Below are 140959 nucleotides of genomic sequence, written 5' to 3'. Positions count from 1 at the left end.
CGGTGGCCTTAAGTGGAAATTAGTGGGAGAACATTTCAAAACGAATTTGAGGAAGTATTTCTTTACACAGCGTGTACGTAGAGTACGGAATAGTCTTATTACTAGTGTAACGCAAGCTAAATCCCTGGGTTCCTTTAAATCAGAGCTAGAGAAGATTTTAATAACTTTGAGCTATTAGTTAAGTTGTCCCCAAAAGAGCTTGATGGGCTGATTGGTCTCCTCTCGTTTGTAAATTTCTTATGTTCTTTTGTAAGATTTTAACAACTCTGAGCTGTTAGTTGAGTGCTCCCCAAACGAGCTTGATAGGCCAAATGACCTCCTCTCATTTGTAAATTTATGTTCTTATGTAGGTATAAAAATAACTGACCATATGATAAAATGATTTTGTCTAATACAGGACTACAGTCTTCATTAGGTATATATTTTCCCCTCGCACTTTGTATGGGCAGTGAATTGCCCCTACTTACGTGTGGATTCCTAATAAGAAAAATGCAAGAAATGAACACACATATAGTCAGAATAATTCTCATGTTGTCAACTATTGAGTGCAATTCAAATTTTATTGAACAAATCTAATGATTACAGTATTTTTTTGTCAAACAAAACACTTACAATGAACTGTTCCAAATTATTATGCACAGTAAGCTGCAAAACACTTTATAAGTTGCAAAGAACTGAAAATTGTCATTTGTTGTGTTTGCAGCATATGTACTGAAATCAAACAGGTCACGTCACATTTTGACATAGGACCCCTTATTTGATAGCAGCTTCACAAGTCTTGCATCCATTAAACTTGTGTATTTGGACAGTTTCTGCTTGTGAGCACTGGTTAGTGGTGGCAGAATAGAAGGTTTATGCACAGTTGCAGTGGAGGACTCTACACCTTGATGTCCATGGGACTCCAGAGGCACCAGCAGCTTCAAATATCTGTTTGCTGCTACATAATGGCATTTTAGCAGCTGCTCTCTTGATCTGATGCATGGATCTGGTAGAGATCTTCCTCAATTTGCCTTTATCTGCACGAACCCGTCTGTGCTCTTATCTACTGCATGGAAAGGCTCATTTCGCATTTTTGTTCTGCATTCTGAAATGGAAGAAAAAAAACTTTCATGAAGAACACAAACCTATAAAAGGTACTTGTGTGACACTATTAAGGAAGGATCTGACTAGGAGAAAAGCTGGCAGAGTGATTGCCTGGCTGCCGGCTGCAAATGCTATGTCGAGCAGTAATATGGCATTAATCAACAGATATGAGGTGAAGATTTAAATATTCTAGAGGGAGCCTGGTGGGGACCTACTTGTGTCGGATGAGCCGGCCTCCCTGGATCACTTGTGCCGTCACATTGGCCATGTGGCAAGAAAAAAGGAGCCAGTTTCGGGGCTGGACTCGGTATGAGAACCTCATAAATATCACAGAGTAACAGGTAAGAGCTGGGGAGACAAAGATCATGCAGGGGTCAGAGGCCAGAAAGAAGAGAAGAAGAGCAACCAGCTTAAAACCTTTAAAAAGTCCCTCTGGAGTCCCGAGTGACCCAGTGGACGCTCATATAGATGGAAGGTGAGCCCTCTGCCTCTTACCGAAGGTCATTCGACCGCTGATGATGTCGGGGCTCTTCCTCATATCGCTGACTGCGACTAGGGGAAGACCCCAATTAATTACTGGTCCCCAGAAGTGCTGAAATCAAACAATAAAACACAGAGCTGATCTAACATGCAGCAGGGTGAAGGTACCATTAAATAAATTTCAGAGGATTCTTACAATACATTAGTGTGAGATTATTAAACAGTAGTCATAAAATTACATGTATATTAACAAAAAATCAGTTTGTTACTTTCTTACCGTGCTTTTGTTGTAAGGATTTTCCCAACAGGCACATTCAGATCACGGAAAGACAAAGAAAACAAACAAAAAAAATTATAAGTGCAATTCTGTGATCACCAGCAGCACTTCTGCAATGAGGGACCCAAATGTAAGCAGTGACTTTATGCTTACATCTACAACAAAGTGAAGAGTTTAAGCTTCTTATACACTGACGGCAATCGACAAGGAAAGTTTACATATTGGATTTTTACATAAACTGCAAGCGCCTCTGGATGCACATACCTCCTCAGATACTTCCGAAACTCTTTGTTTTTAAGCTGGTTTACAGCTCTCTGAAAGAAATTCCTTGCCATGTTAAAGTCAATGTACATGCACGTATGTTGATTTTGTTCAAAATGAAATGTGAAGATGAATTTGCCGTTTATATAGGAATGCGAATGACATCAGCACTCTAGATTCTAGAACTTACATACGTAGGCTACTGCTTATGTAACTGACGTAACTGTTCCAACATCTCCTTGGAAACGGACTGGAATTGAATGGAAGAATGTTAGTGGGCGAAATGAATTTTGTCAACTGAATAAATTCATTTTGTGTACAAAATGCATTTCCTGAACGAAAGTCATTTTGTGGAGGAAAGGAATGTCATGAATGATACAGAGTCATTTCGTGGAAGAAATCGATTCTGCGGAATTACGGAGTGCTTTTGTGGAAGCAGGAAATGCATTTCATCTGTTGCAGAGTCACGAAAAATCAGCGCTTGACACTTGGCATACCATAAAGTACAAAGTACTCAGCAGGCACATGGACGCAGACACATCTGTATCCACACCTGGATATTTCAGTGTGACTTTTATTGCGTGGATTCTTACTACAGTGGTGCCTGCGGTTCACGAACACAATCCGTTCCAGGAAAGTGGTCGTGAACCAATTTGTACGCGATCCAAGGCAATTTTCCCAATAAGAAAGCATTTAAATTCCATTAATTCGTTCAGAAGTCTACCAAATAATGATTTGTTGTCAATTGTTTTTCTGGTTTTTATAGTGAAAACTTTAAAGAAAAACACAATATAGTGTGGCGACGGGCGGACCGAGGCATTACGGGAGACATGGAGACTTGCTTGCTGGGGTAATTACGCTTTTTATTTACAGTCATTAAACCCCTTGCATTGTTGTGGTTGTTAATGTTAATGGTTGCATTTCCCTATTGTCGCGTGTGTGTTTGGCCGTGTTTTGTAAACGGTCCGATCCTCACGTGTATTTAGCGTGTGTAAATCATCCACCGTGTGTGCATCTTGCAGTTCGGCGTCTGTGTATTTGGGACGTGTCCCATTGGAAAGACATTGGGATTTTGGCTTTTAAAAGCTCAATCTAAAGAAGCACATCGAGGAAAGCTAAACTAATGGTAAACACCAGTGAATTAACTTCAGTTATCACGATTAGCCTGGATAACAGCTTGGGGAGAGCTTTGTGTCTGATGTTAAGTGAACGTTTTCTTCTCTTGGTGATAGGCTGGTTAGGGCATTTGAATCACTAATATTAACTTGGACATTTGAACAATGAACACTGAAATAGTTATGTAAGCTGAAAAACAGGGTTTTGTGACTGAGATAATGAACCCCATGCTGGTAATAGGAAAAACGGTGACTTGTGTTTTCAGAAATGGCTTTAAAATACGTTAACATTAACCTGTACTTCTTTTTTAACAATAGCATACTCCTGTTTAGGTTTTTAAAGCCCTCTTTTTGAAGTGTGTGATGTATGCAAAATTTTTCTTTTCCATGCTTTAAAATGCTGAGTAAACGTTTTGATATTAAAAGTTTAGACAGCGTTCCGTTGTTATTCATATTTACTTGCACTTTAATTACTCAAGTACAGTTAGTTACAGATTATTTGTAATACTTAAGTACAGTGAACACTAGGTACTTTAAGACTTTTACTTGAGTGGAATTCTAGTTGGTGACTTGGGAGGGTATCTGTACTTATACTTAAGTGTGACTTTCGGGTACTTTATACAAGACTGTGAACAAGCTCGACTGTCTCAGACGGAAATCATAGCTCAGAGGCAATGATACTATATTAATAATCTCTGAGTTAATGATTAAGACATATATCAGCCTTCCAGCTGCAACTGATTAGAAATCAACCTAATGTTTTTCATGTTAGAAATCATAAACCTGCTTCAGTTCATGTCTCTGTGTGAAATCAGATGTTACTCACATGGCACAAGGCCCAATGTGACTCTGACTGTAATCACCCAGAGTGTGGCCCAGCGTGACTCCTGATGACATGTTAATCTCTTGGAGTGGGAATTCCATTTCCATAAAAGGTATTGTAGGAAACCTCGTTAATGGAAATATATTTTCAAAACCTTCGAACAATATTGGCCTTTCGCATTTTTTCTCACAAAAAACTCCAAAAATGTCAGGTAGTGACAACTCCAATGAGCAGAGTGAAAAAACGATTAAAATCGGTATTTAACTAACTAAATCAGAAACACATTTTTGTTTGACTGTTTAACAAACACATCTAAAATTTTATACATTTAAACATTAACAAAAGCTGTTAATGTGTTTTCTTTAAAAGGTACAAGTCTATTTTGTGTGGTTTTTCACAATAAGACTCATGAACGACTAAGTTAGTATGTTTTGGGGTCTGTATACACATCGCGGTCCTATACTTTCACAGACCTAAAGTTAAACTCTAAAGCCCCTAACCACCGGTGTGTGTGTGTGTGTGTGTGCGTGTGTGTTTGTGCACATGAGCATGAATATACATTTACCGAAAAAACATATTTATTAAAATAACTAAGGCTTTATTCTGTCAATTTTTTTTTTTTAATAATTCCAGCAGATAAATGGGGTCGTTATAGTGAATCTGTAGTCTCCCTGCATAGTGGATGACTGCTGACACTGTTGAATTTGAACTATGTTTCATTAACTGTCAAACAGTCTGCAGCTCCGTTACCGTTGTCAACTTAGCATTGTACTCCAGCAAGCATCTCAGATCAAGCTTGTAGATTATATAAGCTGGGGCCGTGGGCACCTTGTAGGATGTCTTTATTAAAATAACTAAGACCTTATTCTTTAAAGTTTTTAATGTGTATTTGCAGCATGGTGCTAAATGCAGCTTACTGGTTCCTATTAAATATAATTAAATAATCATGTACACCTTCTTTAAAATAACAAGACTATATCCTAAATTCTTACACCCTTGCCTGATTCCACAGTTCCTACCCCACACTTATGTGGCCCCCCTCCCACCATTCCATGACTTGTGAGATAAGGAAAGCACACTTCCCAACCTTTGGTTGTGCACTTGTGCGCATGCTTGAGGTTTTGCTGTGTGTGTGTCTGTGTGTCTGTGTGTGTAGGTTGTTCATCTTGTAGGTTGTTCATATTAATTTAAAATTTCGCTATAACAAAACAATCCTTATACATTTTAATAAAAAACGTGAACTATATTTGTTTGGTGTTTTTTTGATTGAGCAAACTCTTTTGTGTTTTTGTGTGCGTGTCCGATACAACTGTAGTTTGTATCAACTTTTTTTTAGTTTGACCTCCGGGGTGTGTGTTTGTCTGCATGCGCGTGAATAAACATTTACTGAAAAACGTATTTATTAAAATAACTAAGACTTTATTCTGTCAAAGTTTTTAAAAATGTGTTTTGATGCATGTCACTAAATGCTGCTTAATAGTACCTAACCGGGGGTGCTCCCCCAGAGACAGTTGCTAGTCCATTTATTCTTTTAAAGACTACTGATTCTAATTTGATTCAGGTCTCTTGTAGATTTTCTCTTGACCGGTCAGCGCAGTCTCTCTCTTGTACATAGAAAAAAAAAACAGAGAATACCTATTATTAGAATGTTATTTTTAATTTAATTTAATTAATTAGCGTTTTTATCACGCGAATAAAAGAAATAATATACTCACCGGGTAAGGCCTGGATGAACCTCTTTGGCTGGCAGGAAGGGTAAGACCTCGAAGATACTTGTGCCTCTACCCTAGGAGGAAAAGGCCCCCCCGCTCGACGTAATATCAACCAGGTGCAGTCATATCGTTTCTCTATTAACCCATATCTGTACTGTCGTGTATGAAAAACAGGATTTACTGGGAGACAAAGTGTGTATGGCCCGAGTCATTAGAGATGACCTTCAAAAGTATGGCTCCATATGCTGATGTAATACAACGCTTGCGTGTCTTTACTAGATTATTTAATTGCAATTAACCAGGTGCACTCATATTGTTTCTCTATTAACCCATATCTGTACTTGTGCGAGGTCATATATGAAAAACAACACTTCAAACAGATTTTATGTATGGCCCAAGTTGTTAGAGATGGCCTTCAAAAGTGTGGCCCCATACGCTGATGTAATACAAACGCTTGCGTGAGGAAGAAACACACATACACTGTCAAAACTACCGGCAAGCGTTTTTATTGGACGACAGACCCTCCGCCTCCTCTCATTCTTTGCTCCAACTTTATCATTTTCTCCCAGAGTCTCAGTCTCTCAGAGTTTCTCTCAGACTCAGCTCTCCGGCATCAGACTCGCGCAGCGGCATGGCTCTCAGCTCTCCGTCATCAGACTCGCGCAGCAGCACGGCTCTCAGCTCTCCGGCATCGCTCTCTCCGAGGATTATCCAAGGCCGTGGGGACCTTACCGCAGTACCGCACCAGACACAGCATTCTAAGTCCTTTGGTGATTCTCCAAAGCCCGGGACCTTACCGCAGTACCGCAACACCAGACACAGCGTACGCTCACGCTCCATCAGGTAACCCACCCCCGCTCAGCCCTGGCGGCACCCGACAAAATAATCCATCCATCCATCCATTTCCCAAACCGCTTATCCTATTGGGTCGCGGGGGGTCCGGAGCCTATCCCGGAAGCAATGGGCACGAGGCAGGGAACAACCCAGGATGGGGGGCCAGCCCATCGCAGGGCACACTCACACACCATTCACTCACACATGCACACCTATGGGCAATTAAGCGACTCCAATTAGCCTCAGCATGTTTTTGGACTGTGGGGGGAAACCGGAGTACCCGGAGGAAACCCCACGACGACATGGGGAGAACATGCAAACTCCGCACACATGTGACCCAGGTGGAGACTCGAACCCGGGTCCCAGAGGTGTGAGGCAACAGTGCTAACCACTGCACCACCATGCCGCCCCCCCGACAAAATAATAACTTGTTAAAATAACACACACACTCATAAGCACTCTCCTCAATATAATTTAAAAATAAAATAATAATTAAATAAATCATTTAAAATAAATAAATAATTTATAATAATAATAAATAATTTATAATAATAATAAATAATTTATAATAATAATAAATAATTTATAATAATTAAATAAATAATAAATAAATAAATAAAAATTAAATCCAACTCCCGTGATGTTACATCGTACCACCACAACCAAGCCCCGCCTACACAAGCCCCGCCCCCAAGTGACCTTTTGACCCGACCTGTCAATTTGATGGAAGCGGTATTCCATCCCTCTCTCTGAGATCAGAACTTAGAGAGACAGACAGTGGAGTACAGTGGGGGGGGGGGAGAAACTGCATGCGGAAGGTATTCGAAGCTACCCCAACTGGTGCACATAGAGTTGTAGTTATAAAGTAGTCGCAGTAGGCCTTATGCAATATGTTATGCGGTAGTACAAATATATTGTTACGTTAATCCTATTAAATGTTAACCATGTATTTACAGTGACTCAATGACAAGATGTCAATACCAATCTTGAATCAAAGGTCAACCTAATATTCACTGTGATTCAATGTCAATATAATCAATATCAATATTCTTATCTCAGGTTGGAGCCTGTTCTGGTAAATTGATCAAAATGGGTGGATTTTACCTTGCTGCAAATGTGAACCAATAGAACTTGATTTCTTGTTTCATGACCAATCAGGACTTAGATGTCCTTATAGGGAATTGGCTATTATAGTCTATCAACTGGTTGCTCTTTGTGCTCGGGGTGCCTGGTGCTAGAGTGTGACAGAAGCACTTTGCTGGATTGCTTGAATAAAAGAGAACTCTCTCACCAACTGAGAGGTCTGGAGTTTAATTCTAAATGGCTCAACTAGAGTTATCAGAGAGGTTGATTCATAATTTCCCTTATATAGAATCAGTGGTTGCGCAGGCACGCGGAGTGGAGCTTCCCGAATAAGGCTGAAGTTGGCTCCTTATTTGCAGCTCCTTACTCACATTTTCCGATCCACCTTAAATGCTGCGCAGCCGAATGCAATGACGCGATTGCGCCTGTAGAGGGGCTCATTTAGCGAGGGTTACCTTCAGAACTTCATTTGGCTTTCGATTCCTATTAACTGAACACGATTATACTGACTTGTTGCCACTTTGAGGAAAGTATATATCTGGGCAGTTTCAGTAATAGTATGTGTGTATTTTATCAGAAAATGAGACAAACGCAAACGTCTTTCCACTCCCAATCAGGCCCAGAAATATGCCCAATCAGGCAAATATGAACTTCTCAGTACACATCAGGTATGCCAGTATATAGGAAAAGTGACATTCTCCTGACCCAGACTGATTTAATACTTTAAAGATCAGATGGAAACAAGGCATGTCATACTATAGCGCACAAAGGTGTGAATGAGAAGCCAGGTTTCCATGCCCATTTTAATACATTAAATCAGTCTGGGCCAGGACAATGTGACTTATTCTATATTGTGCATACCTGACGTGTACTGAGAAGTTCATATATGCCTGATCCAGAGAGGTTTAAAGTATTAAAATGCTCCCCCTACATGCGCAATAAAACGCTGCGAGTAATAAATATGACTGGTGTGTGAGTGTTTGTGGGCTGGCCCGCCATCCTGGGTTGTTCCCTGCCTCGTGCCCATTGCTTCCGGGATAGGCTCCGGATCCCCCGCGACCCAGTAGGATAAGCGGTTTGGAAAATGGATGGATGGATGGTGTGTGAGTGTGTGTGGGCTGGCCCCTCATCCTGGGTTGTTCCCTGCCTCGTGCCCATTGTTTCTGGGATAGGCTCCGGACTTCCCGTGACCCAGAAGGATAAGCGATTTGGAAAATGGATAGATGGATGGATGGAATAATAAATATGACTGATGTGTGACTGTGCCCTGCGATGGGCTGGCCCCCATCCTGGGTTGTTCCCCGCCTCGTGCCCCCCGCGAGGTAGAAGGATAAGCGGTTTGGAAAATGGATGGATGGAATAATAAGTAAGTTACGTGTGATCCCGCTGCAAATAATAATACGTAATACGTTATTACATGAATGCGCACACAGATGGAGTGCGGAAAAGGTGGAAGCGTAAGAGCAAGATGAATGCGGTAGGCAGGGGTCCTCGCATTAACAGTGAGACACGCGTTTCTCTCATAATGTAATCTATCTTAAAGGTTTTGATGAAACTTGAGAGCCTTGAATAAAATAAGGCAACAATTTGCACCCACTTTTTGGGAGTAAACATAACTGTTTATTGGAGTAAACTGTTTTTTTTTGTGAGATACACCCAATTTAAAGAAAATAAATATTTTAAATATTTAACTGTAAAATGTGGAATTCTATACTGTACTGTTTTTTCGCCATACTACCTTTACCAGCATGCTGTGCAGTTTGTACATTCCCACCGTTAAGGCGGTTTTTTTTTGTTTTCAATTACAGTGGAGAAATCCACTTAGCCCGCGAAATCGCGGCGGCAATGCGCCAGTTGCTGGAGTGAGGGTGTTCTTTTTGGCGGAGATAACGGGGCTGTCGGCACGTCAAATTTTAAATGGCAAGCAATTTCTTTCCAAAAGCTATGAACCAACTGAGGAACAAGTAGTATCGGAAGTATCTGAGGAGGTATGTGCATCCAGAGGCGCTTGCAGTTTATTTAAAAATCCTATATGTAAACTTTCCTTGTCGATTGCCTTCAGTGCATATAGAGCTTAAACTCTTCACTTTGTTGTAGATGTAAGCATAAAGTCACTTCTTACGTTTGGGTCCATCATTGCAGAAGTGCTGCTGGTGATCACAGAATTGCACTTATAATTTTTTTTGTTTGTTTTCTTTGTCTTTCCGTGATCTAAATGTGCCTGTTGGGAAAATCCTTACAACAAAAGCACGGCAAGAAAGTCAGAAACTGATTTTTTGTTAATATACATGTAATTTTATGACTACTGTTTAATAATCTCACACTAATATATTGTAAGAATCCTCTGGAATTTCGTTAATGGTACCTTCACCCTGCTGCATGTTAGATCAGCTCTGTGTTTTATTGTTTGATTTCAGCACTTCTGGGGACCTGTAATTAATTGGGGTCTGCCCATAGTCGCTGTGATGGATATGAGGAAGAGCCCTGAAATAATCAGTCGTCGAATGACCTTAGGTAAGAGGCAGAGGGCTCACCTTCCATCTATATAAGTGTCCACTGGGTCACTCGGGACTCCAGAGGGACTTTTTAAAGGTTTTAAGCTGGTTGCTCTTCTTCTTTCTGGCCTCTGACCCCTGCATGATCTCTGTCTCCCCAGCTCTTACCTGTAACTCACTCATTTTTATGAAGTTCTCCTATCGAGTCCAGCGCCAATACTGGCTCCTCTTCGGATGCCATGTCACCAATGCAACGGCGCAGATAATTCAGGGTGGCCGGCTTATCCGACACAAGTAGGTCTCCACCAGGCTCCCTCTAGAATATTTAAATCTCCACCCCTCATCTGTTGATTAATGCCATATTACTGCTCGACATAGCATTTGCTGCCGGCAACCAGGCAATCACTCAGCCAGCTTTTCTCCTAGTCAGATTTTTCCTTAATAGTGTCACACAAGTACCTTTTATAGGTTTGTGTTTTTCATGAATGTTTTTTTCTTCCATTTCATAATGCAGAAGAAAAATCTCCCCTCCTCCCAAATAAATATATATATATATATATAAATTTATATATCTGTGTATTCATTTCTTTCATTTTTCTTATTATGAAACCACACGTGAGTAGGGGCAATTCACTGCCCATACAAAGTGTGAGGGGATAACATTTACCTAATGTAGTCCTGTATTAGACAAAATCATTTTATCACATGGGTCAGTTACAGTTACCTACATAAGGACATAAGAAAGCGAGAGGAGACCAATCAGCCCATCAAGCTCATATGGGGAGAATTTAACTAATAGCTCAAGAGTTGTTAAAATCTTATCTAGCTCTGATTTAAAGGAACCCAGGGATTTAGCTTACTACTTACTAAACTAGTAGCAAGACTCTAAAAACATGATGTGTAAAAAAGTGCTTCCTCAAATTTGTTTTAAAATGTTCTCTCGCTAATTTCCACTTATGGCCACGATTTCTAATATTTAAACTAATATTGAAATATTGAACAGCATCCAGACCTGTTAGAATCTTATATACCTGGATCATGTCCTTCTTAGTCTCCTTTACTCGAGGCTAAACGGATTCTGCTCAGTTAACCTCTCGTAAGACATTCCTCTAAGACGAGGAATCATTCTGGTACCCCTACGTTGCACCTTTTCCAAGGCAGCAATGTCCTTCTTAAGGTATGGTGACCAAACCTGCACACAATATTCTAGGTGGGGACTTACCGAGGAATTATATAATGGAGCCGTTTGTGGTGGACAACATCAAAGGCCTTCTGCAGAACTAAGCAGATAACATCATAGGCCTTTTTGTGATCAATTTCTTTCGTAGCTTCCTCAAAGAACTCAAGTAGATTAGTTAAACAGGACCTACCTCTCCTAAATCTATGATGGCTATACCTCAGAATGTTATTTTAATCCAGGTAATCTACCATTTTCACTTGGATTATAGCTTCCATTACCATTCCAGTTATGCAAGTTAAACTGATTGGCTTATAGTTTGCTGGATTACTTCTATCCCCTTTTTTGAATATGGGTGTTATATTAGCATGCTTCCAATTAGAAAGTGCCACACCAGTAGATAAGGATTTCTCAAATAGTAATGTTAAAGGTTGGTTAATAATATCCCTCATCTCTTTTAAAACTATACTTTATACCAGGGGTGCCCAAAGTGGGGCCCGCGGGCCAAGGTTGGCCCGGCGTACTATTTAGATTGGCCCGCCAATGGATATCTAAAATTTTAAATTATTACTGTACTAAAATTTGTTTCAAAAACTCTTAAAGCACGAATCCCAGTGTAGCTATCAGTGCGTTTACTTTTTAGTGTACGTTGGCCTAACTAATATATATTATACAGTCCTCACTCATGGTGCTTTGATTACATTTGAAATATCTAAGACTAAAATTGAAATACAAGCAACTATAAGGGTAATGTAGAGTATATCTGTGCACATATGTACATTTCCACACTTCATAAATAGTCATATTTTAACAATTTGTAAAAAGTCCCATGAGTCTTTGTTGCCGCCATACGCGATCAAACCAGTTTGTGGCGGGTCACCACCGGGCTGCTAGCTTAAGCCACTATCAACATGGAGCGGCATCGTCAGTGGCACACAGACAAAAGACATTTTAAAAAATGCTGGGAGGAAGAATATTTTTTTCACTGACATAAATGCTAAAGCGGTCTGCCTTATTTGTAACCAGTCTGTTGCTGTACTAAAGGAGTATAACATTCGTCATCATTATGAGACGAAGCACGCAGCATTTTCGCAATTCAAAGGTGATGCGCGAAAGAACAAGACCAGGGAGCTGCTGGCTAAACTTCACAGGCAACAAGGGACTCTTACACGGCCCTCGACAGCCCAGGACAGCGCGACACGAGCCAGCATTGAGATTACTGCGCTAATTGCCCGGACTGGGAGATCATTTTCAACGGGTGACTTTGTTAAGGAGTGTCTGTCCATAGCTGCGACAATCATGTGCCCGTCACAGGCAAAAACTTTCTCCCAGATCAGCCTCTCACGAAATACTGTGACACGTCGTATTGAAGAAATGTCTCGAGACATTAAGGAGCAATTTAAAGCAAAGGCTGCTGGATTTGTCGCCTTTTCTTTGGCGTGTGATGAGAGCACGGACATTTCGGACTCTGCACAACTTTTGGTTTTCATACGGGGAGTAAATGAAAACATGGAAATAACTCAGGAGCTGGCTGGATTTGAGACACTGCGCAGCACAACAAAAAGTGAGGATTTGTTTGCAGCCGTTGAGCGAGTGTTGGATACGAACGGGCTGAGCTGGGAAAAATTGGTTGGGATAACAACTGATGGAGCACCTGCCATGGCTGGGAGGAAAACAGGCCTTGCCACACTAATTTCCCAGAAGGTTTCCCAATGTGGAGGTAAGGTGGCAAAATACCACTGCATCCTGCACCAAGAGCAACTATGTGCCAGATCAGTTGGTATGGGAGACGTGGTGCGTGACGTGATTAAAATCATAAACTGCATACGATCAAAAGCGCTCTCACACCGCCAGTTCAGAGCTCTTCTAGAGGAGGTTGATTCACAATACAAGGATGTGCTTTACCACCAAGAGGTGAGGTGGCTGAGCCGCGGGAAAGTCCTCAAAAGATTTTTTGAGCTGCGCCATGTCATCGCGGAGTTTCTGACAAGCAAGAACAGTGACACTCAAGTCCCCACAGATGAAAAATGGTTTTGTGACGTGGCTTTTATGGTGGACATCACTGACCTGCTCAACACCCTGAATATTCAGCTTCAAGGGAAGGATCAGATCATCACTGAGCTGTTTGACCACATAACGGCCTTCAGGTCGAAGCTGCAGCTACTCTGTCGACATCTGTCAGCAGGTTGGTTAATACATTGTACACACACAGAGACACACATACACATTCAGTTTTAATGGTGATAATGTCTATCATACTGTATTTTATGCCGTAAATAAGTCCCGGCCTTGTTAACTGTGTTGCGGAGGGACAGCGCTGTCCATGGTTCTTAAACTTGATTGACAGGCAGACATGCGCTTTGTTTGTCTTTTGGAGCTTGCATATTTTTTGTGATTGTAAAAATGCTTATGATTTAATCAAGTGATAATGGAGAGGAAAGGTGGCAGCATGTACCTGCACCTCACATGATAAAAGTGCAGTTACTGGGATTGATATTATGTGGAATATGTTAGTAAGTGCATTTACTAACATATCCATATTCCACTGTTGTGCAGTTAAAAAGTATTGTTAAAAAGTATTGTAATAAAATTGTAAGGCTAACTCTTTCAAAGTACATAAAACAACATTTATGTTGCAATATTTATTATTATTTGACGACTTAGCAGCTCTTTCACTTCTTCCCAGGAAACCTTGCACACTTCCCTAGTCTGAGAGAGGTCAACCTGGTGAAGCAGAGACTGCCTGAATATGCAGCACTTCTCAGACACTTGGACCAGGACTTTGCGTTGCGCTTTGAGGACTTTAGGGAAAGTAGAGGTGACATGGAGCTGTTTTCTCAACCCTTCACCATAAGTGTGGACTCAGTGCCTGATCACATTCAGATGCAGCTAATTGAGTTTCAGTGTGATTCTGAGCTAAAGAATAAATTCATGTCACTACACCTGAAAGATTTCTACACACATGTCTCATCTGAAAGGTACCCAGACATTAGGAAACATGCACAGGTCATGTTAGCTTTGTTTGGCAGCACTTACATCTGTGAACAGACTTTTAGTGTAATGAACCTTAACAAGTCCAGGCTCAGAAGCACTCTGACTGACCCACACCTACAGGACATCCTCACCCTCTCAGTGAGTCAGCTGCAACCTAATATTGATAGGCTGATAAACGCCAAAGAACAGCTTCATGTTTCTCACTAGTGGTGCAATTATATTGTTCCTACTGTTGTTGTTGTGTTGCTGTTGGACATGCACTCTTTGACATTTTGCACTATATGTGATTACAAAAGTTTAGACGTGTTCTAAATGCCTATATATGACTTATTTGTCATATTTTGTTTATGTTATTTACACAGAAAGGAAGGTTAGATAACTGTTTGATAAATAAAACTACTTTACTTTACTATTAGTGTTTGTATTTTGTGTAAAATATTACATTTGGCCCGCGGTCCTCCGATAGATTTTCATTTTGGCCCACTAAGGGAAAATGTTTGGGCACCCCTGCCTTAGTGCTTAATTAGTAATCACCGATGGTTGCAGCGGAATTTCTGAAGAGAACCGTCAAACGAGAACAACGTTTATCCAAAATGGGAAATTTATGACGCTTTCACAAACTAGATAATATGAAAAAGAAAACTTTATTTTAAGTATGCAATGTCAGGAGAAGATTCAGCTCCCATCTCCAGCAGAGCTTCTCCCATGTCCTGGAGGACGCAGGGGACTGACTAGTACGAATGGGCCTTGTTCCATGCCTCCATTGTGGAGGCAGCTGACTGGAGCTGTGGCCTGTTGTGGCAGCAATCCCCGAACTCGCTGGTGGACAGCGTTGATGAAATGTTGGAATGCGGCTTCGGCGGTCGTCGAGGTAAAAACTCAGGTGTGGGAGGAGTTTAGCGAGGCCATGGAAAATTACTTCCGGACAGCTTTGTCTTCAAAGACCTCGATCCCACCAACACACCTTCCAATGAGGAAGCAGAGTCTGGGGAAAAAAAGAGGTGTCCATATAAACTCAATGTATGTTATAGGGAAAGAATTCGGGGTGGGGGGTGTAAATGAGGTTACGTACTGGGCATGCTGTTGTGGGCAGATGGGTTTCTCTCCTCCTTGGCGGCCATTAGGGACTAACGAGGTGAAGCGTATTCTATGATGCGGGGGTGCGCAGGCACTACGCAGCAGCTGAAATGGTTTCTGGCTCTGCTCATGTCCTGCGCACGATACCAGCTGCCTGTCCCCGCATCATAGCACTCCACCTTGTTAGTTACCCCAAACCCATCGTGGCCGCCCATCACGAATAGGAGGTCGTCCACCACTGCGATGCCAAAATCACTGCGCGGTGTGGACATGGGGGCCACAGCATGCCAGCGGTTTGTGGTAGGGTCATAGACCTCCATGGTCTGCAGGCGATCAGGCCTGTTGATACCGCCCACCTGAGAGATGCCAAAGATTCATTATCACTTGCTTGCCAAAAGGATGGGCAAACATCAACTTTCCCAAAGTCATGAACTCTTAAGCAATTTTCACCCTATGAAAGCAGGCGCCTTAGAACCTCCCATTGTCTATAGATGACACAAGCTTATATACAGAAGTCAACCTATATGCAATGAAAACATGGATTTGGGCAACAGAAAACTTGTATGATTCGGTGAAAACTGTGAGCCTTCAAAAAAGACTCCTTATGCTAATATATTTTGCTTTTTTATTGTTATTACTTAAAACGAACACTTGAAGCTAATCAGACACTGAAAAAAACAACAATCTGACAAATTATATCTGGAACTAGGGAAAATAATTAATAAAAAATCTAAACTTTACAACCCGAGCTAGTAGCAGAGACCCCCCAGCAGATCCATTTATAACCCAGAAATGAATGCAGGGAGGCTAAAGAGGGTAGCATATATGTTTTTTATGTGTATAAAGATAAGCCTTTGCAGCAGGTATTTCTGGCATTTAACTGTTTTGTTTGGTTTAAATGTATCACAATGAAAGACACAGCAGCAAAGACAAAAAAACCATGAGTCTTACAGGTAAAATGTGAGATTTGACACAGAAAGGAATCACTCACCGCATATATCTTCCCTTTATACGCCGTGACTCCAAGGCTGTGACGGGGAATGCTCATTGGAGTGATCAAGCTCCATTCGTTAGAGAGTGGGTCAAAGCACTCCACTGTAGATAGGCTCTCTGTTCCATTGTGGCCCCCACAGATGTATATCTATGAAAACCAATTTAACTGTGAAGACCGTTATACTGTATATGACTGGGGTTTGGAGGTTACAGATAAAGTTCATTGTGACTCAAAAATAAAAGTATATGCTATGCATAGTGTATGACAGGGTTCCCCAGTCCCGTTCCTGGAGGAACACAGTTTGCAAATTTCCCTTCTCAAACACACCATAATCAGCTAATTTTCAGGTTTAGTATGGCTGTTTGAAAAGGGAAATCTGCAAAGAGTTTTGGATTCTGCTCCCCCAGGAACAGAATAAAGGAAACCTGACATGGGAACACCATTTCATCTATCTCACAAGTCTTGGAGTTGACACCACAGCACTACCCAATGTGCCACTAATGGAGACCAATAATGCATTTATCCAAATACTTAAATGTATTGAACATAGTAATTGTGGATTAAAATCAGCAATCTGAAGAGAAAGAGAACTCATGACTGTGTAAAATACTCAATTTCAAGGGTAAAATGAGGGTAAACACAGTCAGACGCCCTCCCATTACCCTACCTTGCCATTCAGGGTGGTGGCGCTGGCATCGTTTCTCCTCTCATTCATGTGCTCGATCTGGGTCCATTCATTGGTTATTGGGTTGTAGCACTCTACGATGTTGAGGGGCCTGAAACCAATACCCATGGCGTAGATGAGCCCATCGAGCACGACCACACTAACATTACATCGATGCCAGTGCATGGGGGCCATCTGCTGCCATGCTCGTGTGATCGGGTCGTATCTGCGCAAGGTATTGATGAAATTTTGCCCATCAAACCCCCCAATGCAGTACACAAACCCATCATGGTACACCGTGCCATGACCAGCTAGGTTGCTCTGCTCCTCCTGCGTGATATCCACCCAGCGGTCGGCCCGTGTGTCATATGCATCAATGCAGTTTGTCGTGCGCATGTTCCATCCACCAACAGCCAGCAAAATGTCAGAGGGCAAGCGCGGGCGGATCAGTGGGTTCTCAAAATCAGAGAATGGACTTTCATCATGAAGATCATAGATGACCTTCATGACATCAGTGATAATTGGCCTGCACGCCGCATTGGCCTTCACCAGATCGTTGGCTTTGACGATCTTCATAAAGTACTCCGGATCCATACGAGCCATCCGAATCTACACATGAAACAAGAATGAGAGAATTCCCATGAGTTCCTTAGTGCTTTCTGTGAATCTCTGGAGATGAGCAATTCCTAACATTAAAGGTACATTAGCTGAAGCCATTTACATAGAAAGTCTCAGATGTGTCAGCTAACACTTATTTCATGTAAGACATTTCAGTGTTTTGTTTTCCATTATTTCTTACACTCTCCTCCCAGGTGTAATACCTGGAAGCCTTGGTTGTAGACTTATGGGACATGGAAATGGAGGTTCAGTCTCTAGCTACAGTAATAAGGACTTCACTCAATGAGCATTCTATTGTTATATACACAAGTCAATGAGAACATAGTATAACTATACTCACCTTGGGCAACAGAGCTGAAATGTGGGCCTCTCGGGTGGCAGGCTCGTGCTCGATCCACCGGAGGATGGCGTCAAACACCACATCCTCTTCTCTGACATTCAGCTCATCCTGCTGTATGATGTCAGAAAGTTGTTCAAGACTTAGTTCTGGGAACTCGTTTGAGCTGATGGCAACCTCCTTAAAGTTTTTCAAGATGAAGTTGAATGCAGACTGGTGCAGCTCGTTTACGCAGTAGACATCGGCGATTTTAAGAAGGCCAATGCAGTTGTTGAGGCAGAGCTGCTCATGCAGGAAATCATAGCAGCGCTGCACGATGCCCAAGACACTGAGATAATCAGCCGCAACCAAAAAGCGTAATGTTCCTAATAGAGTGGCTGATCTGTCCTGAAATCGTAAAACTGAAAAGTTTTCAAACACAGTATGTATATTATATAACATGTTGGATAAATAGATGTAATTTATTGGTGACTTCGTGTACATTGAAGTTTCTGCCTTTTAAACAACTATAAAGTAATGTTGTTTGTTATATAAAAAATGTACATTTAAATGTATGAAACAAAAAATGTATACACACACACATTACATTTTCGTTAGCTGTAAAATACAGTGAAGTGAAATCTCCATTATTTGCGTTGCAATATTCCACCACTAGGGGGCAATTTTTGACGAAGGAATCTCTTTAATGGCTGTTACCAACAGAAATGTTTGCTGCTACAGTATTCAGCTTTCTGGGTGTCCTGCAAAAAGAACTAGATGACTACAAGTAGGTATGGAATGCACACTGCCCATCTGACAAACCAGAAGCCACTTTTTGAAATGTAAATTTTATTATTGAAACATTTTGTTGGATTGCACTCTAGGTTTAATGGAAGAAACTGTGGATTCCATGTATCTCCTGAAAATCTTCGTAGTCTTTGTGGAGACAATGATCTTCAAATTCACTTTGAGGTCTTGCAGAGACAAAATGAACTTGCTCCACCAGTCAGCTGGGTTACTGCCATGGAGAATTATATTGCATTCAAAAGTGTATTAGGTCTATAAGGTAATTCTGCTAACAAATTGTACAAAGCTCTCAAAATTATTTTGGTTTTCAGACAACAAATAACATTTTTTCCAGCCTTTGTTCTCCAAATAAGACATTTATTTAAACGTTGTATACAAAAATAAATTAAGCATGTTCAACAAGAACACTTTGGCCATTATACATATTGCTGTGTATAGAGCCATTAAACTGCCCCCTTAAAGCTTTTTACTGCCAAACAAAGCTGTCAGGTCAAAAATCACACTGTTAAAAATGAAGTATAAAAGAATACAAAAATAACTTCTAACAACTTATAACACTTATTCAATAAGATTATAGAACAACATAATCATTACATTGCAATTCAATCACCAGAGGTGGCGTGGAGTACAATAATTAACAGCTTGGCTTCAGGGAATGCCAAACCCTTCAGGGAATCCCAGTGTTATTTAACTGTCCCATTCTGTGTCCCTTCCCTGTTTGGCCAGTAGGTGTCATTGGTCATCTCGTCCCACGTGTTGTCAGTCTTTCTTGTCCTCCCCTGTTGTCAGTTTGTAGCGTTTCCCTTGTTCCCTGCCAGCCACTTGTTGAGCACGTGGTTACCTGTAATTTCAATTCATTAACTTACTGTTTGCCATAGGCTTTTAAATACATTATAAATAATTTAAAAAAATAACATAACAAGAGATAATACTATGAATTTCCTCACTGATTAATTGTGTTGTGGGTTGGAACTCAGTATGGAGTCCCCACAAAGATACAGATACCTTATATGTGTGTGTGTGTGTAGCAGGGCCGTAGCACATCTTCTTCTTTGTGTTCAGGAATTGCTTCTTGTAGGTTAAGTTAGAATGGTTTTCACAGTTCTTTGGTCTGGAGATCAGGCTGATTAATCACAGTTGATTTTTGTGGACAATCAACCATATACATATGTACATATATATGTGTGTGTGTGTGTACAGTAGTGTGCAAAAAATCATAAGCAGTCAAAAGAAATTGTGTGATGTCACGATTGTTACGGTTTGTAGCAGCTAATCACTGCTGTTAATAGCAGCTAATAGCTGCTGTCTGTAGCAGCTAAACTACTGTTACTATAACTGCTAATAACATAACAATTTTCCCGTTTTTTGTGTAATAAAGTATATAATGTAGTAATGTGGTGTGTTTTTGATTCAAATATGTTAGTATGGTATTGGCAAGATATTATTGTATCAGCCTTTATTACATTAAGGGGGAAAATTAGCACATTATTGGCAGTTATTACATTAACGGTAGGTATCATATGTGCCCTTGAGAGGTAAAGTGGGCTATCCCACATGTCAGTCAAAAATGACTGTCCAATATTAATTATTGAGGGTCTATCTATCTTTTAAATATACTGAGATCTGTGCTACCTATGATACATATCAATTGTAGGGTATAGACACACTGATTTTTTTTTTTTTAATTCAACTTTGGAGCTCATTTTCTCAAAACTTTGTTTTTGTGGGATAGCCCACTTTACCTCTCAAGGGCACATGTTATATAGGTCTAATGTACGAAGCATTAACGTTAGACATGATGAGCTGGTTACCCACCAGGCAGGCAGATGGGGGCAGGTGGGCGAGGTGCAGCGTACTGTACGAAGCGGGGGTGCGCAGGCACTGTGCAGCAGCTGAAGCTCCTCTTAGGTGCAATCATTTCCTGCGCACGGCACCAGCTGCCTTTCACTGCATTGAAACATTCCACTTTTGCAGTTACTTTGAAGCCATCGGAGCCTCCCATCGCAAACAGCAAGCCGTCCACCACTGCGATGCCGAAATAGCTTCTTTGTTGTCTCATGGGAGGCCCAGCGTGCCACTGGTTAATTGCAGGGTCATAGACCTCCATAGTCCGCACTGGATGAGCCCCGTTGGTACCGCCCACCTGCGAGACACCAATGGTAAGTGATCACTCGGGTACCAAACAGATAAGTAAATATCAGCTTTCTCGAAGTCAGGAACTCTTAAGGAATTATCGCCCTATAATAGCAGGCTGCACAGAACCTCCCATTGTCTATATAGGACACAAGCTTATAACTAATTTGTGTTCAACATACATGTCAACATAACTGCAGTGAAAAAAAGGGAATTTGGGCAACAGAAAACCTGTACAATTCAGCGAAAACTGTCAACCATCAAAAAAATACTTCTTATGATCATATATTTTGCTTTTATTATTATTTTTATTAGTACTAAAAATAATACTTGTAGTCAGACACTGAAAAAAAAAACAAACAGAGCAATTACGTCTGGAACTACAGAATATAACTGTAATCAAAAATCTAAGCTTTACTAAGCGTATTCGTTTATAACCCAGATATGCAGGGAGCATATGTGTATTGAGATGGGCCTTCCCAGCAGGTCATTTCATCCACTGAATTCTTTTGTTTGTTTTAAGCGCATTACAATCTGTGACACAGCAGCAGTGACAAAAAATATGAGTCTCAGATAAATCTTGAGATTTGACTCCTTTGTTTCAGAGTACAAGAAAGGAATCACTCACCGCATAGATGTTTCCCTGATATGCCGCTACTCCAAGGCCACGTCGGCGAGTGCGCATGGGAGCGATCAAGGTCCATTCGCCCGTGAGTGGATCATAGCACTCCGCAGTGGAAGTGGTCTGAGCTCCATTGCTACCCCCACAAATGTATATCTAGGAAAGATGGTTCACAAGTGATGTGTGTTATGCTGTACATGATTGGAGATGGAGATCTAGAAAGCGTAAATGTACATTTAGCTAATGGATGTTTAATCCATCCACCTTCCATAAAAGTCTATTCAGTACAGGATGGTGGTGAACCTGGAGCCTACCACAGGAAGCACATGGGCATTGGTAGGGAATTTACAGTTAGTTGTGATCATTTCCCTTGTGAACCGCAGCTTAATCAGCTAATTAAGTTCACTAGGTTTGTTTGAATAGGGAAATCTGCAAATTGTTTAGGATTCTGACCCTCCAGGACTGGAATTGGGTAAAGCTCCTACGTTAACACCAGTTATTGTATCTCACAAGTCTTGGGCTGTGGGCAAAATTGCAAAAACACAGAGCTGGACACCACAGCACTGCCCAATGTGCCACTAATGCAGAGCGACAATGCAAGGTCATTTATGTTTTATCTAAACACTGACGTTTACTGAATAAACAATTATGGATTGAAATCAACCATTTGAAGACAAAGCGAGCTACTGAGTATGTAACATAATCAATTTCAAGGGGAAAATGAGGGTAACCACAGGCAGACGCCCTCCTATTAACCTACCTTTCCATTCAGGGTGGTGGCACTGGCATCCTGTCGCTCCTCGTTCATGGGCTGGATGATGGTCCACTCATTGGCATTTGGGTCATATCGCTCTACGATATTCAGAGGCGACACGTCTAAACGGCCACCCATCACATAGATGAAGCCGTTACTTACGGCCACACTGACACAACAGCGGCGCCAGTGCATAGGGGCCATGTGCTGCCATGTCCGTGCGACGGGGTCAAATCTGAGCACAGCATCGGTGAAATTATGGCCATCATAACCCCCAAAACAATACATGAAGCCATTTAAACACACACTGCCATGGCCGGACTGGCGAGTCTCCTGCCCCTGTGTTATATCCACCCAGCGGTCGGCCCGGGTGTCATAGGCTTCAATCCAGTTTGTCGTGCGCATGTTCCATCCACCAACAGCCAGCAAAATGTCAGAGGGCAAGCGCGGGCGGATCAGTGGGTTCTCAAAATCAGATCGTGGACGTTCATCATGAAGATCATAGATGACCTTCAGTACATCAGTGATGATTGGCCTGCACGCCACATTGGCCTTCACTAGATCGTTGGCTTTGACGATTTTCATGAAGTATTCCGGATCCATACGAGCCATCCGAATCTACACATGAAACAAGAATGAGAGAATTCCCATGAGTTCCTTAGTGCTTTCTGTGAATCTCTGGAGATGAGCAATTCCTAACATTAAGGATACAGCAGTAAGTGCAAATTTTTATTTCTTTAGCTGAAGCCATTTACTTTGAAAGTCTCAGATGTGTCAGCTAACACTTGTTTAATGTAAGACATCTGAGTGTTTTGTTTTCCATTATTTGTTACACTCTCCTCCCAGGTGTAATACCTGGAAGCCTTGGTTGTAGACTTATGGGACATGGAAATGGAGGTTCAGTCTCTAGCTACAGTAATAAGGACTTCACTCAATGAGCATTCTATTGTTATATACACAAGTCAATGAGAACATAGTATAACTATACTCACCTTGGCCAATAGGACTGAAATGTGGGCCTCTCGGATGGCAGGCTCGTGCTCGATCCACCGGAGGATGGCCTCAAACACTACATCCTCTTCTCTGACATTAAGCTCATCCTGCTCGATGATGTCAGAAAGTTGTTCAAGACTTAGTTCTGGGAACTCATTTGAGCTGATGGCAACCTCCTTAAAGTTTTTCAAGATTAAGTTGAATGCAGACTGGTGCAGCTCGTTTACGCAGTAGACATCGGCGATTTTAAGAAGGCCAATGCAGTTGTTGAGGCAGAGCTGCTCATGCAGGAAATCACAGCAGCGCTGCACGATGCCCAAGACACTGAGATAATCAGCAGCTGCCAGGAGGTTCTCCACATTTTCAGCTGTGATGACCACAGAGTATGTGTAGGCATACTCTATGACCTGCCTCAGTGTTTCTGGGGAAATGCCTGGGAGTTGGTACTCCCGCTTTCCTGAATCACTCCAGTCACTGGCGAACAGAGCCCTGAAACACAATCCAGAAGTGACTCATCTAATAAATATCGGTTTTGCAGGCAAAGTTAAATAAGGGGTTTTCTAAATCTTCTGAACCAGGGACCCCCAAATGGAAATTAAGCAGAGGACCCCCTGCTACAGATGATCTCATAGGCATCTAAGAACTAGGAACCGGTGGCTTTAATTCTTATTTTTCCAACAGTAGCTCCCCCTTTAATATATTTTACTTGGGCTGGTGGGCAAGTCCCCCGGAATACTTTGTTTTGCCTGTTTGACATGGTCCCCTTTTTATATATTTATACCATTATTATTATTATTATTATATAGTAAAAGTTAAGGTGGTACACTTATCAGAAATATTTCTGATCAGCACTGACCTACATTAATATAATTTAATATAATGTATATTAATATAAACTTTCTGTCATCCTAGAGCCTTATTGCCAAGGAGAAGTCATTGCTAACGAGAGATAAAAACTGACTCCTTGCTGTTTTCGCATCTTCATATATGGGTCACAGCTACTTACTGGAAGTAGGAGCTACAGCCACACAGAATTACTCTATGGGCGTTGAATTGAACACCGTCGGTGATGAGGACCACGTCACAAAGCTGTCCTGCCAGCCGAAGCTTGTTAAACACTTCGAACGCCGGGGACATCAGTACTCGCTCCATGTCGTGTGCCATCATAATTCAAAAATGTGGATATCTCGTCTCTCTCTCCTTTTTATATCACTCGAAATGACGTGTACATACATTCTAAGACGCAAAAACCGCACTTTGCATCACAGTTTCCTAAGATACCATAATGTTTATTTTTAAATCTATATTTGAGACTCGAAATGGATTGGGGGGGGGGGGGTGTATTCTACGCACAATCAGCTGTACAAGAAGAACAAGTGAAATGTTTTTAACATCACTTTTGGAAAATGTATACCGTGCTTATCTTAGAATTTAAGTTTTGTATTATGTGAGAATAGTCAAATCACGAATTCCCGAAATAAAATAAATAAATAAATAAATGTTTTCATATTTTTTCTCCTCCGCTACGTTTCTAAAAATGAAAAACAAAAAAGGTCCTTTACATGTCTGTCAGGAACGAGGTTTAAATTCGCATCTTATTCCCTAGTTTCCACTTTAGACATAAGCCATTGAGCAACAAATGTCCACAAGACATTATTTTATGGGGTAAATCTGGTCGGCCCGTTGTGGCAATTATTTGGAACAAGAATAGTCCTTGAAAATTGGGCTGGGCGGTCCGTCTGTTTTGGTCAACATTTAGCACAAGGCGGACGTATTTATCGGACCGCATATATCCCCAATACGGTCATGAAAACAAATTGCAGCAAGTGTGGAATTATCCCAATGATTATTGTGCTGTGTACACTTCACCCAAATCCTGAACACTATTGAATATAATCGATTATGTATTATAGAGCAGTTATGTTAATCAAGGTACAGTGTGCAATATCACTCCATGAGCTATTGACCATTTTCCTGTTTTATGATCTTTTCTTGAGAAATCGTTTTTTATTTTATTTTTTTGTAATTCCTCACTTCTGCCGACTAACTCCTCCACGTTTAATATATTTTCGTGCAGGTTTTTAAGTTTGTTTTCCTGCAGCTTCACGGCACCCATCGTTCTTGCGCACCCACACAGATGGACGAGTTAAGCTAGAAGTGGATGGGAGTAGCGGCAGGACAGATATTCCGAGGGCGCCCATTGAACGATGTAAGTAATTATTATTTATCGTTAGAATTCTCACTTAACACAGAATGTTGTCTTTGGCTGAAGTTTAAACAGTCGAGCTGAATTGTGGGAAGATAAGCTGAAGCTGTTCGCGTCCGCAGCTAATGCTCGCGCCATGACTAGCTAGCACATAGTGAAATGGTGAATGGATTTGGCGACATTTTCCGTTTGAATCGAGTACAGAGACGTAGGTGTTGTTTTGTTTGTGGCCCTGCTTTTACAATGCACGTGTAGCAAAGTGAAGTTGGGATCTGCTTGCGTCTTTTGCAGCTAACATCACACTCGATATAGCCGCAGTTTATTGTGGAATCGCCATTTTGGGTGTACACAACGCAAGAGCGCACGAGTGTTTATATAAAACAATTCCACTCTGGCTGAGTTTTCTTCTTATTATTATTTTTCATGCTATACTATATACAAACTTTTTACTTGTACATCTTAGGATATAGTTCATTGTGACAATATAAATGGTAGGAGAGAACTACAACAGCAACGACTGTGGGTTGGGGCTGGGTAGGGGATAACGTTTTCATAGTTGGGATTAGGGTTTTGCCCATAGACATGAATGCAGAGTCCCCATAAAGACATCTAGCACATCTTCTTCTTTGTGTTCTGGAATTGCTTCTTGTAGGTTAAGTTAGAATGGTTTTCACTGTTCTTTGGTCTGGAGAACAGGCTGATTAATCACAGTTGAGTTTTGTGGGCAATCAACCATATGAATATGTACATATATGTGTGTGTGTGTGTGTACAGTAGTGTGCAAAAAATCATAAGCAGTCAAAAGAAATTGTGTGATTGTTAGGGTCTGTAGCAGCTAATCACTGCTGTTAATAGCAGCTACTATAAACTACTGTTAATATAACTGCTAATAACATAACAATTTTCCCGTTTTTTTGTGTAATAAAGCCTATAATGTAATAATGTGATACGTTTTTGATTCAAATATGTTAGTATGATATTGGTAAGTTATTACTGTATCAGCCTTTATTATATTAAGGGGGAAAATTAGCACATTATTGGCAGTTATTACATTAACAGTAGACATCATATTATATATGTCTAATGCAGGGGCGCTGCTAAGGATTTTGGGTCCCATGAAAGGAATCTTGACAGGGCCCCCCACACAGTTTATTGGGGGCTTCTCTGGGCCCCCTCTCAGTCATGGGCCCCGAGAATCGTCATCGTTTACCCCCCCTTTACAGCGCCCCTGGTCTAATGCACGAAGCATTAATGTTAGATATGCTTGTACCACATCTTATTAGGCAAGAGAGAAGTTCTATTGCCCATTTTCATTGCAAACCAGCTTAACATTTACAGGATAATTAATTGCAAGTTCTGATGTAGGCTGCCATTCACACACACAACTGGAAATAATAAAATGCCTGGACAGAGCAGATACAGCCATTGTAGCCTTCGCTCCTGTCTGCTGCTGTATGCAAATCTCACTGAACCATTAAAGCTGGAGCAGAAGTGATGTCTCCGACTAATTGCTGGTTGTTAGAGAAGTACTCAGAATAATGAGAAATAAAGTAAGAATTGTGAGGGAAAAAAAATCAGAATTTCGACTTAATAAGTCAGAAATGCAGCTGCACCAGTCTGCAATAAGTCAATGTGTGTTTTTTTCTACTCCAGATGGCAGAAAACTCTAAAATCAACAAAGCTCAAGAGTCATAATTCAGAATTTGTTCATTTAGATCAGAAACAGCTCTATGGGATGCTTTCGTCTAATCAGACTGTACCACATGGTTCATATGTAACACTTTTCTGGAGACCGCAACAAATGGGGGATTCTGAAACTGCCCGTTTGTTTGGAAAATTCCAGTCACCCTGAGTGAAAAAGGGTAGAACCCTCCCTCCTGTCCCACTGGCCTATGATTGCCTGATAGCAGGAAGAGACGGTCTATAGGGGAAAGTAACCTTCAGTTTAACTCACAGAAAGACAATAAATAGTAGCACTTAACAAATGAGAGAATATTAATTGACTAGGACAAACTGAGATGAGCAACAGGAAATATAACTGTAAGCTGATAAGAGAAAAAGAAGGGGAAAATGGAGGGAAATTTGCTGCTTCTGATTGGATGCAAGCATGCAGGTCAGCTGATCCACCTGAATGTTTCCAACTCAGCAATCGGTGATGAAGGGTCAGTAGATTGGCTAAGTGCTGGAACCAGAAGCAGAAGCTGGCTTTCATGCTCTGGAGGGTCCTGTGGCATGAAACCTTAAGCAGTTCTTTACGCATATGATGCTCCTTTAGGGGGTGCCATAGACATTCGGTCTGCATATATATTATGTTTTATCAGTGTTTCTTGTGGACCCTCAGCAGTCCATGTTTTTGCTCTCTCCCAGCACCTGGGCAAGGAGCAAAAACGTGGATGGACTGGGGGTTCCTGTGGATCAGGTTGAAGAACATTGTTCTGTATTGTTTTTGTTAATTGATTGATATTCAGAATTTATTTTTGGGGCTTTGGCTGCATCTTGGTTATAATGTTTAATTGAGATATGAATTAATATGGAGAACACCACACACACGGCACAAATTCTATAAAGATACTACTCATAAATTTAATGTGATAACACATGTGATAAAAATACAAATATAAGGGCTTTATTTGTATGAATAAAGCATTTCACATATCTAACACATGTGTCCCCAACAACCGTAGCCAGATATTAAATCTGTTCTAGAAGAGCACACTCATTGCTTGCTGTAAAAGCATGCAGGAGGTCCCAGCTGAGCTCTGCTATAGTTGTGCTCTGTGTATTATTCATTTGTCAGATGCTCTAAGACAGAGAAATGGTTGGAGAGAACAAGGCAATTAACAAATGCATGCAAACAAGTGGCATGTTACACAATAGGAGCAAACCATTACAGCATCCGATAACAAAGGAAAGCAGTTGTCTTGCCATAATTGCATTTTGATAGCTGTTCTAGTGCCTTAACCTCTATGCTCTGACTCCACTGTAAGGTCTAAGTTCTGTTCCCTCAGTCCATTATTCAAGAGGCATTTTCCTTATTTTGGTGAATGTTTCTGATTCTTGTTAGTGTCCACTGTTTCTGTTAATTAAGTCCAGTGATGCTAGCCACACCGGTAGATGCGTAACCTGGTTACCCACCAGGCAGGCAGATGGGGGCAGGTGGGCGAGGTGCAGCGTACTGTATGATGCAGGGGGGCACTGTGCAGCAGCTGAAGTTCCTCTTGGGTGTAATCATGTCCTGCGTACGGAACCAGCTGCCTTTCTCTGCATTGTAGCATTCCACCTTTGCAGTGACTTTGAAGCCATCGGAGCCTCCCATTGCAAACAGCAAGCCGTCCACCACTGTGATGCCGAAATAGCTCCTTTGTTGTTTCATGGGAGGCGCAGCGTGCCACTGGTTAATTGCAGGGTCATAAACCTCCATACTCCGCACTGGATGAGCCCCGTTGGTACCGCCCACCTGGGAGACACCAATGGTAAGTGATCACTCGGGTGCCAAACGGATAAGTAAATATCAGCTTTCTCAAAGTCAGGAACTCTTAAGGAATTATCGCCCTATAATAGCAGACTGCACAGAACCTCCTATTGTCTATATAGGACACAAGCTTATAACTAATTTGTGTTCAACATACATGTCAACATAACTGCAGTGAAAAAAGTGGATTTGGGCAACAGAAAACCTGTACAATTCAGTGAAATACTTCTTTTGTTCATATATTTTGCTTTTATTATTATTTTTATTAGTACTAAAAATAATACTTGTAGTCAGACACTGAAAAAAACAACAAACAGAGCAATTATGTCTGGAACTACAGAATATAACTATAATCAAAAATATAAGCTTTACTAAGCGTATTCGTTTATAACCCAGATATGCAGGGAGCATATGTGTATTGAGATGGGCCTTCCCAGCAGGTCATGTCATCCACTGAATTCTTTTGTTTGATTTAAGCGCATTACAATCTGTGACACAGCAGCAGTGACAAAAAATATGAGTCTCAGATAAATCTTGAGATTTGACTCCTTTGTTTCAGAGTACAAGAAAGGAATCACTCACCGCATAGATGTTTCCCTGATATGCAACTACTTCAAGGCCACGTCGGCGAGTGCGCATGGGAGCGATCAAGGTCCATTCGCCCGTGAGAGGATCATAGCACTCCGCAGTGGAAGTGGTCTGAGCTTCATTGTTACCCCCACAAATGTATATCTAGGAAAGATGGTTCACAAGTGATGTGTGTTATGCTGTATATGATTGGAGATGGAGATCTAGAAAGCATAAATGTACATTTAGCTAATGCATGTTTAATCCATCCATCTTCCATAAAAGTTTATTCGGTACAGGGTGGTGGTGAACCTGGAACCTACCACAGGAAGCACATGGGCAAAGGTAGGGAATTTGCAGTTAGTTGTGATCATTTCCCTTGTGAACCGCAGCTTAATCAGATAATTATTAAGTTCACTAGGTTTGTTTGAATAGGGAAATCTGCAAATTGTTTAGGATTCTGACCCTCCAGGACTGGAATTGGGTAAAGCTCCTACGTTAACACCAGTTATTGTATCTCACAAGTCTTGGGCTGTGGGAAAAATTGCAAAAACACAGAGCTGGACACCACAGCACTGCCCAATGTGCCACTAATGCAGAGCGACAATGCAAGGTCATTTATGTTTTATCTAAACACTGACGTTTACTGAATAAACAATTATGGATTGAAATCAACCATTTGAAGACAAAGCGAGCTACTGAGTATGTAACATAATCAATTTCAAGGGGAAAATGAGGGTAACCACAGTCAGACGCCCTCCTATTAACCTACCTTTCCATTCAGGGTGGTGGCACTGGCATCCTGTCGCTCCTCATGCATGGGCTGGATAATAGTCCATTCGTTGGCTTCTTGGTCATATCACTCGATTATGATTAGAGGCGAGAAGCGTAAATGGCCACCCGTTACATAGATGGAACCATTAATTACGGCCACGCTAACATTTCAGTGGCACCAGTGCATCGGTGCCATGTGCTACCATGTCCGTGCGACGGGGTTAAATCTGCGTAGTGTTGGTGAAATTGTGGCCATCAAAACCCCCAAAACAATACCCAAAGCCATTTAAACACACACTGCCATGGCCGGACTGGCGAGTCTCCTGCCCCTGCGTTACATCGACCCAGTGGTCGGCCCGGGTGTCATAGGCTTCAATCCAATTGGTTTTGCGGAAATTCCAGCCACCAATGGCCAATAAGATGTCAGCGGGCAGGCGTGGGCGGATCAGTGGCCTTTCTTTTTTTTTATATATATATTCCCTCCACCACCCCCCCTCTGCGGAGGACTACTTTATTTCTATTTATTTATTTTTATTTATTTCCTCAGGAGAGGGAGAGAGAGAGAGAGGGACAGAAGGACGAAAATGGAGAAGAAGGGAAATAGAGAGAGAGCGAGGGAAAAGAGAAAAAAAAAGAAGAAAGAAAACCACAGATAATCTGCTTCAATACCTGCTGATGAGAGAAAACAACAACCAACATCTGTACGAGTCACAATGAGCATGTTAAGGAGCAACAGCCGATCAAGACAGTGTGTGTCTGTGAGTACCTGTTTGTACCCCTGTGTGCACACCTGTGTATGTGAGCGCGCTGGTGTTCAAAAGGTTTCTCCATGTAAATGTCTAGTAGTGTGTGTGGGGAGCCACAGCCCCATCCCCAAGGACATGAAGCAGACACGGAGGAGGCCCGGACCCCAGACAGCCAGAGGCCCCCCAGGGCATGGGAGCCCCCGGAGGACCACCGCAGGGAGAATAGCATCCCTCACCCAGAAAAGGGCAGAGGAGAGCTCCGGAGGGAGGCCATCCGGCAGCCACAGTGCAGGCTCCACCGGCGGCCAGCCCCACCAGGGCAGACCAGGCCCTGGGCCCAGAGATCCAAGGGCCCCCCCACCCCCCAGCAAGGGCCCGACAGAGCCAGGAGGGCCAGATCCCGCCAGGCAACCGCCGAGGGCGAGCCAGCACCCTCCCGAGCACCCAGCCCTGGGCATCGAGAACCACCAACGCACCAGCGGCCAGGGGCCCCATCCACCAGCAGGGAGTGTGGCGGGGGGGAATAGAGCCCGAGATGTTATTTCAGGTGGAGTCTAGAACCCAACCTGACACATGCATATAGACAAACAGGCACACACATATACAAGCATACGTTCCCACCCTCATGCACACATAAACAAATATTTACACATTCACCCAACATAGAGACACACAGAAATGAACGCTGTACACACACTCTCACTCCCCGTATATACTCTCTGTGGACCCCATTTTTTTCCTCTGGCGAGGAAACCGGAAGACCACCCTGGACCCCGCAGCAGCCGAGAAGCGCACCAGCCCAGACCCCGACCAGACGGCCAGATCAGTGACCTTTCAAAGTCAGATCGTGGACTTTTATCGTCGAGATCATGTATGATCTTCAGTACATCAGTGATAATTGGCCTGCACGCCGCATTGGCCTTCACTAGATCGTTGGCTTTGACGATCTTCATAAAGTACTCCGGATCCATACGAGCCATGCGAATCTACACAGGAAACAAAAATGAGAGAATTCCCATGAGTTCCTTAGTGCTTTCTGTGAATCTCTGGAGATGAGCAATTCCTAACATTAAAGGTACATTAGCTGAAGCCATTTACATAGAAAGTCTCAGATGTGTCAGCTAACACTTATTTCATGTAAGACATTTGAGTGTTTTGTTTTCCATTATTTCTTACACTCTCCTCCCAGGTGTAATACCTGGAAGCCTTGGTTGTAGACTTATGGGACATGGAAATGGAGGTTCAGTCTCTAGCTACAGTAATAAGGACTTCACTCAATGAGCATTCTATTGTTATATACACAAGTCAATGAGAACATAGTATAACTATACTCACCTTCGGCAATAGGACTGAAATGTGGGCCTCTCGGGTGGCAGGCTCGTGCTCGATCCACCGGAGGATGGCGTCAAACACCACATCCTCTTCTCTGACATTAAGCTCATCCTGCTCTATGATGTCAGAAAGTTGTTCAAGACTTAGTTCTGGGAACTCGTTTGAGCTGATGGCAACCTCCTTAAAGTTTTTCAAGATGAAGTTGAATGCAGACTGGTGCAGCTCGTTTACGCAGTAGACATCGGCGATTTTAAGAAGGCCAATGCAGTTGTTGAGGCAGAGCTGCTCATGCAGGAAATCATAGCAGCGCTGCACGATGCCCAAGACACTGAGATAATCAGCAGCTGCCAGGAGGTTCTCCACATTCTCAGCTGTGATGACCACAGAGTACGTGTAGGCATACTCTATGACCTGCCTCAGTGTTTCTGGGGAAATGCCTGGGAGTTGGTACTCCCGCTTTCCTGAATCATTCCAGTCACTGGCGAACAGAGCCCTGAAACACAATCCAGAAGTGACTCATCTAATAAATATCGGTTTTGCAGGCAAAGTTAAATAAGGGGTTTTCTAAATCTTCTGAACCAGGGACCCCCAAATGAATATCGACCAGAGCTAAGGACCCCCTGCCACAGATGATCACATAGGTACTTAAGAAGTAGGGTCAGGAAGGGCTTTAATCTTATCTTTCCAGCAGTGGCTCCCTAAAAATATTTTTCACTTAGACTAGAGGGCAGGTCCCCCGGAATATTATTTTTGCCACTGATTGACGTGGTCCACTTTTTGTAATATTTTTACACAGCTATTATATGCCAAAAGTTAAGGTGGTACCTTTAATAACTGTAGCTCAGAAATATTTTTGCTAACCCCGTAGTATACTAATATAACACAATAATTGTCATGACCTGTGCCTCCAGCCCTTGTATGTGCTCAGGATGAACCTGCTCTCATCTGTGAAAAGCTCAGGGTGCCAGTGGCAGACCTGCAAATTCTGGTATTCTATGGCAAATGCCAATCGAGCTCTATGGTGCTGGGCAGTGAGCACAGGGCCCACTAGAGGACGTTGGGCCCTCAAGCCACCCTCATGAAGTCTGTCTCTGACCAAACAATCAGAAACATTCACACCAGTGGCCTGATGGAGGTAATTTTCTAGGGCTTCAGCAGTGTTCATCCTGTTCCTCCTTGCACAAAGGAGCCAATACCGGTTCTGCTGATGGGTTAAGGACCTTCTACGGCCCTGTCCAGCTCTCCTTAAGTATCTTCCTGTCTCCTGGAATGTCCTCCATGCCCTTGAGACTGTGCTGGGAGACACAGCAAATCTTCTGGCAATGGCACATATTGATGCGCCATCCTGGAGGAGTTGGACTACCTGTGCAACCTCTGTAGGGTCCAGGTATCGCCTCATGCTACTAGTAGTGACACTGACCGTCACCAAATGCAAAACTAGTGAAAAAACCGTCAGAAAAGATGAGGAGGGGAAAATGCCAGTGGCCTCCACCTGTTAAACCATTCCTGTTTTGGGGGTCATCCCATTGTTGCCCCTCTAGTTCACCTGTTCATAATTTCATTAACACCAAAGCAGCTGAAACTGATTAACCACCCCCTCCGCTACTTAACTGACCAGATCAATATCTCAGATGTTTAATAGACTTGATGCTATACTCTAATTAAAAAGTGTTCCTTAAATTTTTTTGAACAATGTATAATTGTAGCATCTCTTCCCTTGTCTTAAACTCCACACACCTAGAGTTGTAACCTAACATCCTATTGGCCTTTTTTATTGCTTCCCCACACTGACATGGAAGCATCAACATACACACCGAGATCTTTCTAATAACCAGCTACCTTTATTTCAGTGGAACCCATAATATATCTGTACTTTTATATTTCTGCTCCCTGTATGGATTACCTTACATTTATCTATGTTAAATTCCATCTGCCAGGTATCCACCCAGTCGCTATTCCCGATCCCGTTGTAGCCTCTCCGCTGCTAGATCAGTACCTGCTACACCACCCACCCTGGTGTCGTCTGCAAATGTAACCAGTTTACTGTATGTATTGGTGTCAATATCATTAATGTAAATTAGGAACAGTAGTGGTCCTAAAATTTAACCCCACGGTACCCCACTATGAACGCAGGCCCACTGTCATGCCCGGCTCGTACGATCGTCGTGTGTGCCACGCCCCCTGATTATCCACGTGTGCTTCCCCAATCATGCCCAGCTGTATCTTGTTGTTTCACCATGCCTTTTGTCTATATCAGTCCACATCTTGCCCTGTCCGATGTCCGTCATTGATGTTAGTGCTGTTATGTCCTGTTCTGCCCATAGCCGTCTTTCCCCTAATAAAACACCAGTTTTCCCCGTATTCTACCTCCCTGCTTCGTCCTTTCCTGCCTCCTTCCTGCCAGCCTGCCCGTCCGCACCCGCAAACTCTGACACCCACAATATAATAATATCGTGTACAGTACATACTGTAATCAGTCCAGAGGTAACATCACTTCTCCAAATTCAAGTTGCCGGCTATGTTTACTGTAGGTCCCAGGGGAAGGGGTTGCACTAAACCAGTATTTCAATGGATTACGAAAAACCTTAGTGCAGGGGTGCCCAAAGTGGGGCCCGCGGGCCAAGGTTGGCCCGCCGTACTATTTAGATTGGCCCGCCAATGGATATCTAAAATTTTTAATTATTACTGTACTAAAATTTGTTTCAAAAACTCTTAAAGCACGAATCCCAGTGTAGCTATCAGTGCGTTTATTTTTAGTGTACGTTGACCTAACTAATATATATTATACAGTCCTCACTCATGGTGCTTTGATTACATTTGAAATATCTAAGACTAAAATTGAAATACAAGCAACTATAAGGGTAATGTAGAGTATATCTGTCACGGGCGACCGCGGGCAGAGCGGCGATCGTGAGGGCAAGCGGGGAATCAGGAAGCAGGCAGGCAGGATTCGGGGCAAACGGGGATTTAATCAAAGGTTTTCGGGGAACAGGGAACATCGGACACTGACTGACATCAATGACGGACGAAGGACTCAGGTAAGACACGGACTGAAATACACAGGACTGAGCAAATGAACTAGATACAGCTGGGTACAATCGGGAGAAAACACGTGGGTAATCAGGGGGCGTGGCACACAGGAGGAGCGGACGAGCCGGGCATGACAATATCTGTGCACATATGTACATTTCCACACTTCATAAATAGTCATATTTTAACAATTTGCAAAAAGTCCCATGAGTCTTTGTTGCCGCCATACGGGATCAAACCAGTTTGTGGCGGGTCACCACCAGGCTGCTAGCTTAAGCCACTATCAACATGGAGCGGCATCGTCAGTGGCACACAGACAAAAGACATTTTAAAAAATGCTGGGAGGAAGAATATTTTTTCACTGACATAAATGCTAAAGCGGTCTGCCTTATTTGTAACCAGTCTGTTGCTGTACTAAAGGAGTATAACATTCGTCGTCATTATGAGACGAAGCATGCAGCATTTTCGCAATTCAAAGGTGATGCGCGAAAGAACAAGACCAGGGAGCTGCTGGCTAAACTTCACAGGCAACAAGGGACTCTTACACGGCCCTCGACAGCCCAGGACAGCACAACACGGGCCAGCTTTGAGATTACTGCGCTAATTGCCCGGACTGGGAGATCATTTTCAACGGGTGACTTTGTTAAGGAGTGTCTGTCCATAGCTGCGACAATCATGTGCCCGTCACAGGCAAAAACTTTCTCCCAGATCAGCCTCTCACGAAATACTGTGACACGTCGTATTGAAGAAATGTCTCGAGACATTAAGGAGCAATTTAAAGCAAAGGCTGCTGGATTTGTCGCCTTTTCTTTGGCGTGTGATGAAAGCACGGACATTTCGGACTCTGCACAACTTTTGGTTTTCATACGGCGAGTAAATGAAAACATGGAAATAACTCAGGAGCTGGCTGGATTTGAGACACTGCGCAGCACAACAAAAAGTGAGGATTTGTTTGCAGCCGTTGAGCGAGTGTTGGATACGAACGGGCTGAGCTGGGAAAAATTGGTTGGGATAACAACTGATGGAGCACCTGCCATGGTTGGGAGGACAACAGGCCTTGCCACACTAATTTCCCAGAAGGTTTCCCAATGTGGAGGTAAGGTGGCAAAATACCACTGCATCCTGCACCAAGAGCAACTATGTGCCAGATCAGTTGGTATGGGAGACGTGGTGCGTGACGTGATTAAAATCATAAACTGCATACGATCAAAAGCGCTCTCACACCGCCAGTTCAGAGCTCTTCTAGAGGAGGTTGATTCACAATACAAGGATGTGCTTTACCACCAAGAGGTGAGGCGGCTGAGCCGCGGGAAAGTCCTCAAAAGATTTTTTGAGCTGCGCCATGTCATCGCGGAGTTTCTGACAAGCAAGAACAGTGACACTCAAGTCCCCACAGATGAAAAATGGTTTTGTGACGTGGATTTTATGGTGGACATCACTGACCTGCTCAACACCCTGAATATTCAGCTTCAAGGGAAGGATCAGATCATCACTGAGCTGTTTGACCACATAACGGCCTTCAGGTCGAAGCTGCAGCTACTCTGTCGACATCTGTCAGCAGGTTGGTTAATACATTGTACACACACAGAGACACACATACACATTCAGTTTTAATGGTGATAATGTCTATCATACTGTATTTTATGCCGTAAATAAGTCCCGGCCTTGTTAACTGTGTTGCGGAGGGACAGCGCTGTCCATGGTTCTTAAACTTGATTGACAGGCAGACATGCGCTTTGTTTGTCTTTTGGAGCTTGCATATTTTTTGTGATTGTAAAAATGCTTATGATTTAATCAAGTGATAATGGAGAGGAAAGGTGGCAGCATGTACCTGCACCTCACATGATAAAAGTGCAGTTACTGGGATTGATATTATGTGGAATATGTTAGTAAGTGCATTTACTAACATATCCATATTCCACTGTTGTGCAGTTAAAAAGTATTGTTAAAAAGTATTGTAATAAAATTGTAAGGCTAACTCTTTCAAAGTACATAAAACAACATTTATGTTGCAATATTTATTATTATTTGACGACTTAGCAGCTCTTTCACTTCTTTCCAGGAAACCTTGCACACTTCCCTAGTCTGAGAGAGGTCAACCTGGTGAAGCAGAGACTGCCTGAATATGCAGCACTTCTCAGACACTTGGACCAGGACTTTGCGTTGCGCTTTGAGGACTTTAGGGAAAGTAGAGGTGACATGGAGCTGTTTTCTCAACCCTTCACCATAAGTGTGGACTCAGTGCCTGATCACATTCAGATGCAGCTAATTGAGTTTCAGTGTGATTCTGAGCTAAAGAATAAATTCATGTCACTACACCTGAAAGACTTCTACACACATGTCTCATCTGAAAGGTACCCAGACATTAGGAAACATGCACAGGTCATGTTAGCTTTGTTTGGCAGCACTTACATCTGTGAACAGACTTTTAGTGTAATGAACCATAACAAGTCCAGGCTCAGAAGCACTCTGACTGACCCACACCTACAGGACATCCTCACCCTCTCAGTGAGTCAGCTGCAACCTAATATTGATAGGCTGATAAACGCCAAAGAACAGCTTCATGTTTCTCACTAGTGGTGCAATTATATTGTTCCTACTGTTGTTGTTGTGTTGCTGTTGGACATGCACTCTTTGACATTTTGCACTATATGTGATTACAAAAGTTTAGACGTGTTCTAAATGCGTATATATGACTTATTTGTCATATTTTGTTTATGTTATTTACACAGAAAGGAAGGTTAAATAACTGTTTGATAAATAAAACTACTTTACTTTACTATTAGTGTTTGTATTTTGTGTAAAATATTACATTTGGCCCGCGGTCCTCCGATAGATTTTCATTTTGGCCCACTAAGGGAAAATGTTTGGGCACCCCTGCCTTAGTGCTTAATTAGTAATCACCGATGGTTGCAGCGGAATTTCTGAAGAGAACCGTCAAACGAGAACAACGTTTATCCAAAATGGGAAATTTATGACGCTTTCACAAACTAGATAATATGAAAAAGAAAACTTTATTTTAAGTATGCAATGTCAGGAGAAGATTCAGCTCCCATCTCCAGCAGAGCTTCTCCCATGTCCTGGAGGACGCAGGGGACTGACTAGTACGAATGGGCCTTGTTCCATGCCTCCATTGTGGAGGCGGCTGACTGGAGCTGTGGCCTGTTGTGGCAGCAATCCCCGAACCCGCTGGTGGACAGCGTTGATGGTATGTTGGAATGCGGCTTCGGCGGTCGTCGAGGTAAAAACTCAGGTGTGGGAGGAGTTTAGCGAGGCCATGGAAAATTACTTCCGGACAGCTTTGTCTTCAAAGACCTCGATCCCACCAACACACCTTCCAATGAGGAAGCAGAGTCTGGGGAAAAAAAGAGGTGTCTATATAAACTCAATGTATGTTATAGGGAAAGAATTCGGGGTGGGGGGTGTAAATGAGGTTACGTACTGGGCATGCTGTTGTGGGCAGATGGGTTTCTCTCCTCCTTGGCGGCCATTAGGGACTAACGAGGTGAAGCGTATTCTATGATGCGGGGGTGCGCAGGCACTACGCAGCAGCTGAAATGCTGTCTGGCTCTGCTCATGTCCTGCGCACGATACCAGCTGCCTGTCCCCGCATCATAGCACTCCACCTTGTTAGTTACCCCAAACCCATCGTGGCCGCCCATCACAAATAGGAGGTCGTCCACCACTGCGATGCCAAACTCACTGCGCGGTGTGGACATGGGGGCCACAGCATGCCAGCGGTTTGTGGTAGGGTCATAGACCTCCATGGTCTGCAGGTGATCAGGCCTGTTGATACCGCCCACCTGAGAGATGCCAAAGATTCATTATCACTTGCTTGCCAAAAGGATGGGCAAACATCAACTTTCCCAAAGTCATGAACTCTTAAGCAATTTTCACCCTATGAAAGCAGGCGCCTTAGAACCTCCCATTGTCTATAGATGACACAAGCTTATATACAGAAGTCAACCTATATGCAATGAAAACATGGATTTGGGCAACAGAAAACTTGTATGATTCGGTGAAAACTGTGAGCCTTCAAAAAAGACTCCTTATGCTAATATATTTTGCTTTTTTATTGTTATTACTTAAAACGAACACTTGAAGCTAATCAGACACTGAAAAAAAACAACAATCTGACTAATTATATCTGGAACTAGGGAAAATAATTAATAAAAAATCTAAACTTTACAACCCGAGCTAGTAGCAGAGACCCCCCAGCAGATCCATTTATAGCCCAGAAATGAATGCAGGGAGGCTAAAGAGGGTAGCATGTATGTTTTTTATGTGTATTAAGATAAGCCTTTGCAGCAGGTATTTCTGGCATTTAACTGTTTTGTTTGGTTTAAATGTATCACAATGAAAGACACAGCAGCAAAGACAAAAAAACCATGAGTCTTACAGGTAAAATGTGAGATTTGACACAGAAAGGAATCACTCACCGCATATATCTTCCCTTTATACGCCGTGACTCCAAGGCTGTGACGGGGAATGCTCATTGGAGTGATCAAGCTCCATTCGTTAGTGAGGGGGTCAAAGCACTCCACTGTAGATAGGCTCTCTGTTCCATTGTGGCCCCCACAGATGTATATCTATGAAAACCAATTTAACTGTGAAGACCGTTATACTGTATATGACTGGGGTTTGGAGGTTACAGATAAAGTTCATTGTGACTCAAAAATAAAAGTATATGCTATGCATAGTGTATGACAGGGTTCCCCAGTCCCGTTCCTGGAGGAACACAGTTTGCAAATTTCCCTTCTCAAACACACCATAATCAGCTAATTTTCAGGTTTAGTATGGCTGTTTGAAAAGGGAAATCTGCAAAGAGTTTTGGATTCTGCTCCCCCAGGAACAGAATAAAGGAAACCTGACATGGGAACACCATTTCATCTATCTCACAAGTCTTGGAGTTGACACCACAGCACTACCCAATGTGCCACTAATGGAGACCAATAATGCATTTATCCAAATACTTAAATGTATTGAACATAGTAATTGTGGATTAAAATCAGCAATCTGAAGAGAAAGAGAACTCATGACTGTGTAAAATACTCCATTTCAAGGGGAAAATGAGGGTAAACAGTCAGACGCCCTCCCATTACCCTACCTTGCCATTCAGGGTGGTGGCGCTGGCATCGTTTCTCCTCTCATTCATGGACTCGAGCTGGGTCCATTCATTGGTTTTTGGGTTGTAGCACTCTACGATGTCGAGGGGCCAGAAACCAATATGGCCACCCATGGCATAGATGAGCCCATCGAGCACGACCACACTAACATTACAGCGCTGCCAGTGTATTGGGGCCATCTGCTGCCATGCTCGTGTGATCGGGTCGTATCTGCGCACGGTATCGATAAAGTTTTGCCCATCAAACCCCCCAATGCAGTACACAAACCCATCATGGTACACCGTGCCATGACCAGCCAGGTTGCTCTGCTCCTCCTGCGTGATATCCACCCAGCGGTCGGCCCGTGTGTCATATGCGTCGATGCAGTTTGTCGTGTGCATGTTCCATCCACCAACAGCCAGCAAAATGTCAGAGGGCAAGCGCGGGCGGATCAGTGGGTTCTCAAAATCAGAGAATGGACTTTCATCGTGAAGATCATAGATGACCTTCATGACATCAGTGATAATTGGCCTGCACGCCGCATTGGCCTTCACCAGATCGTTGGCTTTGACGATCTTCATGAAGTACTCCGGATCCATACGAGCCATCCGAATCTACACATGAAACAAGAATGAGAGAATTCCCATGAGTTCCTTAGTGCTTTCTGTGAATCTCTGGAGATGAGCAATTCCTAACATTAAAGGTACATTAGCTGAAGCCATTTACATAGAAAGTCTCAGATGTGTCAGCTAACACTTATTTCATGTAAGACATTTCAGTGTTTTGTTTTCCATTATTTGTTACACTCTCCTCCCAGGTGTAATACCTGGAAGCCTTGGTTGTAGACTTATGGGACATGGAAATGGAGGTTCAGTCTCTAGCTACAGTAATAAGGACTTCACTCAATGAGCATTCTATTGTTATATACACAAGTCAATGAGAACATAGTATAACTATACTCACCTTGGGCAACAGAGCTGAAATGTGGGCCTCTCGGGTGGCAGGCTCGTGTTTGATCCACCGGAGGATGGCGTCAAACACCACATCCTCTTCTCTGACATTCAGCTCATCCTGCTCTATGATGTCAGAAAGTTGTTCAAGACTTAGTTCTGGGAACTCGTTTGAGCTGATGGCAACCTCCTTAAAGTTTTTCAAGATGAAGTTGAATGCAGACTGGTGCAGCTCGTTTACGCAGTAGACATCGGCGATTTTAAGAAGGCCAATGCAGTTGTTGAGGCAGAGCTGCTCATGCAGGAAATCATAGCAGCGCTGTACGATGCCCAAGACACTGAGATAATCAGCAGCTGCCAGGAGGTTCTCCACATTGTCAGCTGTGATGACCACAGAGTACGTGTAGGCATACTCTATGACCTGCCTCAGTGTTTCTGGGGAAATGCCTGGGAGTTGGTACTCCCGCTTTCCTGAATCATTCCAGTCACTGGCGAACAGAGCCCTGAAACACAATCCAGAAGTGACTCATCTAATAAATATCGGTTTTGCAGGCAAAGTTAAATAAGGGGTTTTCTAAATCTTCTGAACCAGGGACCCCCAAATGGAAATTAAGCAGAGATAAGGACCCCCTGCTACAGATGATCTCATAGGCATCTAAGAACTAGGGACCGGTGGCTTTAATTCTTATTTTTCCAACAGTAGCTCCCCCTTTAATATATTTTACTTGGGCTGGTGGGCAAGTCCCCCGAAATACTTTGTTTTGCCTGTTTGACATGGTCCCCTTTTTATATATTTATACCATTATTATTATTATTATTATTATATAGTAAAAGTTAAGGTGGTACACTTATCAGAAATATTTCTGATCAGCACTGACCTACATTAATATAATTTAATATAATGTATATTAATATAAACTTTCTGTCATCCTAGAGCCTTATTGCCAAGGAGAAGTCATTGCTAACGAGAGATAAAAACTGACTCCTTGCTGTTTTCGCATCTTCATATATGGGTCACAGCTACTTACTGGAAGTAGGTGCTACAGCCACACAGAATTACTCTATGGGCGTTGAATTGAACACCGTCGGTGATGAGGACCACGTCACAAAGCTGTCCTGCCAGCCGAAGCTTGTTAAACACTTCGAACGCCGGGGACATCAGTACTCGCTCCATGTCGTGTGCCATCATAATTCAAGAATGTGGATATCTCGTCTCTCTCTCCTTCTTATATCACTCGAAATGACGTGTACATACGTTCTAAGACGCAAAAACCGCACTTTGCATCACAGTTTCCTAAGATACCGTAATGTTTATTTTTAAATCTATATTTGAGACTCGAAATGGATTGGGGGGGGTATATTCTACGCACAATCAGCTGTACAAGAAGAACAAGTGAAATGTTTTTAACATCACTTTTGGAAAATGTATACCGTGCTTATCTTAGAATTTAAGTTTTGTATTATGTAAGAATAGTCAAATCACGAATTCCCGAAATAAAATAAATAAATAAATAAATGTTTTCATATTTTTTCTCCTCCGCTACGTTTCTAAAAATGAAAAACAAAAAAGGTCCTTTACATGTCTGTCAGGAACGAGGTTTAAGTTCGCATCTTATTCCCTAGTTTTCACTTTAGACATAAGCCATTGAGCAACAAATGTCCACAGGACATTATTTTATGGGCTAAATCTGGTCGGCCCGTTGTGGTAATTATTTGGAACAAGAATAGTCCTTGAAAATTGGGCTGGGAGGTCCGTCTGTTTTGGTCAACATTTAGCACAATTCGTCCGGACGTATTTATCGGACCGCATATATCCCCAATACGGTCATGAAAACAAATTGCAGCAAGTGTGGAATTATCACAATGATTATTGTGCTGTGTACACTTCACCCAAATCCTGAACGCTATTGAATATAATCGATTATGTATTATAGAGCAGTTATGTTAATCAAGGTACAGTGTGCAATATCACTCCATGAGCTATTGACCATTTTCCTGTTTTATGATCTTTTCTTGAGAAATCGTTTTTTATTTTATTTTTTGTAATTCCTCACTTCTGCCGACTAACTCCTCCACGTTTAATATATTTTCGTGCAGGTTTTTAAGTTTGTTTTCCTGCAGCTTCACGGCACCCATCGTTCTTGCGCACCCACACAGATGGACGAGTTAAGCTAGAAGTGGATGGGAGTAGTGGCAGGACAGATATTCCGAGGGCGCCCATTAAACGATGTAAGTAATTATTATTTATCGTTAGAATTCTCACTTAACACAGAATGTTGTCTTTGGCTGAAGTTTAAACAGTCGAGCTGAATTGTGGGAAGATAAGCTGAAGCTGTTCGCGTCCGCAGCTAATGCTCGCGCCATGACTAGCTAGCACATAGTGAAATGGTGAATGGATTTGGCGACATTTTCCGTTTGAATCGAGTACAGAGACGTAGGTGTTGTTTTGTTTGTGGCCCTGCTTTTACAATGCACGTGTAGCAAAGTGAAGTTGGGATCTGCTTGCGTCTTTTGCAGCTAACATCACACTCGATATAGCCGCAGTTTATTGTGGAATCGCCATTTTGGGTGTACACAACGCAAGAGCGCACGAGTGTTTATATAAAACAATTCCACTCTGGCTGAGTTTTCTTCTTATTATTATTTTTCATGCTATACTATATACAAACTTTTTACTTGTACATCTTAGGATATAGTTCATTGTGACAATATAAATGGTAGGAGAGAACTACAACAGCAACGACTGTGGGTTGGGGCTGGGTTGGGGATAACGTTTTCATAGTTGGGATTAGGGTTTTGCCCATAGACATGAATGCAGAGTCCCCATAAAGACATCTAGCACATCTTCTTCTTTGTGTTCTGGAATTGCTTCTTGTAGGTTAAGTTAGAATGGTTTTCACTGTTCTTTGGTCTGGAGAACAGGCTGATTAATCACAGTTGAGTTTTGTGGGCAATCAACCATATGAATATGTACATATATGTGTGTGTGTGTGTGTACAGTAGTGTGCAAAAAATCATAAGCAGTCAAAAGAAATTGTGTGATTGTTAGGGTCTGTAGCAGCTAATCACTGCTGTTAATAGCAGCTACTATAAACTACTGTTAATATAACTGCTAATAACATAACAATTTTCCAGTTTTTTTTGTGTAATAAAGCCTATAATGTAATAATGTGATACGTTTTTGATTCAAATATGTTAGTATGATATTGGTAAGTTATTACTGTATCAGCCTTTATTATATTAAGGGGGAAAATTAGCACATTATTGGCAGTTATTACATTAACGGTAGACATCATATTATATATGTCTAATGCAGGGGCGCTGCTAAGGATTTTGGGTCCCATGAAAGGAATCTTGACAGGGCCCCCCACACAGTTTATTGGGGGCTTCTCTGGGCCCCCTCTCAGTCATGGGCCCCGAGAATCGTCATCGTTTACCCCCCCTTTACAGCGCCCCTGGTCTAATGCACGAAGCATTAACGTTAGATATGCTTGTACCACAACTTATTAGGCAAGAGAGAAGTTCTATTGCCCATTTTCATTGCAAACCAGCTTAACATTTACAGGATAATTAATTGCAAGTTCCGATGTAGGCTGCCATTCACACACACAACTGGAAATAATAAAATGCCTGGACAGAGCAGATACAGCCATTGTAGCCTTCGCTCCTGTCTGCTGCTGTATGCAAATCTCACTGAACCATTAAAGCTGGAGCAGAAGTGATGTCTCCGACTAATTGCTGGTTGTTAGAGAAGTACTCAGAATAATGAGAAATAAAGTAAGAATTGTGAGGGAAAAAAAATCAGAATTTCGACTTAATAAGTCAGAATTCTGAGATAAATGTGTGTTTTTTTTTCTACTCCAGATGGCAGAAAACTCTAAAATCAACAAAGCTCAAGAGTCATAATTCAGAATTTGTTCATTTAGATCAGAAACAGCTCTATGGGATGCTTTCGTCTAATCAGACTGTACCACATGGTTCATATGTAACACTTTTCTGGAGACCGCAACAAATGGGGGATTCTGAAACTGCCCGTTTGTTTGGAAAATTCCAGTCACCCTGAGTGAAAAAGGGTAGAACCCTCCCTCCTGTCCCACTGGCCTATGATTGCCTGATAGCAGGAAGAGACGGTCTATAGGGGAAAGTAACCTTCAGTTTAACTCACAGAAAGACAATAAATAGTAGCACTTAACAAATGAGAGAATATTAATTGACTAGGACAAACTGAGATGAGCAACAGGAAATATAACTGTAAGCTGATAAGAGAAAAAGAAGGTGAAGGGGAAAATGGAGGGAAATTTGCTGCTTCTGATTGGATGCAAGCATGCAGGTCAGCTGATCCACCTGAATGTTTCCAACTCAGCAATCGGTGATGAAGGGTCAGTAGATTGGCTAAGTGCTGGAACCAGAAGCAGAAGCTGGCTTTCATGCTCTGGAGGGTCCTGTGGCATGAAACCTTAAGCAGTTCTTTACGCATATGATGCTCCTTTAGGGGGTGCCATAGACATTCGGTCTGCATATATATTATGTTTTATCAGTGTTTCTTGTGGACACTCAGACAGTCCATGTTTTTGCTCTCTCCCAGCACCAGCTGTCTGGCAAGGAGCAAAAACGTGGATGGACTGGGGGTTCCTGTGGATCAGGTTGAAAAACATTGTTCTGTATTGTTTTTGTTAAATGACTGATATTCAGAATTTATTTTTGGGGCTTTGGCTGCATCCTGGTTATAATGTTTAATTGAGATATGAATTAATATGGAGAACACCACACACACGGCACAAATTCTATGAAGATACTACTCATAAAATTAATGTGATAATACATGTGATAAAAATACAAATATAAGGGCTTTATTTGTATGAATAAAGCATTTCACATATCTAACACATGTGTCCCCAACAACCGTAGCCAGATATTAAATCTGTTCTAGAAGAGCACACTCATTGCTTGCTGTAAAAGCATGCAGGAGGTCCCAGCTGAGCTCTGCTATAGTTGTGCTCTGTGTATTATTCATTTGGCAGATGCTCTAAGACAGAGAAATGGTTGGAGAGAACAAGGCAATTAACAAATGCATGCAAACAAGTGGCATGTTACACAACAGGAGCAAACCACTACAGCATCCGATAACAAAGGAAAGCAGTTGTCTTGCCATAATTGCATTTTGATAGCTGTTCTAGTGCCTTAACCTCTATGCTCTGACTCCACTGTAAGGTCTAAGTTCTGTTCCCTCAGTCCATTATTCAAGAGGCATTTTCCTTATTTTGGTGAATGTTTCTGATTCTTGTTAGTGTCCACTGTTTCTGTTGATTAAGTCCAGTGATGCTAGCCACACCGGTAGATGCGTAACCTGGTTACCCACCAGGCAGGCAGATGGGGGCAGGTGGGCGAGGTGCAGCGTACTGTACGATGCAGGGGGGCACTGTGCAGCAGCTGAAGTTCCTTTTGGGCGTAATCATGTCCTGCGTACGGAACCAGCTGCCTTTCTCTGCATTGTAGCATTCCACCTTTGCAGTGACTTTGAACCCATCGGAGCCTCCCATTGCAAACAGCAAGCCGTCCACCACTGCGATGCCGAAATAGCTCCTTTGTTGTTTCATGGGAGGCGCAGCGTGCCACTGGTTAATTGCAGGGTCATAAACCTCCATACTCCGCACTGGATGAGCCCCGTTGGTACCGCCCACCTGGGAGACACCAATGGTAAGTGATCACTCGGGTACCAAACGGATAAGTAAATATCAGCTTTCTCGAAGTCAGGAACTCTTAAGGAATTATCGCCCTATAATAGCAGGCTGCACAGAACCTCCCATTGTCTATATAGGACACAAGCTTATAACTAATTTGTGTTCAACATACATGTCAACATAACTGCAGTGAAAAAAGTGGATTTGGGCAACAGAAAACCTGTACAATTCAGTGAAATACTTCTTATGTTCATATATTTTGCTTTTATTATTATTTTTATTAGTACTAAAAATAATACTTGTAGTCAGACACTGAAAAAAACAACAAACAGAGCAATTACGTCTGGAACTACAGAATATAACTGTAATCAAAAATCTAAGCTTTACTAAGCGTATTCGTTTAAAACCCAGATATGCAGGGAGCATATGTGTATTGAGATGGGCCTTCCCAGCAGGTCATTTCATCCACTGAATTCTTTTGTTTGATTTAAGCGCATTACAATCTGTGACACAGCAGCAGTGACAAAAAAATATGAGTCTCAGATAAATCTTGAGATTTGACTCCTTTGTTTCAGAGTACAAGAAAGGAATCACTCACCGCATAGATGTTTCCCTGATATGCCGCTACTCCGAGGCCACGTCAGCGAGTGCGCGTGGGAGCGATCAAGGTCCATTCGCCCGTGAGTGGATCATAGCACTCCGCAGTGGAAGTGGTCTGAGCTCCATTGTTACCCCCACAAATGTATATCTAGGAAAGATGGTTCACAAGTGATGTGTGTTATGCTGTATATGATTGGAGATGGAGATCTAGAAAGCATAAATGTACATTTAGCTAATGCATGTTTAATCCATCCATCTTCCATAAAAGTTTATTCGGTACAGGGTGGTGGTGAACCTGGAACCTACCACAGGAAGCACATGGGCATTGGTAGGGAATTTACAGTTAGTTGTGATCATTTCCCTTGTGAACCGCAGCTTAATCAGATAATTATTAAGTTCACTGGGTTTGTTTGAATAGGGAAATCTGCAAATTGTTTAGGATTCTGACCCTCCAGGACTGGAATTGGGTAAAGCTCCTACGTTAACACCAGTTACTGTATCTCACAAGTCTTGGGCTGTGGGAAAAATTGCAAAAACACAGAGCTGGACACCACAGCACTGCCCAATGTGCCACTAATGCAGAGCAACAATGCAAGGTCATTTATGTTTTATCTAAACACTGACTTTTACTGAACTTATATGAAATTATGGATTGAAATCAACCATTTGAAGACAAAGCGAGCTACTGAGTATGTAACATAATCAATTTCAAGGGGAAAATGAGGGTAACCACAGTCAGACGCCCTCCTATTAACCTACCTTTCCATTCAGGGTGGTGGCACTGGCATCCTGTCGCTCCTCATGCATGGGCTGGATAATAGTCCATTCGTTGGCTTCTTGGTCATATCACTCGATTATGATTAGAGGCGAGAAGCGTAAATGGCCACCCATTACATAGATGGAACCATTAATTACGGCCACGCTAACATTTCAGTGGCACCAGTGCATCGGTGCCATGTGCTACCATGTCCGTGCGACGGGGTCAAATCTGCGTAGTGTTGGTGAAATTGTGGCCATCAAAACCCCCAAAACAATACCCAAAGCCATTTAAATACACACTGCCATGGCCGGACTGGCGAGTCTCCTGCCCCTGCGTTACATCGACCCAGTGGTCGGCCCGGGTGTCATAGGCTTCAATCCAATTGGTTTTGCGGAAATTCCAGCCACCAATGGCCAATAAGATGTCAGCGGGCAGGCGTGGGCGGATCAGTGGCCTTTCTTTTTTTTTATATATATTCCCTCCACCACCCCCCCTCTGCGGAGGACTACTTTATTTCTTTTTATTTATTTTTATTTATTTCCTCAAGAGAGGGAGAGAGAGGGGGACAGCAGGACGAAAACGGAGAAGAAGGGAAATAGAGAGAGAGCGAGGGAAAAGAGAAAAAAAAAAAGAAGAAAGAAAACCACAGATAATCTGCTTCAATACCTGCTGATGAGAGAAAACAACAACCAACATCTGTACGAGTCACAATGAGCATGTTAAGGAGCAGCAGCCGATCAAGACAGTGTGTGTCTGTGAGAACCTGTTTGTACCCCTGTGTGCACACCTGTGTATGTGAGCGCGCTGGTGTTCAAAAGGTTTCTCCATGTAAATGTCTAGTAGTGTGTGTGGGGAGCCACAGCCCCATCCCCAAGGACATGAAGCAGACACGGAGGAGGCCCGGACCCCAGACAGCCAGAGGCCCCCCAGGGCATGGGAGCCCCCGGAGGACCACCGCAGGGAGAATAGCATCCCTCACCCAGAAAAGGGCAGAGGAGAGCTCCGGAGGGAGGCCATCCGGCAGCCACAGTGCAGGAGCCCCAGGGGGCCGTGGCGGCGAGCCCGCAGGCTCCACCGGCGGCCAGCCCCACCAGGGCAGACCAGGCCCTGGGCCCAGAGATCCAAGGGCCCCCCCAGCAAGGGCCCGACAGAGCCAGGAGGGCCAGATCCCGCCAGGCAACCGCCGAGGGCGAGCCAGCACCCTCCCGAGCACCCAGCCCTGGGCATCGAGAACCACCAACGCACCAGCGGCCAGGGGCCCCATCCACCAGCAGGGAGTGTGGCGGGGGGGAATAGAGCCCGAGATGTTATTTCAGGTGGAGTCTAGAACCCAACCTGACACATGCGTATAGACAAACAGGCACACACATATACAAGCATACGTTCCCACCCTCATGCACACATAAACAAATATTTACACATTCACCCAACATAGAGACACACAGAAATGAACGCTGTTACACACACTCTCACTCCCCGTATATACTCTCTGTGGACCCCATTTTTTTCCTCTGGCGAGGAAACCGGAAGACCACCCTGGACCCCGCAGCAGCCGAGAAGCGCACCAGCCCAGACCCCGACCAGACGGCCAGATCAGTGACCTTTCAAAGTCAGATCGTGGACTTTTATCGTCGAGATCATGTATGATCTTCAATACATCAGTGATAATTGGCCTGCACGCCGCATTGGCCTTCACTAGATCGTTGGCTTTGACGATCTTCATAAAGTACTCCGGATCCATACGAGCCATGCGAATCTACACAGGAAACAAAAATGAGAGAATTCCCATGAGTTCCTTAGTGCTTTCTGTGAATCTCTGGAGATGAGCAATTCCTAACATTAAAGGTACATTAGCTGAAGCCATTTACATAGAAAGTCTCAGATGTGTCAGCTAACACTTATTTCATGTAAGACATTTGAGTGTTTTGTTTTCCATTATTTCTTACACTCTCCTCCCAGGTGTAATACCTGGAAGCCTTGGTTGTAGACTTATGGGACATGGAAATGGAGGTTCAGTCTCTAGCTACAGTAATAAGGACTTCACTCAATGAGCATTCTATTGTTATATACACAAGTCAATGAGAACATAGTATAACTATACTCACCTTCGGCAATAGGACTGAAATGTGGGCCTCTCGGGTGGCAGGCTCGTGCTCGATCCACCGGATGATGCCGTCAAACACCGCATCCTCTTGTCTGACATTCAGCTCATCCTGCTCTATGATGTCAGAAAGTTGTTCCAGGGTGAGTTCTGGGAACTCGTTTGAGGTGATGGCAACCTCCTTGAAGTTTTTCAGGATGAAGTCGAATGCAGACTGGCGCAGCTCATTGAGGCAGTAGACATCTCCGATCTTCAGAAGCCCAACACAGTTGTCGAGGCAGAGCTGCTCATGCAGAAAGTCACTGCAGCGCTGTATGATGCCCAGGATACTCAGCCGATCAGCAGCTGCCAGGAGGTTCTCCACATTCTCAGCCGTGACGAGCACAGAGTACGTGTAGGTGTATTCGATGATCTGCTGCATTGTATCTGGGGAAATGCCTGGGAACTGGTACTCCCGCTTTCCCGAATCCTTCCAGTCACCAGTGAACAGAGCCCTGAAAACAATCCAGATGTGACTGAGAATCAGCTTTTTGTCTGATCACACAAGGAATTTGTCTCCAGTTTGTTGTCACTCTCAGTGAACTTAAACAGGAGACATACAAAAAATAAAAAACAGGACCACAACGGGACTCATTTAATAATTTTGGGTTTCCTAACTCTTCTGATCCAGGGACCCCCAAATGAATATCGACCAGAGCTAAGGACCCCCTGCCACAGATGATCACATAGGTACTTAAGAAGTAGGGTTAGGAAGGGCTTTAATCTTATCTTTCCAGCAGTGGTTCCCTAAAAATATTTTTCACTTAGACTAGAGGGCAGGTCCCCCGGAATATTATTTTTGCCACTGATTGACGTGGTCCACTTTTTGTAATATTTTTACACAGCTATTATATGCCAAAAGTTAAGGTGGTACCTTTAATAACTGTAGCTCAGAAATATTTTTGCTAACCCCGTAGTATACTAATATAACACAATAATTGTCATGACCTGTGCGTCCAGCCCTTGTATGTGCTCAGGATGAACCTGCTCTCATCTGTGAAAAGCTCAGGGTGCCAGTGGCAGACCTGCAAATTCTGGTATTCTATGGCAAATGCCAATTGAGCTCTATGGTGCTGGGCAGTGAGCACAGGGCCCACTGGAGGATGTTGGGCCCTCAAGCCACCCTCATGAAGTCTGTCTCTGACCAAACAATCAGAAACATTCACACCAGTGGCCTGATGGAGGTAATTTTCTAGGGCTTCAGCAGTGTTCATCCTGTTCCTCCTTGCACAAAGGAGCCAATACCGGTTCTGCTGATGGGTTAAGGACCTTCTACGGCCCTGTCCAGCTCTCCTTAAGTATCTTCCTGTCTCCTGGAATGTCCTCCATGCCCTTGAGACTGTGCTGGGAGACACAGCAAATCTTCTGGCAATGGCACATATTGATGCGCCATCCTGGAGGAGTTGGACTACCTGTGCAACCTCTGTAGGGTCCAGGTATCGCCTCATGCTACTAGTAGTGACACTGACCGTCGCCAAATGCAAAACTAGTGAAAAAACCGTCAGAAAAGATGAGGAGGGGAAAATGCCAGTGGCCTCCACCTGTTAAACCATTCCTGTTTTGGGGGTCGTCCCATTGTTGCCCCTCTAGTTCACCTGTTCATAATTTCATTAACACCAAAGCAGCTGAAACTGATTAACCACCCCCTCCGCTACTTAACTGACCAGATCAATATCTCAGATGTTTAATAGACTTGATGCTATACTCTAATTAAAAAGTGTTCCTTAAATTTTTTTGAACAATGTATAATTGTAGCATCTCTTCCCTTGTCTTAAACTCCACACACCTAGAGTTGTAACCTAACATCCTATTGGCCTTTTTTATTGCTTCCCCACACTGACATGGAAGCATCAACATACACACCGAGATCTTTCTAATAACCAGCTACCTTTATTTCAGTGGAACCCATAATATATCTGTACTTTTATATTTCTGCTCCCTGTATGGATTACCTTACATTTATCTATGTTAAATTCCATCTGCCAGGTATCCACCCAGTCACTAATTAAATCCAGATCCCGTTGTAGCCTCTCCGCTGCTAGATCAGTACCTGCTACACCACCCACCCTGGTGTCGTCTGCAAATGTAACCAGTTTACTGTATGTATTGGTGTCAATATCATTAATGTAAATTAGGAACAGTAGTGGTCCTATAATTTAACCCTACGGTACCCCACTATGAACCTGCGCAGGCCCACTGTCATGCCCGGCTCGTACGATCGTCGTGTGTGCCATGCCCCCTGATTATCCACATGTGCTTTCCCAATCATGCCCAGCTGTATCTTGTTGTTTCACCATGTCTTTTGTCTATATCAGTCCACATCTTGCCCTGTCCGATGTCCGTCATTGATGTTAGTGCTGTTATGTCCTTTTCTGCCCATAGCCGTCTTTCCCCTAATAAAACACCAGTTTTCCCCGTATTCTACCTCCCTGCTTCGTCCTTCCCTGCCTCCTTCCTGCCAGCCTGCCCGTCCGCACCCGCAAACTCTGACACCCACAATATAATAATATCGTGTACAGTACATACTGTAATCAGTCCAGAGGTAACATCACTTCTCCAAATTCAAGTTGCCGGCTATGTTTACTGTAGGTCCCAGGGGAAGGGGTTGCACTAAACCAGTATTTCAATGGATTACGAAAAACCTTAGTGCTTAATTAGTAATCACCGATGGTTGCAGCGGAATTTCTGAAGAGAACCGTCAAACGAGAACGTTTATCCAAAATGGGAAATTTATGACGCTTTCACAAACTAGATAATATGAAAAAGAAAACTTTATTTTAAGTATGCAATGTCAGGAGAAGATTCAGCTCCCATCTCCAGCAGAGCTTCTCCCATATCCTAGAGGACGCAGGGGACATTGAGTCTGAATGGGCCTCGTTCCATGCCTCCATTGTGGAGGCAGCTGACTGGAGCTGTGGCCTGTTGTGGCAGCAATCCCCGAACCCGCTGGTGGACAGCGTTGATGAAATGTTGGAATGCGCTTCGGCGGTCGTCGAGGTAAAAACTCAGGTGTGGGAGGAGTTTAGCGAGGCCATGGAAAATTACTTCCGGACAGCTTCGTCTTCAAAGACCTCGATCCCACCAACACACCTTCCAATGAGGAAGCAGAGTCTGGGGAAAAAAGAGGTGTCTATATAAACTCAATGTATGTTATAGGGAAAGAATTCGGGGTGGGGGGTGTAAATGAGGTTACGTACTGGGCATGCTGTTGTGGGCAGATGGGTTTCTCTCCTCCTTGGCGGCCATTAGGGACTAACGAGGTGAAGCGTATTCTATGATGCGGGGGTGCGCAGGCACTACGCAGCAGCTGAAATGGTTTCTGGCTCTGCTCATGTCCTACGCACGATACCAGCTGCCTGTCCCCGCATCATAGCACTCCACCTTGTTAGTTACCCCAAACCCATCGTGGCCGCCCATCACAAATAGGAGGTCGTTCACCACTGCGATGCCAAACTCACTGCGCGGTGTGGACATGGGGGCCACAGCATGCCAGCGGTTTGTGGTAGGGTCATAGACCTCCATGGTCTGCAGGTGATCAGGCCTGTTGATACCGCCCACCTGAGAGATGCCAAAGATTCATTATCACTTGCTTGCCAAAAGGATGGGCAAACATCAACTTTCCCAAAGTCATGAACTCTTAAGCAATTTTCACCCTATGAAAGCAGGCGCCTTAGAACCTCCCATTGTCTATAGATGACACAAGCTTATATACAGAAGTCAACCTATATGCAATGAAAACATGGATTTGGGCAACAGAAAACTTGTATGATTCGGTGAAAACTGTGAGCCTTCAAAAAAGACTCCTTATGCTAATATATTTTGCTTTTTTATTGTTATTACTTAAAACGAACACTTGAAGCTAATCAGACACTGAAAAAAACAACAATCTGACTAATTATATCTGGAACTAGGGAAAATAATGAATAAAAAATCTAAACTTTACAACCCGAGCTAGTAGCAGAGACCCCCCAGCAGATCCATTTATAACCCAGAAATGAATGCAGGGAGGCTAAAGAGGGTAGCATATATGTTTTTTATGTGTATAAAGATAAGCCTTTGCAGCAGGTATTTCTGGCATTTAAATGTTTTGTTTGGTTTAAATGTATCACAATGAAAGACACAGCAGCAAAGACAAAAAAACCATGAGTCTTACAGGTAAAATGTGAGATTTGACACAGAAAGGAATCACTCACCGCATAGATCTTGCCTTTATACGCCGTGACTCCAAGGCTGTGACGGGGAGTGCTCATTGGAGTGATCAAGCTCCATTCGTTAGAGAGTGGGTCAAAGCACTCCACTGTAGAAAGGCTCTCTGTTCCACTGTGGCCCCCACAGATGTATATCTATGAAAACCAGTTAAACTGTGAAGACCGTTATACTGTATATGACTGGGGTTTGGAGGTTACAGATAAAGTTCATTGTGACTCAAAAATAAAAGTATGTGCTATGCATAGTGTATGACAGGGTTCCCCAGTTCCGTTCCTGGAGGAACACAGTTTGCAAATTTCCCTTCTCAAACACACCATAATCAGCTAATTTTCAGGTTTAGTATGGCTGTTTGAAAAGGGAAATCTGCAAAGAGTTTTGGATTCTGCTCCCCCAGGAACAGAATAAAGGAAACCTGACATGGGAACACCATTTCATCTATCTCACAAGTCTTGGATATGACACCACAGCACTACCCAATGTGCCACTAATGGAGACCAATAATGCATTTATCCAAATACTTAAATGTATTGAACATAGTAATTGTGGATTAAAATCAGCAATCTGAAGAGAAAGAGAACTCATGACTGTGTAAAATACTCAATTTCAAGGGGAAAATATTTCACACAGGTCTACTTATACATTTTCCTGTTTATGTCTCAATAAAATATTGTGGAAGCTGAGGTCCACTTGTCCGCTATTGTGAGCACTGTCAACCATCCGCTTCCTTTCCCTTTACATGCTGCAGGATTCATCATGTAACTTCACACAGCTAATCCGCTTAACTCCACTCACCTTCTGGTAGGAGCCCAGCTGACACTAGAGGTCACTGCAGAGCAACAAAGTTAATCCCGCTCAAGCCTAATGATCGTAAAAATAATAACAATGGTTTTGTTTATATTTTTTTCTGTCTGGGGTTATGTAGCAGTGTCCTTTTAGTAAACTGCAGTTTAATATTCATAAAATACAAATTATTCTTCAAAATTCCATATAAAACTGCTTCACATTAACACGTTATAACCTGTTACAAAATTAACTACTACACCTGTTAATGAACTTATGGTTTAGCTACTCTGGTCATTGTTTAATTGGTTAACAGGCTATAGCATTGCATATGTAGGTATTGGAGTGTATGTGATGTTTTGATTAGGTCAGACTAAGGGTGCAATCAGGCCTGTTGGTCAGAAGGCCTCAGCACTGACTAGGCCCAGGCTGAGATCTGTGGGGTCCGGCAGTGTCACAAGGTAGCTCATCTCCACAGGGAAGCCCTGTTTGCTCAGCAGCAGAACAAACCAGCCGTCTATCAGAGGCCTGACATTAATAATTGATGAGTGTTAATGGCAGCACCGGGGAGAGGTGTGGAGGCAGGACCAGCTCAGGCTCCCACATGATGGAGGTCCTTCCCCAGAGCAGGGAGCATGTTCAGCCTCTGTAATCATCACGCACTCGACAGCACAGCAGGGAAATTCTGTTGTCAATCGGAGGCATGTTAATAATTGGTATTAGTAATCGTCTTGTGATAATCCATCTATCTTCCAACTGCTAAGTAAGGACAGGGTTGTGGGGTGGGGCGGGCGCAAGGTAGGTGGTCTTAGAGGAATGTTTTATGAGGAGAGGTTAGCTGAGCTGAATCTGTTTAGCCTCGAACAAAGGAGACTAAGGGGGGATATGATCCAGGTATATAAGATTCTAACAGGTCTGGATGCTATTCAGTCAAATAGCTATTTCAATATCAGTTGAAATGCTAGAACTCCTGGCCATAAGTGGAAATTAGCGGGAGAACATTTTAAAACGAATTTGAGGAAGCACTTCTTTACACAGCATGTAGTTAATGAAGTAGTTAATGAAGTAGTTAATGAAGAGTATGGAATAGTCTTCCTGCTAGTGTAATGCAAGCTAAAACCCTGGGTTCCTTTAAATCAGAGCTAGATACGATTTTAACAACTCTGAGCTATTAGCTAAGTTCTCCCCAAACGAGCTTGATGGGCTGAATGGCCTCCTCTCATTTGTAAATTTCTTATATTCTTATATATGGAAAGACACAGCTAGTACATAATATACCAATCGATAAAACAACATTGGCTAACTAACCTGGGAGCCCCCTCCCCCTGCCGGTAGTTACAGTATGTTTTGTGGTTCAGCATTTCGTATTATTGGAAGAAAGAGTTTCTATTGCCACTAAATACTGTCTTAGCAAACACCAGTTACAGTTGGGGAAATGAGACCCTGACAACTCAGACATCAGCGTATTGTTTGTTGTTATTTTTTTTGCCTTCAAAATGCACATAATCAAGCACGACAGCAAGCAAGTAAACACGAACAATTACACAGATACAGACAACAGGAAAGGCGCATTAGATTTGGAAAATAAGGCAAAGACATGGTACAGGGCTGTGCTGTTTTTGTAGGGAAAAAATTACGTAGTGATTAATTACTGGATCTAAAGACATGGGAAGAAGAAAACAAACACACTGAAGGAGAAACACAGGAAACAAAGACCTGGCAAAGTTAATCACGATCAGAGATCTATCTCACTACTCTGCCCCCCACCCCCCCCGGCCCTGAGAGATTTTGCCTTGCCTACTCCCCACAGCACTGGAACTATAATTTTATAATGAGAAATTCATATAAATCTCTTTAAAATGTCTTTATGACTTTTTCCTTACATTTTGAAATATCTTGATATACTATGTTAATGTTTTGTGCTTGGTTTGATCCTCCAGCGACTGTAGCGGAGGTAGCAGAGGAAGAGGGGGCGAACTCCTTCGTCCCTCAGTCCATAGATGAGGGGGCTCAGGCAGCGGGGCAGGAGGACGAGGAGAAAGAAGTTCAGGTAGCGCAGGTGGATAAAGGAAGCTAAGGTGACTGTGGACAGGGCTCTCTCAATGCTGCTATATAGGAAGGAGGTGAGGCAGAGGCCCAACTGGACCAGGTGAAGGAGAACCGTCCTGCTGGCCTTTTTGGCCTTGACGGACCGGGCTGCGATCATGATGCCTGTGTAGGTGCCGATGACGATGATCCCCACGGCAACAAAAAAGACACCGTTAAAGCTCTGGAACACATCAAACTGCCACTTGGCCAGAAAGAGGCGCTCCTGTGTGCAGTAAATAGTTTTAGTGAAGAAATGGGCATCTGTAGCTGCTAAAAAAATGATATCAATCACATAGTTCACAGAGCCCAGGAACCGACCACTGCAATTGCAATATTGGTTCTCCCGGGGGTGGCGATGTCAGTGTGTCGGAGTGGGAAACAAATGGCCACATAGCGTTCCAGACACATGACAGCCAACGTCAGGGGGGAGATGCGGAAAGTTGTCCCGCTTACAAGGACGATCATGGAGCAGAGCACCTTGATGAGGTTGATGTTAGCCATGCTACACGAGTAGAGCAATGTGGTGAATCCCAGATGGATGGAGTCACTGAGAAGCATTTGGCTGAATAGAAGATAGCGGGAAGTCTCACGGAAGCTGGGTTTACTCCACATGGCAACGAACATGATGAGGTTCAGGGAGATGAAGAATAGGGCAGTGGACAGCACGAGAAATGATTTTATTGTTGTCATGAAGTCTATTGTCCCTGTCATGGACTGGTAGTACAGGAAGTTGAGCTCCAGAGAGGAACCATTCTGGCCAGCCATTGGTCAACTCAAACGAAAAGAGCTGAAATGTACATTAAATGTACATTAAAACACAAATTGTTGTCAGTAAGCAAAACCAACATATATTTCTCCCAAGAAGGCCCCTATTTAAATGAAATGAAAGAGAGACACAATAAAAGATATATTTGTTTCTTTACCTGCCTCTGTTGAGCACTTGACTCAAACACTTCTGGAGTAGCATGTGCTCTAGTTTATAAAGAATCCAATGACACATGACATCACATGCACTCTGTAGGTGTGTCCAGCATAGTAGGCCCCTGGGGTGAGGTGTGATGGGCATGCATATCTCTGTTGGGAATGTTACTATTAGTAGATTAAAAAGCCATTTCAAGTAAGGATGAAGGGTTTTATATAGGAGAAACTCTCTTTTTTTGTCTTATACCTGTATGTCTTTATATATCTTATATCTTTTTTTTGTATTTTATTATCTGCAGTTTAAAGAAGACGATTTCTCACATTCACTGTCATTGTTATTTACTAAAAAGAAAGATGAAGCAATATAGGGAATTATTCAGTGATTGTAAGGGAATATTGCATGTGTTACATCATGTTTGTTTTTTGTTTCTTTTATTTTTTTGATGCAGTCCTCACCTTTGAGTTGCTCTATCGTTACTGTTACTGACTCTACCTTATTAATTCTATGCAAATGTTCCACTGCCATCTGTGATACAGCGCAGTGGTACCTTGGAATATGAACTTAATTTGTTCTGGATGGTTGGTTGAGTTGTGATTTGATTGAGATCCAAGTCGAATTTCCCCATAACAAATAATGTAGATGGATTTATTCTGTTCCAGACCCAAATGATTGCCTATTTAAACCTAACTACCTACCTAATCAATGATAAAATCATTACCAAAGCAAATACACATGAAACGCACATAGGAAAGCAATAATCATGAAATAAGTGACAATTTATGAGCACGTCAGCTCTGTTGAGGTGAGCTGATTGGCGTACTGCAGGTGGCAGGTGGAGAGGAAGAGAAAAGGAGGGATTATTGCTTGGAAGGGGAGACGCGTCTCCATCCGTACAAATTTTAGCATGACTGTTTTGTTTTGTCTTGTTCCGAGTTTCTGGTCAAGCTGCAACAGACAAGTTCCAAGATTTCAGTCGAGGTGCAAATCGGAAGAAATCTGAGAGACCTGCTTGACGTCCGAGTTGGTCGAGATAAGAGCCGTTCCAGTTCCAAGCTTCTACTGTATATTGTAAGAAAATTGTGATTACGTTTTCAGTCCTGCTCCATACCAGAAATGGTAAAGGCCTGAGACCAGCCTCTCTGTGGACATTTTTGATTCATTAACCTTTGTGCCTCCATACAGACACAAAGAGCCTATAAGACAAATGTTTCACACAGGTCTACTTATACATTTTCCTGTTTATGTCTCAATAAAATATTGTGGAAGCTGAGGTCCACTTGTCCGCTATTGTGAGCACTGTCAACCATCCGCTTCCTTTCCCTTTACATGCTGCAGGATTCATCATGTAACTTTGCACAGCTAATCCGCTTAACTCCACTCACCTTCTGGTAGGAGCCCAGCTGACACTAGAGGTCACTGCAGAGCAACAAAGTTAATCCCGCTCAAGCCTAATGATCGTAAAAATAATAACAATGGTTTTGTTTATATTTTTTTCTGTCTGGGGTTATGTAGCAGTGTCCTTTTAGGAAACTGCAGTTCAATTAAGGTTTAGCTACTCTGGTCATTGTTTAATTGGTTAACAGGCTATAGCATTGCATATGTAGGTATTGGAGTGTATGTGATGTTTTGATTAGGTCAGACTAAGGCTGCAATCAGGCCTGTTGGTCAGAAGGCTTCAGCACTGACTAGGCCCAGGCTGAGAGCTGTGGGGTGCTGCACTGTCACAAGGCAGCTCATCTCCACAGGGAAGCCCTGTTTGCTCAGCAGCAGAACAAACAAGCCGTCTATCACAGGACTGACATTAATAATTGATGAGTGTTAATGGCAGCACAGGGGAGAGGTGTGGAGGCAGGACCAGCTCAGGCTCCCACATGATGGAGGTCCTTCCCCAGAGCAGGGAGCATGTTTAGCCTCTGTAATCATCACGCACTCGACAGCTCAGCAGGGAAATTCTGCTGTTAATCAGAGGCATGTTTGATACTAATAATTGTCTTGTGGTAATCTGTGTATCTTCCAACCGCTAAGTCAGTACAGGGTCCTGGGGGGCACGGCAGGGGATCACCCTGGACAGAAAGACAGTCCATTACAGGTCACAACACACACAGAGTCATACACACATTGGGCAACATAAAGACACAAATTCAACTAACCACTTTTTGGACTGTTTGAGAGACCCCCCCACTCAGAGAGGATGTGCAAACTCCACGGAAATAGAGAAGTGATACAGGAGCCAACCTTGGTGCTATAAGCTGTGCTGGCCCTATGACTATTACTTAATGATATATTTATTATCGTTTATAATCAAAACAACAAACATATTAGAAGTATGGCTGCTTGGAACATCATTTGGCGTCTCATTCACTGCTATACCCGATTCTACTTAATTGATTTGTTTGTTTGTGCAGCACTGATGTCTTAACGCAAACTGAGGCAAGTAAACATGATTTGATATAGCAGAGAAACTTCCAACAGTGATTCCTGTTCTCCAATTACAGTTCGCTGAGGGGGTGGAGTTATTGTGAACTGGATACAGCTTAGACTAGCTGGAAAAACACAGCACTGACTGGAAAGAGAGGCATGTGATTGGAAGTGCCAACCAGCCACTTGCTTCACTGGCAGGAGGATAATATGCCAATCGATAACACAACACTCGCTAATTAGCCTGGGAGCCCCCTCCCCTCCCCCTGCCGGTACTTACAGTATGTTTCGTGGTTCAGCATTTTGTATTATTGGAAAAAAGTGTTTGTATTACCATTAAATACTGTCTTAGCAAACGTGAATAAAAGTTAGGGAAATGAGACCCAGATATCTCAGACACCAGCATTGTGTTTGTTATTATTTTATTGTCTATTGAAAATGCACTTATTTAAGCACAACAGCAAGCAAGTAAACACAAGAAGTTACACAGGTGCAGACAACAGGAAAGGTGCATTAGATTTGGAAAATAAGGCAAAGACATGGTACAGGGCTGTGCTGTTTTTGTAGGGAAAAAATGATGTAGTGATTAATTACGGGGCGGCATAGTGGTGCAGTGGTTAGCACTGTTGCCTCACACCTCTGGGACCCGGGTTCAAGTCTCCGCCTGGGTCACATGTGTGTGGAGTTTGCATGTTCTCCCCATGTCGTCGTGGGGTTTCCTCCGGGTACTCCGGTTTCCCCTCACAGTCCAAAGACATGCTGAGGCTAATTGGACTTGCTAAATTCCCCATCGGTGTGTATGTCTGAATGAATGGTGTGTGAGTGAGCCCTGCGATGGGCTTGCCCCTGCCTCGTGCCCATTGCTTCCGGGATAGGCTCCGGACCCCCCATGACCCAGTAGGGTAAGCGGTTTGGAAAATGGATGGATGGATGATTAATTACTGGATCTAAAGACCCGGGAAGAAGACAAACACACTCAAGCAGAAACATAGGGAATAAAGACCTGGCAAAGTTAATCACGATCAGAGACCTGTCCCACCCCCCCACCCCTGACAAACTGCACCTCGCCTACTCCCCACAGCACTGGAACTATAGTTTTTATAATTATGAACTCATATAAACCACTTTAAATCTGTTCTCTTTAATATTTCATTCTGAAATTTTCCTTACAGTTTGAATGAACTTGATATATTTTATCTTGTGCTTGTGCGTGGTTTGATCCTCCAGCGACCGCAGCGGAGGTAGCGGAGGAAGAGGGGACGAACTCCTTCGTCTCTCAGGCCATAGATGAGGGGGCTCAGGCAGCGGGGCAGGAGGACGAGGAGAAAGAAGTTTAGGGTGCGCAGGTGGATAAAGAGGGCTGAGCTGATTGTAGACAGGGCTCTCTCGATGCTGCTGAACAGGAAGGAGGAGAGGCAGAGGACCAACTGGACCAGGTGAAGGAGAACCGTCCTGCTGGCCTTTTTGGCCTTGATTGACTGGGCTGCCATCATGATGCCTGTGTAGGTGCCGATGACGGTGATCCCCACGGCAACAAAAAAGACACCGTTAAAGCTCTGGAACACATCAAACTGCCATTTGGCCAGAAAGAGGCGCTCCTGTGTGCAGTAAATAGTTTTGGTTAGGAAATAGGTATCTGTGGCTGCCAAAAATATTATATTAATTACATAGTTCACAGAGCCTAGGAACCAGACCACTGCAATGGCAATATTGGTTCTCCCGGGGGTGGCGATGTCAGTGTGTCGGAGTGGGAAACAAATGGCCACATAGCGTTCCAGACACATGACAGCCAACGTCAGAGGGGAGATGCGGAAAGTTGTCCCGCTTACAAGGACGATCATGGAGCAGAGCACCTTGATGAGGTTGATGTTAGCCATGCTACACGAGTAGAGCAATGTGGTGAATCCCAGATGGATGGAGTCACTGAGGAGCATTTGGCTGAATAGAAGATAGCGGGAAGTCTCACGGAAGCTGGATTTACTCCACATGGCAACGAACATGATGAGGTTCAGGGAGATGAAGAATAGGGCAGTGGACAGCACGAGAGATGATTTTATTGTTGTCATGAAGTCTATTGTCTCTGTTATGGACTGGTAGTACAGGAAGCTGAGCTCCAGAGAGGAACCATTCTGGCCAGCCATTGGTTAACTCTGAAATGAAAAGAGCAGAAATATACATTAAAACACAAATTGTCATTCACAGTTAGAAACACCTACATATCTTTCTCAGAAGAAAAGAAGGACCTCTATTTAACTGAAATGAAAAACAAACACAATGAAAAATATATGCGATGTTTTTTTACCTGCCTCTGTTAAGCATTTGCCTCAAACACTTCTGGAGTAGAATGTGCTCTAGTTTATAACAAATCAAACGACACATGACATCACATGGACTCTGTAGGTGTGTCCAGCATAATTGGCCTCTTGGGTGAAACAGGATGGGCATGCATATCTCTGCCTGAAGAGTAACTATTAATTTATTATGAAGCCATTTCAAGCAATGACTAGGGATTCTATTTAGCTCATTCAAGCTGTAGTTCAATGAAAAAGATCATTAGGTATCTCACATTCACTGTGTTCGCTGCAAAGGTGGTTAGTGTGCAGTAATGTAGGACAATGACCAGTGTTGACTGGTGCTATTGTGGTACACATATGCATTACGTAAAGTTCAGTTCACTCTGCAAGTACAAGTTAATAAAGTAATATACCTGTATTATTTGAAAAAGTTGGAACCTAAATTCCAAAGTAGATGGTCAACATGGGAAACATGTTGTATGTTGTGATCATTGTTTTTTTACTTGTGCCTTTGTTCTTAGTTAGCCTTACTTGATCTAGTCTTGTTGTCATGTTCTGTAGTCATGTTATCTACCATTGTTTCTAGTCTGCTCAGGCCCCTGTGATTCCTGTGCTGTGGTTGCTGCACTGCCCTCCGTGGTTCCTGTGCTGGTGGCTTTTGTGATGAAATATTCACTCTGGCTCTGTATCAGAAATGTTAAACGCCAGAGGTCACCCACAGCTGGACTATTTTTATTGATTAACCTATGTGTCACCATACATGTGTGTAGTTTAGAAGTGTGTTGTGTGTAGTTCTATTTATATATTTTTTTATTTATCTCTCAGTAAATATTGCAAGAAGCTGAGGTCCACCTGTCCTCTTTTGTGAGCACTGTCGGCCATCGTTTCCCTGCAGTATTCATCATATAACTTTACACAGCTAATGTGCTAAAATTCACTCACCTCCCTGTAGGAATCCAGCTGACACTGGAGGTCAATACAGAACAACAAGGTTAAACCCGGTCAAGCTTAATGATTTTAAAAATAATTACAGTGATTTTGTGTGTCTTGTTTCTGTCTGGGCTTATGAAGCAGTGTACTTTTAGTAAACTGCAGTTTAATATTCATAAAACACAGATTAACTTATTACAAAATCACAACAACTGTAAATGGACTGAATGTTTAATTATTCTGGTCACTGTTTAACTGTCCAACAAGCTGCAGCATTGCATATGTAGGTATTGGAGTGTATGTGATGTTTTGCTTAGGTCAGACTAAGGGTGCAATCAGGCCTGTTGGTCAGAAGGCCTCAGCACTGACTAGGCCCAGGCTGAGATCTGTGGGGTCCAGCAGTGTCACAAGGTAGCTCATCTCCACAGGGAAGCCCTGTTTGCTCAGCAGCAGAACAAACAAGCCGTCTATCAGAGGCCTGACATTAATAATTGATGAGTGTTAATGGCAGCACAGGGGAGAGGTGTGGAGGCAGGACCAGCTCAGGCTCCCACATGATGGAGGTCCTTCCCCAGAGCAGGGAGCACGTTCAGCCTCTGTAATCATCACGCACTCGACAGCACAGCAGGGAAATTCTGTTGTCAATCGGAGGCATGTTAATAATTGGTATTAGTAATCGTCTTGTGATAATCCATCTATCTTCCAACTGCTAAGTGAGGACAGGGTTGTGGGGTGGGGCGGGCGCAAGGTAGGTGGTCTTAGAGGAATGTTTTATGAGGAGAGGTTAGCTGAGCTGAATCTGTTTAGCCTCAAGCAAAGGAGACTAAGGGGGGATATGATCCAGGTATATAAGATTCTAACAGGTCTGGATGCTATTCAGTCAAATAGCTATTTCAATATCAGTTGAAATGCTAGAACTCCTGGCCATAAGTGGAAATTAGCGGGAGAACATTTTAAAACGAGTTTGAGGAAGCACTTCTTTACACAGCATGTAGTTAATGAAGTAGTTAATGAAGAGTATGGAATAGTCTTCCTGCTAGTGTAATGCAAGCTAAAACCCTGGGTTCCTTTAAATCAGAGCTAGATACGATTTTAACAACTCTGAGCTATTAGCTAAGTTCTCCCCAAACGAGCTTGATGGGCTGAATGGCCTCCTCTCATTTGTAAATTTCTTATATTCTTATATATGGAAAGACACAGCTAGTACATAATATACCAATCGATAAAACAACATTGGCTAACTAACCTGGGAGCCCCCTCCCCCTGCCGGTAGTTACAGTATGTTTTGTGGTTCACCATTTCGTATTATTGGACGAAAGTTTTTCTATTGCCACTAAATACTGTCTTAGCAAACACCAGTTACAGTTGGGGAAATGAGACCCTGACAACTCAGACATCAGCGTATTGTTTGTTGTTATTTTTTTTGCCTTCAAAATGCACATAATCAAGCACGACAGCAAGCAAGTAAACACAAACAATTACACAGATACAGACAACAGGAAAGGCGCATTAGATTTGGAAAATATGACAAAGACATGGTACAGGGCTGTGCTGTTTTTGTAGGGAAAAAATTACGTAGTGATTAATTACTGGATCTAAAGACATGGGAAGAAGAAAACAAACACACTGAAGGAGAAACACAGGAAACAAAGACCTGGCAAAGTTAATCACGATCAGAGACCTATCCCACTACTCTGCCCCCCGCCCTGAGAGATTTCGCCTTGCCTACTCCCCACAGCACTGGAACTATAATTTTATAATGATAAATTCATATAAATCTCTTTAGAATGTCTTTATGACTTTTTCCTTACATTTTGAAATATCTTGATATATTATGTTAATGTTTTGTGCTTGGTTTGATCCTCCAGCGACTGCAGCGGAGGTAACAGAGGAAGTGGGGGCGAACTCCTTCGTCTCTCAGGCCATAGATGAGGGGGCTCAGGCAGCGGGGCAGGAGGACGAGGAGAAAGAAGTTCAGGTAGCGCAGGTGGATAAAGAGGGCTGAGCTGATTGTAGACAGGGCTCTCTCGATGCTGCTGAACAGGAAGGAGGAGAGGCAGAGGCCCAACTGGACCAGGTGAAGGAGAACCGTCCTGCTGGCCTTTTTGGCCTTGATGGACCGGGCTGCCATCATGATGCCTGTGTAGGTGCTGATGACGATGATTCCCACGGCAACAAAAAAGACACCGTTAAAGCTCTGGAACACATCAAACTGCCACTTGGCCAGAAAGAGGCGCTCCTGTGTGCAGTAAATAGTTTTAGTGAAGAAATGGGCATCTGTAGCTGCTAAAAAAATGATATCAATCACATAGTTCACAGAGCCCAGGAACCAGACCACTGCAATGGCAATATTGGTTCTCCCGGGGGTGGCGATGTCAGTGTGTCGGAGTGGGAAACAAATGGCCACATAGCGTTCCAGACACATGACAGCCAACGTCAGGGGGGAGATGCGGAAAGTTGTCCCGCTTACAAGGACGATCATGGAGCAGAGCACCTTGATGAGGTTGATGTTAGCCATGCTACACGAGTAGAGCAATGTGGTGAATCCCAGATGGATGGAGTCACTGAGGAGCATTTGGCTGAATAGAAGATAGCGGGAAGTCTCACGGAAGCTGGGTTTACTCCACATGGCAACGAACATGATGAGGTTCAGGGAGATGAAGAATAGGGCAGTGGACAGCACGAGAAATGATTTTATTGTTGTCATGAAGTCTATTGTCCCTGTCATGGACTGGTAGTACAGGAAGTTGAGCTCCAGAGAGGAACCATTCTGGCCAGCCATTGGTCAACTCTGAAACGAAAAGAGCTGAAATGTACATTAAATGTACATTAAAACACAAATTGTTGTCAATAAGCAAAACCAACATATATTTCTCCCAAGAAGGCCCCTATTTAAATGAAATGAAAGAGAGACACAATAAAAGATATATTTGTTTCTTTACCTGCCTCTGTTGAGCACTTGACTCAAACACTTCTGGAGTAGCATGTGCTCTAGTTTATAAAGAATCCAATGACACATGACATCACATGCACTCTGTAGGTGTGTCCAGCATAGTAGGCCCCTGGGGTGAGGTGTGATGGGCATGCATATCTCTGTTGGGAATGTTACTATTAGTAGATTAAAAAGCCATTTCAAGTAAGGATGAAGGGTTTTATATAGGAGAAACTCTCTTTTTTTGTCTTATACCTGTATGTCTTTATATATCTTATATCTTTTTTTTGTATTTTATTATCTGCAGTTTAAAGAAGACGATTTCTCACATTCACTGTCATTGTTATTTACTAAAAAGAAAGATGAAGCAGTATAGGGAATTATTCAGTGATTGTAAGGGAATATTGCATGTGTTACATCATGTTTGTTTTTTGTTTCTTTTATTTTTTTGATGCAGTCCTCACTTTGAGTCACTCTATCGTTACTGTTACTGACTCTACCTTATTAATTCTATGCAAACGTTCCACTGCCATCTGTGATACAGTGCAGTGGTACCTTGGAATATGAATTTAATTTGTTCTGGATGGTTGGTTGAGTTGTGATTTGAGATCCAAGTCGAATTTCCCCATAACAAATAATGTAGATGGATTTATTCTGTTCCAGACCCAAATGATTGCCTATTTAAACCCAACTACCTACCTAATCAATGATAAAATCATTACCTATCAATATAAAGCTAATACACATGAAACGCACATAGGAAAGCAATAATCATGAAATAAGTGACAATTTATGAGCACGTCAGCTCTGTTGAGGTGAGCTGATGGCGTACTGCAGGTGGCAGGTGGAGAGGAAGAGAAAAGGAGGGATTATTGCTTGGAAGGGGAGACGCGTCTCCATCCGTACAAATTTTAGCATGACTATTTTGTTTTGTCTTGTTCCGAGTTTCTGGTCAAGCTGCAACAGACAAGTTCCAAGATTTCAGTCGAGGTGCAAATCGGAAGAAATCTGAGAGACTCGCTTGACGTCCGAGTTGGTCGAGATAAGAGCCGTTCGAGTTCCAAGCTTCTACTGTATATTGTAACAAAATTGTGATTACGTTTTCAGTCCTGCTCCATACCAGAAATGGTAAAGGCCTGATACCAGCCTCTCTGTGGAGAGGCTACACTCACCTTCTGGTAGGAGCCCAGCTGACACTAGAGGTCACTGCAGAGCAACAAAGTTAATCCCGCTCAAGCCTAATGATCGTAAAAATAATAACAATGGTTTTGTTTATATTTTTTTCTGTCTGGGGTTATGTAGCAGTGTCCTTTTAGGAAACTGCAGTTCAATTAAGGTTTAGCTACTCTGGTCATTGTTTAATTGGTTAACAGGCTATAGCATTGCATATGTAGGTATTGGAGTGTATGTGATGTTTTGATTAGGTCAGACTAAGGCTGCAATCAGGCCTGTTGGTCAGAAGGCTTCAGCACTGACTAGGCCCAGGCTGAGATCTGTGGGGTCCGGCAGTGTCACAAGGTAGCTCATCTCCACAGGGAAGCCCTGTTTGCTCAGCAGCAGAACAAACAAGCCGTCTATCACAGGACTGACATTAATAATTGATGAGTGTTAATGGCAGCACAGGGGAGAGGTGTGGAGGCAGGACCAGCTCAGGCTCCCACATGATGGAGGTCCTTCCCCAGAGCAGGGAGCACGTTCAGCCTCTGTAATCATCACGCACTCGACAGCTCAGCAGGGAAATTCTGCTGTTCCACTAACTAGAGACTGGAGTTAGTGCCTAAGCCTGAAATCTCATAAAATGTTGTCTTCCTGTAGTACCACAACCCTAACTATTATTTATATTGATTACAACATTTAACTACCACAATATTAACATGACTTGAGACTGAATCCTTGCTTTGATAAAAGGGTGAAGGATGTGTGATCATGTGACTACACCGGGAAAACCCCCATATACAGTAGACCACTGGGCTCTTCTCACCATGTTGTTTATTTTTGGGAAATACTGCTTGTTCATGACTTTAATGGACATTTCCATTGCTGCAGGTTGCTGGCTGTGTCACTTAACATCTAAAAGCAAGATATATGCCCTTTAGTCCACAGTTGCTGATGAAGCCATTCCCTCAGACATGACCTTAGCCCCTTTGCCTCTGTTTCTCAGGAAACACCAGTGAGATGAGCTCCTGCTAAAGCTTTTCGAACAACAACAACAACAACCCCGTTCTCAAAACTACTGGAATCTCACCTATCAGCTCTCGGTTTAATAATTATGGACAGCAGGGCCAGTCCAGGACTTTTATACGTAACTCAGGAGCTACTTATTAGCGCTAATTTTCATCAACTCATGGTTTTCCTTTAGGGTGATATGTAGAGTTCTACTCCCTATTGCACACCTACAGCTCCCATAAACCATATGAGTTTTAAACATCTTTTCCCATGCATTCTTGGCTATTATTAACACTGTCCTCTTTGCAGATCACTGTTATTCACTAAACCACAACCCCTCACCTCGTAATTTAAGTTCATGCAGCCCATGACTGACTCTACACAATAATCCCAACTAACGTGTTTCAAACCATCATCCATCTCATCACTACTGTCCTACAAGTACTCAAGACTAATCACTTTGTCATAGGGGGGACCTTAAGTTCAATGTCAGTCCAAGCCACATTGCAGTTTTAAACCCATCCCCCCAATTACAAACCTAACCGCTTGTCATTTGTTTCTACAGCCTTAAAGTGATTATAAAAATTTACATCAGGGCTTTGTGTTACCCACTGTACTGTACCATATCACAATTGATTCATATGTTATTTCAGCACCCCCTTGTGGTGTTGATTGAACACTGCTGGAGATCAAAATGCAGATGTTTAGTTATTAGATGATGCTGTTTTCAGGCTGCTGACATACGCACGTCTCTACAGAGTTAATTTTTGTTTTTTAAATTTCAGTGACATCATTGGTGTGCTTATATTCCCAAGACACACCTGACAAGTAAGGATCCCTTGTCATTAATGTCCATGTATAAAGGTTTGTCCAGGATACCTTTTTCTTACCAGTATTGCTCATTGAGGACCCCTCAAAGCGCGCAATAGGTAATGTAATGTTCATAGGTCAGGAGAGGGAGTTTTTGATCTGACTAATTACCTGAAATCAAATCACAGAGTTATTCTTTTAGAGTCTTACAATGTTCTTTCTTTTTCATACTATGTGCTTTACTGAAAGCCAAATGTCATATACTTAGCTAATTAGACTGATAACATTTTGCGCTATATTTATAACAAAATACCACGTATATTATATAATACTCAGGAAGTTATTAGATTATATAACAATCAGGTAGTAATTAGGATAGAATCACCCTTTCATTTGTAGGATGACTTGACATGCTTATGACCTTCAAAATAAAATGAGAAATAAATCAAATTAGTCACTTGAAATGTTTTGAGACTGACTCTTGGACTTCCTGTTAAAATACATAATGTAAAATGCAGGTACATACAAAAAAATGACTGATATTCTGACAGGGAAAAGCAGGGGATAGTGCTGAAATTCTCGGAATCAGGACTCGGCAAACGTGCAGGTTTGGAATGTTGTGTGAATCATAGTTAAAAGTAGCAGCTATATAGAAAGGCAGAGACTCGTAGGGACTCAGCTCATAAGAGAGGTACTGAGGGTTACTTCAGGCAGCACATGGAGCATAAAGGCACACTCTGCCCATTTCCAGAATGCTCTCCTGTTCCTCAGGATGTCTGACTGATGTTAATATAGTGATCATTGACTTTCCAAGGCTTATAGTTTTAATTTCAATATGTACACACTGACTATATTTTTATGGTGCATTTGTAAAACAAGCAGGAAAAGGGCCCCATTATTTAGCGTGTTCAGTACATTTCAGCAGGTCTGTACAACCTGACAGTCCAGTGGTGACATGCTGTTCGCTGAAAAGAAAAAAACTCAATTTGCACATTTTCTCCTTCTCTTTGCTCCCAGGACACTGAAAATGGTGGAGAATTCGACAGGAATAGTGGATGGCAGCAAATGGTCAGAAATTCTCTCATTCGGGCCTCTCATCACAGAGGTGCTGGTGGGCATCTTCTTATACATCAACGGCCTCATGATCTTCACCTTCTTCATGAAGGAGGCCTTTCGCACTGATACCCGCTATATCCTTTTTGCCCACATGCTCTTTGTGGATTCCTCACTGCTGGTGGTGACCAGCTTGGTTGCGCTGCTGACCTACTACAGAGTGACGATCCCCTATGAGGCCTGCATAGTGCTCAACTTGGTCATGATGTGGCTGGAATTTTCCACGCCTCTGACCTTGGTGGCCATGTGCCTGGAGCGCTATGTGGCTGTGTGTAAGCCCCTAAGGCACGCTGCCATCTCCACGCCGAGGATTAGAGTGGTGGGCCTGCTCCTCATTTGGGGGCTGGGCTGTGTACCTGCCCTCGTCATCCTCCTTTCCTTCGCAGCCTTGGTCTCAGTGAAGCAGCTCACCATGAGAGTCTTGTGCTCCTTGGATGCACTGATTGTGATTGAGTGGCAGAAGTACCTCCAAATTGCTGTGTTCAAATTCTATTTCTTGCTCATGTCCATGGTCATCGCCTTCACATACGTCAAGGTGGCTGCGGCTGCCCGGTCTGCCTCTGGTAAAAACAGCAAGTCAAGCGCCAAAGGTACGAGGACAGTGGCACTCCATGCCATCCAGCTTCTCCTTTGCCTCATACAGCTACTTACGCCTTTCGTGGACATGGCTCTGCTAAAGATCAGCGTGGTGATCTACATCTATATCCGTTTTGTGAATTTCATAATGTTTGTGATAGCGCCGCGTTGCCTGAGTTCATTGATTTATGGTTTGAGGGACCAGAATTTCTTCCAGGCATTGAAACACTATGCTGTTTGTGGCCTGGATAAGAAGGTTCAACCAGCTGCTTCTCATTCCAGGAAGGTGGATCTGAGGCATTAATGTGAAGGAAGCAATGAGAGACACTGGATAAGACTGGATAGACTGTACATATTGGCTATTGTTATTATTATTGTCCATCCATCCATCCATCCATTTTCCAAACCGCTTATCCTACTGGGTCGTGGTTGGTCCGGAGCCTATCCCGGAAGCAATGGGCACGAGGCAGGGAACAACCCAGCATGGGGGTCCAGCCCATCGCAGGGCACACTCACACACCATTCACTCACACATGCACACCTATGGGCAATTTAGCAACTCCAATTAGCCTCAGCATGTTTTTGGACTGTGGGGGCAACCGGAGGAAACCCCACGACGACATGGGGAGAACATGCAAACTCCACATACATGTGACCCAGGCGGCCACTCGAACCTGAGTCCCAGAGGTGCGAAGCAATAGTGCTAACCACTGCACCACCATGCCGCCCCTATTATTATTATTATTATTATTATTATTATTATTATTATTATTATGCAAAGTTTAACTGCATATTCCTCATTTGAATGTCATTATGATGTGTTAAATGCTAATAACTAAATTGCGCTTTTTCGTTGGTCTCTGCATGTGGTTTAATTTTGAAATCACACTCATCTTCATGCTTCATCTAATATTCATTTTAAAAGAATAAGCTAAGGTTTTCCCAGCCCACCCATCCTTCTACTGCTTTTCCAGATCAGGGTCACAAGGAACTTTCAGTCCATAAACTTACCAGAGCTGTAGAGATGACCTGTGACCTGACAGTAATGCTGCCTTTGACCTTCCCAGCAGATCCAGGATGACAGCTGATGATCTGAATGGCCAAAGCATATCAGCTAATATAACCTGCAGTTTGGATAGAGTTCAGTGAATCTGTACTGTTACCTGTATAACTCAAATCTGAAGGTATCATACATATGGACCATCTTAATGTTGTATAAGCTCCTCAAGGCCATGTTTGTAGTGTTCCTATAGTGTTCTCACTTTCTGTGAATAAACCCATGCTGCGGAGCCGTAAGCGGATTGTCACCACCTTCCTTTCCTGTCTGTACCATGCCCCTGAGTTCATAGCAGAAGCACCCCATTCCTTAACACCTACACTTTGTTTACAGTTCAGTGAACCTGAACTGTTCCCTGAATAACTCATATCTGCAGGTATCGTACATAAGGAACATCTTAATGTTGTATAAGCTCCTTAAGGCCATGCAGCACATGGCGATTTCCATACTCTAACTTTTAGAGTCATGCAAAAGACCGAAAAAAGTCTTCATTTGTCAGCTGCAATTCACCAGCGCTTCCCGCAAATATAACCTGCAAGCTCTGAGGTACTGATACATCTATTAGCTGCTGTGCTCCCTGCAGCTGAGTCACACACAGGAATTTTCATGAAATTAGAAAGGCAAAGATACAACTCGAAGCATGTTAACAGGTGTTGCCCACTGTATTCACAGTTATTACTTCTTCAGCACTGCATGTGCAGGCAGCAGAGTGTATGTGGTGTTTTCATTAGGTCACATTAAGGCTGCAATCAGGCCTGTTGTTCAGAAGGCCTCAGCACTGACTAGGCCCAGGCAGAGAGCTGTGGGGTCCGGCACTGTCACAAGGCAGCTCATCTCCACAGGGAAGCCCTGTTCGCTCAGCAGCAGAACAAACAAGCCGTCCATCACAGGACTGACATTAATAATTGATGAGTGTTAATGGCAGCACAGGGGAGAGGTGTGGAGGCAGGACCAGCTCAGGCTCCCACATGATGGAGGTCCTTCCCCAGAGCAGGGAGCACGTTCAGCCTCTGTAATCATCACGCACTCGACAGCTCAGCAGGGAAATTCTGCTGTTCCACTAACTAGAGACTGGAGTTAGTGCCTAAGCCTGAAATCTCATAAAATGTTGTCTTCCTGTAGTACCACAACCCTAACTATTATTTATATTGACTACAACAAATTATCGGCACTCCTGGAATTTTTCCAGAAAATGCACCATTTCTCCCAGATAATTGTTAAAATTATAAATGTTTTGGTATACACATGTTTATTTCCTTTATATGCATTGGAACAACAACAAAAAAACATAGAAAATAAGCCAAATTTGATATCATTTCAGACAAATCTCAAAAACTGGTCCGGACAAAATTATTGGCAGCCTCAGCTTAATATTTGGTTGCGCGTCCTTTGTAAAAAATAACTGAAATCAATCGCTTCCTATAGCCATCAACAAGCTTGTTACACCCCTCACCTGGAATTTTTGACCACTCTTCTTTTGCAAACTGCTCAAGGTCTCTCAGATATGAAGGCTGCCTTCTCCCAAAAGCAATTCTGAGATCTCTCCATAAGTGTTCAATCAGATTTAGATCCGGACTCATTGCTGGCCACTTCAGAACTCTCCAGTACATCGTGTTCTTTTCTTCAAAAGGCCTCATTTCGTTTTCTGTAAACAGTAGAATGATGAGCTTTACCAAACAGCTCTACTTTGGTCTCATCTGTCCACAAGACGTTCTCCCAGAAGGATTTTGGCTTCCTCAAGTACATTTTGGAAAACTCCAGTCTGGCTTTTTTATGTTTCTGTGTCCTTCTGGGTCTCCTGCCATCGTGTTTCTTTTTGTTCAGATGTCGATGGATAGATCGACCTGACACTGTTTCACCCTGAGTCTGCAGAACAGCTTGAATTTGTTTAGAAGTTGATTGTGGCTGTTTATCCACCATTCGGACTATCCTTCATTGCAGTCTTTTATCAATCTTTCTCTTCCGTCCACGTCCAGGGAGATTAGCTACAGTGCCATGTCTTGTGAACTTCTTGACTATGTTGTGCACAGTGGACAGAGGAACATGAAGATCTCTGGAGATCGACTTGTAGCCTTGAGATTGTTGATATTTTTCCACAATTTTTGTTCTCAAGTCCTCAGACAATTCTCTGCTCTTCTCTCTGTTCTCCATGCTTAGTGTGGCACACAGACACACAACAGAAAGGTTGAGTCAACTTTTCTCCATTTTAACTGGTGTCAGGAGTGTTTGCTATATTGCCAGCACCTGTTTCTTGCCACAGGTCCGTTCAAATGAGCATCATATGCTTGAAATAAAATGACTTGCCATCGATTTTGCCCAATTTAAGTGCCAATAATTTTGTCTGGCCTATTTTTGGAATTCTGTGTGAAATGATGTCAAATTTGGCTTTTTTCTCTGTTTTTTTGATGTTGTTCCAATACACATAAATGAAATAAACATGTGTATACCGAAATATTTCTAATTGTAACAATTTTCTTGGAGAAATGGTGAATTTTCTGGAAACATTCCGGGGGTGCCAATAATTTCGGCCATGACTGTATATATTTGAGTGGTTATGGGAGATAAATACATGTAATGCCAAAGTAAAAAGCCCATCTGAACTATCAAAAGCAATCAGTAGAGGCGTATGAAACTCTGTTGGAGGGATGTTACATCATTCTTCCATCATCTGGTGTTACGGGAAAAACGATGAAAAAACATTGTCTGAGGTAGTGTTGCTGTGTCCTTTATTTATCTGATTGCAATAAAGTGACTCTGATAGTCATGGCAGGGGGCTTGTATTGTGCTTATGGACACATTAAGTCACAGTTGTGCCCTGTGGCTGGGGACTTCGCCACCTGGAATATTCCACACTTCACTGTGACACAGATGATCATTCAGAATGACCTTGTAACTATTGGCATTTGCTTTGCCCTAAAAGTGGCTGACTGGGCCTAAATGATACCAGGAAAATGTATTTCCCACCATATACGACCCAGAACCTACCGCTCAACCATGTCATTTGCTTTTGACTTGTCCTTCACAGCCTAAATATATGTTAAGGTGAGTTGGGGTTACCAAACTACCCATAAGTGTGACTGTTCTGTGAATGTGTCCTCTGATGAGTTGGTACACCATCTTGGGTCGTTCCCTCCTATGGGCCACAAGGCTCCTGACCCCCTGTGACCCCAGACAGGATAAGCGGACAGAAAATAGATGGATCTATAGCCATGTAAATCCTGGACAGCAGAGCCGGTCCAGGACTTCTATACATAACTCATGAGCTACACCTTTATGAAAGTTCTTATTTTCAGTCAACTCATGTGTTTCCTTTAGGGTTACCTGTGTAGTTCTGTTGTCTGTTAGACACCTATAGCTCCCATAATCTTCACCAGATTTAAACACCTTTCGCTCACTGACTATTAAATCTTTTCTCTGCAAATCACCAGTATTCACCAAACCATGACACTTCACCACTGCATTGTTTAGCAATTCCTGCTGCCCATGACTGACAGTACACAATAATCCCAACAAGTGTGAGTTACAAAGCATGATGATGAAATCTGGGGCCAAAGGCCTATTGGAGAACTGTACCCTATGGTGTTGGTTGATCAAAATGCTGGAGAACAAAATGCAGATGTTTAATCACTAGATGGCGATGTTTTCAAGCTGCTGATATACACTCATCTCCAGAGAGTCCATTTCTTGTTTTTGATTTTCAGTGACATCATTGGTGTGCTTCTATTCCCAGGATTACACCTGAGAAGTAAGGATCCCTTGTCATTGGTGTCTGTGTATAAAGGTTTGGCCAGAATAACTGTTTCTTACCAGTATTGTTTACTGAGGACACTTCAAAGCGCATAAAAGGTAATGTAACGTTCGTGATTCAGGAGAGGGAATTTTGATCTGACTGAGTACCTAAAATCAAAACACTGACTAATACTTTTATGGTCTTACAATGTTCTCTTCTCATGTAGCTAATATTAGCCAATCAGACTGTCTGATAACTTTGTATACTTTATTCATAATAGATTAACACTTTTATAACAGCCAGATTGATTTTCGGATGATATCACTTTTCAGTTGTAGGAGGCCTTGACATACTTATGACCTCAAACATAAACGTAAAAAAATCAGTGAAATTTGTTACATGGAATGTTTTGATACTTAAATTGCACAATGCAGAAAGCAGACGTATCCAAAAAAATGACCCTGATATTCTGACAGGGAAAAGCAGGGAATAGTACTGAAATTCTTGGAATCACGACTCAACAAACGTGCAGGTTTGGGATGTTGTGTGAATCATAGTTCAATGTAGCAGCTATATAGAAAGGCAGAGTCTCCTAGGGACTCAGCTCATAAGAGAGGTACTGAGGGTTACTTCAGGCAGCACATGGAGCGTAAAGGCACACTCTGCCCGTTTCCAGAATGCTCTCCTGTTCCTCAGGATATGTCGTGGATGTCAATACAGTGGACAATGATTTTCCAAGGCTTTTGGGAATCATTTCAGTACCTATGTATATGACATATTCATAAAATAAGCAGGAAAATGATCATGTTACTCAGGCTGTTCAATAGATTTCAGGGGCCGTTTTAAATCTTACAGCCTAGTGATAACAGTGTTTACCAAAAATAATAAAGGAAAACCATCTGCTCATTTTCCCCTTCTCTTTGTTCCCAGGAAACTCAAAATGGCAGACAATATGACAGGAATAACCAATGGCAGCAAATCATCAGATACTGTCCCTCCAAAGCGTTTCATGCTCGATGTGATAATCATTCAGGTGCTGGTGGGCATCTTCTTATACATCAACGGCCTCATGATCTTCACCTTCTTCATGAAGGAGGCCTTTCGCACTGATACCCGCTATATCCTTTTTGCCCACATGCTCTTTGTGGATTCCTCGGTGATGGTGACGACAAACCTGGCTGTGCTGTTTATGCACTATGGTGTGGTGATCCCCTTTGAGGTCTGTATAGTGCTCAACCTGATGATGACCTGGTTGGATTTCTGCACGCCTCTGACCTTGGTGGCCATGTGCCTGGAGCGCTATGTGGCTGTGTGTAAGCCCCTAAGGCACGCTGCCATCTCCACGCCGAGGATTAGAGTGGTGGGCCTGCTCCTCATTTGGGGGCTGGGCTGTGTACCTGCCCTCGTCATCATCTTTTCTTGCACAGCCTCAGTCTCAGTTAAGCAGCTCAGCATGAGAGTCTTGTGCTCCATGGATGCACTGATTGTGATTGAGTGGCAGAAGTACCTCCAAATTGCTGTGTTCAAATTCTATTTCTTGCTCATGTCCATGGTCATCGCCTTCACATACGTCAAGGTGGCTGCAGCTGCCCGGTCTGCCTCTGGTGACAACAGCAAGTCAAGCGCCAAAGGTACGAGGACAGTGGCTCTCCATGCCATCCAGCTTCTCCTTTGCCTCATACAGCTACTTACGCCTTTCGTGGAGATGGCTGTGTTACAGATCAGCGTGGTGATCTACGCCAAAATCCGCATTGTCAATTTTGTTGTCTTCATGATAGCTCCACGATGCCTGAGCCCATTGATCTATGGTTTGAGGGACCAGAACTTCTTCCAGGCATTGAAACACTATGCTGTTTGTGGCCTGGATAAGAAGATTCAACCAGATGCTCCTCATTTAGTTCCAAAGACTTGGCACTGAGGCATTAGTTTCGCTCTATGGCACCTTCACATTATGCTTGTTACTCAGTACTGTCTTACATATTTTACCCTCTAGTCAGTTCATGTATATAGAGCCATGCCAGTGTGTCCTTATATCCACACCTTTTGTACCAAGTAAAATTCCGTGTGCATGTTTGTACTTGCTGAAAAATCTAATCATAGTATAATCAGCTAAGATTCTATCAGCCAATCGATCTTTTAACCATTTATCCAGTCGGGGTCCCAGGGAAGTTTCAGTACATAAATTAAACAAACCTGTAAACACAAACCCATGACGTGACAGTAATACTGCCGCTTACACTCCCAGCAGATCCAGGGTGACTCAGATAGATGATGATTTGAATGACCAAAGCACATCAGCTAATATAACCTGCAGTTTGTCTACAGTTCAGTGAATCTGTACTGTTACCTGTATAACTCATATCTGCAGGTATTATGCAAGCGGAATATCCCACTGTAGTATAAGCTCCTTAGGCCAGATAGCACATGGTAAATTCCACTGCAATTCACCAGCGCTTCCCAGAAGTATAACCTGCAAGCTCTGAGGTACTGATCCATATATTAGCTGCTGTGCTCCCTGCAGTTGAGTCACACACAGGCATTTTTGTAAAATAAGAGAGGCACAGATACAAGTCGAGGCATGTTAACAGGTGTTAGTGACTGCATTCACAGTTAGTATTGCAAGTGCAAGTACTGGAGTGTATGTGGTTTTTCCATTAGGCCAGACTAAGGCTGCAATCAGGCCTGTTGTTCAGAAGGCCTCAGCACTGACTAGGCCCAGGCTGAGATCTGTGGGGTCCCGCACTGTCACAAGGCAGCTCATCTCCACAGGGAAGCCCTGTTTGCTCAGCAGCAGAACAAACAAGCCGTCTATCACAGGACTGACATTAATAATTGATGAGTGTTAATGGCAGCACAGGGGAGAGGTGTGGAGGCAGGACCAGCTCAGGCTCCCACATGATGGAGGTCCTTCCCCAGAGCAGGGAGCACGTTCAGCCTCTGTAATCATCACGCACTCAACAGCTTAGCAGGGAAATTTTGTTGTTCCAAAAGCTAGAGACTGGAGTTAGTGCCTAAGCCTGAAATCTCATAAAATGTTGTCTTCCTGTAGTACCACAACCCTAACTATTATTTATATTGATTACAACATTTAACTACCACAATATTAACATGACTTGAGACTGAATCCTTGCTTTGATAAAAGGGTGAAGGATGTGTGATCATGTGACTACACCAGGAAAACCCCCCATATACAGTAGACCACTGGGCTCTTCTCACCATGTTGTTTATTTTTGGGAAATACTGCTTGTTCATGACTTTAATGGACATTTCCATTGCTGCAGGCTGCTGGCTGTGTCACCTAACATCTAAAAGCAAGATATATGCCCTTTAGTCCACAGTTGCTGATGAAGCCATTCCCTCAGACATGACCTTAGCCCCTTTGCCTCTGTTTCTCAGGAAACACCAGTGAGATGAGCTCCTGCTAAAGCTTTTCGAACAACAACAACAACAACTCCGTTCTCAAAACTACTGGAATCTCACCTATCAGCTCTCGGTTTAATAATTATGGACAGCAGGGCCAGTCCAGGACTTTTATACCTAACTCAGGAGCTACTTATTAGCGCTAATTTTCATCATTTGTTTCTGCAGCCTTAAAGTGATTATAAAAATTTACATCAGGGCTTTGTGTTACCCACTGTACTGTACCATATCACAATTGATTCATATGTTATTTCAGCACCCCCTTGTGGTGTTGATTGAACACTGCAGGAGATCAAAATACAGATGTTCAATCATTAGATGGTGCTGTTTTCGGGCTGCTGACATACGCACATCTCCACAGAGTTAATTTTCGTTTTTTAAATTTCAGTGACATCATTGGTGTGCTTATATTCCCAAGTCACACCTGACAAGTAAGGATCCCTTGTTATTAATGTCCGTGTATAAAGGTTTGTCCAGGATACCTTTTTTTAATACACCCAGGTGCCATTTATTTTGAAATTAGGCTCAAATGTAGAAAATGTTCTAGCAGAAGTCTTGGACAATCTCTGAATTACATAGTAATCTGACTTCTTCTGAAGCTGTGAGAAATTGTTCATCTGCATTTGCTGCATTGGTACTTGTTGATGTGCGTGTGCCCTGCTTAAGGAGTAAAGGGGAGATCACATGCATAGCTGATTTTCTGTAATTTTATAGCCTGAATAAAAATAAAATATTCTCTTCGTACAGGAACCAAGTCTCTGGATAGATATTTCTACAAAAGAGCCATTTAGTTATTTCTAGAAAAATATATAGAGCCAATGAAAGGACCTGGCGTCATAGTAGCACAGATCTCTGTCCGTGGTGCTGAATTCTCTAATTGATGGACTGGTTCTGAATGAATAGACCAGCTGGCCAACGTGTCTGTGCCACTGACTGGCACCCTGACATATAACGACTTTTAACAATGAGGGGGGAAAAGTCCAGACAGGAAATTAGTCAACAGTAATTAGTAATCACACATAGTTCTCATTTATCATGATGTAAAATTCAAAAACCTTTTTCTATTATTACAGTTTTTGCCCGTTGCTTGAACACGTTTTGCAAAACTTGGCTCATCATGTCAAAACTCCACACACAAGAAAATAAGACACGACACTGGGAAATAAACCATTCACATCTATGTCAAATTGAAACTCTGCTATCAAAACCTAACAATCCTTTGTCAAAATGTCGCTCTAATGACAAAATGAAACCCACTTGCATCATATGAATACACTTACAAATCAGCAGCAACACACTAGTCTACTTTATATAAAACACGGCAGGCTTTTGTTTGCACTGTTTTTATTCAGTTCCACAGAAGGCACGTTTTCACAACCCCCAAAAAATGAAATACTAAATACTGTACATTACAGTCGTGTACTTTACAGTAAATTCAGTTAAAGCAACAATAAAACAAATAATACACTACTGTAAACACAGAAAAACACAATTGTGCATAAGTGGACTTATGGATCCTGCCGTCTGTTGGGGTCTGGCCACAGAATCTCATCAACATCACAAGCAATGTCTGCTCTTGCTAAGCATCAGGGAAAATATCCCCTTGTGTGCCGAATCCATCCATGGATTGACCTTACCTCAATGTCTCCGCAGGCCTGTTCCATTGCCTGCAGAAGAGGCGTGCGGGCATGTGGTTGGCGGTCATATACGCGCCATCTCCAAGCGGAAAAAAACTCTTCTATAGGGTTGAGAAATGGCGAGTAAGGGGGCAAATACACAACTTCAAATTGATCATGGTTGGTGAACCAGTTCCGGATGATAGCAGCCCGATGGAAACTGACATTATCCCAGACAACAACAAACCTGGGCGGCTCTGGTCTGTCCTGTACAACTGCATCATGAAGTGCATCTAGAAATGTGATTATGTGTTGCGCATTATATGGACCCAGTTTGGAATGATGGTGCAGTAGCTACGTCGTCTACTTTTGCTAAGGTTGAATCCAGCCTCGTCAACGTAAATAAATTCATGAGGCTGAGCAGCTCCATTCACGTCCAAGATTCTCTGCAACAAAAAATACATATTGTAGATGGCATTACTCAAAACACACAACTACACTACTACACATACAGAACCGCCCCACCCCACCACACAGGTACCTGTGTAGCTTTCCGAATATGTCTATGTGGTACTGATCAAATGGTACATATTCAGCTGTTACTGGACTGCACCCATTCTGTATTGTAAATGTAAAGGACTGTTACACTTACCTGTACATATTCATGTCGAAGTCCTTTGACCCTGACACTGTTCCTCTCAATTGGGACCCTGTACAGTTGCTTCATGGTCATGTTGTGCTTTACCAGGATGCGTCTGATAGTGGTAATGCTTACTCGATTTATGTTGTTGAATACCTGCCTATCTTCAAGTATTTGTTGTTGTAGCTGGTGGACACGGATTGCATTGTTTGCTCTCACTAGGTTCACAATGGCAAGTTCCTGCTGTTGTGTGAACAGGTGCTGCCGTCCACCCCCAGTAGGTCTTTTAGCCATTCAGTAGAAAAATGCAACCACAAATTGTTATCGGTTTGCTTCTTTTTTACAGTACTGTATGTGCTTTACTGTGTATACCATACACAGTACTGAAACATCTCAACACGTTATCATCGTATGTTTCACAAAACTACTACTTTTGTATTATTATTTTTGCATTAGTCACCCTGAAATACAGTACATGTGATACGGCAATGTGATATGGTACAGTATTGTAAATACTCTAGATACAGTCTGAGTAGAGTAGAGAGTTGAAGACATACCTGTTTTCCAGTCGGAATGTCCTTATTATGGATGAAACTGTGAAACGGCTTAGATTAGGGTGGACTCTCTGCCCAGCTTCCCTCACAGCCAGGCCATGGTTTATGACATGGTCCACCAAAGTTGCTCTTATGTCATCAGAAATAATGGTCCTTGCATAGCCTCTTCGACCACTTCCTCCTCTCTCTCTCTGCCTGTCTTCCTCTTCCTCTACCTCTGCCTCTAGCTCTCCCTGCTTCCAAACTTCTCAAAATGGCTTAAGTGAGGTGTATTTGTAGCTGGCTGATTGGTGTTCCATTTTGTAAGTAAGCATTTTCAGGTGTGTGTCTAAGTATTTTCAATTGCCCAATGTGTTTTGTATTTTGAATAGATGTGTTTTCCCACTGGTACCCTGAGATTTCATTTTTGAATGAAGTGTCTTATGTATGACATAGTGTGTAGTGTGCAGGAGTAAGTGTGTTGTAGAAAGGAGTGAGTGTGTTGCAGAATTGCAACTAAAGTGCTAACCAGAACTTTTATTTAAGGTATGGTTGCACTTTGTTTAAGGTATAGTAACAACAACTTCAAGTTACGTTACTTTGGTTTAAGCATGTGTCTATAGTGTTCAAGCAATGGGTAAAAACTGTAATAGCAGCAGCAAAGCTAACACCCGCAACCAAAAAGCGTAATGTTCCTAATAGAGTGGCTGATCTGTCCTGAAATCGTAAAACTGAAAAGTTTTCAAACACAGTATGTATATTATATAACATGTTGGATAAATAGATGTAATTTATTGGTGACTTCGTGTACATTGAAGTTTCTGCCTTTTAAACAACTATAAAGTAATGTTGTTTGTTATATAAAAAATGTACATTTAAATGTATGAAACAAAAAATGTATACACACACACATTACATTTTCGTTAGCTGTAAAATACAGTGAAGTGAAATCTCCATTATTTGCGTTGCAATATTCCACCACTAGGGGGCAATTTTGGACGAAGGAATCTCTTTAATGGCTGTTACCAACAGAAATGTTTGCTGCTACAGTATTCAGCTTTCTGGGTGTCCTGCAAAAAGAACTAGATGACTACAAGTAGGTATGGAATGCACACTGCCCACCTGACAAACCAGAAGCCACTTTTTGAAATGTAAATTTTGTTATTGAAACATTTTGTTGGATTGCACTCTAGGTTTAATGGAAGAAACTGTGGATTCCATGTATCTCCTGAAAATCTTCATAGTCTTTGTGGAGACAATGATCTTCAAATTCACTTTGAGGTCTTGCAGAGACAAAATGAACTTGCTCCACCAGTCAGCTGGGTTACTGCCATGGAGAATTATATTGCATTCAAAAGTGTATTAGGTCTATAAGGTAATTCTGCTAACAAATTGTACAAAGCTCTCAAAATTATTTTGGTTTTCAGACAACAAATAACATTTTTCCAGCCTTTGTTCTCCAAATAAGACATTTATTTAAACGTTGTATACAAAAATAAATTAAGCATGTTCAATAAGAACACTTTGGCCATTATACATATTGCTGTGTATAGAGCCATTAAACTGCCCCCTTAAAGCTTTTTACTGCCAAACAAAGCTGTCAGGTCAAAAATCACACTGTTAAAAATGAAGTATAAAAGAATACAAAAATAACTTCTAACAACTTATAACACTTATTCAATAAGATTATAGAACAACATAATCATTGCATTGCAATTCAATCACCAGAGGTGGCGTGGAGTACAATAATTAACAGCTTGGCTTCAGGGAATGCCAAACCCTTCAGGGAATCCCAGTGTTATTTAACTGTCCCATTCTGTGTCCCTTCCCTGTTTGGCCAGTAGGTGTCATTGGTCATCTCGTCCCACGTGTTGTCAGTCTTTCTTGTCCTCCCCTGTTGTCAGTCTGTAGCGTTTCCCTTGTTCCCTGCCAACCACTTGTTGAGCACGTGGTTACCTGTAATTTCAATTCATTAACTTACTGTTTGCCATAGGCTTTTAAATACATTATAAATAATTTAAAAAAATAACATAACAAGAGATAATACTATGAATTTCCTCACTGATTAATTGTGTTGTGGGTTGGAACTCAGTATGGAGTCCCCACAAAGATACAGATACCTTATATGTGTGTGTGTGTGTGTGTGTGTAGCAGGGCCGTAGCACATCTTCTTCTTTGTGTTCAGGAATTGCTTCTTGTAGGTTAAGTTAGAATGGTTTTCACAGTTCTTTGGTCTGGAGATCAGGCTGATTAATCACAGTTGATTTTTGTGGACAATCAACCATATACATATGTACATATATATGTGTGTGTGTGTGTACAGTAGTGTGCAAAAAATCATAAGCAGTCAAAAGAAATTGTGTGATGTCACGATTGTTACGGTTTGTAGCAGCTAATCACTGCTGTTAATAGCAGCTAATAGCTGCTGTCTGTAGCAGCTAAACTACTGTTAATATAACTGCTAATAACATAACAATTTTCCCGTTTTTTGTGTAATAAAGTATATAATGTAGTAATGTGGTGTGTTTTTGATTCAAATATGTTAGTATGGTATTGGCAAGATATTATTGTATCAGCCTTTATTACATTAAGGGGGAAAATTAGCACATTATTGGCAGTTATTACATTAACGGTAGGTATCATATGTGCCCTTGAGAGGTAAAGTGGGCTATCCCACATGTCAGTCAAAAATGACTGTCCAATATTAATTATTGAGGGTCTATCTATCTTTTAAATATACTGAGATCTGTGCTACCTATGATACATATCAATTGTAGGGTATAGACACACTGATTTTTTTTTTTTTTAATTCAACTTTGGAGCTCATTTTCTCAAAACTTTGTTTTTGTGGGATAGCCCACTTTACCTCTCAAGGGCACATGTTATATAGGTCTAATGTACGAAGCATTAACGTTAGACATGATAAGCTGGTTACCCACCAGGCAGGCAGATGGGGGCAGGTGGGCGAGGTGCAGCGTACTGTACGAAGCGGGGGTGCGCAGGCACTGTGCAGCAGCTGAAGCTCCTCTTAGGTGCAATCATTTCCTGCGCACGGCACCAGCTGCCTTTCACTGCATTGAAACATTCCACTTTTGCAGTTACGTTGAAGCCATCGGAGCCTCCCATCGCAAACAGCAAGCCGTCCACCACTGCGATGCCGAAATAGCTTCTTTGTTGTCTCATGGGAGGCCCAGCGTGCCACTGGTTAATTGCAGGGTCATAGACCTCCATAGTCCGCACTGGATGAGCCCCGTTGGTACCGCCCACCTGCGAGACACCAATGGTAAGTGATCACTCGGGTACCAAACAGATAAGTAAATATCAGCTTTCTCGAAGTCAGGAACTCTTAAGGAATTATCGCCCTATAATAGCAGGCTGCACAGAACCTCCCATTGTCTATATAGGACACAAGCTTATAACTAATTTGTGTTCAACATACATGTCAACATAACTGCAGTGAAAAAAAGGGAATTTGGGCAACAGAAAACCTGTACAATTCAGCGAAAACTGTCAACCATCAAAAAAATACTTCTTATGATCATATATTTTGCTTTTATTATTATTTTTATTAGTACTAAAAATAATACTTGTAGTCAGACACTGAAAAAAAAAACAAACAGAGCAATTACGTCTGGAACTACAGAATATAACTGTAATCAAAAATCTAAGCTTTACTAAGCGTATTCGTTTATAACCCAGATATGCAGGGAGCATATGTGTATTGAGATGGGCCTTCCCAGCAGGTCATTTCATCCACTGAATTCTTTTGTTTGTTTTAAGCGCATTACAATCTGTGACACAGCAGCAGCGACAAAAAATATGAGTCTCAGATAAATCTTGAGATTTGACTCCTTTGTTTCAGAGTACAAGAAAGGAATCACTCACCGCATAGATGTTTCCCTGATATGCCGCTACTCCAAGGCCACGTCGGCGAGTGCGCATGGGAGCGATCAAGGTCCATTCGCCCGTGAGTGGATCATAGCACTCCGCAGTGGAAGTGGTCTGAGCTCCATTGCTACCCCCACAAATGTATATCTAGGAAAGATGGTTCACAAGTGATGTGTGTTATGCTGTACATGATTGGAGATGGAGATCTAAAAAGCGTAAATGTACATTTAGCTAATGGATGTTTAATCCATCCACCTTCCATAAAAGTCTATTCAGTACAGGGTGGTGGTGAACCTGGAGCCTACCACAGGAAGCACATGGGCATTGGTAGGGAATTTACAGTTAGTTGTGATCATTTCCCTTGTGAACCGCAGCTTAATCAGCTAATTAAGTTCACTAGGTTTGTTTGAATAGGGAAATCTGCAAATTGTTTAGGATTCTGACCCCCCAGGACTGGAATTGGGTAAAGCTCCTACGTTAACACCAGTTATTGTATCTCACAAGTCTTGGGCTGTGGGCAAAATTGCAAAAACACAGAGCTGGACACCACAGCACTGCCCAATGTGCCACTAATGCAGAGCGACAATGCAAGGTCATTTATGTTTTATCTAAACACTGACGTTTACTGAATAAACAATTATGGATTGAAATCAACCATTTGAAGACAAAGCGAGCTACTGAGTATGTAACATAATCAATTTCAAGGGGAAAATGATGGTAACCACAGGCAGACGCCCTCCTATTAACCTACCTTTCCATTCAGGGTGGTGGCACTGGCATCCTGTCGCTCCTCATGCATGGGCTGGATGATGGTCCACTCATTGGCATTTGGGTCATATCGCTCTACAATATTCAGAGGCGACACGTCTAAACGGCCACCCATCACATAGATGAAGCCGTTACTTACGGCCACACTGACACAACAGCGGCGCCAGTGCATAGGGGCCATGTGCTGCCATGTCCGTGCGACGGGGTCAAATCTGAGCACAGCATCGGTGAAATTATGGCCATCATAACCCCCAAAACAATACATGAAGCCATTTAAACACACACTGCCATGGCCGGACTGGCGAGTCTCCTGCCCCTGTGTTATATCCACCCAGCGGTCGGCCCGGGTGTCATAGGCTTCAATCCAGTTTGTCGTGCGCATGTTCCATCCACCAACAGCCAGCAAAATGTCAGAGGGCAAGCGCGGGCGGATCAGTGGGTTCTCAAAATCAGATCGTGGACGTTCATCATGAAGATCATAGATGACCTTCAGTACATCAGTGATGATTGGCCTGCACGCCACATTGGCCTTCACTAGATCGTTGGCTTTGACGATTTTCATGAAGTATTCCGGATCCATACGAGCCATCCGAATCTACACATGAAACAAGAATGAGAGAATTCCCATGAGTTCCTTAGTGCTTTCTGTGAATCTCTGGAGATGAGCAATTCCTAACATTAAGGATACAGCAGTAAGTGCAAATTTTTATTTCTTTAGCTGAAGCCATTTACTTTGAAAGTCTCAGATGTGTCAGCTAACACTTGTTTAATGTAAGACATCTGAGTGTTTTGTTTTCCATTATTTGTTACACTCTCCTCCTAGGTGTAATACCTGGAAGCCTTGGTTGTACACTTATGGGACATGGAAATGGAGGTTCAGTCTTTAGCTACAGTAATAAGGACTTCACTCAATGAGCATTCTATTGTTATATACACAAGTCAATGAGAACATAGTATAACTATACTCACCTTGGCCAATAGGACTGAAATGTGGGCCTCTCGGGTGGCAGGCTCGTGCTCGATCCACCGGAGGATGGCCTCAAACACCACATCCTCTTCTCTGACATTAAGCTCATCCTGCTCGATGATGTCAGAAAGTTGTTCAAGACTTAGTTCTGGGAACTCATTTGAGCTGATGGCAACCTCCTTGAAGTTTTTCAAGATTAAGTTGAATGCAGACTGGTGCAGCTCGTTTACGCAGTAGACATCGGCGATTTTAAGAAGGCCAATGCAGTTGTTGAGGCAGAGCTGCTCATGCAGGAAATCACAGCAGCGCTGCACGATGCCCAAGACACTGAGATAATCAGCAGCTACCAGGAGGTTCTCCACATTCTCAGCTGTGATGACCACAGAGTATGTGTAGGCATACTCTATGACCTGCCTCAGTGTTTCTGGGGAAATGCCTGGGAGTTGGTACTCCCGCTTTCCTGAATCATTCCAGTCACTGGCGACCAGAGCCCTGAAACACAATCCAGAAGTGACTCATCTAATAAATATCGGTTTTGCAGGCAAAGTTAAATAAGGGGTTTTCTAAATCTTCTGAACCAGGGACCCCCAAATGGAAATTAAGCAGAGATAAGGACCCCCTGCTACAGATGATCTCATAGGCATTTAAGAACTAGGGGCCTGGGGCTTTAATTCTTATTTTTCCAACAGTAGCTCCCCCTTATCACTTATCAGAAATATTTCATGATCAGCACTGACCTACATTAATATAATTTAATATAATGTATATTAATATAAACTTTCTGTCATCCTAGAGCCTTATTGCCAAGGAGAAGTCATTGCTAACGAGAGATAAAAACTGACTCCTTGCTGTTTTCGCATCTTCATATATGGGTCACAGCTACTTACTGGAAGTAGGAGCTACAGCCACACAGAATTACTCTATGGGCGTTGAATTGAACACCGTCGGTGATGAGGACCACGTCACAAAGCTGTCCTGCCAGCCGAAGCTTGTTAAACACTTCGAACGCCGGGGACATCAGTACTCGCTCCATGTCGTGTGCCATCATAATTCAAAAATGTGGATATCTCGTCTCTCTCTCCTTTTTATATCACTCGAAATGACGTGTACATACGTTCTAAGACGCAAAAACCGCACTTTGCATCACAGTTTCCTAAGATACCATAATGTTTATTTTTAAATCTATATTTGAGACTCGAAATGGATTGGGGGCCGGGGGGGGGTGGGTATATTCTACGCACAATCAGCTGTACAAGAAGAACAAGTGAAATGTTTTTAACATCACTTTTGGAAAATGTATACCGTGCTTATCTTAGAATTTAAGTTTTGTACTATGTAAGAATAGTCAAATCACGAATTCCCGAAATAAAATAAATAAATAAATAAATGTTTTCATATTTTTTCTCCTCCGCTACGTTTCTAAAAATGAAAAACAAAAAAGGTCCTTTACATGTCTGTCAGGAACGAGGTTTAAGTTCGCATCTTATTCCCTAGTTTCCACTTTAGACATAAGTCATTGAGCAACAAATGTCCACAGGACATTATTTTATGGGCTAAATCTGGTCGGCCCGTTGTGGCAATTATTTGGAACAAGAATAGTCCTTGAAAATTGGGCTGGGCGGTCCGTCTGTTTTGGTCAACATTTAGCACAAGGCGGACGTATTTATCGGACCGCATATATCCCCAATACGGTCATGAAAACAAATTGCAGCAAGTGTGGAATTATCACAATGATTATTGTGCTGTGTACACTTCACCCAAATCCTGAACGCTATTGAATATAATCGATTATGTATTATAGAGCAGTTATGTTAATCAAGGTACAGTGTGCAATATCACTCCATGAGCTATTGACCATTTTCCTGTTTTATGATCTTTTCTTGAGAAATCGTTTTTTATTTTATTTTTTGTAATTCCTCACTTCTGCCGACTAACTCCTCCACGTTTAATATATTTTCGTGCAGGTTTTTAAGTTTGTTTTCCTGCAGCTTCACGGCACCCATCGTTCTTGCGCACCCACACAGATGGACGAGTTAAGCTAGAAGTGGATGGGAGTAGTGGCAGGACAGATATTCCGAGGGCGCCCATTAAACGATGTAAGTAATTATTATTTATCGTTAGAATTCTCACTTAACACAGAATGTTGTCTTTGGCTGAAGTTTAAACAGTCGAGCTGAATTGTGGGAAGATAAGCTGAAGCTGTTCGCGTCCGCAGCTAATGCTCGCGCCATGACTAGCTAGCACATAGTGAAATGGTGAATGGATTTGGCGACATTTTCCGTTTGAATCGAGTACAGAGACGTAGGTGTTGTTTTGTTTGTGGCCCTGCTTTTACAATGCACGTGTAGCAAAGTGAAGTTGGGATCTGCTTGCGTCTTTTGCAGCTAACATCACACTCGATATAGCCGCAGTTTATTGTGGAATCGCCATTTTGGGTGTACACAACGCAAGAGCGCACGAGTGTTTATATAAAACAATTCCACTCTGGCTGAGTTTTCTTCTTCTTATTATTTTTCATGCTATACTATATACAAACTTTTTACTTGTACATCTTAGGATATAGTTCATTGTGACAATATAAATGGTAGGAGAGAACTACAACAGCAACGACTGTGGGTTGGGGCTGGGTAGGGGATAACGTTTTCATAGTTGGGATTAGGGTTTTGCCCATAGACATGAATGCAGAGTCCCCATAAAGACATCTAGCACATCTTCTTCTTTGTGTTCTGGAATTGCTTCTTGTAGGTTAAGTTAGAATGGTTTTCACTGTTCTTTGGTCTGGAGAACTGGCTGATTAATCACAGTTGAGTTTTGTGGGCAATCAACCATATGAATATGTACATATATGTGTGTGTGTGTGTGTACAGTAGTGTGCAAAAAATCATAAGCAGTCAAAAGAAATTGTGTGATTGTTAGGGTCTGTAGCAGCTAATCACTGCTGTTAATAGCAGCTACTATAAACTACTGTTAATATAACTGCTAATAACAATTTTCCGGTTTATTTTTTTTGTGTAATAAAGCCTATAATGTAATAATGTGATACGTTTTTGATTCAAATATGTTAGTATGATATTGGTAAGTTATTACTGTATCAGCCTTTATTATATTAAGGGGGAAAATTAGCACATTATTGGCAGTTATTACATTAACGGTAGACATCATATTATATATGTCTAATGCAGGGGCGCTGCTAAGGATTTTGGGTCCCATGAAAGGAATCTTGACAGGGCCCCCCACACAGTTTATTGGGGGCTTCTCTGGGCCCCCTCTCAGTCATGGGCCCCGAGAATCGTCATCGTTTACCCCCCCTTTACAGCGCCCCTGGTCTAATGCACGAAGCATTAACGTTAGATATGCTTGTACCACAACTTATTAGGCAAGAGAGAAGTTCTATTGCCCATTTTCATTGCAAACCAGCTTAACATTTACAGGATAATTAATTGCAAGTTCCGATGTAGGCTGCCATTCACACACACAACTGGAAATAATAAAATGCCTGGACAGAGCAGATACAGCCATTGTAGCCTTCGCTCCTGTCTGCTGCTGTATGCAAATCTCACTGAACCATTAAAGCTGGAGCAGAAGTGATGTCTCCGACTAATTGCTGGTTGTTAGAGAAGTACTCAGAATAATGAGAAATAAAGTAAGAATTGTGAGGGAAAAAAAATCAGAATTTCGACTTAATAAGTCAGAATTCTGAGATAAATGTGTGTGTTTTTTTCTACTCCAGATGGCAGAAAACTCTAAAATCAACAAAGCTCAAGAGTCATAATTCAGAATTTGTTCATTTAGATCAGAAACAGCTCTATGGGATGCTTTCGTCTAATCAGACTGTACCACATGGTTCATATGTAACACTTTTCTGGAGACCGCAACAAATGGGGGATTCTGAAACTGCCCGTTTGTTTGGAAAATTCCAGTCACCCTGAGTGAAAAAGGGTAGAACCCTCCCTCCTGTCCCACTGGCCTATGATTGCCTGATAGCAGGAAGAGACGGTCTATAGGGGAAAGTAACCTTCAGTTTAACTCACAGAAAGACAATAAATAGTAGCACTTAACAAATGAGAGAATATTAATTGACTAGGACAAACTGAGATGAGCAACAGGAAATATAACTGTAAGCTGATAAGAGAAAAAGAAGGGGAAAATGGAGGGAAATTTGCTGCTTCTGATTGGATGCAAGCATGCAGGTCAGCTGATCCACCTGAATGTTTCCAACTCAGCAATCGGTGATGAAGGGTCAGTAGATTGGCTAAGTGCTGGAACCAGAAGCAGAAGCTGGCTTTCATGCTCTGGAGGGTGCTGTGGCATGAAACCTTAAGCAGTTCTTTACGCATATGATGCTCCTTTAGGGGGTGCCATAGACATTCGGTCTGCATATATATTATGTTTTATCAGTGTTTCTTGTGGACACTCAGACAGTCCATGTTTTTGCTCTCTCCCAGCAACAGCTGTCTGGCAAGGAGCAAAAACGTGGATGGACTGGGGGTTCCTGTGGATCAGGTTGAAAAACATTGTTCTGTATTGTTTTTGTTAAATGACTGATATTCAGAATTTATTTTTGGGGCTTTGGCTGCATCCTGGTTATAATGTTTAATTGAGATATGAATTAATATGGAGAACACCACACACACGGCACAAATTCTATGAAGATACTACTCATAAAATTAATGTGATAACACATGTGATAAAAATACAAATATAAGGGCTTTATTTGTATGAATAAAGCATTTCACATATCTAACACATGTGTCCCCAACAACCGTAGCCAGATATTAAATCTGTTCTAGAAGAGCACACTCATTGCTTGCTGTAAAAGCATGCAGGAGGTCCCAGCTGAGCTCTGCTATAGTTGTGCTCTGTGTATTATTCATTTGGCAGATGCTCTAAGACAGAGAAATGGTTGGAGAGAACAAGGCAATTAACAAATGCATGCAAACAAGTGGCATGTTACACAACAGGAGCAAACCATTACAGCATCCGATAACAAAGGAAAGCAGTTGTCTTGCCATAATTGCATTTTGATAGCTGTTCTAGTGCCTTAACCTCTATGCTCTGACTCCACTGTAAGGTCTAAGTTCTGTTCCCTCAGTCCATTATTCAAGAGGCATTTTCCTTATTTTGGTGAATGTTTCTGATTCTTGTTAGTGTCCACTGTTTCTGTTGATTAAGTCCAGTGATGCTAGCCACACCGGCAGATGCGTAACCTGGTTACCCACCAGGCAGGCAGATGGGGGCAGGTGGGCGAGGTGCAGCGTACTGTACGATGCAGGGGGGCACTGTGCAGCAGCTGAAGTTCCTCTTGGGCGTAATCATGTCCTGCGTACGGAACCAGCTGCCTTTCTCTGCATTGTAGCATTCCACCTTTGCAGTGACTTTGAACCCACCGGAGCCTCCCATTGCAAACAGCAAGCCGTCCACCACTGCGATGCCGAAATAGCTCCTTTGTTGTTTCATGCTAGACGCAGCGTGCCACTGGTTAATTGCAGGGTCATAAACCTCCATACTCCGCACTGGATGAGCCCCGTTGGTACCGCCCACCTGGGAGACACCAATGGTAAGTGATCACTCGGGTACCAAACGGATAAGTAAATATCAGCTTTCTCGAAGTCAGGAACTCTTAAGGAATTATCGCCCTATAATAGCAGGCTGCACAGAACCTCCCATTGTCTATATAGGACACAAGCTTATAACTAATTTGTGTTCAACATACATGTCAACGTAACTGCAGTGAAAAAAGTGGATTTGGCCAACAGAAAACATGTACAATTCAGTGAAATACTTATGTTCATATGTTTTGCTTTTATTATTATTTTTATTAGTACTAAAAATAATACTTGTATTCAGACACTGAAAAAAACAACAAACAGAGCAATTGTGTCTGGAACTACAGAATATAACTATAATAAAAAATCTAAGCTTTACTAAGTTTTACTAAGCGTATTTGTTTAAAACCCAGATATGCAGGGAGCATATGTGTATTGAGATGGGCCTTCCCAGCAGGTCATTTCATCCACTGAATTCTTTTGTTTGATTTAAGCGCATTACAATCTGTGACACAGCAGCAGTGACAAAAAATGAGTCTCAGATAAATCTTGAGATTTGACTCCTTTGTTTCAGAGTACAAGAAAGGAATCACTCACCGCATAGATGTTTCCCTGATATGCCGCTACTCCAAGGCCACGTCGGCGAGTGCGCATGGGAGCGATCAAGGTCCAATCGCCCGTGAGTGGATCATAGCACTCCGCAGTGGAAGTGGTCTGAGCTTCATTGTTACCCCCACAAATGTATATCTAGGAAAGATGGTTCACAAGTGATGTGTGTTGAGAGGTCACGTGACGCTCGTCGCTAATGGCTGCCTAACTCTGCTCGTCCGCGCGTCCCATCCACCTATTTGCCCTTTAGTCAGTCCCCTTGCCACTTACCCGTTCGCAATTCTATACGAATTCGGCGCTCATTCTTTTATTTTTCCTGATGGCTGCTAATCAGCGCAGACCTCGCCCAGTTCTTCCCAGTCCGGAGAAGAAAGTTCCCCGCTCTGATGGCGGCGCTTCTGAAGAGGCCCTTTCCCCTCTCCTGGCACCTTTTCTTGAGGAAATGAAGAACTTCGTTTCCGAACAGGTGAACTCCTTAAATGGCACGCTCCAGCAACACCATTCGGAGCTCCGCGCTGACCTGAACTCGCTGAGGGCGGACTTTAAATCTATACAAAAAGAAGTCGCCTCTGTGAAGTCTGTGACCGATCGACACTCCAGGGAGCTGGCTGATTTTAATAAGGGCCTACTTTCCCTGGATGTTAAAATCACTGAGATTGAGGACCGCAGCCGTCGCCTTAATCTTAAAGTAGTTGGGATTAAACTAGGGCGCGAAGGGGGCGATATGCGGTCTTTTCTTAACAGCCTCTGGCCAGCTATTTTCCCCCATCTCCCTAATTTCCAGCCAGCCATTGACCATGCCCACAGGCTGCATGGCCGGTCCGATACCTCTTCTCGTCCGCCTCCCATCCTCATGCACTTCATGGACTTCCGTGACCGGCAGGCTGTGGTACGTGAAGCCCGCAAAGTCCAGGACCTCAGTTTTGAAGGTGGGAGAATTTTCTTCTTTCAAGACTTTAGCGCCAAGACGGCTGCAGCCAGGAAGGCGATGAACGCGCCGATCCGGAGAGCGAAGGAGTTGGGTCTTTCTCCTTTCCTGATTTTCCCTGCGCGCCTGAAGCTGTCTTTTGGAAGCCAGCAGGTCATGTCCGCTACTCCGGAGGACGTGAATACCGCCATGGATCATTTTCAGTCTCTTGGGACTCTTCCCGTATAATTATTTCGCTCCCCTTTGGGTTTGCCGTTTTCTTTTTTATATATTATTATTATTCATTTATTTTTACATTTATTTTAATTTTTCTGCGATCGCTGTGGGTCCTGTATATTGTTTTGTTATGGGATGTTTTTGTTTTTGTTTTACTCTGCACTTTTCGCCTGCTTCTATTAGTTTATTAATTGGATGTCTGCTTTAGTGCTATTGCCTGACTACTCCCATTTGCCGTTTTTCCTGTTCTGTACACGGGGCAGCAGCAGTGGCACGGGGTCTGTTTTATTTGTGTCTCTGTTACTCAGAATGGGCTGGGGGACGTGTGCGCGGAGTTAGTCTGTTTTGCGGCTTAGCTTCAGGCGCCACGTGCGCGCAGTTTCTGACTTCGGTCGGAGGGGGCGGGAGGGTGGTTGTTCTGGACCTGGCCGCAGTCCCGATTAGTTTTTTAATGTCTTCTATGTTACTGCTGCGTTGCTTGTCCGGAGCATGGGTCTGGGGGATTTTTGTGTCTGCTTGGGGGGGTGGGAAGGGGATTTTCCCTGAGACTTACTTCTTGAAGTCACGGTTCATCGACCGGCACATTCAGCTTCTGGTTCATGTCTGGCATATTGAGATTTTGTTAACTTGTTTTTTTTTCCTTGTTTACATCTTACTGTCTGTTTTGTTTTGATCATGGCCAATATAAATATAGCTTCCTGGAATGTTAGGGCTCTGAATACCCCCAAAAAACGGTCCAGTGTGACTGATTTTTTGAAGAGGCAGCACGTCGACCTTGCCTTTTTAATTGAGACCCACCTACTCCAGCGAGATGCACTGCGGGCGGCCTCCAGGTTCTACAGGGTTATCTCCACTTCATCAGCTTCCTCACGTAGATGTGGAGTAGCCATATTGGTCAAGCGGTCCCTTCAGATTCATATTCTTAACTCTGGGGGGGATGCTGACGGCAGGTACTGTTACGCCCTCTCTGACCTGGGGGGTAGGAAGGTCTGCTTTGTTGCCGCATACGCTCCCACTCCCCCACGCGCCTCATTCTTTCGGGATCTTTCTGACCACCTTCTTAAATTTCAGGAATTTGACCTTGTTATTGGAACTGATGCTAACGCTGTCCACAACCCTGTCCTTGATAAATCTCCCTCTCTCGTGGGTAGCCGGGTGCCTCCCTCCACACGTTCCCTGTGTAAATTCGTGGAAGACTTGAATTTGGTCGATTCATTCCGCCTAATTAACCCCTCCGCCAGAGAATTTTCCTTCTTCTCACCTCGCTTCAAATCCCAGTCTCGCATAGACTATATCTTTGTTTCTCGCTCTCTTGCCTCTGCTGTTTCTAATGCTTCTCTGATTTCTTCCTCTTTGTCTGACCACAAGTGTGCTCTCCTCCACTTAGCTGTACCTACTCTTTCTCCTCGGGCCCCAAGATGGAGGCTCAACACTTCTTTGCTTCAAAACTCTAAATATATAGCCTATCTGACTCCTAGACTTGAAGAATTTATTTCAATTAATACAGGCTCAACTGATGACCCAGTCTACTGCTGGATGGCAATAAAGGGCTTTCTCCGCGATGCCACAGTTGCTTTTGCCAGTGGCCTGGATCGCGAACGTCACCGGAAGATCTGTGATCTCGAAAGGCGGCTAGCTCACTTAGAGAGTGCTCGTCCTGTAGTGGTTGATCCGGATCATGAGACCCTCATTTTAAACACCAGGGCGGAGCTAAATGTCCTTCTGTCACACCGCGCTGAGTTTATGGTTCATCGCACTAGGTCACGATATTATGTCTCAGGTGCTAGGCCCAGTAAGTTGTTGGCTCTCAGGCTCCGGCAATGTGACTCTTTCTCCTCAATTTCTTCTGTTAGAACCAAGGACGGAGCTCTCACCACTGACCCACAGGAAATTAACAGTAGCTTTTTTCAATTTTACTCAGATCTATTCTCCCCTCCCACTGTCTTTCCACCCTCTGACCCTGATTCGTTTCTTGACTCTGTACCACTTCCTTGTCTCTCAGGCCCAGAAGCCTCTATGCTCGAGGCTCCCCTTTCAGTGTCAGAACTTAAAGAGGCTCTGGACTCCATGAGCCCTGGGAAGTCTCCAGGGCCCGATGGCCTCCCTCCGGAACTCCTTTCTGCCTTCTGGAAGCAGCTCTCTATTCCGCTCTTCCACATGCTGAATTCTGCCATTTCTGCCTCCCATCTCCATCCTTCTCTTAATCAGTCCTTGATGACTTTGTTGCTCAAACAAGGTAAGGACCCTACAGATTGCTCCAGCTATCGCCCGTTGTCCCTTATGAATTCAGACATCAAACTGCTTGCCAAGGTGCTTGCCCGTCGACTGCAGGCGGTGATTTCCAAATTGATTCACCCAGACCAAACTGGTTTTATTAAATCCCGTCACGCGGCCGACAACATCCGTCGCCTCCTCCATGTACTTCACACTGCTCCTTCCTTTCCCTTCCCTGCCACCCTTCTCTCTTTAGACGCAGAGAAGGCTTTCGATAGGATGAATTGGTCTTTTTTGTGGAGGGTCCTGCATAGAATGGGTTTTGGCTCTTATTTTACCAACCTAGTCCAGACCCTTTACTCCTCCCCCTCTTCTGTCCTTTTGACTAATGCCAACATTTCTCCTCCTTTTCGGCTTCTTCAGGGGGCCAGGCAGGGCTGTCCCCTCTCCCCCCTACTCTTTAATCTGTCGTTGGAGCCTCTGGCTGCCGCTCTCCCTCACTCAGATGTTATTTCCCCCATCCTAGTGAAAGGTGTCCCTCAGACAGTTTCTTTATATGCTGATGATCTGCTTCTTTACCTCGGCAATGCTCCTGTGGATCTCCCTCATGTCCTTAGCCTGTTTCAGTCATACGAATCCCTGTCTGGCTATAGGATTAACTGGGCAAAATCCTCTCTCCTTCCGTTGAATCCTGCCTGCCGCTCCTCTTCACTTCCTCCTTCTATTCCTCAGGCAGGGTCTTTCAGATACCTGGGGTTGGACATTTACCCATCAGTTTCAGAGCTCACAGCTGCTGGCTTCCGCCGCACTCTCGAGGGCATTAAAGCCTCGATCTCCTCGTGGTCTTCTCTTCCCCTCTCATTTCGGGCTAGGCTGGCTGTTATTAAGATGAACGTGCTCCCTAGAATTAATTTTATGAGTTCCATGCTTCCCCTCTCCCCTCCACCTGGGTACTGGGCCTCAGTTAAGTCTACTATTTCTACTTTTCTTTGGGATGGCAAGAGACCCTCCGTCAGACACTCTACCCTAATCCGTGACCGGTTGGATGGAGGCGTCTCTCTACCGGACTTCGAAATTTACCACCTTGCTTTTACTCTAAGGCCAGTTTGGAGCTGGATCAGTCCTCCCCAGCATCCCCCTGCCTGGCTTCCTATCGAAGCAGAATATGTTCTCCCCCATCGTCTAGCCTCGCTCCCTTTCCTCCCTGTTAAATTCAAATCCATCTCTGCCTCAGTCGGTCCGATTATCTGTCAGGCCCTTCGCACATGGAGAAGGGTTGAGAAATTGTTGGGCCCCTTCCCAAAATGGCACCCCAGTGTTCCGTTGCTCCATAATCCTGTCCTGAACATTGGAGGCCGCCCCATCTCTTCCTCGCCGTGGTCTCAGTCAGGTATCTCCACCCTGGGTGATATTTTTGATAGCTCGGGTCTCAAATTGTTCCAGTCTCTTAAGGTCACATTTAATCTTCCCTCTTCTTCATATTTTTTCTACCTCCAGCTGAGGTCCATGCTTAGGGCCTGTAATATCTCCTTTTCCTCACCTCTTCCGTTTCACCCGCTGTGCAGATTTGCTCTGTCCCTTTCTCCTGTTTCTAAGCCCGTGTCCAGTCTCTATTCCCTCCTCCGCAAATCCTCTCATAAACCTCTCCCCATAATTGCTGTCTGGCAGGGGGAGCTCTCTCCCACCCCCGTCTTATCTTGGAGTGTTATTTTTCATAATATTAAAAATTGTTCTAAAAATCCCAATCACCAGCAAACACAATTTAAGTTTGTTCACAGATTATACCCCACTCCCAGGAAACGCCATCTCATGGGCTTAGAGCCTGACCCCTTGTGTCATCTTTGTCCCCTCCAGGTCCCTGGTACCTTTCTCCATATGTTCTGGGACTGTCCTCCAGTGGCTGCTCTTTGGGATTACGTGGCCAGATCTCTCTCTTCAGTTCTTTCCTCTCCCATCCCCCTGTCTCCCATGGTCCTTCTTCTCCTGGACTTCTCTTCTCTCTCTCTCTCTCGCTTCCAGCAGAGGCTTCTGATGTCTGCCTCCTTAGCGGCCAAGTTGTTATTAGCCTCTCGTTGGAAGTCTCCTGATCGTGCCATTCCTTCTGTCTGGAAGTCCACCTTTCTTGATCTGCTTCTGCTGGAACTCTCTGCAGCCCGGATTAACAACTCGTCTGGTTCTACAATCCAGAGCTGGGTCCATGACGTGCAGCTGGTCAAAGATTGGTTGCAGGTCATGTCCTGAGGCCATATTCCTTGTTTTTTGTTTTGATTTTTACTTTCCTAATTCTAACATTTTTCAGTGGTATAAGTGTGTTATTTCTTTTATCCTCAATTTTTATCTGTGCTCTCCGTGGCTGAGTGTGCCGGTGACCTTTATTGGTTTTTTGTTTCTTTATATTTGAACTGCTGTCTCAGGGTGTATTGGGGGTGGGGTGGGGGTGGAGTATGTTCTGTTTTGTTCCATTTTGTTCTTTGTTATAAAACTCTCTAATAAAAATTTGGTCACAAAAAAAAAAAAAATTATTATGAAGCCATTTCAAGCAATGAGTAGGGATTCTATTTAGCTCATTCAAGCTGTAGTTCAATGAAAAAGATCATTAGGTATCTCACATTCACTGTGTTCGCTGCAAAGGTGGTTAGTGTGCAGTAATGTAGGACAATGACCAGTGTTGACTGGTGCTATTGTGGTACACATGTGCATTACGTAACGTTCAGTTCACTCTGCAAGTACAAGTTAATAAAGTAATATACCTGTATTATTTGACAAAGTTGGAACCTAAATTCCAAAGTAGATGGTCAACATGGGAAAAATGTTGTATGTTGTGATCATTGTTTTTTTACTTGTGCCTTTGTTCTTAGTTAGCCTTACTTGATCTAGTCTTGTTGTCATGTTCTGTAGTCATGTTATCTACCCTTGTTTCTAGTCTGCTCAGGCCCCTGTGATTCCTGTGCTGTGGTTGCTGCACTGCCCTCCGTGGTTCCTGTGCTGGTGGCTTTTGTGATGAAATATTCACTCTGGCTCTGTATCAGAAATGTTAAACGCCAGAGGTCACCCACAGCTGGACTATTTTTATTGATTAACCTATGTGTCACCATACAGGTGTGTAGTTTAGAAGTGTGTTGTGTGTAGTTCTATTTATATATTTTTCTATTTATCTCTCAGTAAATATTGCAAGAAGCTGAGGTCCACTTGTCCTCTGTTGTGAGCACTGTCGGCCATCGTCTCCCTGCAGTATTCATCATGTAACTTTACACAGCTAATGTGCTAAAATTCACTCACCTCCCTGTAGGAATCCAGCTGACACTGGAGGTCACTACAGAACAACAAGGTTAAACCCGGTCAAGCTTAATGATTTTAAAAATAATTACAGTGATTTTGTGTGTCTTGTTTCTGTCTGGGCTTATGAAGCAGTGTACTTTTAGTAAACTGCAGTTTAATATTCATAAAACACAGATTAACTTATTACAAAATCACAGCAACTGTAAATGGACTGAATGTTTAATTATTCTGGTCACTGTTTAACTGTCCAACAAGCTGCAGCATTGCATATGTAGGTATTGGAGTGTATGTGATGTTTTGCTTAGGTCAGACTAAGGGTACAATCAGGCCTGTTGGTCAGAAGGCCTCAGCACTGACTAGGCCCAGGCTGAGATCTGTGGGGTCCGGCAGTGTCACAAGGTAGCTCATCTCCACAGGGAAGCCCTGTTTGCTCAGCAGCAGAACAAACAAGCCGTCTATCACAGGACTGACATTAATAATTGATGAGTGTTAATGGCAGCACAGGGGAGAGGTGTGGAGGCAGGACCAGCTCAGGCTCCCACATGATGGAGGTCCTTCCCCAGAGCAGGGAGCACGTTCAGCCTCTGTAATCATCACGCACTCGACAGCTCAGCAGGGAAATTCTGTTGTCAATCGGAGGCATGTTAATAATTGGTATTAGTAATCGTCTTGTGATAATCCATCTATCTTCCAACTGCTAAGTGAGGACAGGGTTGTGGGGTGGGGTGGGCGCAAGGTAGGTGGTCTTAGAGGAATGTTTTATGAGGAGAGGTTAGCTGAGCTGAATCTGTTTAGCCTCGAGCAAAGGAGACTAAGGGGGGATATGATCCAGGTATATAAGATTCTAACAGGTCTGGATGCTATTCAGTCAAATAGCTATTTCAATATCAGTTTAAATGCTAGAACTCCTGGCCATAAGTGGAAATTAGCGGGAGAACATTTTAAAACGAATTTGAGGAAGCACTTCCTTACACAGCATGTAGTTAATGAAGTAGTTAATGAAGAGTATGGAATAGTCTTCCTGCTAGTGTAATGCAAGCTAAAACCCTGGGTTCCTTTAAATCAGAGCTAGATAAGATTTTAACAACTCTGAGCTATTAACTAAGTTCTCCCCAAACGAGCTTGATGGGCTGAATGGCCTCCTCTCATTTGTAAATTTCTTATATTCTTATATATGGAAAGACACAGCCAGTACATAATATACCAATCGATAAAACAACATTGGCTAACTAACCTGGGAGCCCCCTCCCCCTGCCGGTAGTTACAGTATGTTTGTGGTTCACCATTTCGTATTATTGGAAGAAAGTTTTTCTATTGCCACTAAATACTGTCTTAGCAAACACCAGTTACAGTTGGGGAAATGAGACCCTGACAACTCAGACATCAGCGTATTGTTTGTTGTTATTTTTTTTGCCTTCAAAATGCACATAATCAAGCACGACAGCAAGCAAGTAAACACAAACAATTACACAGATACAGACAACAGGAAAGGCGCATTAGATTTGGAAAATAAGGCAAAGACATGGTACAGGGCTGTGCTGTTTTTGTAGGGAAAAAATTTCGTAGTGATTACTGGATCTAAAGACATGGGAAGAAGAAAACAAACACACTCAAGGAGAAACACAGGAAACAAAGACCTGGCAAAGTTAATCACGATCAGAGACCTATCCCACTACTCTGCCCCCCGCCCTGAGAGATTTCGCCTTGCCTACTCCCCACATCACTGGAAATATAATTTTATAATGATAAATTCATATAAATCACTTTAAAATGTCTTTATGACTTTTTCCTTACATTTTGAAATATCTTGATATACTATGTTAATGTTTTGTGCGGGGCGGCATGGTGGTGCAGTGGTTAGCACTGTCGCCTCACACCTCTGGGACCCGGGTTCGAGTCTCCGCCTGGGTCACATGTGTGCGGAGTTTGCATGTTCTCCCTGTGTCGTCGTGGGGTTTCCTCCGGGTACTCCGGTTTCCCCCCACAGTCCAAAAACATGCTGAGGCTAATTGGAGTTGCTGAATTGCCCGTAGGTGTGCATGTGTGAGTGAATGGTGTGTGAGTGTGCCCTGCGATGGGCTGGCCCCCCATCCTGGGTTGTTCCCTGCCTTGTGCCCATTGATTCCGGGATAGGCTCCGGACCCCCCGCGACCCAATGGGATAAGCGGTTTGGAAAATGGATGGATGGATGGATGTTTTGTGCTTGGTTTGATCCTGCAGCGGAGGTAGCAGAGGAAGAGGGGGCGAACTCCTTCGTCTCTTCGTCTAGATGAGGGGGTTCAGGCAGCGGGGCAGGAGGACAAGGAGAAAGACGATCAGGTAGCGCAGGTGGATAAAGGAAGCTAAGGTGACTGTGGACAGGGCTCTCTCAATGCTGCTATATAGGAAGGAGGTGAGGCAGAGGCCCAACTGGACCAGGTGAAGGAGAACCGTCCTGCTGGCCTTTTTGGCCTTGATGGACCGGGCTGCGATCATGATGCCTGTGTAGTTGCCGATGACGATGATCCCCACGGCAACAAAAAAGACACCGTTGAAGCTCTGGAACACATCAAACTGCCACTTGGCCAGAAAGTAGCTGTAGCTGCTAAAAAAATGATATCAATCACATAGTTCACAGAGCCCAGGAACCAGACCACTGCAATGGCAATATTGGTTCTCCTGGGGGTGGCGATGTCAGTGTGTCGGAGTGGGAAACAAATGGCCACATAGCGTTCCAGACACATGACAGCCAACGTCAGGGGGGAGATGCGGAAAGTTGTCCCGCTTACAAGGACGATCATGGAGCAGAGCACCTTGATGAGGTTGATGTTAGCCATGCTACACGAGTAGAGCAATGTGGTGAATCCCAGATGGATGGAGTCACTGAGGAGCATTTGGCTGAATAGAAGATAGCGGGAAGTCTCACGGAAGCTGGGTTTACTCCACATGGCAACGAACATGATGAGGTTCAGGGAGATGAAGAATAGGGCAGTGGACAGCACGAGAGATGATTTTATTGTTGTCATGAAGTCTATTGTCCCTGTCATGGACTGGTAGTACAGGAAGTTGAGCTCCAGAGAGGAACCATTCTGGTCAGCCATTGGTTAACTCTGAAATGAAAAGAGCTGAAATGTACATTAAATGTACATTAAAACACAAATTGTTGTCAGTCAGCAAAACCAACATATATTTCTCCCAAGAGGGCCCCTATTTAAATGAAATGAAAGAGAGACACAATAAAAGATATATTTGTTTCTTTACCTGCCTCTGTTGAGCACTTGACTCAAACACTTCTGGAGTAGCATGTGCTCTAGTTTATAAAGAATCCAATGACACATGACATCACATGCACTCTGTAGGTGTGTCCAGCATAGTAGACCCCTGGGGTGAGGTGTGATGGGCATGCATATCTCTGTTGGGAATGTTACTATTAGTAGATTAAAAAGCCATTTCAAGTAAGGATGAAGGGTTTTATATAGGGCAAACTCCCTTTTTTGTGTTATATCTGTATATTGTCATGCCCGGCTCGTCCCCTCCTCGTGTGTGCCACGCCCCCTGCTTACCCACGTGTGCTTCCCTGATCGTCTCCATCTGTGTCTGCTTATTTTGATTAGTCACGTCCTATTTAAGTCCTGGTCTTACCTGTTCCCCTTGTCCGTCATTGTGGCATGGTGATGTGCTTTCCTGTCTGGTGTTCCCTGGTCCCTGATCTCTGGATTAAACTCGTTGTTTGCCCTGACTTTCGCCTGTCTCGCCTGCTCCTTGCACGCCTGCCCACACAATCGCCGCTCAGCATGACCCGCGATCGTGACATATATCTTTATATATCTTATATCTTTTTTGTCTTGTATTATCTGTAGTTTAAAGAAGACGATTTCTCACATTCACTGTCATTGTTATTTACTAAAAAGAAAGATGAAGCAGTATAGGGAATTATTCAGTGATTGTAAGGGAATATTGCATGTGTTACATCATGTTTGTTTTTTGTTTCTTTTATTTTTTTGATGCAGTCCTCACCTTGAGTCACTCTATCGTTACTGTTACTGACTCTACCTTATTAATTCTATGCAAACGTTCCACTGCCATCTGTGATACAGCGCAGTGGTACCTTGGAATATGAACTTAATTTGTTTGCCTATTTAAACCCATCTACCTACCTAATCAATGAAAAAATCATTACCAATCAATATAAAGCTAATACACATGAAAATGCACATAGGAAAGCAATAATCATGAAATAAGTGACAATTTATGAGCATGTCAGCTCTGTTGAGGTGAGCTGATGGTGTACTGCAGGTGGCAGCTGGAGAGGAAGAGAAAAGGAGGGATTATTGCTTGGAAGGGGAGACGCGTCTCCATCCGTACAAATTTTAGCATGACTATTTTGTTTTGTCTTGTTCCGAGTTTCTGGTCAAGCTGCAACAGACAAGTTCCAAGATTTCAGTCGAGGTGCAAATCGGAAGAAATCTGAGAGACTCGCTTGACGTCCGAGTTGGTCGAGATAAGAGCCGTTCCAGTTCCAAGCTTCTACTGTATATTGTAACAAAATTGTGATTACGTTTTCAGTCCTGCTCCATACCAGAAATGGTAAAGGCCTGAGACCAGCCTCTCTGTGGACATTTTTGATTCATTAACCTTTGTGCCTCCATACAGACACAACGAGCCTATAAGACAAATGTTTCACACAGGTCTACTCATACATTTTCCTGTTTATGTCTCAATAAAATATTGTGGAAGCTGAGGTCCACTTGTCCGCTATTGTGAGCACTGTCAACCATCCGCTTCCTTTCCCTTTACATGCTGCAGGATTCATCATGTAACTTTGCACAGCTAATCCGCTTAACTCCACTCACCTTCTGGTAGGAGCCCAGCTGACACTAGAGGTCACTGCAGAGCAACAAAGTTAATCCCGCTCAAGCCTAATGATCGTAAAAATAATAACAATGGTTTTATTTATATTTTTTTCTGTCTGGGGTTATGTAGCAGTGTCCTTTTAGGAAACTGCAGTTTAATTAAGGTTTAGCTACTCTGGTCATTGTTTAATTGGTTAACAGGCTATAGCATTGCATATGTAGGTATTGGAGTGTATGTGATGTTTTGATTAGGTCAGACTAAGGCTGCAATCAGGCCTGTTGTTCAGAAGGCCTCAGCACTGACTAGGCCCAGGCTGAGATCTGTGGGGTCCCGCACTGTCACAAGGTAGCTCATCTCCACAGGGAAGCCCTGTTTGCTCAGCAGCAGAACAAACAAGCCGTCCATCACAGGACTGACATTAATAATTGATGAGTGTTAATGGCAGCACAGGGGAGAGGTGTGGAGGCAGGACCAGCTCAGGCTCCCACATGATGGAGGTCCTTCCCTAGAGCAGGGAGCATGTTTAGCTTCTGTAATCATCACGCACTCGACAGCTCAGCAGGGAAATTCTGCTGTTAATCAGAGGCATGTTTGATACTAATAATTGTCTTGTGGTAATCTGTGTATCTTCCAACCGCTAAGTCAGTACAGGGTCCTGGGGGGCACGGCAGGGGATCACCCTGGACAGAAAGACAGTCCATTACAGGTCACAACACACACAGAGTCATACACACATTGGGCAACATAAAGACACAAATTCAACTAACCACTTTTTGGACTGTTTGAGAGACCCCCCCACTCAGAGAGGATGTGCAAACTCCACGGAAATAGAGAAGTGATACAGGAGCCAACCTTGGTGCTATAAGCTGTGCTGGCCCTATGACTATTACTTAATGATATATTTATTATCGTTTATAATCAAAACAACAAACATATTAGAAGTATGGCTGCTTGGAACATCATTTGGCGTCTCATTCACTGCTATACCCGATTCTACTTAATTGATTTGTTTGTTTGTGCAGCACTGATGTCTTAACGCAAACTGAGGCAAGTAAACATGATTTGATATAGCAGAGAAACTTCCAACAGTGATTCCTGTTCTCCAATTACAGTTCGCTGAGGGGGTGGAGTTATTGTGAACTGGATACAGCTTAGACTAGCTGGAAAAACACAGCACTGACTGGAAAGAGAGGCATGTGACTGGAAGTGCCAACCAGCCACTTGCTTCACTGGCAGGAGGATAATATGCCAATCGATAACACAACACTCGCTAATTAGCCTGGGAGCCCCCTCCCCTCCCCCTGCCGGTACTTACAGTATGTTTCGTGGTTCAGCATTTTGTATTATTGGAAAAAAGTGTTTGTATTACCACTAAATACTGTCTTAGCAAACGTGAATAAAAGTTAGGGAAATGAGACCCAGATATCTCAGACACCAGCATTGTGTTTGTTATTATTTTATTGTCTATTGAAAATGCACTTATTTAAGCACAACAGCAAGCAAGTAAACACAAGAAGTTACACAGGTGCAGACAACAGGAAAGGTGCATTAGATTTGGAAAATAAGGCAAAGACATGGTACAGGGCTGTGCTGTTTTTGTAGGGAAAAAATGATGTAGTGATTAATTACGGGGCGGCATAGTGGTGCAGTGGTTAGCACTGTTGCCTCACACCTCTGGGACCCGGGTTCAAGTCTCCGCCTGGGTCACATGTGTGTGGAGTTTGCATGTTCTCCCCATGTCGTCGTGGGGTTTCCTCCGGGTACTCCGGTTTCCCCCCACAGTCCAAAGACATGCTGAGGCTAATTGGACTTGCTAAATTCCCCATCGGTGTGTATGTCTGAATGAATGGTGTGTGAGTGAGCCCTGCGATGGGCTGGCCCCTGCCTCGTGCCCATTGCTTCCGGGATAGGCTCCGGACCCCCCATGACCCAGTAGGGTAAGCGGTTTGGAAAATGAATGGATGGATGATTAATTACTGGATCTAAAGACCCGGGAAGAAGACAAACACACTCAAGCAGAAACATAGGGAATAAAGACCTGGCAAAGTTAATCACGATCAGAGACCTTTCCCACCCACCCCCCCCGGCCCTGAGAGATTTTGCCTTGCCTACTCCCCACAGCACTGGAACTATAATTTTATAATGATAAATTCATATAAATCTCTTTAAAATGTCTTTATGACTTTTTCCTTACATTTTGAAATATCTTGATATACTATGTTAATGTTTTGTGCTTGGTTTGATCCTCCAGCGTCTGCAGCGGAGGTAGCAGAGGAAGAGGGGGCGAACTCCTTCGTCCCTCAGTCCATAGATGAGGGGGCTCAGGCAGCGGGGCAGGAGGACGAGGAGAAAGAACGTCAGGTAGCGCAGGTGGATAAAGAGGGCTGAGCTGATTGTAGACAGGGCTCTCTCGATGCTGCTGTACACTAAGGAGGAGAGGCAGAGGACCAACTGGACCAGGTGAAGGAGAACTGTCCTGCTGGCCTTTTTGGCCTTGACGGACCGGGCTGCCATCATGATGCCTGTGTAGGTGCTGGTGACGGTGATCCCCACGGCAACAAAAAAGACACCGTTGAAGCTCTGGAACACATCAAACTGCCACTTGGCCAGAAAGAGGCGCTCCTGTGAGCAGTAAATAGTTTTGGTTAGGAAATAGGCATCTGTGGCTGCCAAAAATATCATATTAATTACATAGTTCACAGAGCCTAGGAACCAGACCACTGCAATGGCAACATTGGTTCTCCCGGGGGTGGCGATGTCAGTGTGTCGGAGTGGGAAACAAATGGCCACATAGCGTTCCAGACACATGACAGCCAACGTCAGGGGGGAGATGCGGAAAGTTGTCCCGCTTACAAGGACGATCGTGGAGCAGAGGACCTTGATGAGGTTGATGTTAGCCATGCTACACGAGTAGAGCAATGTGGTGAATCCCAGATGGATGGAGTCACTGAGGAGCATTTGGCTGAATAGAATATAGCGGGAAGTCTCACGGAAGCTGGGTTTACTCCACATGGCAACGAACATGATGAGGTTCAGGGAGATGAAGAATAGGGCAGTGGACAGCACGAGAAATGATTTTATTGTTGTCATGAAGTCTATTGTCCCTGTTATGGACTGGTAGTACAGGAAGCTGAGCTCCAGAGAGGAACCATTCTGGTCAGCCATTGGTTAACTCTGAAATGAAAAGAGCAGAAATATACATTAAAACACAAATTGTCATTCACAGTTAGAAACACCTACATATCTTTCTCAGAAGAAAAGAAGGACCTCTATTTAACTGAAATGAAAAACAAACACAATGAAAAATATATGCGATGTTTTTTTACCTGCCTCTGTTAAGCATTTGCCTCAAACACGTCTAGAGTGGCATGTGCTCTAGTTTATAACAAATCAAACGACACATGACATCACATGGACTCTGTAGGTGTGTCCAGCATAATTGGCCTCTTGGGTGAAACAGGATGGGCATGCATATCTCTGCCTGAAGAGTAACTATTAATTTATTATGAAGCCATTTCAAGCAATGAGTAGGGATTCTATTTAGCTCATTCAAGCTGTAGTTCAATGAAAAAGATCATTAGGTATCTCACATTCACTGTGTTCGCTGCAAAGGTGGTTAGTGTGCAGTAATGTAGGACAATGACCAGTGTTGACTGGTGCTATTGTGGTACACATATGCATTACGTAACGTTCAGTTCACTCTGCAAGTACAAGTTAATAAAGTAATATACCTGTATTATTTGAAAAAGTTGGAACCTAAATTCCAAAGTAGATGGTCAACATGGGAAAAATGTTGTATGTTGTGATAATTGTTTTTTTACTTGTGCCTTTGTTCTTAGTTAGCCTTACTTGATCTAGTCTTGTTGTCATGTTCTGTAGTCATGTTATCTACCCTTGTTTCTAGTCTGCTCAGGCCCCTGTGATTCCTGTGCTGGTGGCTTTTGTGATGAAATATTCACTCTGGCTCTGTATCAGAAATGTTAAACGCCAGAGGTCACCCACAGCTGGACTATTTTTATTGATTAACCTATGTGTCACCATACAGGTGTGTAGTTTAGAAGTGTGTTGTGTGTAGTTCTATTTATATATTTTTCTATTTATCTCTCAGTAAATATTGCAAGAAGCTGAGGTCCACTTGTCCTCTGTTGTGAGCACTGTCGGCCATCGTTTCCCTGCAGTATTCATCATGTAACTTTACACAGCTAATGTGCTAAAATTCACTCACCTCCCTGTAGGAATCCAGCTGACACTGGAGGTCACTACAGAACAACAAGGTTAAACCCGGTCAAGCTTAATGATTTTAAAAATAATTACAGTGATTTTGTGTGTCTTGTTTCTGTCTGTGCTTATGAAGCAGTGTACTTTTAGTAAACTGCAGTTTAATATTCATAAAACACAGATTAACTTATTACAAAATCACAGCAACTGTAAATGGACTGAATGTTTAATTATTCTGGTCACTGTTTAACTGTCCAACAAGCTGCAGCATTGCATATGTAGGTATTGGAGTGTATGTGATGTTTTGCTTAGGTCAGACTAAGGGTGCAATCAGGCCTGTTGGTCAGAAGGCCTCAGCACTGACTAGGCCCAGGCTGAGATCTGTGGGGTCCGGCACTGTCACAAGGTAGCTCATCTCCACAGGGAAGCCCTGTTTGCTCAGCAGCAGAACAAACAAGCCGTCCATCACAGGACTGACATTAGTAATTGATGAGTGTTAATGGCAGCACAGGAGAGAGGTGTGGAGGCAGGACCAGCTCAGGCTCCCACATGATGGAGGTCCTTCCCCAGAGCAGGGAGCACGTTCAGCCTCTGTAATCATCACGCACTCGACAGCTCAGCAGGGAAATTCTGTTGTCAATCGGAGGCATGTTAATAATTGGTATTAGTAATCGTCTTGTGATAATCCATCTATCTTCCAACTGCTAAGTGAGGACAGGGTTGTGGGGTGGGGTGGGCGCAAGGTAGGTGGTCTTAGAGGAATGTTTTATGAGGAGAGGTTAGCTGAGCTGAATCTGTTTAGCCTCGAGCAAAGGAGACTAAGGGGGGATATGATCCAGGTATATAAGATTCTAACAGGTCTGGATGCTATTCAGTCAAATAGCTATTTCAATATCAGTTGAAATGCTAGAACTCCTGGCCATAAGTGGAAATTAGCGGGAGAACATTTTAAAACGAATTTGAGGAAGCACTTCCTTACACAGCATGTAGTTAATGAAGTAGTTAATGAAGAGTATGGAATAGTCTTCCTGCTAGTGTAATGCAAGCTAAAACCCTGGGTTCCTTTAAATCAGAGCTAGATAAGATTTTAACAACTCTGAGCTATTAGCTAAGTTCTCCCCAAACGAGCTTGATGGGCTGAATGGCCTCCTCTCATTTGTAAATTTCTTATATTCTTATATATGGAAAGACACAGCTAGTACATAATATACCAATCGATAAAACAACATTGGCTAACTAACCTGGGAGCCCCCTCCCCCTGCCGGTAGTTACAGTATGTTTTGTGGTTCAGCATTTCGTATTATTGGAAGAAAGAGTTTCTATTGCCACTAAATACTGTTTTAGCAAACACCAGTTACAGTTGGGGAAATGAGACCCTGACAATTCAGACATTAGCGTATTGTTTGTTGTTATTTTTTTTGCCTTCAAAATGCACATAATCAAGCACGACAGCAAGCAAGTAAACACAAACAATTACACAGATACAGACAACAGGAAAGGTGCATTAGATTTGGAAAATAAGGCAAAGACATGGTACAGGGCTGTGCTGTTTTTGTAGGGAAAAAATTACGTAGTGATTAATTACTGGATCTAAAGACATGGGAAGAAGAAAACAAACACACTCAAGGAGAAACACAGCAAACAAAGACCTGGCAAAGTTAATCACGATCAGAGACCTATCCCACTACTCTGCCCCCCGCCCTGAGAGATTTCGCCTTGCCTACTCCCCACAGCACTGGAACTATAATTTTATAATGATAAATTCATATAAATCTCTTTAAAATGTCTTTATGACTTTTTCCTTACATTTTGAAATATCTTGATATACTATGTTAATGTTTTGTGCTTGGTTTGATCCTCCAGCGACTGCAGCGGAGGTAACAGAGGAAGAGGGGACGAACTCCTTCGTCCCTCAGTCCATAGATGAGGGGGCTCAGGCAGCGGGGTAGGAGGACGAGGAGAAAGAAGTTCAGGTAGCGCAGGTGGATAAAGAGGGCTGAGCTGATTGTAGACAGGGCTCTCTCGATGCTGCTGAACAGGAAGGAGGAGAGGCAGAGGCCCAACTGGACCAGGTGAAGGAGAACCGTCCTGCTGGCCTTTTTGGCCTTGATTGACTGGGCTGCCATCATGATGCCTGTGTAGGTGCTGATGACGGTAATCCCCACGGTAACAAAAAAGACACCGTTAAAGCTCTGGAACACATCAAACTGCCATTTGGCCAGAAAGAGGCGCTCCTGTGTGCAGTAAATAGTTTTGGTTAGGAAATAGGTATCTGTGGCTGCCAAAGATATTATATTAATTACATAGTTCACAGAGCCTAGGAACCAGACCACTGCAATGGCAATATTGGATCTCCTGGGGGTGGCGATGTCAGTGTGTCGGAGTGGGAAACAAATGGCCACATAGCGTTCCAGACACATGACAGCCAACGTCAGGGGGGAGATGCGGAAAGTTGTCCCGCTTACAAGGACGATCATGGAGCAGAGCACCTTGATGAGGTTGATGTTAGCCATGCTACATGAGTAGAGCAATGTGGTGAATCCCAAATGGATGGAGTCACTGAGGAGCATTTGGCTGAATAGAAGATAGCGGGAAGTCTCACGGAAGCTGGGTTTACTCCACATGGCAACGAACATGATGAGGTTCAGGGAGATGAAGAATAGGGCAGTGGACAGCACGAGAGATGATTTTATTGTTGTCATGAAGTCTATTGTCCCTGTCATGGACTGGTAGTACAGGAAGTTGAGCTCCAGAGAGGAACCATTCTGGCCAGCCATTGGTCAACTCTGAAACGAAAAGAGCTGAAATGTACATTAAATGTACATTAAAACACAAATTGTTGTCAGTAAGCAAAACCAACATATATTTCTCCCAAGAAGGCCCCTATTTAAATGAAATGAAAGAGAGACACAATAAAAGATATATTTGTTTCTTTACCTGCCTCTGTTGAGTACTTGACTCAAACACTTCTGGAGTAGCATGTGCTCTAGTTTATAAAGAATCCAATGACACATGACATCACATGCACTCTGTAGGTGTGTCCAGCATAGTAGGCCCCTGGGGTGAGGTGTGATGGGCATGCATATCTCTGTTGGGAATGTTACTATTAGTAGATTAAAAAGCCATTTCAAGTAAGGATGAAGGGTTTTATATAGGAGAAACTCTCTTTTTTTGTCTTATATCTGTATGTCTTTATATATCTTATATCTTTTTTTTGTATTTTATTATCTGCAGTTTAAAGAAGACGATTTCTCACATTCACTGTCATTGTTATTTACTAAAAAGAAAGATGAAGCAATATAGGGAATTATTCAGTGATTGTAAGGGAATATTGCATGTGTTACATCATGTTTGTTTTTTGTTTCTTTTATTTTTTTGATGCAGTCCTCACCTTTGAGTCACTCTATCGTTACTGTTACTGACTCTACCTTATTAATTCTATGCAAACGTTCCACTGCCATCTGTGATACAGCGCAGTGGTACCTTGGAATATGAACTTAATTTGTTCTGGATGGTTGGTTGAGTTGTGATTTGATTGAGATCCAAGTCGAATTTCCCCATAACAAATAATGTAGATGGATTTATTCTGTTCCAGACCCAAATGATTGCCTATTTAAACCTAACTACCTACCTAATCAATGATAAAATCATTACCAAAGCAAATACACATGAAACGCACATAGGAAAGCAATAATCATGAAATAAGTGACAATTTATGAGCACGTCAGCTCTGTTGAGGTGAGCTGATTGGCGTACTGCAGGTGGCAGGTGGAGAGGAAGAGAAAAGGAGGGATTATTGCTTGGAAGGGGAGACGCGTCTCCATCCGTACAAATTTTAGCATGACTGTTTTGTTTTGTCTTGTTCCGAGTTTCTGGTCAAGCTGCAACAGACAAGTTCCAAGATTTCAGTCGAGGTGCAAATCGGAAGAAATCTGAAAGACCTGCTTGACGTCCGAGTTGGTCGAGATAAGAGCCGTTCCAGTTCCAAGCTTCTACTGTATATTGTAACAAAATTGTGATTACGTTTTCAGTCCTGCTCCATACCAGAAATGGTAAAGGCCTGAGACCAGCCTCTCTGTGGACATTTTTGATTCATTAACCTTTGTGCCTCCATACAGACACAACGAGCCTATAAGACAAATGTTTCACACAGGTCTACTTATACATTTTCCTGTTTATGTCTCAATAAAATATTGTGGAAGCTGAGGTCCACTTGTCCGCTATTGTGAGCACTGTCAACCATCCGCTTCCTTTCCCTTTACATGCTGCAGGATTCATCATGTAACTTTGCACAGCTAATCCGCTTAACTCCACTCACCTTCTGGTAGGAGCCCAGCTGACACTAGAGGTCACTGCAGAGCAACAAAGTTAATCCCACTCAAGCCTAATGATCGTAAAAATAATAACAATGGTTTTGTTTATATTTTTTTCTGTCTGGGGTTATGTAGCAGTGTCCTTTTAGGAAACTGCAGTTTAATTAAGGTTTAGCTACTCTGGTCATTGTTTAATTGGTTAACAGGCTATAGCATTGCATATGTAGGTATTGGAGTGTATGTGATTTTTTGATTAGGTCAGACTAAGGCTGCAATCAGGCCTGTTGTTCAGAAGGCCTCAGCACTGACTAGGCCCAGGCAGAGAGCTGTGGGGTGCTGCACTGTCACAAGGCAGCTCATCTCCACAGGGAAGCCCTGTTTGCTCAGCAGCAGAACAAACAAGCCGTCTATCACAGGACTGACATTAATAATTGATGAGTGTTAATGGCAGCACAGGGGAGAGGTGTGGAGGCAGGACCAGCTCAGGCTCCCACATGATGGAGGTCCTTCCCCAGAGCAGGGAGCATGTTTAGCCTCTGTAATCATCACGCACTCGACAGCTCAGCAGGGAAATTCTGCTGTTAATCAGAGGCATGTTTGATACTAATAATTGTCTTGTGGTAATCTGTGTATCTTCCAACCGCTAAGTCAGTAGAGGGTCCTTGGGGGCATGGCAGGGGATCACCCTGGACAGAAAGACAGTCCATTACAGGTCACAACACACACAGAGTCATACACACATTGGGCAACATAAAGACACAAATTCAACTAACCACTTTTTGGACTGTTTGAGAGACCCCCCCACTCAGAGAGGATGTGCAAACTCCACGGAAATAGAGAAGTGATACAGGAGCCAACCTTGGTGCTATAAGCTGTGCTGGCCCTATGACTATTACTTAATGATATATTTATTATCGTTTATAATCAAAACAACAAACATATTAGAAGTATGGCTGCTTGGAACATCATTTGGCGTCTCATTCACTGCTATACCCGATTCTACTTAATTGATTTGTTTGTTTGTGCAGCACTGATGTCTTAACGCAAACTGAGGCAAGTAAACATGATTTGATATAGCAGAGAAACTTCCAACAGTGATTCCTGTTCTCCAATTACAGTTCGCTGAGGGGGTGGAGTTATTGTGAACTGGATACAGCTTAGACTAGCTGGAAAAACACAGCACTGACTGGAAAGAGAGGCATGTGACTGGAAGTGCCAACCAGCCACTTGCTTCACTGGCAGGAGGATAATATGCCAATCGATAACACAACACTCGCTAATTAGCCTGGGAGCCCCCTCCCCTCCCCCTGCCGGTACTTACAGTATGTTTCGTGGTTCAGCATTTTGTATTATTGGAAAAAAGTGTTTGTATTACCACTAAATACTGTCTTAGCAAACGTGAATAAAAGTTAGGGAAATGAGACCCAGATATCTCAGACACCAGCATTGTGTTTGTTATTATTTTATTGTCTATTGAAAATGCACTTATTTAAGCACAACAGCAAGCAAGTAAACACAAGAAGTTACACAGGTGCAGACAACAGGAAAGGTGCATTAGATTTGGAAAATAAGGCAAAGACATGGTACAGGGCTGTGCTGTTTTTGTAGGGAAAAAATGATGTAGTGATTAATTACGGGGCGGCATAGTGGTGCAGTGGTTAGCACTGTTGCCTCACACCTCTGGGACCCGGGTTCAAGTCTCCGCCTGGGTCACATGTGTGTGGAGTTTGCATGTTCTCCCCATGTCGTCGTGGGGTTTCCTCCGGGTACTCCGGTTTCCCCCCACAGTCCAAAGACATGCTGAGGCTAATTGGACTTGCTAAATTCCCCATCGGTGTGTATGTCTGAATGAATGGTGTGTGAGTGAGCCCTGCGATGGGCTGGCCCCTGCCTCATGCCCATTGCTTCCGGGATAGGCTCCGGACCCCCCATGACCCAGTAGGGTAAGCGGTTTGGAAAATGAATGGATGGATGATTAATTACTGGATCTAAAGACCCGGGAAGAAGACAAACACACTCAAGCAGAAACATAGGGAATAAAGACCTGGCAAAGTTAATCACGATCAGAGACCTTTCCCACCCACCCCCCCCGGCCCTGAGAGATTTCGCCTTGCCTACTCCCCACAGCACTGGAACTATAATTTTATAATGATAAATTCATATAAATCTCTTTAAAATGTCTTTATGACTTTTTCCTTACATTTTGAAATATCTTGATATACTATGTTAATGTTTTGTGCTTGGTTTGATCCTCCAGCGTCTGCAGCGGAGGTAGCAGAGGAAGAGGGGGCGAACTCCTTCGTCCCTCAGTCCATAGATGAGGGGGCTCAGGCAGCGGGGCAGGAGGACGAGGAGAAAGAACGTCAGGTAGCGCAGGTGGATAAAGAGGGCTGAGCTGATTGTAGACAGGGCTCTCTCGATGCTGCTGTACACTAAGGAGGAGAGGCAGAGGACCAACTGGACCAGGTGAAGGAGAACTGTCCTGCTGGCCTTTTTGGCCTTGACGGACCGGGCTGCCATCATGATGCCTGTGTAGGTGCTGGTGACGGTGATCCCCACGGCAACAAAAAAGACACCGTTGAAGCTCTGGAACACATCAAACTGCCACTTGGCCAGAAAGAGGCGCTCCTGTGAGCAGTAAATAGTTTTGGTTAGGAAATAGGCATCTGTGGCTGCCAAAAATATCATATTAATTACATAGTTCACAGAGCCTAGGAACCAGACCACTGCAATGGCAACATTGGTTCTCCCGGGGGTGGCGATGTCAGTGTGTCGGAGTGGGAAACAAATGGCCACATAGCGTTCCAGACACATGACAGCCAACGTCAGGGGGGAGATGCGGAAAGTTGTCCCGCTTACAAGGACGATCGTGGAGCAGAGGACCTTGATGAGGTTGATGTTAGCCATGCTACACGAGTAGAGCAATGTGGTGAATCCCAGATGGATGGAGTCACTGAGGAGCATTTGGCTGAATAGAAGATAGCGGGAAGTCTCACGGAAGCTGGGTTTACTCCACATGGCAACGAACATGATGAGGTTCAGGGAGATGAAGAATAGGGCAGTGGACAGCACGAGAAATGATTTTATTGTTGTCATGAAGTCTATTGTCCCTGTTATGGACTGGTAGTACAGGAAGCTGAGCTCCAGAGAGGAACCATTCTGGTCAGCATTGGTTAACTCTGAAATGAAAAGAGCTGAAATGTACATTAAATGTACATTAAAACACAAATTGTTGTCAGTAAGCAAAACCAACATATATTTCTCCCAAGAAGGCCCCTATTTAAATGAAATGAAAGAGAGACACAATAAAAGATATATTTGTTTCTTTACCTGCCTCTGTTGAGTACTTGACTCAAACACTTCTGGAGTAGCATGTGCTCTAGTTTATAAAGAATCCAATGACACATGACATCACATGCACTCTGTAGGTGTGTCCAGCATAGTAGGCCCCTGGGGTGAGGTGTGATGGGCATGCATATCTCTGTTGGGAATGTTACTATTAGTAGATTAAAAAGCCATTTCAAGTAAGGATGAAGGGTTTTATATAGGAGAAACTCTCTTTTTTTGTCTTATATCTGTATGTCTTTATATATCTTATATCTTTTTTTTGTATTTTATTATCTGCAGTTTAAAGAAGACGATTTCTCACATTCACTGTCATTGTTATTTACTAAAAAGAAAGATGAAGCAATATAGGGAATTATTCAGTGATTGTAAGGGAATATTGCATGTGTTACATCATGTTTGTTTTTTGTTTCTTTTATTTTTTTGATGCAGTCCTCACCTTTGAGTCACTCTATCGTTACTGTTACTGACTCTACCTTATTAATTCTATGCAAACGTTCCACTGCCATCTGTGATACAGCGCAGTGGTACCTTGGAATATGAACTTAATTTGTTCTGGATGGTTGGTTGAGTTGTGATTTGATTGAGATCCAAGTCGAATTTCCCCATAACAAATAATGTAAATGGATTTATTCTGTTCCAGACCCAAATGATTGCCTATTTAAACCTAACTACCTACCTAATCAATGATAAAATCATTACCAAAGCAAATACACATGAAACGCACATAGGAAAGCAATAATCATGAAATAAGTGACAATTTATGAGCACGTCAGCTCTGTTGAGGTGAGCTGATTGGCGTACTGCAGGTGGCAGGTGGAGAGGAAGAGAAAAGGAGGGATTATTGCTTGGAAGGGGAGACGCGTCTCCATCCGTACAAATTTTAGCATGACTGTTTTGTTTTGTCTTGTTCCGAGTTTCTGGTCAAGCTGCAACAGACAAGTTCCAAGATTTCAGTCGAGGTGCAAATCGGAAGAAATCTGAAAGACCTGCTTGACGTCCGAGTTGGTCGAGATAAGAGCCGTTCCAGTTCCAAGCTTCTACTGTATATTGTAACAAAATTGTGATTACGTTTTCAGTCCTGCTCCATACCAGAAATGGTAAAGGCCTGAGACCAGCCTCTCTGTGGACATTTTTGATTCATTAACCTTTGTGCCTCCATACAGACACAACGAGCCTATAAGACAAATGTTTCACACAGGTCTACTTATACATTTTCCTGTTTATGTCTCAATAAAATATTGTGGAAGCTGAGGTCCACTTGTCCGCTATTGTGAGCACTGTCAACCATCCGCTTCCTTTCCCTTTACATGCTGCAGGATTCATCATGTAACTTTGCACAGCTAATCCGCTTAACTCCACTCACCTTCTGGTAGGAGCCCAGCTGACACTAGAGGTCACTGCAGAGCAACAAAGTTAATCCCACTCAAGCCTAATGATCGTAAAAATAATAACAATGGTTTTGTTTATATTTTTTTCTGTCTGGGGTTATGTAGCAGTGTCCTTTTAGGAAACTGCAGTTTAATTAAGGTTTAGCTACTCTGGTCATTGTTTAATTGGTTAACAGGCTATAGCATTGCATATGTAGGTATTGGAGTGTATGTGATGTTTTGATTAGGTCAGACTAAGGCTGCAATCAGGCCTGTTGTTCAGAAGGCCTCAGCACTGACTAGGCCCAGGCAGAGAGCTGTGGGGTGCTGCACTGTCACAAGGCAGCTCATCTCCACAGGGAAGCCCTGTTTGCTCAGCAGCAGAACAAACAAGCCGTCTATCACAGGACTGACATTAATAATTGATGAGTGTTAATGGCAGCACAGGGGAGAGGTGTGGAGGCAGGACCAGCTCAGGCTCCCACATGATGGACGTCCTTCCCCAGAGCAGGGAGCATGTTTAGCCTCTGTAGTCATCACGCACTCGACAGCTCAGCAGGGAAATTCTGCTGTTAATCAGAGGCATGTTTGATACTAATAATTGTCTTGTGGTAATCTGTGTATCTTCCAACCGCTAAGTCAGTACAGGGTCCTGGGGGGCATGGCAGGGGATCACCCTGGACAGAAAGACAGTCCATTACAGGTCACAACACACACAGAGTCATACACACATTGGGCAACATGAAGACACAAATTCAACTAACCACTTTTTGGACTGTTTGAGAGACCCCCCCACTCAGAGAGGATGTGCAAACTCCACGGAAATAGAGAAGTGATACAGGAGCCAACCTTGGTGCTATAAGCTGTGCTGGCCCTATGACTATTACTTAATGATATATTTATTATCGTTTATAATCAAAACAACAAACATATTAGAAGTATGGCTGCTTGGAACATCATTTGGCGTCTCATTCACTGCTATACCCGATTCTACTTAATTGATTTGTTTGTTTGTGCAGCACTGATGTCTTAACGCAAACTGAGGCAAGTAAACATGATTTGATATAGCAGAGAAACTTCCAACAGTGATTCCTGTTCTCCAATTACAGTTCGCTGAGGGGGTGGAGTTATTGTGAACTGGATACAGCTTAGACTAGCTGGAAAAACACAGCACTGACTGGAAAGAGAGGCATGTGATTGGAAGTGCCAACCAGCCACTTGCTTCACTGGCAGGAGGATAATATGCCAATCGATAACACAACACTCGCTAATTAGCCTGGGAGCCCCCTCCCCTCCCCCTGCCGGTACTTACAGTATGTTTCGTGGTTCAGCATTTTGTATTATTGGAAAAAAGTGTTTGTATTACCACTAAATACTGTCTTAGCAAACGTGAATAAAAGTTAGGGAAATGAGACCCAGATATCTCAGACACCAGCATTGTGTTTGTTATTATTTTATTGTCTATTGAAAATGCACTTATTTAAGCACAACAGCAAGCAAGTAAACACAAGAAGTTACACAGGTGCAGACAACAGGAAAGGTGCATTAGATTTGGAAAATAAGGCAAAGACATGGTACAGGGCTGTGCTGTTTTTGTAGGGAAAAAATGATGTAGTGATTAATTACGGGGCGGCATAGTGGTGCAGTGGTTAGCACTGTTGCCTCACACCTCTGGGACCCGGGTTCAAGTCTCCGCCTGGGTCACATGTGTGTGGAGTTTGCATGTTCTCCCCATGTCGTCGTGGGGTTTCCTCCGGGTACTCCGGTTTCCCCTCACAGTCCAATGACATGCTGAGGCTAATTGGACTTGCTAAATTCCCCATCGGTGTGTATGTCTGAATGAATGGTGTGTGAGTGAGCCCTGCGATGGGCTTGCCCCTGCCTCGTGCCCATTGCTTCCGGGATAGGCTCCGGACCCCCCATGACCCAGTAGGGTAAGCGGTTTGGAAAATGGATGGATGGATGATTAATTACTGGATCTAAAGACCCGGGAAGAAGACAAACACACTCAAGCAGAAACATAGGGAATAAAGACCTGGCAAAGTTAATCACGATCAGAGACCTGTCCCACCCCCCCACCCCTGACAAACTGCACCTCGCCTACTCCCCACAGCACTGGAACTATAGTTTTTATAATTATGAACTCATATAAACCACTTTAAATCTGTCCTCTTTAATATTTCATTCTGAAATTTTCCTTACAGTTTGAATGAACTTGATATATTTTATCTTGTGCTTGTGCTTGGTTTGATCCTCCAGCGACCGCAGCGGAGGTAGCGGAGGAAGAGGGGGCGAACTCCTTCGTCTCTCAGGTCATAGATGAGGGGGCTCAGGCAACGGGGCAGGAGGACGAGGAGAAAGAAGTTTAGGGTGCGCAGGTGGATAAAGAGGGCTGAGCTGATTGTAGACAGGGCTCTCTCGATGCTGCTGTACAGGAAGGAGGAGAGGCAGAGGCCCAACTGGACCAGGTGAAGGAGAACCGTCCTGCTGGCCTTTTTGGCCTTGATTGACTGGGCTGCCATCATGATGCCTGTGTAGGTGCTGATGACGGTGATCCCCACGGTAACAAAAAAGACACCGTTAAAGCTCTGGAACACATCAAACTGCCATTTGGCCAGAAAGAGGCGCTCCTGTGTGCAGTAAATAGTTTTGGTTAGGAAATAGGTATCTGTGGCTGCCAAAAATATTATATTAATTACATAGTTCACAGAGCCTAGGAACCAGACCACTGCAATGGCAATATTGGTTCTCCCGGGGGTGGCGATGTCAGTGTGTCGGAGTGGGAAACAAATGGCCACATAGCGTTCCAGACACATGACAGCCAACGTCAGGGGGGAGATGCGGAAAGTTGTCCCGCTTACAAGGACGATCATGGAGCAGAGCACCTTGATGAGGTTGATGTTAGCCATGCTACACGAGTAGAGCAATGTGGTGAATCCCAGATGGATGGAGTCACTGAGGAGCATTTGGCTGAATAGAAGATAGCGGGAAGTCTCACGGAAGCTGGATTTACTCCACATGGCAACGAACATGATGAGGTTCAGGGAGATGAAGAATAGGGCAGTGGACAGCACGAGAGATGATTTTATTGTTTTCATGAAGTCTATTGTCTCTGTTATGGACTGGTAGTACAGGAAGTTGAGCTCCAGAGAGGAACCATTCTGGTCAGCCATTGGTTAACTCTGAAATGAAAAGAGCAGAAATATACATTAAAACACAAATTGTCATTCACAGTTAGAAACACCTACATATCTTTCTCAGAAGAAAAGAAGGACCTCTATTTAACTGAAATGAAAAACAAACACAATGAAAAATATATGCGATGTTTTTTTACCTACCTCTGTTAAGCATTTGCCTCAAACACGTCTAGAGTGGCATGTGCTCTAGTTTATAACAAATCAAACGACACATGACATCACATGGACTCTGTAGGTGTGTCCAGCATAATTGGCCTCTTGGGTGAAACAGGATGGGCATGCATATCTCTGCCTGAAGAGTAACTATTAATTTATTATGAAGCCATTTCAAGCAATGAGTAGGGATTCTATTTAGCTCATTCAAGCTGTAGTTCAATGAAAAAGATCATTAGGTATCTCACATTCACTGTGTTCGCTGCAAAGGTGGTTAGTGTGCAGTAATGTAGGACAATGACCAGTGTTGACTGGTGCTATTGTGGTACACATATGCATTACGTAACGTTCAGTTCGCTCTGCAAGTACAAGTTAATAAAGTAATATACCTGTATTATTTGAAAAAGTTGGAACCTAAATTCCAAAGTAGATGGTCAACATGGGAAAAATGTTGTATGTTGTGATCATTGTTTTTTTACTTGTGCCTTTGTTCTTAGTTAGCCTTACTTGATCTAGTCTTGTTGTCATGTTCTGTAGTCATGTTATCTACCCTTGTTTCTAGTCTGCTCAGGCCCCTGTGATTCCTGTGCTGGTGGCTTTTGTGATGAAATATTCACTCTGGCTCTGTATCAGAAATGTTAAATGCCAGAGGTCACCCACAGCTGGACTATTTTTATTGATTAACCTATGTGTCACCATACAGGTGTGTAGTTTAGAAGTGTGTTGTGTGTAGTTCTATTTATATATTTTTTTATTTATCTCTCAGTAAATATTGCAAGAAGCTGAGGTCCACCTGTCCTCTTTTGTGAGCACTGTCGGCCATCGTTTCCCTGCAGTATTCATCATATAACTTTACACAGCTAATGTGCTAAAATTCACTCACCTCCCTGTAGGAATCCAGCTGACACTGGAGGTCACTACAGAACAACAAGGTTAAACCCGGTCAAGCTTAATGATTTTAAAAATAATTACAGTGATTTTGTGTGTCTTGTTTCTGTCTGGGCTTATGAAGCAGTGTACTTTTAGTAAACTGCAGTTTAATATTCATAAAACACAGATTAACTTATTACAAAATCACAACAACTGTAAATGGACTGAATGTTTAATTATTCTGGTCACTGTTTAACTGTCCAACAAGCTGCTGCATTGCATATGTAGGTATTGGAGTGTATGTGATGTTTTGATTAGGTCAGACTAAGGGTGCAATCAGGCCTGTTGGTCAGAAGGCCTCAGCACTGACTAGGCCCAGGCTGAGATCTGTGGGGTCCGGCACTGTCACAAGGTAGCTCATCTCCACAGGGAAGCCCTGTTTGCTCAGCAGCAGAACAAACCAGCCGTCTATCAGAGGCCTGACATTAATAATTGATGAGTGTTAATGGCAGCACAGGGGAGAGGTGTGGAGGCAGGACCAGCTCAGGCTCCCACATGATGGAGGTCCTTCCCCAGAGCAGGGAGCACGTTCAGCCTCTGTAATCATCACGCACTCGACAGCACAGCAGGGAAATTCTGTTGTCAATCGGAGGCATGTTAATAATTGGTATTAGTAATCGTCTTGTGATAATCCATCTATCTTCCAACTGCTAAGTGAGGACAGGGTTGTGGGGTGGGGCGGGCGCAAGGTAGGTGGTCTTAGAGGAATGTTTTATGAGGAGAGGTTAGCTGAGCTGAATCTGTTTAGCCTCGAGCAAAGGAGACTAAGGGGGGATATGATCCAGGTATATAAGATTCTAACAGGTCTGGATGCTATTCAGTCAAATAGCTATTTCAATATCAGTTGAAATGCTAGAACTCCTGGCCATAAGTGGAAATTAGCGGGAGAACATTTTAAAACGAGTTTTAGGAAGCACTTCTTTACACAGCATGTAGTTAATGAAGTAGTTAATGAAGAGTATGGAATAGTCTTCCTGCTAGTGTAATGCAAGCTAAAACCCTGGGTTCCTTTAAATCAGAGCTAGATACGATTTTAACAACTCTGAGCTATTAGCTAAGTTCTCCCCAAACGAGCTTGATGGGCTGAATGGCCTCCTCTCATTTGTAAATTTCTTATATTCTTATATATGGAAAGACACAGCTAGTACATAATATACCAATCGATAAAACAACATTGGCTAACTAACCTGGGAGCCCCCTCCCCCTGCCGGTAGTTACAGTATGTTTTGTGGTTCACCATTTCGTATTATTGGACGAAAGTTTTTCTATTGCCACTAAATACTGTCTTAGCAAACACCAGTTACAGTTGGGGAAATGAGACCCTGACAACTCAGACATCAGCGTATTGTTTGTTGTTATTTTTTTTGCCTTCAAAATGCACATAATCAAGCACGACAGCAAGCAAGTAAACACAAACAATTACACAGATACAGACAACAGGAAAGGCGCATTAGATTTGGAAAATATGACAAAGACATGGTACAGGGCTATGCTGTTTTTGTAGGGAAAAAATTACGTAGTGATTAATTACTGGATCTAAAGACATGGGAAGAAGAAAACAAACACACTCAAGGAGAAACACAGGAAACAAAGACCTGGCAAAGTTAATCACGATCAGAGATCTATCTCACTACTCTGCCCCCCACCCCCCCCGGCCCTGAGAGATTTTGCCTTGCCTACTCCCCACAGCACTGGAACTATAATTTTATAATGATAAATTCATATAAATCTCTTTAAAATGTCTTTATGACTTTTTCCTTACATTTTGAAATATCTTGATATACTATGTTAATGTTTTGTGCTTGGTTTGATCCTCCAGCGTCTGCAGCGGAGGTAGCAGAGGAAGAGGGGGCGAACTCCTTCGTCCCTCAGTCCATAGATGAGGGGGCTCAGGCAGCGGGGCAGGAGGACGAGGAGAAAGAACGTCAGGTAGCGCAGGTGGATAAAGAGGGCTGAGCTGATTGTAGACAGGGCTCTCTCGATGCTGCTGTACACTAAGGAGGAGAGGCAGAGGACCAACTGGACCAGGTGAAGGAGAACCGTCCTGCTGGCCTTTTTGGCCTTGACGGACCGGGCTGCCATCATGATGCCTGTGTAGGTGCTGGTGACGGTGATCCCCACGGCAACAAAAAAGACACCATTGAAGCTCTGGAACACATCAAACTGCCACTTGGCCAGAAAGAGGCGCTCCTGTGAGCAGTAAATAGTTTTGGTTAGGAAATAGGCATCTGTGGCTGCCAAAAATATTATATTAATTACATAGTTCACAGAGCCTAGGAACCAGACCACTGCAATGGCAATATTGGTTCTCCCGGGGGTGGCGATGTCAGTGTGTCGGAGTGGGAAACAAATGGCCACATAGCGTTCCAGACACATGACAGCCAACGTCAGGGGGGAGATGCGGAAAGTTGTCCCGCTTACAAGGACGATCGTGGAGCAGAGCACCTTGATGAGGTTGATGTTAGCCATGCTACACGAGTAGAGCAATGTGGTGAATCCCAGATGGATGGAGTCACTGAGGAGCATTTGGCTGAATAGAAGATAGCGGGAAGTCTCACGGAAGCTGGGTTTACTCCACATGGCAACGAACATGATGAGGTTCAGGGAGATGAAGAATAGGGCAGTGGACAGCACGAGAAATGATTTTATTGTTGTCATGAAGTCTATTGTCCCTGTTATGGACTGGTAGTACAGGAAGCTGAGCTCCAGAGAGGAACCATTCTGGCCAGCCATTGGTCAACTCAAACGAAAAGAGCTGAAATGTACATTAAATGTACATTAAAACACAAATTGTTGTCAATAAGCAAAACCAACATATATTTCTCCCAAGAAGGCCCCTATTTAAATGAAATGAAAGAGAGACACAATAAAAGATATATTTGTTTCTTTACCTGCCTCTGTTGAGCACTTGACTCAAACACTTCTGGAGTGGCATGTGCTCTAGTTTATAAAGAATCCAATGACACATGACATCACATGCACTCTGTAGGTGTGTCCAGCATAGTAGGCCCCTGGGGTGAGGTGTGATGGGCATGCATATCTCTGTTGGGAATGTTACTATTAGTAGATTAAAAAGCCATTTCAAGTAAGTATGAAGGGTTTTATATAGGGCAAACTCCCTTTTTTTGTCTTATACCTGTATATCTTTATATATCTTATATCTTTTTTGTCTTGTATTATCTGTAGTTTAAAGAAGACGATTTCTCACATTCACTGTCATTGTTATTTACTAAAAAGAAAGATGAAGCAGTATAGGGAATTATTCAGTGATTGTAAGGGAATATTGCATGTGTTACATCATGTTTGTTTTTTGTTTCTTTTATTTTTTTGATGCAGTCCTCACCTTTGAGTCACTCTATCGTTACTGTTACTGACTCTACCTTATTAATTCTATGCAAACGTTCCACTGCCATCTGTGATACAGCGCAGTGGTACCTTGGAATATGAACTTAATTTGTTTGCCTATTTAAACCCATCTACCTACCTAATCAATGAAAAAATCATTACCAATCAATATAAAGCTAATACACATGAAACGTACATAGGAAAGCATTAATCATGAAATAAGTGACAATTTATGAGCACGTCAGCTCTGTTGAGGTGAGCTGATGGCGTACTGCAGGTGGCAGCTGGAGAGGAAGAGAAAAGGAGGGATCATTGCTTGGAAGGGGAGACGCGTCTCCATCCGTACAAATTTTAGCATGACTATTTTGTTTTGTCTTGTTCCGAGTTTCTGGTCAAGCTGCAACAGACAAGTTTCAAGATTTCAGTCGAGGTGCAAATCGGAAGAAATCTGAGAGACCCGCTTGACGTCCGAGTTGGTCGAGATAAGAGCCGTTCCAGTTCCAAGCTTCTACTGTATATTGTAACAAAATTGTGATTACGTTTTCAGTCCTGCTCCATTCCAGAAATGGTAAAGGCCTGAGACCAGCCTCTCCGTGGACATTTTTGATTTGATTAACCTTTGTGCCACCATATAGACACAACGAGCCTATAAGACAAATGTTTCACACAGGTCTACTTATACATTTTCCTGTTTATGTCTCAATAAAATATTGTGGAAGCTGAGGTCCACTTGTCTGCTATTGTGAGCACTGTCAACCATCCGCTTCCTTTCCCTTTACATGCTGCAGGATTCATCATGTAACTTCACACAGCTAATCCGCTTAACTCCACTCACCTTCTGGTAGGAGCCCAGCTGACACTAGAGGTCACTGCAGAGCAACAAAGTTAATCCCGCTCAAGCCTAATGATCGTAAAAATAATAACAATGGTTTTGTTTATATTTTTTCTGTCTGGGGTTATGTAGCAGTGTCCTTTTAGTAAACTGCAGTTTAATATTCATAAAATACAAATTATTCTTCAAAATTCCATATAAAACTGCTTCACATTAACACGTTATAACCTGTTACAAAATTAACTACTACACCTGTTAATGAACTTATGGTTTAGCTACTCTGGTCATTGTTTAATTGGTTAACAGGCTATAGCATTGCATATGTAGGTATTGGAGTGTATGTGATGTTTTGATTAGGTCAGACTAAGGGTGCAATCAGGCCTGTTGGTCAGAAGGCCTCAGCACTGACTAGGCCCAGGCTGAGATCTGTGGGGTCTGGCAGTGTCACAAGGCAGCTCATCTCCACAGGGAAGCCCTGTTTGCTCAGCAGCAGAACAAACCAGCCGTCTATCAGAGGCCTGACATTAATAATTGATGAGTGTTAATGGCAGCACCGGGGAGAGGTGTGGAGGCAGGACCAGCTCAGGCTCCCACATGATGGAGGTCCTTCCCCAGAGCAGGGAGCACGTTCAGCCTCTGTAATCATCACGCACTCGACAGCACAGCAGGGAAATTCTGTTGTCAATCGGAGGCATGTTAATAATTGGTATTAGTAATCGTCTTGTGATAATCCATCTATCTTCCAACTGCTAAGTGAGGACAGGGTTGTGGGGTGGGGCGGGCGCAAGGTAGGTGGTCTTAGAGGAATGTTTTATGAGGAGAGGTTAGCTGAGCTGAATCTGTTTAGCCTCGAACAAAGGAGACTAAGGGGGGGATATGATCCAGGTATATAAGATTCTAACAGGTCTGGATGCTATTCAGTCAAATAGCTATTTCAATATCAGTTGAAATGCTAGAACTCCTGGCCATAAGTGGAAATTAGCGGGAGAACATTTTAAAACGAATTTGAGGAAGCACTTCTTTACACAGCATGTAGTTAATGAAGTAGTTAATGAAGAGTATGGAATAGTCTTCCTGCTAGTGTAATGCAAGCTAAAACCCTGGGTTACTTTAAATCAGAGCTAGATGAGATTTTAACAACTCTGAGCTATTAGCTAAGTTCTCCCCAAACGAGCTTGATGGGCTGAATGGCCTCCTCTCATTTGTAAATTTCTTATATTCTTATATATGGAAAGACACAGCTAGTACATAATATACCAATCGATAAAACAACATTGGCTAACTAACCTGGGAGCCCCCTCCCCCTGCCGGTAGTTACAGTATGTTTTGTGGTTCACCATTTCGTATTATTGGAAGAAAGAGTTTCTATTGCCACTAAATACTGTCTTAGCAAACACCAGTTACAGTTGGGGAAATGAGACCCTGACAACTCAGACATCAGCGTATTGTTTGTTGTTATTTTTTTTGCCTTCAAAATGCACATAATCAAGCATGACAGCAAGCAAGTAAACACAAACAATTACACAGATACAGACAACAGGAAAGGCGCATTAGATTTGGAAAATATGACAAAGACATGGTACAGGGCTGTGCTGTTTTTGTAGGGAAAAAATTACGTAGTGATTAATTACTGGATCTAAAGACATGGGAAGAAGAAAACAAACACACTCAAGGAGAAACACAGGAAACAAAGACCTGGCAAAGTTAATCACGATCAGAGACCTATCCCACTACTCTGCCCCCCGCCCTGAGAGATTTCGCCTTGCCTACTCCCCACAGCACTGGAACTATAATTTTATAATGATAAATTCATATAAATCTCTTTAAAATGTCTTTATGACTTTTTCCTTACATTTTGAAATATCTTGATATACTATGTTAATGTTTTGTGCTTGGTTTGATCCTCCAGCGACTGCAGCGGAGGTAACAGAGGAAGAGGGGGCGAACTCCTTCGTCTCTCAGGCCATAGATGAGGGGGCTCAGGCAGCGGGGCAGGAGGACGAGGAGAAAGAAGTTCAGGTAGCGCAGGTGGATAAAGAGGGCTGAGCTGATTGTAGATAGGGCTCTCTCGATGCTGCTGAACAGGAAGGAGGAGAGGCAGAGGACCAACTGGACCAGGTGAAGGAGAACCGTCCTGCTGGCCTTTTTGGCCTTGACGGACCGGGCTGCCATCATGATGCCTGTGTAGGTGCTGATGACGATGATTCCCACGGCAACAAAAAAGACACCGTTAAAGCTCTGGAACACATCAAACTGCCACTTGGCCAGAAAGAGGCGCTCCTGTGTGCAGTAAATAGTTTTAGTGAAGAAATGGGCATCTGTAGCTGCTAAAAAAATGATATCAATCACATAGTTCACAGAGCCCAGGAACCAGACCACTGCAATGGCAATATTGGTTCTCCCGGGGGTGGCGATGTCAGTGTGTCGGAGTGGGAAACAAATGGCCACATAGCGTTCCAGACACATGACAGCCAACGTCAGGGGGGAGATGCGGAAAGTTGTCCCGCTTACAAGGACGATCATGGAGCAGAGCACCTTGATGAGGTTGATGTTAGCCATGCTACACGAGTAGAGCAATGTGGTGAATCCCAGATGGATGGAGTCACTGAGGAGCATTTGGCAGAATAGAAGATAGCGGGAAGTCTCACGGAAGCTGGGTTTACTCCACATGGCAACGAACATGATGAGGTTCAGGGAGATGAAGAATAGGGCAGTGGACAGCACGAGAGATGATTTTATTGTTGTCATGAAGTCTATTGTCCCTGTCATGGACTGGTAGTACAGGAAGTTGAGCTCCAGAGAGGAACCATTCTGGCCAGCCATTGGTCAACTCTGAAACGAAAAGAGCTGAAATGTACATTAAATGTACATTAAAACACAAATTGTTGTCAATAAGCAAAACCAACATATATTTCTCCCAAGAAGGCCCCTATTTAAATGAAATGAAAGAGAGACACAATAAAAGATATATTTGTTTCTTTACCTGCCTCTGTTGAGTACTTGACTCAAACATTTCTGGAGTAGCATGTGCTCTAGTTTATAAAGAATCCAATGACACATGACATCACATGCACTCTGTAGGTGTGTCCAGCATAGTAGGCCCCTGGGGTGAGGTGTGATGGGCATGCATATCTCTGTTGGGAATGTTACTATTAGTAGATTAAAAAGCCATTTCAAGTAAGGATGAAGGGTTTTATATAGGAGAAACTCTCTTTTTTTGTCTTATACCTGTATGTCTTTATATATCTTATATCTTTTTTTTGTATTTTATTATCTGCAGTTTAAAGAAGACGATTTCTCACATTCACTGTCATTGTTATTTACTAAAAAGAAAGATGAAGCAATATAGGGAATTATTCAGTGATTGTAAGGGAATATTGCATGTGTTACATCATGTTTGTTTTTTGTTTCTTTTATTTTTTTGATGCAGTCCTCACCTTTGAGTCACTCTATCGTTACTGTTACTGACTCTACCTTATTAATTCTATGCAAACGTTCCACTGCCATCTGTGATACAGCGCAGTGGTACCTTGGAATATGAACTTAATTTGTTCTGGATGGTTGGTTGAGTTGTGATTTGATTGAGATCCAAGTCGAATTTCCCCATAACAAATAATGTAGATGGATTTATTCTGTTCCAGACCCAAATGATTGCCTATTTAAACCTAACTACCTACCTAATCAATGATAAAATCATTACCAAAGCTAATACACATGAAACGCACATAGGAAAGCAATAATCATGAAATAAGTGACAATTTATGAGCACGTCAGCTCTGTTGAGGTGAGCTGATGGCGTACTGCAGGTGGCAGGTGGAGAGGAAGAGAAAAGGAGGGATTATTGCTTGGAAGGGGAGACGCGTCTCCATCCATATAAATTTTAGCATGACTATTTTGTTTTGTCTTGTTCCGAGTTTCTGGTCAAGCTGCAACAGACAAGTTCCAAGATTTCAGTCGAGGTGCAAATCGGAAGAAATCTGAGAGACTCGCTTGACGTCCGAGTTGGTCGAGATAAGAGCCATTCGAGTTCCAAGCTTCTACTGTATATTGTAACAAAATTGTGATTACGTTTTCAGTCCTGCTCCATACCAGAAGTGGTAAAGGCCTGATACCAGCCTCTCTGTGGAGAGGCTACACTCACCTTCTGGTAGGAGCCCAGCTGACACTAGAGGTCACTGCAGAGCAACAAAGTTAATCCCGCTCAAGCCTAATGATCGTAAAAATAATAACAATGGTTTTGTTTATATTTTTTTCTGTCTGGGGTTATGTAGCAGTGTCCTTTTAGTAAACTGCAGCTTAATTAAGGTTTAGCTACTCTGGTCATTGTTTAATTGGTTAACAGGCTATAGCATTGCATTTGTAGGTATTGGAGTGTATGTGATGTTTTGATTAGGTCAGACTAAGGCTGCAATCAGGCCTGTTGGTCAGAAGGCCTCAGCACTGACTAGGCCCAGGCTGAGAGCTGTGGTGTCCTGCACTGTCACAAGGTAGCTCATCTCCACAGGGAAGCCCTGTTTGCTCAGCAGCAGAACAAACAAGCCGTCTATCACAGGACTGACATTAATAATTGATGAGTGTTAATGGCAGCACAGGGGAGAGGTGTGGAGGCAGGACCAGCTCAGGCTCCCACATGATGGAGGTCCTTCCCCAGAGCAGGGAGCACGTTCAGCCTCTGTAATCATCACGCACTCGACAGCTCAGCAGGGAAATTCTGCTGTTCCACTAACTAGAGACTGGAGTTAGTGCCTAAGCCTGAAATCTCATAAAATGTTGTCTTCCTGTAGTACCACAACCCTAACTATTATTTATATTGATTACAACATTTAACTACCACAATATTAACATGACTTTAGACTGAATCCTTGCTTTGATAAAAGGGTGAAGGATGTGTGATCATTTGACTACACCGGGAAAACCCCCATATACAGTAGACCACTGGGCTCTTCTCACCATGTTGTTTATTTTTGGGAAATACTGCTTGTTCATGACTTTAATGGACATTTCCATTGCTGCAGGTTGCTGGCTGTGTCACCTAACATCTAAAAGCAAGATATATGCCCTTTAGTCCACAGTTGCTGATGAAGCCATTCCCTCAGACATGACCTTAGCCCCTTTGCCTCTGTTTCTCAGGAAACACCAGTGAGATGAGCTCCTGCTAAAGCTTTTCGAACAACAACAACAACAACTCCGTTTTCAAAACTACTGGAATCTCACCTATCAGCTCTCGGTTTAATAATTATGGACAGCAGGGCCAGTCCAGGACTTTTATACCTAACTCAGGAGCTACTTATTAGCGCTAATTTTCATCATTTGTTTCTGCAGCCTTAAAGTGATTATAAAAATTTACATCAGGGCTTTGTGTTACCCACTGTACTGTACCATATCACAATTGATTCATATGTTATTTCAGCACCCCCTTGTGGTGTTGATTGAACACTGCAGGAGATCAAAATACAGATGTTCAATCATTAGATGGTGCTGTTTTCGGGCTGCTGACATACGCACATCTCCACAGAGTTCATTTTCGTTTTTTAAATTTCAGTGACATCATTGGTGTGCTTATATTCCCAAGTCACACCTGACAAGTAAGGATCCCTTGTTATTAATGTCCGTGTATAAAGGTTTGTCCAGGATACCTTTTTTTAATACACCCAGGTGCCATTTATTTTGAAATTAGGCTCAAATGTAGAAAATGTTCTAGCAGAAGTCTTGGACAATCTCTGAATTACATAGTAATCTGACTTCTTCTGAAGCTGTGAGAAATTGTTCATCTGCATTTGCTGCATTGGTACTTGTTGATGTGCGTGTGCCCTGCTTAAGGAGTAAAGGGGAGATCACATGCATAGCTGATTTTCTGTAATTTTATAGCCTGAATAAAAATAAAATATTCTCTTCGTACAGGAACCAAGTCTCTGGATAGATATTTCTACAAAAGAGCCATTTAGTTATTTCTAGAAAAATATATAGAGCCAATGAAAGGACCTGGCGTCATAGTAGCACAGATCTCTGTCCGTGGTGCTGAATTCTCTAATTGATGGACTGGTTCTGAATGAATAGACCAGCTGGCCAACGTGTCTGTGCCACTGACTGGCACCCTGACATATAACGACTTTTAACAATGAGGGGGGAAAAGTCCAGACAGGAAATTAGTCAACAGTAATTAGTAATCACACATAGTTCTCATTTATCATGATGTAAAATTCAAAAACCTTTTTCTATTATTACAGTTTTTGCCCGTTGCTTGAACACGTTTTGCAAAACTTGGCTCATCATGTCAAAACTCCACACACAAGAAAATAAGACACGACACTGGGAAATAAACCATTCACATCTATGTCAAATTGAAACTCTGCTATCAATACCTAACAATCCTTTGTCAAAATGTCGCTCTAATGACAAAATGAAACCCACTTGCATCATATGAATACACTTACAAATCAGCAGCAACACACTAGTCTACTTTATATAAAACACGGCAGGCTTTTGTTTGCACTGTTTTTATTCAGTTCCACAGAAGGCACGTTTTCACAACCCCCAAAAAATGAAATGCTAAATACTGTACATTACAGTCGTGTACTTTACAGTAAATTCAGTTAAAGCAACAATAAAACAAATAATACACTAATGTAAACACAGAAAAACACAATTGTGCATAAGTGGACTTATGGATCCTGCCGTCTGTTGGGGTCTGGCCACAGAATCTCATCAACATCACAAGCAATGTCTGCTCTTGCTAAGCATCGGGGAAAATATCCCCTTGTGTGCCGAATCCATCCATGGATTGACCTTACCTCAATGTCTCCGCAGGCCTGTTCCATTGCCTGCAGAAGAGGCGTGCGGGCATGTGGTTGGCGGTCATATACGCGCCATCTCCAAGCGGAAAAAAACTCTTCTATAGGGTTGAGAAATGGCGAGTAAGGGGGCAAATACACAACTTCAAATTGATCATGGTTGGTGAACCAGTTCCGGATGATAGCAGCCCGATGGAAACTGACATTATCCCAGACAACAACAAACCTGGGCGGCTCTGGTCTGTCCTGTACAACTGCATCATGAAGTGCATCTAGAAATGTGATTATGTGTTGCGCATTATATGGACCCAGTTTGGAATGATGGTGCAGTAGCTACGTCGTCTACTTTTGCTAAGGTTGAATCCAGCCTCGTCAACGTAAATAAATTCATGAGGCTGAGCAGCTCCATTCACGTCCAAGATTCTCTGCAACAAAAAATACATATTGTAGATGGCATTACTCAAAACACACAACTACACTACTACACATACAGAACCGCCCCACCCCACCACACAGTACCTGTGTAGCTTTCCGAATATATCTATGTGGTACTGATCAAATGGTACATATTCAGCTGTTACTGGACTGCACCCATTCTGTATTGTAAATGTAAAGGACTGTTACACTTACCTGTACATATTCATGTCGAAGTCCTTTGACCCTGACACTGTTCCTCTCAATTGGGACCCTGTACAGTTGCTTCATGGTCATGTTGTGCTTTACCAGGATGCGTCTGATAGTGGTAATGCTTACTCGATTTATGTTGTTGAATACCTGCCTATCTTCAAGTATTTGTTGCTGTAGCTGGTGGAGACGGATTGCATTGTTTGCTCTCACTAGGTTCACAATGGCAAGTTCCTGCTGTTGTGTGAACAGGCGCTGCCGTCCACCCCCAGTAGGTCTTCTAGCCATTCTGTAGAAAAATGCAACCACAAATTGTTATTGGTTTGCTTCTTTTTTACAGTACTGTATATACTGTACTTTACTGTGTATACCATACACAGTACTGAAACATCTCAACACGTTATCATCGTATGTTTCACAAAACTACTACTTTTCTTCAAAAAGGAGCATTAGTCACCCTGAAATACAGTACATGTGATACGGCAATGTGATATGGTACAGTATTGAAAATACTCTAGATACAGTCTGAGTAGAGTAGAGAGTTGAAGACATACCTGTTTTCCAGTCGGAATGTCCTTATTATGGATGAAACTGTGAAACGGCTTAGATTAGGGTGGACTCTCTGCCCAGCTTCCCTCATAGTCAGGCCATGGTTTATGACATGGTCCACCAAAGTTGCTCTTATGTCATCAGAAATAATGGTCCTTGCATAGCCTCTTCGACCACTTCCTCCTCTCTCTCTCTGCCTGTCTTCCTCTTCCTCTACCTCTGCCTCTAGCTCTCCCTGCTTCCATGCTTGCAAACTTCTCAAAATGGCTTAAGTGAGGTGTATTTGTAGCTGGCTGATTGGTGTTCCATTTTGTAAGTAAGCATTTTCAGGTGTGTGTCTAAGTATTTTCAATTGCCCAATGTGTTTTGTATTTTGAATAGATGTGTTTTCCCACTGGTACCCTGAGATTTCATTTTTGAATGAAGTGTCTTATGTATGACATAGTGTGTAGTGTGCAGGAGTAAGTGTGTTGTAGAAAGGAGTGAGTGTGTTGCAGAATTGCAACTAAAGTGCTAACCAGAACTTTTATTTAAGGTATGGTTGCACTTTGTTTAAGGTATAGTAACAACAACTTCAAGTTACGTTACTTTGGTTTAAGCATGTGTCTATAGTGTTCAAGCAATGGGTAAAAACTGTAATAGCAGCAGCAAAGCTAACACCCGCAACCAAAAAGCGTAATGTTCCTAATAGAGTGGCTGATCTGTCCTGAAATCGTAAAACTGAAAAGTTTTCAAACACAGTATGTATATTATATAACATGTTGGATAAATAGATGTAATTTATTGGTGACTTCGTGTACATTGAAGTTTCTGCCTTTTAAACAACTATAAAGTAATGTTGTTTGTTATATAAAAAATGTACATTTAAATGTATGAAACAAAAAATGTATACACACACACATTACATTTTCGTTAGCTGTAAAATACAGTGAAGTGAAATCTCCATTATTTGCGTTGCAATATTCCACCACTAGGGGGCAATTTTGGACGGAGGAATCTCTTTAATGGCTGTTACCAACAGAAATGTTTGCTGCTACAGTATTCAGCTTTCTGGGTGTCCTGCAAAAAGAACCAGATGACTACAAGTAGGTATGGAATGCACACTGCCCATCTGACAAACCAGAAGCCACTTTTTGAAATGTAAATTTTGTTATTGAAACATTTTGTTGGATTGCACTCTAGGTTTAATGGAAGAAACTGTGGATTCCATGTATCTCCTGAAAATCTTCATAGTCTTTGTGGAGACAATGATCTTCAAATTCACTTTGAGGTCTTGCAGAGACAAAATGAACTTGCTCCACCAGTCAGCTGGGTTACTGCCATGGAGAATTATATTGCATTCAAAAGTGTATTAGGTCTATAAGGTAATTCTGCTAACAAATTGTACAAAGCTCTCAAAATTATTTTGGTTTTCAGACAACAAATAACATTTTTTCCAGCCTTTGTTCTCCAAATAAGACATTTATTGAAACGTTGTATACAAAAATAAATTAAGCATGTTCAATAAGAACACTTTGGCCATTATACATATTGCTGTGTATAGAGCCATTAAACTGCCCCCTTAAAGTTTTTTACTGCCAAACAAAGCTGTCAGGTCAAAAATCACACTGTTAAAAATGAAGTATAAAAGAATACAAAAATAACTTCTAACAACTTATAACACTTATTCAATAAGATTATAGAACAACATAATCATTGCATTGCAATTCAATCACCATAGGTGGCGTGGAGTACAATAATTAACAGCTTGGCTTCAGGGAATGCCAAACCCTTCAGGGAATGCCAAACCCTTCAGGGAATGCCAAACCCTTCAGGGAATCCCAGTGTTATTTAACTGTCCCATTCTGTGTCCCTTCCCTGTTTGGCCAGTAGGTGTCATTGGTCATCTCGTCCCACGTGTTGTCAGTCTTTCTTGTCCTCCCCTGTTGTCAGTCTGTAGCGTTTCCCTTGTTCCCTGCCAGCCACTTGTTGAGCACGTGGTTACCTGTAATTTCAATTCATTAACTTACTGTTTGCCATAGGCTTTTAAATACATTATAAATAATTTAAAAAAATAACATAACAAGAGATAATACTATGAATTTCCTCACTGATTAATTGTGTTGTGGGTTGGAACTCAGTATGGAGTCCCCACAAAGATACAGATACCTTATATGTGTGTGTGTGTGTGTGTGTGTGTAGCAGGGCCGTAGCACATCTTCTTCTTTGTGTTCAGGAATTGCTTCTTGTAGGTTAAGTTAGAATGGTTTTCACAGTTCTTTGGTCTGGAGATCAGGCTGATTAATCACAGTTGATTTTTGTGGACAATCAACCATATACATATGTACATATATATGTGTTTGTGTGTGTACAGCAGTGTGCAAAAAATCATAAGCAGTCAAAAGAAATTGTGTGATGTTACGATTGTTACGGTTTGTAGCAGCTAATCACTGCTGTTAATAGCAGCTAATAGCTGCTGTCTGTAGCAGCTAAACTACTGTTAATATAACTGCTAATAACATAACAATTTTCCCGTTTTTTGTGTAATAAAGTATATGATGTAGTAATGTGGTGTGTTTTTGATTCAAATATGTTAGTATGGTATTGGCAAGATATTATTGTATCAGCCTTTATTACATTAAGGGGGAAAATTAGCACATTATTGGCAGTTATTACATTAACGGTAGGTATCATATGTGCCCTTGAGAGGTAAAGTGGGCTATCCCACATGTCAGTCAAAAATGACTGTCCAATATTAATTATTGAGGGTCTATCTATCTTTTAAATATACTGAGATCTGTGCTACCTATGATACATATCAATTGTAGGGTATAGACACACTGATTTTTTTTTTTTTTATTCAACTTTGGAGCTCATTTTCTCAAAACTTTGTTTTTGTGGGATAGCCCACTTTACCTCTCAAGGGCACATGTTATATAGGTCTAATGTACGAAGCATTAACGTTAGACATGATAAGCTGGTTACCCACCAGGCAGGCAGATGGGGGCAGGTGGGCGAGGTGCAGCGTACTGTATGATGCAGGGGGGCACTGTGCAGCAGCTAAAGTTCCTCTTGGGTGTAATCATGTCCTGCGTACGGAACCAGCTGCCTTTCTCTGCATTGTAGCATTCCACCTTTGCAGTGACTTTGAAGCCATCGGAGCCTCCCATTGCAAACAGCAAGCCGTCCACCACTGCGATGCCGAAATAGCTCCTTTGTTGTTTCATGGGAGGTGCAGCGTGCCACTGGTTAATTGCAGGGTCATAAACCTCCATACTCCGCACTGGATGAGCCCCGTTGGTACCGCCCACCTGGGAGACACCAATGGTAAGTGATCACTCGGGTACCAAACAGATTAGTAAATATCAGCTTTTTCGAAGTCCGGAAATCTTAAGGAATTATCGCCCTATAATAGCAGACTGCACAGAACCTCCCATTGTCTATATAGGACACAAGCTTATAACTAATTTGTGTTCAACATACATGTCAACATAACTGCAGTGAACAAAGTGGATTTGGGCAACAGAAAACCTGTACAATTCAGTGAAATACTTCTTATGTTAATATATTTTGCTTTTATTATTATTTTTATTAGTACTAAAAATAATACTTGTATTCAGACACTGAAAAAAACAACAAACAGAGCAATTGTGTCTGGAACTACAGAATATAACTATAATCAAAAATCTAAGTTTTACTAAGCGTATTCGTTTAAAACCCAGATATGCAGGGAGCATATGTGTATTGAGATGGGCCTTCCCAGCAGGTCATTTCATCCACTGAATTCTTTTGTTTGATTTAAGCGCATTACAATCTGTGACACAGCAGCAGTGACAAAAAATGAGTCTCAGATAAATCTTGAGATTTGACTCCTTTGTTTCAGAGTACAAGAAAGGAATCACTCACCGCATAGATGTTTCCCTGATATGCAACTACTCCGAGGCCACGTCGGCGAGTGCGCATGGGAGCGATCAAGGTCCATTCGCCCGTGAGTGGATCATAGCACTCCGCAGTGGAAGTGGTCTGAGCTCCATTGTTACCCCCACAAATGTATATCTAGGAAAGATGGTTCACAAGTGATGTGTGTTATGCTGTATATGATTGGAGATGGAGATCTAGAAAGCATAAATGTACATTTAGCTAATGCATGTTTAATCCATCCATCTTCCATAAAAGTTTATTCGGTACAGGGTGGTGGTGAACCTGGAGCCTACCACAGGAAGCACATGGGCATTGGTAGGGAATTTACAGTTAGTTGTGATCATTTCCCTTGTGAACCGCAGCTTAATCAGATAATTATTAAGTTCACTAGGTTTGTTTGAATAGGGAAATCTGCAAATTGTTTAGGATTCTGACCCTCCAGGACTGGAATTGGGTAAAGCTCCTACGTTAACACCAGTTATTGTATCTCACAAGTCTTGGGCTGTGGGCAAAATTGCAAAAACACAGAGCTGGACACCACAGCACTGCCCAATGTGCCACTAATGCAGAGCGACAATGCAAGGTCATTTATGTTTTATCTAAACACTGACGTTTACTGAATAAACAATTATGGATTGAAATCAACCATTTGAAGACAAAGCGAGCTACTGAGTATGTAACATAATCAATTTCAAGGGGAAAATGAGGGTAACCACAGGCAGACGCCCTCCTATTAACCTACCTTTCCATTCAGGGTGGTGGCACTGGCATCCTGTCGCTCCTCATGCATGGGCTGGATAATAGTCCATTCGTTGGCTTCTTGGTCATATCACTCGATTATGATTAGAGGCGAGAAGCGTAAATGGCCACCCGTTACATAGATGGAACCATTAATTACGGCCACGCTAACATTTCAGTGGCACCAGTGCATCGGTGCCATGTGCTACCATGTCCGTGCGACGGGGTCAAATCTGCGTAGTGTTGGTGAAATTGTGGCCATCAAACCCCCCAAAACAATACCCAAAGCCATTTAAACACACACTGCCATGGCCGGACTGGCGAGTCTCCTGCCCCTGCGTTACATCGACCCAGTGGTCGGCCCGGGTGTCATAGGCTTCAATCCAATTGGTTTTGCGGAAATTCTAGCCACCAATGGCCAATAAGATGTCAGCGGGCAGGCGTGGGCGGATCAGTGGCCTTTATTTTTTTTATATATATATTCCCTCCACCACCCC

At 42.9% G+C, this 140959-nt stretch overlaps 15 protein-coding genes, 2 long non-coding RNA genes and 1 pseudogene across 24 annotated transcripts; 4 read left to right on the top strand and 14 right to left on the bottom strand.

The window, feature by feature from the left end:
• Positions 1–14959: 14959 nt before the first annotated feature.
• Positions 14960–15507, bottom strand: LOC125721012 (uncharacterized). Its single transcript, XR_007385656.1, has 2 exons — positions 15407–15507; positions 14960–15319 (listed from the first exon to the last, which is right to left on the bottom strand). It is a non-coding gene; the product is annotated as an uncharacterized LOC125721012 (long non-coding RNA).
• Positions 15508–16418: 911 nt separating this feature from the next.
• Positions 16419–19028, bottom strand: LOC125720854 (kelch-like protein 10). Its single transcript, XM_048996718.1, has 4 exons — positions 19023–19028; positions 18028–18411; positions 17073–17678; positions 16419–16439 (listed from the first exon to the last, which is right to left on the bottom strand). The coding sequence occupies exons 1-4, from the start codon at positions 19026–19028 to the stop codon at positions 16419–16421; spliced, it is 1017 nt and encodes a 338-aa protein (XP_048852675.1).
• A 1696-nt stretch (positions 19029–20724) lies between these two features.
• LOC125720853 (kelch-like protein 10) lies at positions 20725–23331 on the bottom strand. The gene is made up of 5 exons (XM_048996717.1): positions 23312–23331; positions 22326–22937; positions 21635–21721; positions 20820–20953; positions 20725–20731 (listed from the first exon to the last, which is right to left on the bottom strand). Exons 2-5 carry the CDS (start codon positions 22929–22931, stop codon positions 20725–20727), a joined length of 834 nt encoding a protein of 277 aa, XP_048852674.1. The 5' UTR covers positions 22932–22937; positions 23312–23331.
• A 5314-nt stretch (positions 23332–28645) lies between these two features.
• Positions 28646–29680, bottom strand: LOC125720988 (kelch-like protein 10). The gene is made up of 2 exons (XM_048996915.1): positions 29573–29680; positions 28646–28975 (listed from the first exon to the last, which is right to left on the bottom strand). The coding sequence occupies exons 1-2, from the start codon at positions 29627–29629 to the stop codon at positions 28646–28648; spliced, it is 387 nt and encodes a 128-aa protein (XP_048852872.1). The 5' UTR covers positions 29630–29680.
• Positions 28865–31343, top strand: LOC125721006 (uncharacterized). Its single transcript, XR_007385650.1, has 4 exons — positions 28865–28991; positions 29550–29902; positions 30879–31089; positions 31175–31343. It is a non-coding gene; the product is annotated as an uncharacterized LOC125721006 (long non-coding RNA).
• A 4715-nt stretch (positions 31344–36058) lies between these two features.
• Positions 36059–38016, top strand: LOC125720852 (general transcription factor II-I repeat domain-containing protein 2-like). The gene is made up of 2 exons (XM_048996715.1): positions 36059–37000; positions 37502–38016. The coding sequence occupies exons 1-2, from the start codon at positions 36115–36117 to the stop codon at positions 38014–38016; spliced, it is 1401 nt and encodes a 466-aa protein (XP_048852672.1). The 5' UTR covers positions 36059–36114.
• A 418-nt stretch (positions 38017–38434) lies between these two features.
• On the bottom strand, positions 38435–42700 carry LOC125720970 (kelch-like protein 10). The gene is made up of 5 exons (XM_048996889.1): positions 42523–42700; positions 41508–41997; positions 40547–41158; positions 39879–40028; positions 38435–39242 (listed from the first exon to the last, which is right to left on the bottom strand). The coding sequence occupies exons 1-5, from the start codon at positions 42681–42683 to the stop codon at positions 38937–38939; spliced, it is 1719 nt and encodes a 572-aa protein (XP_048852846.1). The 5' UTR covers positions 42684–42700; the 3' UTR covers positions 38435–38936.
• Positions 42701–53690: 10990 nt separating this feature from the next.
• LOC125720990 (kelch-like protein 1) lies at positions 53691–55454 on the bottom strand. The gene is made up of 3 exons (XM_048996916.1): positions 54869–55454; positions 54134–54233; positions 53691–53786 (listed from the first exon to the last, which is right to left on the bottom strand). The coding sequence occupies exons 1-3, from the start codon at positions 54923–54925 to the stop codon at positions 53698–53700; spliced, it is 246 nt and encodes an 81-aa protein (XP_048852873.1). The 5' UTR covers positions 54926–55454; the 3' UTR covers positions 53691–53697.
• A 1763-nt stretch (positions 55455–57217) lies between these two features.
• LOC125720979 (odorant receptor 131-2-like) lies at positions 57218–130871 on the bottom strand. Of its 3 annotated transcripts, none has more exons than XR_007385633.1 (2): positions 129556–130804; positions 57218–57380 (listed from the first exon to the last, which is right to left on the bottom strand). XR_007385633.1 is itself a non-coding variant. In XM_048996905.1 (2 exons), exon 2 carries the CDS (start codon positions 130681–130683, stop codon positions 129739–129741), a length of 945 nt encoding a protein of 314 aa, XP_048852862.1. In that variant the 5' UTR covers positions 130684–130692; positions 130844–130871; the 3' UTR covers positions 129325–129738. The 3 variants fall into 3 exon arrangements, 2 of the variants coding, with proteins under 2 accessions (XP_048852862.1, XP_048852861.1); XM_048996905.1 differs by lacking the exon at positions 57218–57380 and adding an exon at positions 130844–130871 and having other exon boundaries at positions 129325–130692; XM_048996904.1 differs by lacking the exon at positions 57218–57380 and adding an exon at positions 130844–130865 and having other exon boundaries at positions 129325–130707.
• On the bottom strand, positions 57574–58705 carry LOC125720851 (odorant receptor 131-2-like; annotated as a pseudogene).
• LOC125720976 (odorant receptor 131-2-like) lies at positions 62185–118048 on the bottom strand. Of its 4 annotated transcripts, XM_048996901.1 has the most exons (3): positions 63395–63480; positions 62946–63242; positions 62185–62690 (listed from the first exon to the last, which is right to left on the bottom strand). In XM_048996901.1, exons 2-3 carry the CDS (start codon positions 63231–63233, stop codon positions 62286–62288), a joined length of 693 nt encoding a protein of 230 aa, XP_048852858.1. In that variant the 5' UTR covers positions 63234–63242; positions 63395–63480; the 3' UTR covers positions 62185–62285. The 4 variants fall into 4 exon arrangements, with proteins under 4 accessions (XP_048852858.1, XP_048852856.1, XP_048852857.1 ...); XM_048996899.1 differs by lacking the exon at positions 63395–63480 and adding an exon at positions 118019–118048 and having other exon boundaries at positions 62185–63242; XM_048996900.1 differs by lacking the exon at positions 63395–63480 and adding an exon at positions 113313–113342 and having other exon boundaries at positions 62185–63242.
• LOC125720977 (odorant receptor 131-2-like) lies at positions 65724–67291 on the bottom strand. Of its 2 annotated transcripts, none has more exons than XM_048996903.1 (2): positions 67259–67291; positions 65724–67107 (listed from the first exon to the last, which is right to left on the bottom strand). In XM_048996903.1, exon 2 carries the CDS (start codon positions 67096–67098, stop codon positions 66154–66156), a length of 945 nt encoding a protein of 314 aa, XP_048852860.1. In that variant the 5' UTR covers positions 67099–67107; positions 67259–67291; the 3' UTR covers positions 65724–66153. The 2 variants fall into 2 exon arrangements, with proteins under 2 accessions (XP_048852860.1, XP_048852859.1); XM_048996902.1 differs by having other exon boundaries at positions 65724–67122; positions 67259–67289.
• Positions 70303–72501, top strand: LOC125720975 (odorant receptor 131-2-like). Its single transcript, XM_048996897.1, has 2 exons — positions 70303–70343; positions 71242–72501. Exon 2 carries the CDS (start codon positions 71252–71254, stop codon positions 72215–72217), a length of 966 nt encoding a protein of 321 aa, XP_048852854.1. The 5' UTR covers positions 70303–70343; positions 71242–71251; the 3' UTR covers positions 72218–72501.
• On the top strand, positions 76769–80781 carry LOC125720983 (odorant receptor 131-2-like). The gene is made up of 3 exons (XM_048996910.1): positions 76769–76816; positions 77631–78331; positions 80097–80781. Exons 2-3 carry the CDS (start codon positions 77641–77643, stop codon positions 80123–80125), a joined length of 720 nt encoding a protein of 239 aa, XP_048852867.1. The 5' UTR covers positions 76769–76816; positions 77631–77640; the 3' UTR covers positions 80126–80781.
• On the bottom strand, positions 81754–88975 carry LOC125720850 (kelch-like protein 10; the record flags this gene model as incomplete). Its single annotated transcript, XM_048996714.1, has 5 exons — positions 81754–81858; positions 86012–86176; positions 86795–86944; positions 87549–88160; positions 88535–88975. Coding segments are annotated over 5 exons (1473 nt in total), but the record flags the coding sequence as incomplete, so codon positions are not given.
• LOC125720849 (odorant receptor 131-2-like) lies at positions 108378–109322 on the bottom strand. The gene has a single exon (XM_048996712.1). It carries the CDS (start codon positions 109320–109322, stop codon positions 108378–108380), a length of 945 nt encoding a protein of 314 aa, XP_048852669.1.
• LOC125720980 (odorant receptor 131-2-like) lies at positions 112168–126607 on the bottom strand. Of its 2 annotated transcripts, none has more exons than XM_048996907.1 (2): positions 126575–126607; positions 112168–113161 (listed from the first exon to the last, which is right to left on the bottom strand). In XM_048996907.1, exon 2 carries the CDS (start codon positions 113150–113152, stop codon positions 112208–112210), a length of 945 nt encoding a protein of 314 aa, XP_048852864.1. In that variant the 5' UTR covers positions 113153–113161; positions 126575–126607; the 3' UTR covers positions 112168–112207. The 2 variants fall into 2 exon arrangements, with proteins under 2 accessions (XP_048852864.1, XP_048852863.1); XM_048996906.1 differs by having other exon boundaries at positions 112168–113176; positions 126575–126605.
• LOC125720848 (odorant receptor 131-2-like) lies at positions 121629–122576 on the bottom strand. The gene has a single exon (XM_048996711.1). The coding sequence runs from the start codon at positions 122574–122576 to the stop codon at positions 121629–121631; it is 948 nt and encodes a 315-aa protein (XP_048852668.1).
• Positions 130872–140959: the final 10088 nt, after the last annotated feature.

This window comes from Brienomyrus brachyistius, unplaced genomic scaffold (assembly GCF_023856365.1).
Source record: "Brienomyrus brachyistius isolate T26 unplaced genomic scaffold, BBRACH_0.4 scaffold27, whole genome shotgun sequence".
NCBI lineage: Eukaryota > Metazoa > Chordata > Actinopteri > Osteoglossiformes > Mormyridae > Brienomyrus > Brienomyrus brachyistius.
This window is presented reverse-complemented; position numbering and strand designations above follow the sequence as displayed.

Excerpts from the sequence above, each read along its gene's own strand:
- LOC125720854 (XM_048996718.1), bottom strand. Across the intron at positions 17,679-18,027 it reads TTTCAGCTCTGTTGCCCAAG|ATTCGGATGGCTCGTATGGA; the intron begins GTGAGTATAGTT and ends TTTCATGTGTAG. Across the intron at positions 16,440-17,072 it reads CCACCACCCTGAATGGCAAG|CCTTGGAGTCACGGCGTATA; the intron begins GTAGGGTAATGG and ends TCCCCGTCACAG.
- LOC125720853 (XM_048996717.1), bottom strand. The coding sequence starts at position 22,931 with ATGGCTCGTATGGATCCGGAATACTTCATGAAAATCGTCAAAGCCAAC. Across the intron at positions 21,722-22,325 it reads CCACCACCCTGAATGGAAAG|ATATACATTTGTGGGGGTAG; the intron begins GTAGGTTAATAG and ends CATCTTTCCTAG. Across the intron at positions 20,954-21,634 it reads CGGGCGAATGGACCTTGATC|GTGGGCGGTACCAACGGGGC; the intron begins GCTCCCATGCGC and ends GGTGTCTCGCAG.
- LOC125720988 (XM_048996915.1), bottom strand. The coding sequence starts at position 29,629 with ATGCGCACTCGCCGACGTGGCCTTGAAGTAGTTGCATATCAGGGAAAC. Across the intron at positions 28,976-29,572 it reads ATCAGGGAAACATCTATGCG|GTGGGCGGTACCAACGGGGC; the intron begins GTGAGTGATTCC and ends GGTGTCTCCCAG.
- LOC125720852 (XM_048996715.1), top strand. The coding sequence starts at position 36,115 with ATGTGCCCGTCACAGGCAAAAACTTTCTCCCAGATCAGCCTCTCACGA. Across the intron at positions 37,001-37,501 it reads CTGTCGACATCTGTCAGCAG|GAAACCTTGCACACTTCCCT; the intron begins GTTGGTTAATAC and ends ACTTCTTTCCAG.
- LOC125720970 (XM_048996889.1), bottom strand. The coding sequence starts at position 42,683 with ATGATGGCACACGACATGGAGCGAGTACTGATGTCCCCGGCGTTCGAA. Across the intron at positions 41,159-41,507 it reads TTTCAGCTCTGTTGCCCAAG|ATTCGGATGGCTCGTATGGA; the intron begins GTGAGTATAGTT and ends TTTCATGTGTAG. Across the intron at positions 40,029-40,546 it reads CCACCACCCTGAATGGCAAG|ATATACATCTGTGGGGGCCA; the intron begins GTAGGGTAATGG and ends TGGTTTTCATAG.
- LOC125720990 (XM_048996916.1), bottom strand. The coding sequence starts at position 54,925 with ATGAGCACTCCCCGTCACAGCCTTGGAGTCACGGCGTATAAAGGCAAG. Across the intron at positions 54,234-54,868 it reads ATAAAGGCAAGATCTATGCG|GTGGGCGGTATCAACAGGCC; the intron begins GTGAGTGATTCC and ends GGCATCTCTCAG. Across the intron at positions 53,787-54,133 it reads CCCCATGTCCACACCGCGCA|ACTCTGCTTCCTCATTGGAA; the intron begins GTGAGTTTGGCA and ends TTTTTTCCCCAG.
- LOC125720976 (XM_048996899.1), bottom strand. The coding sequence starts at position 63,233 with ATGGCTGGCCAGAATGGTTCCTCTCTGGAGCTCAGCTTCCTGTACTAC.
- LOC125720977 (XM_048996903.1), bottom strand. The coding sequence starts at position 67,098 with ATGGCTGGCCAGAATGGTTCCTCTCTGGAGCTCAACTTCCTGTACTAC.
- LOC125720975 (XM_048996897.1), top strand. The coding sequence starts at position 71,252 with ATGGTGGAGAATTCGACAGGAATAGTGGATGGCAGCAAATGGTCAGAA.
- LOC125720983 (XM_048996910.1), top strand. The coding sequence starts at position 77,641 with ATGGCAGACAATATGACAGGAATAACCAATGGCAGCAAATCATCAGAT. Across the intron at positions 78,332-80,096 it reads CAGCAAGTCAAGCGCCAAAG|GAAACACCAGTGAGATGAGC; the intron begins GTACGAGGACAG and ends TCTGTTTCTCAG.
- LOC125720849 (XM_048996712.1), bottom strand. The coding sequence starts at position 109,322 with ATGGCTGACCAGAATGGTTCCTCTCTGGAGCTCAGCTTCCTGTACTAC.
- LOC125720980 (XM_048996907.1), bottom strand. The coding sequence starts at position 113,152 with ATGGCTGGCCAGAATGGTTCCTCTCTGGAGCTCAACTTCCTGTACTAC.
- LOC125720848 (XM_048996711.1), bottom strand. The coding sequence starts at position 122,576 with ATGGCTGACCAGAATGGTTCCTCTCTGGAGCTCAACTTCCTGTACTAC.
- LOC125720979 (XM_048996905.1), bottom strand. The coding sequence starts at position 130,683 with ATGGCTGGCCAGAATGGTTCCTCTCTGGAGCTCAACTTCCTGTACTAC.